The sequence below is a fragment of the Schistocerca piceifrons genome, chromosome 2 (genome assembly GCF_021461385.2).
Source record: "Schistocerca piceifrons isolate TAMUIC-IGC-003096 chromosome 2, iqSchPice1.1, whole genome shotgun sequence".
Classification (NCBI taxonomy): domain Eukaryota; kingdom Metazoa; phylum Arthropoda; class Insecta; order Orthoptera; family Acrididae; genus Schistocerca; species Schistocerca piceifrons.
In genome coordinates, this window is record NC_060139.1 from 105,900,756 (window position 1) to 106,022,651 (window position 121,896).

At 43.4% G+C, this 121,896-nt stretch overlaps 1 protein-coding gene across 1 annotated transcript; it reads left to right on the top strand.

Annotated features, from left to right (window-relative positions):
• The first annotated feature begins 26,559 nt into the window (after positions 1-26,559).
• Positions 26,560-121,443, top strand: LOC124775178 (transmembrane protease serine 9-like). The gene is made up of 4 exons (XM_047250018.1): positions 26,560-26,844; positions 49,815-50,038; positions 90,120-90,285; positions 121,267-121,443. The coding sequence occupies exons 1-4, from the start codon at positions 26,560-26,562 to the stop codon at positions 121,441-121,443; spliced, it is 852 nt and encodes a 283-aa protein (XP_047105974.1).
• Positions 121,444-121,896: the final 453 nt, after the last annotated feature.

Below are 121,896 nucleotides of genomic sequence, written 5' to 3' on the forward strand. Positions count from 1 at the left end.
TAAAATAAACAATATTCGTTAGTGTAAAATCATTGGAATGTTTGGGTGACTTTTAAATTTAATTAAAAGTATATTACAAATGATTGAAGCGATTTCATAAATTCACTGTAGCTCCATGCATTGACATATGGTCACGACACACTATAGATACGTAGAAAAACTCATTAAGTTTTGTTCGGCTGAAGCCGCACTTCAGGTTTCTGCCGTCAGAGCGCTCGAGAGCGCAGTGAGGCAAAATGGCGACAGGAGCCGAGAAAGCGTATGTCGTGCTTGAAATGTACTCACATCACTCAGTCATAACAGTGCAACGACACTTCAGGACGAAGTTCAACAAAGATCCACCAACTGCTAACTCCATTCGGCGATGGTATGCGCAGTTTAAAGCTTCTGGATGCCTCTGTAAGGGGAAATGAACGGGTCGGCCTGCAGTGAGCGAAGAAACGGTTGAACGCGTGCGGGCAGGTTTCACGCGTAGCCCGCGGAAGTCGACGAATAAAGCAAGCAAGGAGCTAAACGTACCACAGCCGACAGTTTGCAAAATCTTACGGAAAAGGCTAAAGCAGAAGCCTTACCGTTTACAATTGCTACGAGCCCTGACACCTGATGACAAAGTCAAACGCTTTGAATTTTCGGCGCGGTTGCAACAGCTCATGGAAGAGGATGCGTTCAGTGCCAAACTTGTTTTCAGTGATGAAGTGGTGAATGGTGAAGTGGACCACAATGTGTGAATCTGGGCGGTAGAGAATCCTCACGCATTCATGCAGCAAATTCGCAATTCACCACAAGTTAACGTGTTTTGTGCAATCTCACGGTTTAAAGTTTACAGCCCCTTTTTCTTCTGCGAAAAAAACGTTACAGGACATGAGTATCTGGACATGCTGGAAAATTGGCTCATGCCACAACTGGAGACCGACAGCGCCGACTTCATCTTTCAACAGGATGGTGCTCCACCGCACTTCCATCATGATGTTCGGTATTTCTTAAACAGGAGATTGGAAAACCGATGGATCGGTCGTGGTGGAGATCATGATCAGCAATTCATGTCATGGCCTCCACGCTCTCCCGACTTAACCCCATGCGATTTCTTTCTGTGGGGTTATGTGAAAGATTCAGTGTTTAAACCTCCCCTACCAAGAAACGTGCCAGAACAGCGAGCTCGCATCAACGATGCTATCGAACTCATTGGTGGAGACATGCTGCACCGAGTGTGGGAGGAACTTGATTATCGGCTTGATGTCTGCCGAATCACTAAAGGGGCACATATCGAACATTTGTGAATGCCTAAAAAAACTTTTTGAGTTTTTGTATGTGTGTGCAAAGCATTGTGAAAATATCTCAAATAATAAAGTTATTGTAGAGCTGTGAAATCGCTTCAATCATTTGTAATAACCCTGTATAGACACCATTGCATGTTATTTATTTATTTATTTATTTACACTTCACGTTCCATAGGTACAAATTGAGGAGCAAATCTCCAAGGTCATGGAACGTGTCAGTACATGTAATTACAACACAAAAGTAATAACAGACAAAAATAAAATGTTTATGAACCTGAAAAAAGTCAAGCCATAAGTTTAAGCAAACGCAATCAACAATACAACAAGAATCGGCTTAATTTTTCAAGGAACAGAAAAGAAGAAGTAACCCATGAGGAGACTCTTCAGTTTCGATTTTAAAGTGTGTGAATTACTACTAAGATTTTTAAATTCTAGTGGTAGCTTCTTGAAAATGGATGCAGCAGTAAACTTCACACTTTTCTGCACAAGAGTCAAGGAAGTCCGGTCTCAATGTAGGGTTGATTTCTGCCGAGAATTAACTGAGTGAAAGCTGTCTATCCTTGGGTATAAGCTAATATTGTTAAAAAGAAATGACAGTAAGGAATATATATATTGAGAGAGCAGTGTCAAAATATCCAGACTTATGAACAGGGGTCGACAAGAGCTTCGTGAACTTACACCACTTAATGCCCAAACCGCCAGTTTGTGAGCCAAAAATACGCTTTTAGAATGGCAAGAGTTACCCCAAAATATAATACCATACGACATAAGCGAATGAAAATAAGCAACGTAGAGTAAATTTCGTGTCGAACGAGCACTCACTTCAGATACCATTCGAATGGTAAAAATGGCAGCATTACATCTTTCAATAAGATCCTGAACGTGGTCTTTCCATGACAGTTTACTATCTATCCAAACATCCAGAAATTTGAACTGTTCAGTTTCACTAATCATACGCCCATTATGTGAAATTAAAACGCTAGGTTTTGTTGAATTGTGTGTTTGAAAATGTAAAAACTGGTTCTTACTGTGATTTAGCTTTCGTTTATTTCCTACAAGCCACGAACTTATGTCATGAACTGCACTATTTGAAACTGAGCCATTGTTGCACACAATATCCTTTACTGCCAAGCTAGAGTCATCAGCAAATAGAAATATTTTATAGTAAACCCTAACACTAGAGAGCATATCATTTATATAAATGAGAAACAGGAGTGGCCCCAACAATGATCCCTGGAGCATCCCCCATTTGACCGTACCCCACTCAGACCCCACATCACAGTCATTCTTAGCACTGTGAAAGATAAACTTTTGCTGTCTGTTGCTGAAGAAAGAGGTGCACCAACTGTGACCTACTCCCCGTATTCCTTAATGGTCCAACTTCTGGAACAGTATTTTGTGATCAACACAATAAAACGCCTTAGTTAAATCAAAAAATATGCCTAGCGTTCGAAACCTTTTGTTTAATCCATCCAGTACCTCACAGAGGAAAGAGAATACAGCATTTTCAGTTGTTAAACAACTTCTAAGCCCGAAGTGTACATTTTATAGCAAATCTTGAGATATAAAATAATCAATTATCCTTACACGCACAGCCTTTTCAATAGCTGTAGCAAACACTGAGGCATAGAAATAGATCTAAAATTGTCTACATTATCACTCTCTCCCTTTTTATAAAGTGGCTTTACTACTAAGTACGTTAATCGTTCAGGAAACTGACCATTCCTAAAGCAAAAATTACAAATATGGCTAAATACAGGGCTAATATGTGCAGCCCCGTACTTTAATATTCTGCTAGCCACGCCATCATATCCACGAGAGTCCTTAGTTTTCAGTGATTTAATTACTGGCTCAATCTCCACATTGTTTGTATCAAACAGGAGTATTTCAGACATCAATCTTGGAAAGGTATTTTGCAAAAGATTCCCTGTAGAACCTAAATTTTTCTTTAATTCACCAGCAATGCACAGAAAATGATTGTTAAATACTATACATATATCTGATTTATCAGTAACAGAAATATTATTACTATGAACTGACTTTATATCGTCGACCTTCTGCTACTGACCAGACACTTCCTTCACAACTGACCATATGGTTTTAATTTTATCCTGTGAATTAGCTATTCTTTTTTCATACCATACACTCTTTGCCTTCCTAATCACATTTTAGAACACTTTACAGTACTGTTTGTAATGGGCTACTGCAGCTTGATTGTGACTACTTCTAACATTTTGATATAATTCCCTCTAATTCCCACTTTTGTCTACATGAAATCCTTATCCCTCTAGTGAGCCATCCGGGCTGCCTTTTACTTCTAGTACCCCATTTAGAATGTTCTAATGGAAAGCAACACTGAAAGAGCATGAGAAATTTGTTAAGGAAACCTTTATATTTGTCATCTATTTTACTGGCACTATAAACATCCTGCCACACTTGTTGCTTGACGAGGTCTAAAAACTCTATATTGCTATTGGATTAACTTTCCTACATAGTTTGTAATTATATGTGACATTTGTTTGAGTACAAAAGCCTTTTAGTGTTAAAAGTTGTGCATCATGGTCTGGAAGGCCATTCATCCTTTTACTAACTGAAGGTTAATCTAGTAATAAAGAATGAATAAAAATATTTTCTATGGCTGTGCAACTCTTCCCCTGCACCACAGTGGGAAGAAACACAGTTTGCTTCAGATCATATGAATTTAGGAGATCTTCCAACATCCGTTTCCTTGCACCATCGTATCTATATCAATATGAACCTCTACTGTTCACTATGTCGTTTCATCAAACGGTTACTTAGTTTCCATTGTGTGACAACGCAGTTTATCATCATCAGTAGAAGAAGACAAACATTTTGCACTGCAGGATGAAATTATTACTCTAGTATTGGATGTCTGACTGAGTTTGGTATTAATCAAAGCTAAACCAAGATCTGATTTTGACAAATTATATCGATAATTTAGCATTAGGAATAACATTGTTTACTAAGGTACAAAATTCAGGTTTTTTGGATAATTTTCTCGCATTGCATCAATTTATGCAAAATTCACACCATTTAAGTACTTTTGAACATAGTAAAAAATTAAAATGTTTGATACTTCAGAACATGTCGCCAGTTTACACAAAACTTTAGAACATGGGCAATATAATGACACTGGGGCTACATACTAACCGTCTGGTCCGTTTTAATGGCTGGTAAAATGCTGGGCTTGTAACGCCGGAAATGCATATCCTCCTATTTTCATCTATTGTACTATTATTTTTTTTCCTTGTTTTGTTACCTCAAGATATGACATTTCTGTCTCTTTATATATTGTAATTGTTTTACTGTTTGTATATATATATTTATGCACTCATGTCGATGTATAATTGGTTTGTTTCGTAAATATTATTTGTATTTTACGCTGGGTCTTGCCTAGGGAAAACTGCTATCGAACGATTACGTCGATAGGTCGTGTGAAGAATCAAAGTGGGTAGGATCTTTGGTAGTGTTAACTCTGCCGCGTGGAGCGCGGGCAGAACAGTGAGAGTCTGGCGGGAGTAGCGAGTGGAGCAGGTGTGTTGTGAGAAGCTCCCGCGAGTTGCCGCGCTTTCGGGGTTTGGCAGCATGTAATTGCGCTCGACTCGCGATGATAGTTTCTGACATGGTGTCGCGGACGGGAAGCATTAGCTGGCGCACATCAAGAGCCCGTTTCGCCTGGTGACCGTGTCGAGAAGAAGGCGCGCCAACATCCAGCTTCTGCAACAGCGACGGCCGACAATGAGTGACTGTCGCCACCTCCTCGATCGACGGCTTCAAACCTTCAATCAACCAACAAGGAAGACTAAAAGCACGTAAAGTTTCAGAACTGTATGGCAGACCTCAGCTTTTAATCTTGTTCCATTTGCCTCGCAAAATTACAGCAACTTAGCATGAACCTTTGTTGCTCATTGTCCCAATTGCATTGCCAAGCAGGGTCCCTTCCTTTTCCGAAATGAGCCCGAGGGTCGTTGAAATTCAAACGCCAGCATCATTCGATTTCACTGCTTTAATTTCAAAGTTCAGCTGGCTACAATATTTAAATTGCACAAGCACAAATTAAGAGTGCGAGTTTTGTTACCGTATTTTAGTTACCTGTGACTGCAGCTCAGCTTGGTACGTACTAAATTTTACTATTGTTAATTGTTCAGAATCATTTAATTCAAGTTCAAAGTTAAATCTCTTCTTTCTAAATTGCGTAGATTCAAGTAGCTTTTGAAATGATTGTTGAGGTAGTCCAAGACTAACCGTATTTTACTGAATTTCGATGTGCTTCAGAAAGAAAGCTCACTATTAACTTCAGTCACTAAATTAACTTTCGATTTTCCGGTTTTAGTAATTCTTTTGCTAAATTGAGTCAGAGTGTAGCGAAATTTATTACTTCTGACAAACTTTCAGTTTTCACACTACACGTGTCAACCTTCAGTTGCCACGCTTCTAGTGTTAATTATATGTGTAATAACCTTTCTTTTTCAGTTACTATAGTAATTGTCCTTAGGACTGGCGACCGTGATTTCCTCCAAATCTCAAATATCTAATTACCGCTAGTTAATTGTTAACGTAACGGCCGCACATTTACTTTCTTTATTAACTTTATCCCTATTTCAAAATTAATTTCCACCAGTTTCACTTGCATTTTTCCTTTCATTAAGATGTAACCCTTTCCTCCCTCTTTACCGATAGATTAACTTCGGTGACGATTGCTTTTCCCAAATTTCCATTAGGTACACGCGGTTTAATTTTTCACTGTCATTAAGGTCGGTAAGTGAGGGGGAGGTTACACGTGGCGACCGTGACAGGACTCGAACCTGCAATCTTCGGATTTGAGGTTGTTCTGGACACGAATTTTCTTTGGTGCAAATGTCGTAACAAAGTACTGGTTACGTACAGGCCGTTACGTCAGCGAGAATAAGTAGTGGGAGTAATCCTAATTACATTTGAGATTTGTCATTTATATTGAAAATTATTAAAATGAGTAAAGGCAACAATTACCAAAATTTGGTAGACTTGGATACGGAACAATCGGTCGAACAGTGGGAAACGCGCACGGTGGTTCCCATTGTTCAGGGGCAGGCGGCTAGCATGAAAGACGCGACCGCCGAAACGCAACAAAGAGCAGAAATGGAATTCCAAACTTTAGAAAATGTTTCGGAATCGGAAGCGAAAATCAAATCTGTACCCCTTGATGATGAATACGGGGGAACATGTATAGAGGAACCAGCTACGGAAGTAAAACCGGTAGTCTCCGGGAATTTAACTGATTTATTGAATGTTTTGATTAATGAAATCAAGAGTCAATCGGCAGAAATTATAGCTCTGTCTGCCAAGCAAGAAGCTCAGTCTGAAAAGATTGAACGAAAGCTAGACAATCAGAACAAAGCTATTAATGTTGTTAACAACAATGTTGGAGTTGTTAATACAAAAGTTGATAAAATCAAAGAAGATATTGTTGTAATTAATACCGAAATCGGTAATCTTAAACAGGAAATGATGGGCGTTCAGGCGGAAATTGCGAGCGTAAATACTCGTTTTGATTCCGAAATTAGCAGAATCGAGAAAAGTGTAGGAGACGCAGTTGCTCCGATCATCGAGAATAAGGTGACGGAACAAATTCAATTAGTGAGAAAAGAGGATCATCAGAAGGTGGAAACTTTAAAGGCTTTAGTATCCGAAGTAGATACCAAAGTGACGAAGCAGGCTAATACCTGCGAAGAGAAAAAGAGGGAAGCGGAAACGCTTGCGACAACCACTTGCCAAGTGATTACGAGGGTGTCGGAATTAGAAAGGAAACTTGACGAAAAACAGAGCTATGTGCCAATCTGTGCACATAGTTCGGAGTTGTTGACGAAAGAGGAGCGGTTCGACCCCTTGAAAAAAGGCGGTATACACCCGACGGATTTCATTAAAAATTGTGAAAGAGTTTTACCCAGATCATGGACTAATGAGAGAAAAATTAATGCGGTTATTGATGTGTTGGCTGGTGATGCCAAGCGTTGGGGCTTAAACCTCAACATTACGAACCTGACTTTTGACGAGTTTAAAAATTTGTTTCTGGCTGAATACTGGTCAGAGCAAAAACAGCAAAGTGTCTGGCGCGAATTTGTCGTATCGAGGCCTTTCGATGCGAATTCGCGCGGCTCGATGAAGGAGTTTTGTGAGGGCTGGATCCGCAAGTTGGAATATTTGCGTGATCGCCGCTCGGAATCCGAAATAGTCTGGGAACTCTACAAAAAGCTTCCAAATGATACAAAACGCTACGTAGGAAGCAATTACAGGACAATAAATGATTTCCTGGAAAGAGTGGAGGACGAGGACAATTGGCGCAATAATCGCGACAGTGGTAGAGGCCGTGGTAACAACAACGGGTACCACAGCAACTACACCAACGATAACCATGGGAATAATGCATACCGCAACCATGGCAGCAATAACAATAATGGTTCGGACCGTAATAACAATCGGTACAATGCAAATAATAACCGGAATGCCGGAAACCAGTATCATACTAGCGTGATACGGGCTGCGCAGAATAGTAATAACGCCAGAGGGTGTGACCAGCCGCCTCAGCAGTATCCGGGGACCGTATCTGCTGGGACGAGACAGGGAAACCATTAGCCGCGCCGGTGAGGGGCCGACCGGGCGTGGAGAAATTTTGGCGGCCCAATAGCAGGAGAAAACCCAGGTGTCGTCGGTATGAAAATTCCGTGTGGAATAATCAACGGCGGGACAGTGTGCCAGTGTTAAGAGAAAGGAGTGCGCCCACAAGTAGTAGATCAGCTGTATACACGGCAGTAGAAGGTACATTCACTGTCAGTGAGAACAATTTAAGTAGTGTTCCGGAAATCGATTATAAGGTGCCAGCTGTAATACCCACAGCGGAACTGGAGATTGAGTTTAAGAATGATTCGCAATTGTTGAGAGAAGATCAGATGTCGGATAAAACGTCCGTCATCGAGCGAGGGGATGCAGAGAGGGATGAGGTCTGGTTAAGGCAGTTCGGTCGCTTATACGACGAACTAAGAGATTATAGGGGTCTGTATGGGAGAAGTGTTTATGGGGAGCGCGTGCAGTATTTGCCGCGTCTCGTCCCACAGGAAGATAGTATTTGTGAAGTGATTGAAAGTTCTGGCCCTAACCGGCAGACTTTACCAGAAATAGTTGATGTTAATGGGGAGCACGAGCAAGATTCGTCGTGTTTCGTCCCGCAGGAGTTAGATGTTGAAGGAGTAACGGAAAGTTCTGGCCCTAACCGGCAGACTTTACCGAAAGTTATAGTGGTAGAAGTAGCCGACCCATCCGACGCAAACCTCCAGTTTAAACATTGCGAGACTATTAAGGGGAAAGATTACGAAAATTTTAGTGATAGCCGGACACAATTGGTAGAAAAGCACATAGATTTCAGCGTGTATGAGGTTAGAGCTGACGTTATGCGGTCAGACGGTAGCAGTGTGGGTTGCGCAGATCCAGAGGAAGTAATTTCAGATGCGACTGGGCACATTCCTCCAGGTAGATTGGCAGATGAGATCAATCTGATTAAAGAGGAATCAACGAAGGTGACAATTAGTGAATTGATAGCAAAGCAACACTCACTAGTTGACGAGTTACAGGAAAAGGTTTCGGTATTGGAGGCGAAGCTAGAGACTAAGCCTCAGGACAAACGTGTTGAAATTAAAACTGTATGTGAACGGAGGCTGAGAAAGCCGCCAGATAAACCGGATTTGGGATCAAAGCCGGATGGTTTTTTCTGGAATGACCTGGATATAGACGAGGATTTACTGTGGGAAAATAAAGAAACAGTCGAGGACAAGTGTAGACAGATAGTAGTGTCTGTTAATATGCACGACCTACAACTAAACGTGTTGATTGACACCGGTGCAGAATTGGGTGCTGTATCTGGGAAAATATTTGAGTTACTGAAAGACAGACCTGGCATCGTAGTTATGCCAGTAACAGGAGTGAAAATTATCGGCGCTACTGGGAAGGCCAGTAAACCGGTCACAAAACAGATTTTTGTCAACTTCGAGATATGTGGGGCACGATTTGAACAAGAGTTTGTCGTCGTGCCAGACTTAACTACGGAAGTAATTATCGGATTAGATTGGCTCTTAAAGTACCGTGCAGTGATTAACTGCGAAAGCAAAACGTTGACATGTACGTCCCAAGATAAAACAATAGTAGTTAGTTTTGACGAGGCAGGAGACGGTGTGCATAGGCAATACCAGCCTATACACATTGTTAACTGGCCGGATGGTATTGACGTAGGTATGAATCTGAACTACTGTAATGTGAAGAATCTCGGCATTGACAATAATGTAGAAAGTGAGTTGGAAAGTATTGTAGAAGGTGTGTCAAACGTAACACACCAACAAAGACGAGGCCGACTTTCCCTTACTTACTGCCATCACAACCATAGGGCATGGGGCAAATATGAAGCAGAATTTAAGAGAATTATGAACACCTTGAGACATGAATCTACGGGATTTTCTCCAGAGGAAATCCTGTTGGATGACAGAAGTAAAAGTTTAGTGGAAGTGATAATCAAATTCCCTCCACGGATTGACATTAGTATTGGTGTGAAAAAAGATCGTTTGCGAGAAGTAACGAAGCTAAAAGCTGATGCTCGCATACGTCGTCATGACGCTAAAGCGCGTTTTGCTAAGTTTGCAATGGGAGACTTAGTACTTGTAAAAGCTCATGAGAAATCGAGCGAGATAGACCATGAAATCTCTAAATTTAAGTTTGTTTATAATGGACCATATAAAGTCATTGGTATACCTCACACAAATGCTTACGGAATATTGTAGACTTGAAATTGTACCAACCAAGGATTGATTAGTACCACAGATAGGGTAATTTGCACAGTATGTAGATATAGAGTGTAAGATTTAAGGATGTGCCATGTGGCGATGCTTTTGCCTGACCTAGAGGTCATTAAAGAAGTTGTAATTAATAAGTAGTTTATGTTGATTAAATGATTTAAGAGTTACTGAATATTAATCAATTTAAAAATCCAAGCTGCTAGTTTAAGTTTTCAGCTGAGTCACAGTAGATTAAGCAATGTAAATATGATTTTGTAACTAGCTGTAAGATTCCATAAATATGTGACTTACTAGTCATTGCCGATGTACCTAGACGCTGTTTTAAGTTTCAGGCTAGTACATGCGTGTGATGATGGACAGTGTTGAGTTATCCACTGTGATAGTGTTTATGGACTCCTTGAGATTACTCGGGAGTGAGTTTTTCCGAAAGAATTCAGTGAAACGGACGTCCTGGAAACGCCGTCACAAGGGCGAGTGAGATCAAGCGTGCCGCACACGCGGGCGCAACAATACTGGCGAGGCGAGCCGCTGTCGGCTCTTGTGCCGCTGTTGGCTCTTGGGCCGCTGTCGGCATTCTTTGTACTTGCGAGTACGGAAGGCGGAATTGTTTTTCTTCCTGGACAGCTGAAAGAATTCTACTGTCAATATTTATGTTTTTTTCGATCTGATGTGTGTTATTTTCTTGTTTAGCGTTTAATGGACTCCCATGACGAGAATATTAATTATGAAAGGGTTATGTAAAAATGTGTATTCTATGTAATTAATTATTAATTTGCGTATTTTGATCTACCTGTTTTTATGACCATGTACTCTGATTAATTTTGTAAATAGTATTCCATTTCTTGATACTGTTGGGAATTTTGACAATTTTAGAATAGCTAAACCATTTTCTACGTTTTCTATGAATTTTAATATGTTGTCGACCTGTTTTATTTTGTGCAAGATGACAGAGTGGAATAAGATTAGGAGTGTCTCCACTCAATTATTATGGTCTAAAAATTGATTTATGCTTAATTAGACGAATGCTAAATTTTGTTGATGTTTTGAGCATATGCATTTCCGCTGTTTCTTTTTTGGGACATTTTCTGAGTCTGTTTACGTTACACGAACATCCTCAGACAATGTGGGGCACGTGTAACGCCGGAAATGCATATCCTCCTATTTCCATCTATTGTACTATTATTTTTTTTCCTTGTTTTGTTACCTCAAGATATGACATTTCTGTCTCTTTATATATTGTAATTGTTTTACTGTTTGTATATATATATTTATGCACTCATGTCGATGTATAATTGGTTTGTTTCGTAAATATTATTTGTATTTTACGCTGGGTCTTGCCTAGGGAAAACTGCTATCGAACGATTACGTCGATGGGTCGTGTGAAGAATCAAAGTGGGTAGGATCTTTGGTAGTGTTAACTCTGCCGCGTGGAGCGCGGGCAGAACAGAGTGAAAGAGTCTGGCTGGAGTAGCGAGTGGAGCAGGTGTGTTGTGAGAAGCTCCCGCGAGTTGCCGCGCTTTCGGGGTTTGGCAGCATGTAATTGCGCTCGACTCGCGATGATAGTTTCTGACATGGTGTCGCGGACGGGAAGCATTAGCTGGCGCACATCAAGAGCCCGTTTCGCCTGGTGACCGTGTCGAGAAGAAGGCGCGCCAACATCCAGCTTCTGCAACAGCGACGGCCGACAATGAGTGACTGTCGCCACCTCCTCGATCGACGGCTTCAAACCTTCAATCAACCAACAAGGAAGACTAAAAGCACGTAAAGTTTCAGAACTGTATGGCAGACCTCAGCTTTTAATCTTGTTCCATTTGCCTCGCAAAATTACAGCAACTTAGCATGAACCTTTGTTGCTCATTGTCCCAATTGCATTGCCAAGCAGGGTCCCTTCCTTTTCCGAAATGAGCCCGAGGGTCGTTGAAATTCAAACGCCAGCATCATTCGATTTCACTGCTTTAATTTCAAAGTTCAGCTGGCTACAATATTTAAATTGCACAAGCACAAATTAAGAGTGCGAGTTTTGTTACCGTATTTTAGTTACCTGTGACTGCAGCTCAGCTTGGTACGTACTAAATTTTACTATTGTTAATTGTTCAGAATCATTTAATTCAAGTTCAAAGTTAAATCTCTTCTTTCTAAATTGCGTAGATTCAAGTAGCTTTTGAAATGATTGTTGAGGTAGTCCAAGACTAACCGTATTTTACTGAATTTCGATGTGCTTCAGAAAGAAAGCTCACTATTAACTTCAGTCACTAAATTAACTTTCGATTTTCCGGTTTTAGTAATTCTTTTGCTAAATTGAGTCAGAGTGTAGCGAAATTTATTACTTCTGACAAACTTTCAGTTTTCACACTACACGTGTCAACCTTCAGTTGCCACGCTTCTAGTGTTAATTATATGTGTAATAACCTTTCTTTTTCAGTTACTATAGTAATTGTCCTTAGGACTGGCGACCGTGATTTCCTCCAAATCTCAAATATCTAATTACCGCTAGTTAATTGTTAACGTAACGGCCGCACATTTACTTTCTTTATTAACTTTATCCCTATTTCAAAATTAATTTCCACCAGTTTCACTTGCATTTTTCCTTTCATTAAGATGTAACCCTTTCCTCCCTCTTTACCGATAGATTAACTTCGGTGACGATTGCTTTTCCCAAATTTCCATTAGGTACACGCGGTTTAATTTTTCACTGTCATTAAGGTCGGTAAGTGAGGGGGAGGTTACAGGCTGTGACTGGGAGATCTAATGGTTTATGTGTGGGAGAGAGGTGTTAATTTTCTGATAAGGCAGAATTTTAACAGGCGAAAATGTGTGCCAGGTTACTGTTGACAAATCCTTTTCCCTTTGCAGGTATGATGACATCATAGAAAGTGGGTGTGGCTTGTGACATGTCTTGTGTTCAAGGAAAATCTGCGTGACGTCACCACGGTTTAAGGTCGCTCAAAGTGCGTCAAAGAGTAGGTATCTGTATTATTTTATGTATATCGACTGAAGCAGTGAGTGAAAATTTGTACCAAGGACGGGAATCGAACCTGGGTTTCCTGGTTACTATGCGGGTGCGTTAGCCACTAAGCCACCTTGGCACAGTAGTTCACCCAACTACACGGATTACCCTGTCACGCCTCCCTCCTCGATCTAAATTCTCGCTGCAGCCTCAGTCTTCTTTTACGTTCGAAGCTAAGATGCTGTTATACAACACAGAGAGTCTCAGCAATTCTGTTCGTGGGTAAGTGGATCTTTAAAGCAGATCAGGGCGGCAGTGAGCACTTGGATCGAGAAGGGAGGAATGTCAGGTAATCCGTGTAGTTGTCTTAACTGCTGTGTCTAAGAGGCTTAGTGGCTAATGTACCTGACTGTTAAGCTGGGGACACGGGTTCGATTCCCGGCCTTGGTACAATTTTTCACTTGTTGCTTCAGTCTACACATATGAAATCAAATCTATACGAGACCAGTGAGGTCTCTGATGTTATGTCATTTCATTTATGTAAGTACTTTCGACTAGGTTTCAGGCTGGAACCCCCAGTTACGTTCGGTGCTCAGGTACTATTCCGGAACAAACAGAGCATTGGCAGTTCTGTTCATGTGTAACGGGGAATCTAAATTATTGTTTATGCGTGAAGGAAGCCCCCATTGCACACATTCACGAGCAACAATTGGCTGTTCCAAATCATTGATATACCAGATGTAGGAGGATCAAGATGCTGCTGTCTCGGAAATGGTTTACGGGTATTTTGCTCTCCTGGGCATGCTGTGGTGTCTGGAGCATCGCTACTTGTGGTCGAGCCGTGAAGGGTTCATTCGCCGCCTATGCTATTTGGAAAGAGTGGCAGTTTGAACACAAACTACGTTACACAGAGGAATTGTCCAGTTTTGTGACTGATGTTTGTGCTTCAAGATCGGGAGCTAATTGGACAACTATAACTCGAATTGCAGAGTCTGTATATGAGATTTTGGGTTCTGCCTCCAGACCAGCGAATTCACATCGGAAACTTTGCCTTTGAAAAAGGCCAGCAGCCCATCGCAGGAGTGTCACTATTGAACAGGTTGTTTTTCGTATTGTTGAAATTCTAGTCGCAATGTGACCGTATGGAACCTTTGCAAACAATAATTCGAAAGTAACGATCCCATTCCCTCGAATTTAAGGGTGACTGGAGTCGGGAGAGCAGCCAAATTCTAGAGTAAGAGAAACGTCTCAGGGGAAGACAAATACAGGAAGAGTAACCATTGGACATTGTTATCAGTGACCTGAAAGGAGAGTAAATGATGATTCAAAGTTTGTAAATAAGTGTCCCAGCCTTCTCTGACAAAGTTGAATAGCGAATCCGCTTCTGGGCGGCTCTCCTCCTGGAAGTGACCACTGCCTGCATTTGGGTTCCCCTGAAACTGCTGCTGACCACTCAGAAGCTGAGTTTCTTGATGGAGCAACTGGTTTTCCTGATACTGTTATTGCCATTAATGCAACCGCTGTTCGAATTACTGTGGCACTTGCTGCTGCAGTCGCTGTTGCTGTTCCAAGAGTTCCACAAGATTCGCTTCCATTGTACACTGCTAACCTTTTACCATGCCGCCAGTTATTGTAACCAACGTTCGACTGACGACCCAAGAGAAACGGCCCAGTCTGGAGTCGTCAATGTCGGATCACCGAATGGGAACTGAAACGACAACGAAACAACAATGAAGAAACAGACAAGCAGAGAGGGCACTACAGAAATGCCAAGTCTGACAAGCAATCTGGAGACAGTAACCTTGCGATGAAGCGAAAATAGAGATCCATAAACAAGGGTGCCTTGTGACAACGTGATGGTTGCGTGGTCACTACACCATTGCATTCTGTGTCGATTTGCAGCTGTAATTGGCTTGCAGAATTATGTGTGGCGCCGCGGTTGGAAAGATTACGGTTCATGGACTTAACAGATGTGCTTAGCGGCTGAGATCCAGTTGTCTGCTCTCCGATGGGCTTTCAGCGACACCGGGCTATGATACCAGAAACTATGTAACTCAAATGGAGGTTCGAGTAGAAATACTTAGTTTCGAATATATGTACTTTTCTGTGTAGATCTTAAATGGGTTTAATAAGAAATTTTTTAACTATTTGTGGGAAAGAAATAAAATGGAATATCGAAAACACAGATTTACAGTTCTGATCTAGACCAGGACACACACACACAACACACACATACACACACACACACACACACACACACACACACACACACAGCCATAAAAATTATAAAAATCGATGCTCATATGCATGTATAATACCCACACTTCAGTTATCCAATATACTTGAGAATGAGAGGACACAGGAATGTGCAACAAACTTTACACATTATTTCAATCCTTTACGAAACTTCTTCTCGGACACGACGCCAACAAAACGATTGAAGGAAAAATTTGTCACTTACTACCTTATCCTGTTCATGTAATAAAACTGCCACATGAAACATGACGTTTTAATTTGTTACTTCTTTACTACGAACTGTATTCCCAATACATGTTGCAGACAGTATTCATATATACCACTGAATGCATCACAAAACTTACATCATTGTAGGACTCGTATTTCAGGCTGACGTGTTAATGTTGAGACGTGTGAAAAACTGCCACCTAATGCATGACGTTATAATTTATTATTTCTTTCCTACCAACTCTATTCTCAACATGTTTTGCAAACTGTATAAGTATATGCCGCTGAATGTACATAGCAAAATATATCATTCTGTGGTACACATTTACCTCATAAACACTGACATATATGAGAAACTGCCGCATTATGGACGATGTTTTAATTTGTTACTTTTTTAATATTAAATCTATTCACGACACATTTCGCAGGCTGTAGGCATAATAACACTGAATATACCTACAGAATTACATCACTGCATAGCACATAGTTCAGGATATAGACGTCATAAGCATAAAGTTGCATACAAACTAAACTGTAGGGCGAAATTCGATAGGCATAAACGTGAAATATGTTAAATACGTATGAAATACATCTGACATGAGCATATAAGAGCAAAGCCTCCAGTAAAAAGCTCACCCAAAATCTCTGGAAAGACTTCAATGAAATTTCGTACACATGTTAGTTACAATGTGGAAGTAAATACTGTAAAAGTAAGAACCACGCAGGTATGAGAAAAGCCCCCAATAAAAAGTTCATCCGAAATCTCTGGAAAGATTTCAGTCAAATTCCGTACACATATTCGATACAATGAGGAAAGAAATACTGTAGAGGTAAGAACCAAAAGCCTTCTGCTTTGGTGAGTGTGACAATGTGGAGGCTGAAGGAGAGGACAGGTACAGGAAGGGAAAATAACAGATGGTCAGAGGGAGTGGAGGGGGAAATGGACAGAAGGAGGGGAGAGGAAAAATGGACAGAGAAAGAAAAGAGGAGGAGATGGACAGAGACAGGGGTGAAAGAGACAGGCAAAAAGATGGGGGAGGATGAGATGAATAGACAGAGTGGGAGAAGGAAATGGACAGAGAAATGGAAGAGGAAGGGAGATACAGAAAAAGAGGAGAGGAGATGGACAGACAGGAAAGGGGAGGAGACGGACTGGGCGAGGGGCAGAATGAGATATAGAGGTGGACCAGAGGAGAGTTCCAATGAGAGGGGAGGAAGAAATGTAATTAGAGGAGGAACAGGAATTAGAGGAGGGAGGAATAGATGAATGAAGAGGGAAGGAGCAGATTGACAGAGATGGAGGTGGAGGAGATGGACAGATTGAGGACCAGGAAAAGATAGACAGAAAATGGGTGGCAGAGGAGGTGGATGGAGAGAGGGAGAGGTGGAAGCAGACAGAGAGAGGGAGGGCTGGAGGTGATGTACAGCGACAGGGCAGGCATGGATAGAGAGAGGAGGGAAGCGAGGTGAATAATGAGCCAACGGGGCAGGTACTGAGGGAAGGGAGAATAATGTGTATAGAGAGAGGGGAAGAAGGATATTGACAGAGAGAGGGAAGAAGAGGATATTGAGAGACTGATATTGAGAAGAGGATATTGAGAGAGTGGGAAGGAGGGATTGAACAGAGAAGTAGGTAAGAGGAGATGGACAAATAGATGGATTCGAATAAATAAATACAATGGCAACGCCGAGTTTCTCAGCTAATATATATATATATTTATATATATATATATATATATATATATATTGACCCAAGGTAAGACCATTGCGCAACAGTGTGGCGCACTGTCGGAAGCGAGTGCATTTTCTGCATTCCAAAGGGCACTACGGTAACAGGTGCATCCTACGAAAATGTTTTGAAGAACAAATTCCTTCCTGCACTGCAACAAAAACGTCTGCCGGTCGAAGTTGCCGTGCGGTTCTGGCGCTGCAGTCTGGAACCGCGAGACCGCTACGGTCGCAGGTTCGAATCCTACCTCGGGCCTGGATGTGTGTGATGTCCTCAGGTTAGTTAGGTTTAACTAGTTCTAAGTTCTAGGGGATTAATGACCTCAGCAGTTGAGTCCCATAGTGCTCAGAGCCATTTGAACCATTTTTGAACAAAAACGTCCGAGAAGGGCTGCGAGTGTGCTGTTTCACCAAGACAACGCACACGCACATCGAGCTAACGTTACGCAACAGTTTCTTCGTGATAACAACTTTGAAGTGATTCCTCATGCTCCCTACTCACCTGACCCGGCTCCTAGTGACTTTTGGCTTTTGCCAACAATGAAAGACACTCTCCGTGGCCGCATATTCACCAGCCGTGCTGCTGTTGCCTCAGCGATTTTCCAGTGGTCAAAACAGACTCCTAAAGAATCCTTCGCCGCTGCCATGGAATCATTGGGGTCAGAGTTGTGAAAAATGTGTACGTCTCCAGGGCGATTACGTCGAGAAGTAACGCCAGTTTCATCGATTTCGGGTGGGTAGTTAATTAGAAAAAAAAGTCGGAGGCCTTAGAACTTGAATGCACCTCGTATTAACATATACACTGCCGTTTCTGAAAAGTCCAACACCTTGAAGGAATTACCCGAATAGCGCCACACTTGGTGGAAACGGCGACGGATGTGCAAGCAATACGTGATACGTTTTGCAGCGAGATAGGGTACACGTAGACCGAGAAGAGCCCTCTAGTGTCGGTCCGACAGGGTCGGTGTTGCGCCTAGTGTAGTCGGGGCAGAGCTATCACGCAAGGTAGAAACATAACAGTGAGTGCCAGTATGCCTCGCGACTAAAATCTGTATTTCTCTTGAATCATGTCTAATTCCTCTGTAGCGATCCGGATCGCACCTGTTGCCTTTCTTGAATATGGAAACAATTTTGACAATATTCCGGTCCTCAGGTACCTTCACCTCAGTCCAACATAGGTGAATGGGATGTAGCATGCGTTCCTTCGGTGAAAGACGTACGTATTTAAACAATTCACCGTTCATTCCGTCGGTCCCTGTTTCTTTCCTGTCCTTCTATTTTTGCAGTGTTACGTCTCACTTATTCCTCTCGTTGATGTTTATGTTTCCGTTGAGAGGGCAATTGCCACAGATTCGACACTTTTATTCGAAGACTATAACTATAAGATAGCATGTTTCTTGTTGGTCCCTCGACACAGAAAACGGGAGGAGGTGGTTCTTAAAAGGGTGTGTAATCACCACTGACGGGAATGCAAGCTCTGCAACGTGCTCCGGTGTTGCCCACAAGGTCCGTAAGGAGTTGTTTGTGGTAGGGCGTTTCATTCCTCCACCAGTGCAGTTAACATCTGCTCCATGTTCGTTGGTACATACGGACATGCTGCAGTGCTTCTACCCAATTCTCCACACACCTGCACGATCGGTTTTAAGTCTGTTGAATGGACAGGCCACTCCATTGGACAAACGTGCTGTCTTTCTAAGACCATCTCCACTTGCTGTGTTCGACGCGTTTGCACATTATCATGATCAAAATGGAGCTAGGGCCGGATTCACGCCTGAAAATAAGCTCATGGGAACGGAGTACATTGTCACAACAGCCCTGACTGGTGAGTGCATCGTTTCAAAGATTTGGAGAGCAGTAGGCCCACGCAGTAAAATACATCTTCACATCATAAAACCTAGACCAGGAAAACAATCATGTTCGACTGCTTCGTGGGTGCATCAGATGTAGCTAATTCTCGTCATACGATGGGACGTCGATCATTATCGAACATCGTCGTTTCGGAGCGACTCTACGAGGCGGAAGCGACTCTGTACTTCTTCCCCTTGTGCGACCTTTTAGGTGTTCACCAGTCCCGACTTCATTTTTAAGGATGAAAATGCGAGGTCGAAAAGCGCAGGCGAAGGAGCTCTCGGAACGACAGGATATTCGAGGAATGGACCGGCGTGCCCGTTACCCGAATCACACCCCATCGAACACGTCTTGAAAGCGTAGGGGAGACTACTGCAGCAACTCCACACGCACCAACGACTATCCAGCAAAAAATGTTCAAATGTGTGTGAATTCCTAAGGGACCAAACACCTGAACTCGTCGGTCCCTAGACTTAAACACTTCTTAAACTAACTTAAACTAACTTAGGCTAAGAACAACAAACACATCTATGCCCGAGGGAGGACTCGAACCTCCAGCGGGAGGGGCCGCTCAGTCCCTGACATGACGCCTGAAACTGTGCAGCCACTCCGTGCAGCGACTCTCCAGCACTTGTCAGCTACGCTGCTGGAGAAATAGAAAACCCTATCACAAGAACTCCCAACCAACTTGTGGGCACGATAGAAGTATAATGCGGAGCGTGCATTTCCGTCTGTAGTAATGTTACACCCTACTGGTTCTCGACAGGACCAAAGTGAATCGCAATGACTACAATGTAATTACTGTCTTAGAACTAAAGTATACTTTCTGTTCCTCTCACTGCTTCTTACTTTCAGATACCACCTGAACTATAATACAGCTGTTCATTCTACATGCGGTCTTCATCTACTTCAACATAGATACACCGCAAACGAAGGTACGGTGCCGCGCGGAGGGTACCCTGTACCACTACAAGCCATTTCCTTTCCTGTTCTACTCGCAAATAGAGGGAGGGAAAAAAGACCGCCCATATGCCTTCGCATGAGCCCTAATTTCTGGTATCTTGTCTTTGTGGTTAAAACTGAAGAAACTGCAAAAAGGTGGGAATTTAAGGTGATGGAACCTGGATAAACTGACTAAACCAGAGGTTGTACAGAGTTTCAGGGAGAGCATAAGGGAACAATTGAAAGGAATGGGGGGAAGAAATACAATAGAAGAAGAATGGGTAGCTCTGAGGGATGAAGTAGTGAAGGCAGCAGAGGATCAAGTAGGTAAAAAGACGAGGGCCAGTAGAAATCCTTGGGTAACAGAAGAAATATTGAATTTAATTGATGAAAGGAGAAAATATAAAAATTCATTAAATGAAGCTGGCAAAAAGGAACACAAACGTCCCAAAAATGAGATCGACAGGAAGTGAAAATGGCTAAGCAGGGATGGCTAGAGGACAAATGTAAGGATGTAGAGGCTTATCTCAATAGGGGTAAGATGGATACTGCCTACAGGAAAATTAAAGAGACCTTTGGAGAAAAGAGAACCACTTGAACGAATATCAAGAGCTCAGATAGAAACCCAGTTCTAAGCAAAGAAGGGAAAGCAGAAAGGTGGAAGGAGTATATAGAGGGTCTGTACTAGGGCGATATACTTGAGGACAATATTACGGAAATGGAAGAGGATGTAGATGAAGATGAAATGGGAGATACGATACTGCGTGAAGAGTTTGACAGAGCACTGAAAGACCTGAGTCGAAACAAGGCCCCGGGAGTAGACAACATTCCATCAGAACTACTGATGACCTTGGGAGAGCCAGTCCTGACAAAACTCTACCATCTGGTGAGCAAGATGTATGAGACAGGCAAAATACCCTCGGACTTCAAGAAGAATATAACAATTCCAATCCCAAAGAAAGCAGGTGTTGACAGATGTGAAAATTACCGAATTATCAGTTTAATAACTCACAGCTGCAAAATACTAACACGAATTCTTTAGAGACGAATGTAACAACTGGTAGAAGCCGACCTCGGGGAAGATCAGTTTGGATTCCATAGCAGTGTTGGAACACGTGAGGCAATACTGACCCTGCAACTTAGCTTAGAAGGAAGATTAATGAAAGGCAAACCTACTTTTCTAGCATTTCTAGACTTCGAGAAAGCTTTTGACAATGTTGACTGGAATACTCTCTTTCAAATTCTAACGGTGGCAGGGGTAAAATACAGGGAGCGAAAGCCTATTTACAATTTGTACAGAAACGGGACTGCAGTTATAAGAGTCTAGGGGCATGAAAGGGAAGCAGTGGTTGGGAACGGAGTGAGACAGGGTTGTAGCCTCTCCCCGATGTTATTCAATCTGTATATTGAGCAAGCAGTAAAGGAATCAAAAGAAAAATTCGGAGTAGGTATTAAAATCCATGGAGAAGAAATAAAAACTTTGAGGTTCGCAGATGACATTGTAATTCTGTCAGAGACAACAAGGGACTTGGAAGAGCAGTTGAACGGAATGGACAGTGTCTTGGAAGGAGGATATAAGATGAAAATCAACAACACTAAAACGAGGATAATGGAATGTAGTCGAATTAAGTCGGGTGATGCTGAGGGAATTAGATTAGGAAATGAGACACTTAAAGTAGTAAAGGATTTATGCTATTTGGGGAGCAAAATAACTGATGATGGTCGAAGTAGAGAAGATATAAAATGTAGACTGGCAATGGCAAAGAAAGCGTTTCTGAAGAAGAGAAATTTGTTAACATCGAGTATAGATTTAAGTGTCAGGAAGTCTTTTCTGAAAGTATTTGTATGGAGTGTTGCCATGTATGGAAGTGAAACGTGGGCGATAAATAGTTTGGACAAGAAGAGAATAGAAGATTTCGAAATGTTGTGCTACAGAAGAATGCTGAAGATTAGATGGGTAGATCACGTAACTAATGAGGAGGTACTGAATAGAACTGGAGAGAAAAGGAGTTTGTGGCACAACTTGACAAGAAGAAGGGACCGGTTGGAAAGACATGTCCTGAGGCATCAAGGGATCACAAATTTAGCGTTGGAGGGCAGCATGGAGGGTAAAAATCCTAGAGGGACACAAAGAGATGAATACACTAAGCAGATTCAGACGGACGTAGGTTCCAATAAGTACTGGGGGATGAAGAAGTTTGCGCAGGATAGAGGAGCATGGAGAGCTGCTTCAAACCAGTCTCAGGACTGGAGACCACAACAACAACATCTTTGTGGTCCTTACGCGCAATGTATGTTGGCAGCAGGAAAATCGTTCGGCAGTTAGCTTCAGTTGCTGGTTCTTTAAATTTTAACGATAATTTTTCTCGAAAAGGACGTCGCCTTCCCTCCAGGGATTCCCGTTTGAGTTAATGTAGAATCTCCGTAGCGCTTATGTGTTGATAGAACCTACTGGTGAAACATCTAGCAGCCCGCCTCGGAATAGCTTCCATGTCTTCCTTCGATCCGACGTGGTACGGACACCCAAACACTCGAGCAGTACTCAAGAATTGGGCGAACCAGCGTCCTATATGGCGACCCGTATACTGGTGAACCACTCCTAGAATTCTGCGAAGAAACCGAAGTCGATGATTCACCTTCCCTGTCACAGTTCACACATGCTCGTTCCATCTCATTTCGCTTTGCAACGTTACGCCCAGATATTTAAGCTACTCAACTGTGTCAAGCGGGACACTAGTAATACTGTGCCTGGACATTACAGGTTTGATCTTCGTACTCATCCGCATTCACTTACATTTTTCCACATTTAGAGTTAGCTGCCATTCATCACCCAAACAGGAAATTTTGTCTAAGTCGTCTTGTATCTCGCTACAATCACTCAAATTCGACACTTCACCGTACACCATGGCATCAGCGGCAAGAAACTGCAAATTGTTGCCCACCCTGTCCCCCAAATAGTTCAAGTATATAGGGAACAACAGCGGTATTATCACACTTCCCTGGGGCACTCCTGGCGATGCCCTTGTTTCTGATGAATTTCTGATGGTCCAACTTTCATTCAGCTATGTTACCTGGTTGCGACACTTCGTAAGAACCTTACTTTCAACCTTAAGTTCTGCAGTACCAGTGTACACTGAGGTGGCCCAGGTCATAAGAGAGCGATGAGAATATATATAGATGATAGTATAGAGTACACAAGGTGGTCTGGTTAGACGAGACCCCATTTAAGTTGGCGAGAGTTTATGGCAAGGTTCGAGTGTGGCCCAGACCCAACGAAGTCATAGACACAAGATGTCAACAAGAAACTGTGATAAGTGGTGAAGCCTCCGCAATGATGTTGGCTGTGTTGATTTGGAATGGTCCGACTCCTCTGGTCCAACTGAAGCGATCAGTGGCTGGAAATGATTACTTTCCGCTACTTGGAGACGATTTGCTACCATTCATGGACTTCATGTTGTCAAACAATGGTATACTTTTTGTGGATAACAATGTGCTACGTGACCGGGCCACAGATATTTGCGATTTATTTGAAGAACATTCTGGACAACGCGAGCCACACAGCTCACGCGATATGAGCCATCGAACATTTGTGGGACGTAATCTGGCGGTCAGTTCGTGCAAAAAATTCTGCACCGACAAAACGTTCACAATCATGGCGGCTGTAGAGACGGTATGGTTCAAAATTTCTGCATGGGACTTCCAACGGTGTTGAGAGCATGCCACGTAATGTTGTTGCACTTCGTCGGACAAATGGAAGCCCGACACGGTATTTGGAGATGATTCAAATGGTCCAAATGGTTCAAATGGCTCCAAGCACTATGGGACTTAACATCTGAGGTCATCAGTCCCCTAGAATGAGAACTACATAAACCTAAATAACCTAAGGATATCACACACCTCCATGGCGGAGGCAGGATTCGAACCTGCGACCGTAGCAGCAGCGCGGTTCCGGATTAACGCGCCTAGAACCGCTCGGCCAAAGCGAGCGGCTATTTGGAGATAACGCATGACTTTAGTCATCTCTGTGTATGTACGAATCAGTAGTATATCAAACAGTTTAATTCACAAGAACTTTATCTACTTGTTGGAAAGAACACGAATCGGGTACTGATAAACAACGGAAACTGAGAAATAATTGTCATAAAGAGAAGTGGACTGATAAGTCCATAAATTGATGTAGTTCCCTCTGAAAAACAAGGTACAGTATTTTGTTCGTCATGCACACCAGGGCTTAAAAATGCAAGTTCTCTCGAAACCAACGAATATATAACAGTAACACTATCAAGAAATGTAATTCGACATGCTGAACAAAAAGTGACGTCACAGCAGCAAATTGCCTTTACATGGGTGGCCAAAACTGACTGCTTGTATAACAAATGCCTCCTGAACCAGTTCTAAATAGCAGACTTATACATAATCCAATTGTTGTTGTTGCTGTTGTGGTCTTCAGTCCTGAGACTGGTTTGATGCAGCTCTCCATGCTACTCCATCCTGTGCAAGCTTCTTCATCTCCCAGTACTTACTGCAACCTACATCCGTCTGAATCTGCTTAGTGTACTCATCTCTTGGCCTACCTCTACAATTTTTTCCATCCACGCTGCCCTCTAATGCTAAATTTGTGATCCCTCGATGCCTCAGAATATTCCCTACCAAGCGGTACCTACTTCTTGTCAAGTTGTGTCACAAACTCCTCTTCTCTCCAATTCTATTCACTACCTCCTCATTTGTTATGTTATCTACCCATCTAATCTACAGCATTCTTCTGAAGCACAACATTTCAAAAGCTTCTATTCTCTTCTTGTCCAAACTATTTATCGTCCACGTTTCACTTCCATACATGGCTACGCTCCATACAAATACTTTCAGAAAAGACTTCCTGACGCTTAAATCTATACTCGATGATAACAAACTTCTCTTCTTCAGAAACGCTTTCCTTGCCATTGCCAGTCTACATTTTATATCCTCTCTACTTGGACCATTATCAGTTATTTTGCTCCCCAGTAGTAAAACTCTTTTACTACTTTTAAGTGTCTCATTTCCTAATCTAATTCCCTCAGCATCACCCGACTTAATACGACTACATTCCATTATCCTCGTTTTACTTTTGTTGATGTTCATCTTATACCCTCATTTCAAGACACTGTCCATTCCGTTCAACTGCTCTTCCAAGTCCTCTGCTGTCTCTGACAGAATTACAATGTCATCTGCGAACCTCAAAGTTTTTATTTCTTCTCCATGGGTTTTAATACCTACTCCGAAATTTACTTTTGTTTCCTTTACTGCTTGCACAATATACAGATTGAGTAGCATCGGGGAGGGGCTACATCCCTGTCTCACTCCCTTCCCAACCACTGCTTCCCTTTCATGTCAAATGACTCTTATAACTGCCATCTGATTTCTGTAGAAATTTTAAATAGCCTTTCGCACCCTGTATTTTACCCCTGCCACCTTCAGAATTTGAAAGAGAATATTCCAGTCAACATTGTCAAAAGCTTTCGCGAAGTCTACAAATGCTAGAAACATAGGTTTGACTTTCCTTAATCTTTCTTCTAAGATAAGTCGTAGGGTCAGTATTGCCTCACGTGTTCCAGCATTTCTTCGGAATCCAAACTGATCTTCCCCGAGGTCGGATTCTACCAGTTTTTCCATTCGTCTGTAAAGAATTCGCGTTAGTATATTGCAGCTGTGATTTATTAAACTGATAGTTCGGTAATTTTCACGTCTGTCAACACCTGCTTTCTTTGAGATTGGAATTATTATATTCTTCTTGAAGTCTGAGGGAATTTCGCCTGTCTCATACATCTTGCTCACCAGATGGTAGAGTTTTGTCAGGACTGGCTCTCCCAAGGCTGTCAGTAGTTCTAATGGAATGTTGTCTACTCCCGGGTCCTTGTTTCGACTTAGGTCTTTCAGTGCTCTGTCAAACTCTTCACGCAGTATCGTATCTCCCATTTCATCTTCATCTACATCCTCATCCATTTCTATAATATTGTCCAGCAGAACATCGCCCCTGTATAGACCGATGTTAACAAATTTCTCTTCTTCAGAAACGCTCTCTTTGCCACTGCCAGTCTACATTTTATATCCTCTCTACTTTCGACCATCATCAGTTATTTTGCTCCCCAAATAGCAAAACTCCTATACTACTTTAAGTGTCTCATTTCCTAATCTAATTCCCTCAGCATCACCCGACCTAATTTGACTACATTCTATTATCCTCGTTTTGATTTTGTTGATGTTCATCTTATATCCTCCTTTCAAGACATTGTATGATCCAATTATAAATAAATAAACCAAACGAAGCTTACTTTACTCGCAATCGTCAGCCTGAGCTCAGGGGCGAACCTCTTAGAGAGCCCGCAAAAAATGTTAAACACTGAGATCTATGTTGTCCGCCTGTAAACCGAAAATAAACACTACGTACACGCACGACCTTTGCCCACACGTCTGTTACATTATTGACCGGTTAAACGCGTTACCACGGAAATCGCGGCGCAGCAGTCGTGACGCAGCGACGATGGGATGGCTGTTGGTGCTGCTTTCGCTCGCACTGCCTCTGGTGGAGGGAGAGCCCGGCGAGGTTGGTGGATGCCAGAGGTTCGTCGAGATCGAAGACCAGCCGTACGTGGCGTCGCTGCAGAAGATCGCGGAGGGACACGTGTGCACGGCGACGCTGATCACGACCCGCTGGCTGCTGACGGCCGCCCAGTGCATCGTCGACAGGGAAGGAGAGCCTTTGCCCGCCGCCGACTACTTCGTGCTCATGGGCTCTTCCAACTTCACTAACCAAATCGCTTTAAAGGTTCGTACTCCTCAGACAGTTTACTTTCCCGTCGTTTGCCTTGTAAGCTCGCCGGAAACATTAGGTTCATGTGTAAGCATGTAGCGTTTGGTAATTTCCAAGAATGATTGCCAATCGAAGTTGGACGGCTCCAATCGATATATATCGAAGATGCGGTAGTAAATCGATTATGGAAGTCTCGTGGCGCGCGTTGTTATACATTATTTGTGACCGTCATTTTTATCAGTTTTGCGTTGTTTCTTCAGTTCGTGTACGTTACATTCCCGCCGTAATTGTTTGTGATTCCATTGGGAAATCGACACGGTTTCTCTTGATAGCGAGTGTAATGTCTGCTGTTTCTCACGATTCTTCTGCGGAATGCCTCACATGGAAAACTCTAATTCCATGCCTATCTAGCATAGAAAAATGTTTGACTTTTTGCCGGACATATGGACTTCTGCCGGACGAGGAAAGGAGGGACTGTGTTGACTGTGGTGCTGCGAAGTCTGTGAAACTTCGTAAGAGGAGTGTGGACACTGAAATTATGTTGCAATTTCATTGCGGACTTTGCGTAAAGCGAACCAGCGTCAGGAGAAATACATGGTTCGAATCCTCCAAATTATCGATTCAGACGAGCGTAATTCTTGTGTCGTGCCGGATTCGAGATTACACGTTGCAAGCCACAGCATCAGAAACTGAGTTATCGGCAAATACCGTGTGTGACTACTTCGGGTTTTGCCAACAAGTGTGCTACGTGATAGTGACAAATGACAGTGTGTCAATTGGTGGACTGAATAAAAAAGTAGGAGGAGACGAGTCTCATATTGCTAGACGAAAGAATCAGTTAGGACGACCTTCTTAAAGTGAAGTAGATCATATTTGGGTTTTTGGTGGGACAGAAAGAGAGTCACGCAAATGTTTCACTGTGAGGGTATTGTCCCGAGACAAGGTGACTTTAATGGTCTCATAAAACATTTCATACTGCCTGGAACAAAAGTCATCACAGACGGGTTTCACTCATACCAGACTCTCAAAGCTCAAGGGTTCGAGCACGAATTCGTGAACCACTCTGTGGAGTTTCTGTCTTCAGGTGGCGCCTGTGTCCGTACCCAGAATATAGAACAGCTGTGGAAGTCTGTCAAGTCTACTATAAAAAAAGAGTAGGGCGTCCAGGACAGAGGGAAGAACTGTATTTGTTCCAGTACCTACACTTTCACAACTTGCGTTTGCAGGGAAAAGTCGATGCGTGCGACACACTGCCGATATTACTGCGCGATATTGGCAGAGTTTACCCTGGGTACGGGAAAAAAGGAATTGTCCCTGCAGCTTATACATCACGCGGACTGTCACAAGACGATAACACCGACGACGCCTAAGGTAAGTCGTCTCCTTCCAATTTGCAAGTGCTTCTCTAACGGTTTTCCTTTGTCGTTCTGTAGTGACATCTTCAAACATACTCGTAACGCGCGTAACGAGACTTCCATAATCGATTTACCATCGCATATTCTATATGTATCGGTTGGAGCCCTCCAACTTCGATAGGCAGTCATTTTTGGAAATTACCGAGACTTTAGTCAATGAAATACAGAGGGATCCAAAAATTTTTTCCACTGTTTAAAAGTCCACAACTTGCAAACTAATTGATGGAGTTGTCTCATTTTTGGTGAAAGCATAGTTTAAAGTCCAACTTAAAGATATTGCTGTAGGTGTTCGAAATGGTCACCATTAAGATCCACACGCAAACGATGCCGCCGAACTGCAGCACGAACTACTGAGTGCAACTTGTTCAGTTGGATATTTGCGCATCAATCCAATGTGCGTGGCTTTCGTCGATAAATGACGTCCTTTAGTGTTCCCCAAAGGTAAAAGTGCAGAGGAGTTAGGTCTGCGGAACGTGGTGGACACTCCACAGCACCTCTACGGCCTATCCGTCTTCCTGGTAGATTTTTGTCGAGATACGTCCTAACACGATTTTGGTAGTGGGCTGGAGCACCATCTTATTGAAAGTAAACTCTTCCGTCTCAAAAATGGTTCAAATGGCTCTGAGCACTATGGGACTTGACATATATGGTCATCAGAACCCTAGAACTTAGAACTACTTAAACCTAACTAACCTAAGGACATCACACACATCGATGCCCGAGGCAGGATTCGAACATGCGACCGTAGCGGTCGCGCGGTTCCAGACTGAAGCGCCTAGAACCGCTCGGCCACAACGGCCGGCTCGACATCAAGGGATCACTAGTGTACTGCTGGAGGGAAGTTTGGGGGTAAAAATTATAGAGGGCGTCCAAGAGATGAATAAAGTAAGCGGATTCAGAAAGGCGTAAGTTGCAGTAGCTATTCAAAGATTAACAGGTTTGCATAGGATAGAGAAGCACAGAGAGTTGCATCAAACCAATCTTCGGGCTGAGTACTATAACAGCAACAACAAGAACAGGGCGAAGTATCCAACGTGTCACCTACGTATGGTGTACCACTCGCAGACATCGGTGTAAGCACAATGGTCGTATACGATGCTAATATACAATATTAACCGAGAGCGTAAGGAGACGAGTTTAAAGCACTATCAGTTAAAATCGATTTCAAACCGCACAGGAATTGCAACTGTCAGTTCAAGACCACGTCAAGCAGTTTGCGAGCGAACATTGCAAAGATAATCGCATACAGTGGAAATTTGGAGTCCGCTTCTTAACAAAAGTCTGTTGCTCACAGGGACATAAAAACTGTATGGCTTCAGTGGCCAAACAAAACAGAAAGTAGGCGATGCCAGAATGGATAAGTATAGTGTCGTCCAAAGAGACGCGTTCTTACGTCAGTTCAAATGATATAAGGTGGTCTAATGAGGCGATCAACGTGCTGTGTTGAGGTTGTAGTTCATGGCCACAGATTGTTCCGTGATGTGTTTGTGGTGTTTCTCGAGCATTGTCTTCACCCCATTCATTTACGTCAACATGAAACGGGAAATTTACTTCAACATCCACGGTAATCTAGTGTTCTGTCCTTCTACGTATTCCAAGGTGACAACAGGTGGGGGGGGGGGGTAACTTCTGGTGTCAGATTCCACCCCACAGCTCTGACCAATGATGTTCACGAAAGAGGGGATGAAAGCGACCTCTTATTTAACGCTGGAGTCTAGCATTAGGTGCGATTCCAGCAGTCTGCTTTGATCCGTGACGCCCTGTGTGACATCATGAGTTCACGCTGCGAAGGATGTAATCGTCCTGTTATTAAAAGTTATCTCTGGATGTTTTAGTTAATGGTGTGATCCATGATGTTTGAAAACTATGCTCTAAATTCCATATACGTAATTATGTTTAGAGTGTGGTTTCGATGGAACTGAGAGAACAGCTTCAGTTGTCAAATGGTTCAAATGGCTCTAAGCACTATGGGACTTAACATCTGAGATCATCAGTCCCCTAGACTTAGAACTACTTAAACCTAACTAACCGAATGACATCACACACTTCCATGCTCGAGGCAGGATTCGAACCTGAGACCGTAGCAGCAGCGCGGTTCCGGACTGAAGCGCCTAGAACCACTCGGCCACAGCGGCCGGCTTCAGTTGTCGATTGAGAAACTAATAGCGATTATATTTTCTTCTCACAAATGTATGACTCTTTCCGTATTTAACACGATTTCGGATGGTAAAGTTAGGCAGTGACTTACGAGCACAAGTTGAATTGCTGCCGGCGGGATTATTATCATGTTGCAGCTTACAATTATTGTTTTTGTTAAGTGGCAAGTTTGTTGAGGGTGGATTTAGGTAGGAGCCCAAATGCATAGCTCAAATGGTCGTGAGTGATGTTTTTAATTTTGTGTTTTAAAAATATCTGGCTTTTTTTTAATGTGACGTCTTTGAGGTGCTACGTCTATAATATCGTTTGTTCTTATAGGGGTCGTGTTGCTGTTACCGGTGACTCACTCTCGTGGAGCATGTTCCTTTTTGTGATTTTGTTTGTAGTAATGGTTTAGTCGAAGGGGGTCGAATCTTTGAAATTCCTTAGTTATTTATTTCCGCTCGCTTTTTGATCTATTGAGTTTTGTCTTTAGTGCGGTTCCAGCTCATTTTGTATACACTCCTGGAAATTGAAATAAGAACACCGCGAATTCATTGTCCCAGGAAGGGGAAACTTTATTGACACATTCCTGGAGTCAGATACATCACATGATCACACTGACAGAACCACAGGCACATAGACACAGGCAACAGAGCATGCACAATGTCGGCACTAGTACAGTGTATATCCACCTTTAGCAGCAATGCAGGCTGCTATTCTCCCATGGAGACGATCGTGGAGATGCTGGATGTAGTCCTGTGGAACGGCTTGCCATGCCATTTCCACCTGGCGCCTCAGTTGGACCAGCGTTCGTGCTGGACGTGCAGACCGCGTGAGACGACGCTTCATCCAGTCCCAAACATGCTCAATGGGGGACAGATCCGGAGATCTTGCTGGCCAGGGTAGTTGACTTACACCTTCTAGAGCACGTTGGGTGGCACGGGATACATGCGGACGTGCATTGTCCTGTTGGAAAAGCAAGTTCCCTTGCCGGTCTAGGAATGGTAGAACGATGGGTTCGATGACGGTTTGGATGTACCGTGCACTATTCAGTGTCCCCTCGACGATCACCAGTGGTGTACGGCCAGTGTAGGAGATCGCTCCCCACACCATGATGCCGGGTGTTGGCCCTGTGTGCCTCGGTCGTATGCAGTCCTGATTGTGGCGCTCACCTGCACGGCGCCAAACACGCATACGACCATCATTGGCACCAAGGCAGAAGCGACTCTCATCGCTGAAGACGACACGTCTCCATTCGTCCCTCCATTCACGCCTGTCGCGACACCACTGGAGGCGGGCTGCACGATGTTGGGGCGTGAGCGGAAGACGGCCTAACGGTGTGCGGGACCGTAGCCCAGCTTCATGGAGACGGTTGCGAATGGTCCTCGCCGATACCCCAGGAGCAACAGTGTCCCTAATTTGCTGGGAAGTGGCGGTGCGGTCCCCTACGGCACTGCGTAGGATCCTACGGTCTTGGCGTGCATCCGTGCGTCGCTGCGGTCCGGTCCCAGGTCGACGGGCACGTGCACCTTCCGCCGACCACTGGCGACAACATCGATGTACTGTGGAGACCTCACGCCCCACGTGTTGAGCAATTCGGCGGTACGTCCACCTGGCCTCCCGCATGCCCACTATATGCCCTCGCTCAAAGTCCGTGAACTGCACATGCGGTTCACGTCCACGCTGTCGCGGCATGCTACCAGTGTTAAAGACTTCGATGGAGCTCCGTATGCCACGGCAAACTGGCTGACACTGACGGCGGCGGTGCACAAATGCTGCGCAGCTAGCGCCATTCGACGGCCAACACCGCGGTTCCTGGTGTGTCCGCTATGCCGTGCGTGTGATCATTGCTTGTACAGCCCTCTCGCAGTGTCTGGAGCAAGTATGGTGGGTCTGACACACCGGTGTCAATGTGTTCTTTTTTCCATTTTCAGGAGTGTATATTTTCTTTCCGTTTACTTTGCAGGAGTTTGTGTGTGCTATTTTTTGATTAAGTTGTTGTTTTGCGGGATATGTTTGGTATCGCTGTTTTCGTGTCAGATCCACAGGGTGAATCACCTAAAACTTGCACAGCAAATATTGCGGATCGATGGAAAGTGCTATTGATGTGCAGTTTTCACAGAATGGATACGCAGTCAGCGGCTCGTATCGTTAGCCAATAAACAGCATTTAATAATACTTAGAAAGTGTATTTTTGTGCAAACTTACACTCTTTTGAATGGAACAAGGCCTTACATCAGCTATCTAAAAGTGGGGTAGATTAGAATGTCAGTGGTGTTTTTTGCAGGATTCTAGCGCGAGTCGTTTACGAGATATCGTATTTTAAAAGGTTTCCACACCAACACTTGTTTCTGCTACTCAACCTGCGTAGTTGCTAGGAACTATGCTGTTATGTTTATTTACAGCGTGCCTGTGTGTTCCTTGAGTGCATTGCGACTAGCTGCTCAGTCAGAGTGTGACAGTCGAAGCAGTAGCTCGTGAGTGGGCTATGCGATTTACCAGTGCAGAAAAAGCCGACATTCTCATGGTGTATGGAGGTTGTAGGAAGAATGCAGTTCGTGCTTGTACGGTGTATGCTGCGAGATATCCCAATGAACACTATCATCACGGCAATTATTTATCAGCCTCTTGAACCAGTTACATTGAAGTGGCAGTGTAGTGCCTAGACAACATAACGGAAGTTCAAGGCAACCGTAAAATGCGTTTTACACAGGTACGTGCCGAGTAAAACTATGAGGGACGGAAAAAAACCCACCGTGGTTCAACAACAAAGTTAGGAAACTACTGCGAAAGCAAAGAGAGCTTCACTGCAAATTTGAACGCAGCCAAAACCTCTCAGACAAACAGAAGCTAAACGATGTCAAAGTTAGCGTAAGGAGGGCTATGCGTGAAGCGTTCCGTGAATTCGAAAGTAAAATTGTATGTGCCGACTTGACAGAAAATCCTAGGAAGATCTGGTCTTACGTTAAATCAGTAAGTGGATCGAAACAGCATATCCAGACACTCTGGGATAATAATGGCATTGAAACAGAGGATGACAATCGTAAAGCTGAAATACTAAACACCTTTTTCCAAAACTGTTTCACAGAGGAAGACCGCACTGCAGTTCCTTCTCTAAATCCTCGCACGAACGAAAAGCTGGCTGAAATCAAATAAGTGTCCAAAGAATAGAAAAGCAACTGAAATCACTCAACAAAGGAAAATCCACTGGACCTGACGGGATACCAATTCGATTCTACATACAATACGTGAAAGAACTTGCCTCCCTTCTAACAGCCGTGTACCGCAAGTCTCTAGAGGAACGGAAGGTTCCAAATGATTGGAAAAGAGCACAAGTACTTTCAGTTATCAAGAATGGTCGTCGAGCAGATGAGCAAAACTATAGGCCTATATCTCTGACATCGATCTGTTGTAGAATTTTAGAACATGTTTTTTGCTCGCGTATCATGTCATTTCGGGAAACCCAGAATCTATTCTGTAGGAGTCAACATGGATTCCGGAAACAGCGATCGTGTGAGACCCAACTCGCTTTATTTGTTCACGAGACCCAGAAAATATTAGATACAGGCTCCCAGGTAGATGCCATTTTCCTTGACTTCCGGAAGGCGTTCGATACAGTTCCGCACTTTCGCCTGATAAACAAAGTAAGAGACTACGGAATAGTAGACCAGCTGTTTGGCTGGATTGAAAAGTTTTCAGGAAACAGAACACAGCAAGTTGTTCTCAAAGGAGAGACGTCTACAGACGTTAAAGGAACCTCTGGCGTGCCACAGGGGAGTGTAATGGGCCCATTGCTTTTCAGAATATACATATATAAGTGACCTAGTAGATAGTGTCGGAAGTTCCATGCGGCTTTTCGCGGATGATGCTGTAATATACATAGAAGTTACATCTTTACAAAATTGCAGTGAAATGCAGGAAGATCTGCAGCGGGAAGTGGCAACCGTCCCTTAACATAGACAAATGTAATGTATCGCGAATACATAGAAAGGAGGATACTTTATTGTATGATTATATGATAGCGGAACAAAACTAGTAGCAGTTACTTCTGTAAAATACACTACTGGCCATTAAAATTGCATTCACCAGGAAGAAATGCAGATGATAAACGGGTATTCATTGGGCAAATACATTATACTAGAACGGACATATGATTACATTTTCACGCAATTTGGGTCCACAGATCTTGAGAAATCAGTACCAAGAACAATCACCACTGGCCGTAATAACGGCCTTGATACGCCTGGGCATTGAGTCAGACAGAGCTTGGATGGCGTGTATAGGACAGCTGCCCATGCAGCTTCAACACGATACCACCGTTCATCAAGAGTAGTGACTGGCTTATTGTGACGAGCCAGTTGCTGGGCCGCCACTGACCAGACGTTTTCAATTGGTGAGAGATCTGGAGAATGTGCTAGCCAGGGCAGCAGTCGAACATTTTCTGTATCCAGAAAGGCCCGTACAGGACCTGCAACATGCGGTCGTGCATTATCCTGCTGAAATATAGGGTTTCGCAGGGATCGAATGAAGGGTAGAGCCACAGGTCTTAACACATCTGAAATGTAACGTCCACTGTTCAAAGTGCCGTCAATGTGAACAAGAGGTGACCGGGACGTGCAACCAATGGCACCTCATACCATCATGCCGGGTGATACGCCAGTATGTCGATGACGAATACACGCTTCCAATGTGCGTTGACCGCGATGTCACCAAACACGAATGCGACCTTGATGATGGTGTAAACAGAACCTGGATTCATCCGAAAAAATGACGATTTGCCATTCGTACACCCAGGTTCGTCGTTGAGTACACCATCGCAGGCACTCCTGTCTGTGATGCAGCGTCAAGGGTAACCACAGCGATTGCCTCCGAGCTGATAGTCCATGCTGCTGCAAACGTCGTCGAACTGTTCGTGCAGATGGTTGTTGTCTTGCAAATGTCCACATCTGTTGACTAAGGGATCGAGACGTGGCTGCACGATCCGTTACAGCGATGCGGATAAGGTGCCTCTCATCTCGACTGCTAGCGATACGAGGCCGTTAGGATCCAACACGGCATTCCGTATTACACTCCTGAATCCACCGATTCCATATTCTGCTAACAGTCATTGGATCTCGACCAACACGAGCAGCAATGTCGCGATACGATAAACCGCAATCGTGATAAGCTACAATCCGACCGTTATCAAAGTCGGAAACGTGATGGTACGCATTTCTCCTCCTTACACGAGGCATCACAACAACGTTTCGCCAGGCAACAGCGGTCAACTGCCGTTTGTGTATGAGAAATCAGTTGGAAACTTTCCTCATGTCAGCACGTTGTAGGTGTCGCCACCGGCGCCAACCCTGTGTGAATGCTATGAAAAGCTAAGCATTTGCATATCACAGCATCTTCTCTCTGTCAGTTAAATTTCGCGTCTGTAGCACGTCATCTTCGTGTTGTAGCAATTTTAATGGCCAGTAGTGTATCTGGGAGTATGCGTACGGAACGATTTGAAGTGGAATGATCATATAAAATTAATTGTTGGTAAGGCGAGTGCCAGGTTGAGATTCATTGGGAGAGTCCTTAGAAAATGTAGTCCATCAACAAAGGAGATGGCTTACAGAACACTCGTTCGCCCTACACTTGAGTATTGCTCATCAATGTGGGATCCGTATCAGATCGGGTTGACAGAGGAGATAGCGAAGATCCAAACAAGAGCGGCGCGTTTCATCACAGGGTCATTTGGTAAGCGTGTTAGCGTTACGGATATGTTTAGCAAACTCAGGTGGCAAACTCTGCAATAGTGGCGCTCTGCATCGCGGTGTAGCTTGCTGTTTAGGTTTCGAGAGGGTGCATTTCTGGATGAGGTATCGAATATATTGCTTCCCCCTACTTATAGCTCCCGAGGATTCGAGCGCGCACGGAGGCTTTCCGGCAGTCGTTCTTCCCGCGAACCATACGCGACTGGAACAGGTAAGGGAGGTAATGACAGTGGCACGTAAAGTGCCCTGCGCCACACACCGTTGGGTGGCTTGCGGAGTATAAATGTAGATGTAGATGTAGGAAGAGTGACGACAGAAGAGGAGGAAATTAATATTCTTGCTGCTGTTGCAGTTGATCCCCACGTTAGCTTCCGCTCTTTCATACGAGGAAGTTGCATAAAGTAGGCAAGTAGCCAAACCATTCTCCATCGACATAGATCCCATCCCTGTCACATCTGCATCAAGAGGTGCGTGGAAACTATTATGAGAATCTCGTTAACTTCCGTACATGGTCGCAAGACAGCGTACTCCAGATGTATTATGTTTAGTGATGAAGTCACATTTATCAATCTTGGCCACCGCCGAAACGTGCAATATTGATCTGTTGACAAGCCCCGTTCGTTTCGCCAGGTGGAACGTCAGCGTCCAAGGTGTGTAAACTCTGCTCTGCTATCGCTCTCTTCGTGTGATCTATATAGGTCAAGCAAATTATTCGATTCCAGTTTTGTGTTCTCTGTAGATTTTGGTTCCATTTATTCTAGAGGAATCAGTGTGCGTGATTTTTCAATTTTTTTGATGCTTTGGAATGACCTCACCTTAATTAACCATTTTTAGAATTAACCATTTTAGCTTGTCCTTGTGCAAAACCCCCTCATTGCCACTGTTGACCTGTTAATTTCATTTAGTTAAAATTTTTTCAGGCGACTATCAACAGCATCGATATGCGTGTAGAAATGGGTGAGAACAAGCTGTGCTGTCTTACAATACATTTACTCACTATCGTTTCGATCATAGACCATCTTCATAGTGTAAAAATATCTATTGTGTATGACATGTGAAGTTGTCAAAATAGTTATTTTTTTCACTGTGAAGACGGTATGTGATCGAAACGGGTAGTCAATAAATATATTGTCAGACAGCACAGTGTGTTATCGTACATTTCTCTTAGTTCATTTTATTAGCTGACTGAATTATTTCGCACGTTTTTTGTTTGTTTTGACCGTAATGGTCTGCATAGTGGTTTCCATCTTGAATGATGTAATCGGGCTGTTACTGAATGTTATCTGTGGTTGTCTTAGCAATTCGTGTAAACTATTATCTTTAATAGAAATACGACCTCGTCTTGCTATACTCCCAGATGCTGCTGTGGTTGTCTTGGCAACTGATTAAATCATGTTGCTTATTGCAAATGTGTCGCGATTTCTGAGGGTGTATTAGACAGGAATCTAAAACAACACAGCCGGCCGGAGTGGCCGAGCGGTTCTAGGCGCAACAGTCTGGAACCGCGAGACCGCTGCGGTCGCAGGTTCGAATCCTGCCTCGGGCATGGATGTGTGTGACGTCCTTAGGTTAGTTAGGTTTAAGTAGTTCTAAGTTCTAGGGGACTGGTGACTTCAGTAGTTAAGTCCCATAGTGCTCAGAGCCATTTGAACCATTTTTCTAAAACAACACAGGGAGAGGCAATAACAAGGAAAATTATAAAAGAAATCATACATAGTACGTACCTCCTGCAAAAATGCAAAAACTGCAAACCTTGGAATTGGCAATTAGAACAGACCTATATAGGTGAATACTAGCTGTCGATTCCAAGATTTATTTTTGGCAGCAGTACAAAGAGCGATGTTTAAAAATTAAATCCTTAATGAAACAGCAGTCCACACGTAATAAAAATCACGAGAAATAACGGAACGCGGAATCGACAATTAGAGCGGTACCAGAAATGGAAGTCGTACACACCTACTGCAAAAACGCAAGAAGTAAAAAACCTTGGAATTGGCAACTAGAATTAACCTATATGGGTGAAATCTGGTTGACGATTCCACATCTCGTTACATTTCTTGAATTTTATTCATGGATGAAGTGCGATATCATTTACGATTATTGTGTCCATTTTCCGCTATTTCCTGTTACTGACGTTTCTGCGTTTTGTATATTTTATTACGTGAAATTTCTGTTGCTGCGTTATATCTTGTTCTTCTCCGCCCAAAGTCCTCACTTTCCCGCAGTAGATCTGTTAAATTTAGTATTTATTAATAAGAATTAACGCAATCTTATCATATCATGAATTCACGATTCTAATTATTTTAATCACGGAGAAGTGACAGCTGTCATATCATCACAAACTTGAAGACCATGTTCGCAATGTTATTTGCCCTAGCCGTTAGCTTCTGATGGAAATGATTTTGCCAGTTTGCGTCATTTACAGGTGTATTCATCATTCCGGTGGTAGTACCAAGTGTAAAGGAATCTAATTCGCTTCAAGTAAGTGAACGCATTTGAGCGATATTTTCTTTTACATACACAAATTGCGGTTACGCTGTATACTTTTACTCCAGTGAGTTTACTTCTGTCATTGCCTTTAGATTTCTTGTCAGTACAACTCGGAAACCTCTCGGGTGAACGCTGTGAGAAAGAAGGAATGGAAACATGGCAGAAAGTGTTAGCAGCACTTCCGGACAAAGGACACAGACCGAACATCACTGACGTTAGTCATAGTTAAGGAAAATACTGAATTACGAGAGCAGCCTTCTCCTATCACACACATCTCTTCTTGGTTATTTGATATGTGTAGCAAAAAGGAAGTTAGTTGTTGAGTAATTTCGTGGCGTTTTTGTTTTGCATGTTGGTATTCCGGTGGTTATTGGTTCATCCATCGACAGTAATTTTTTATTTGTGTTTCACTGTTGCTATGTGAACCACCAATTGGGTTTGGAGTTCATTCCACAATTACCTTGTTCACCTGATGTTGTGCCCTCAGATTTTCAACTTTTCCACTCTCCATCGAATAACCTTCAAGGAACTTTCGCGCTCAGAACATGGCTCAACATGTTCTGCACCTCAAAAACACGTGATTTCTACAGTCGAGTTATCGAAAAATCACCCAGCCGCTGGCAGACTGTCGTAAAACTGAAGGAGAATATATTTTTGATTACTGTAGTCTCTGTTACGTGTATCTGTTGTGTTTATTGTCATTTTGATATAGTGAGTGGAACTGTTGGTGCTATAAAATGGAGTACCAGGTAGAGAATTCGAAGCATTCCTGACATATTCTTCTGTTTTTGATAAGTAGAGGAATGGCAGCCAGAGGCATTTGCGCCGTGTGTAGGTATAATGGCACTGGACAGAGCACTCCAAGAAGATGATTTTCTAGTTTTAAGGAGGATCGTGTTGACATCAGTGACTACATGTTCAGGATGACTTCCGGGGTTTGATGAAGACTGGTTAAGGACATTAACTCACCATGATTCACGTCAGTGTACTCGAGAACAGGCAAATGTGATGAACAGATCATTCCACCACCGCGCAACATTTGAGAAGGTTAAAAAAAACCGGGGGCATTGGTGCTGCATTCTCTAAACAAAACTTAACCGCCGTTATGTCCATATTTTGCTCAGATGACAGCGGCAACGAATCGTGGCGTGAAGGCAATGGAACCCTGGTAGGTCGCTGGACGGGGGCGATGACCTCTGATACCATCTATTGGAGCTCGCAACTGTGTTCCTCGAACTATTCCATCACGCTCCTAGCCTTGTGACATGCCGCATTATCTTGTTGAAAAATCCCACTGCCAACGAGATACATCATCCCCATGAACGGGAGTACGTGGTCTGCAACTAGTGTAGGACACTCCTTCTCCGTTAAGGTGCCTTGAAAGAGCTTCATTAGACCTATGGATGCCCTCGTGAATGTTCCCCAGAGCATAACAGAGCCACAAACAGTTTGTCCCCGTCCCACAGTACAGGCGTAAAGGTGCCATTCCCCTGGAAGACAACGGATTCGCCCCATTAAATAGGCATGACGAAGATGGAATCGGGATTCATCGGACCATGCAACGCTGTGCCACTGTCTCGACGTCCAGTGCTAATGGTCACAAGCCCACTTGCCGATGTCGTGATGTTAACAGTGGAACATGCATGGGTCGTTGCCTGCGGAGGCCCATAGGAGTGTTGGTGGACTGTGTCTTCAAACACCATTGTGCTGTGTCCAGCGTTAAAGTCTCGTGTTAGTTCCGTCACAGTTCGCCACCTGGCCTGTTTTATCAATCTTCCAAGCCTACGACGTCCCAATCTGTAATGAGGTATAAGTCGTGCAATTTCCGAAATGCTTATGCAGAGCGTCCCGGTCATTACAGTCTGCCTTCGGTCAAACTCAGATACATCGCTCGCCTTCCCCATTCCACAATGATACTACATGCACAGTTCGTGTGTCTGACTAGCAGTTACTCCTCGCCAGGTGCCGCTACTATCATCTGGTTTATACCGATAGTAATTCGATGGTCATAACGTTCTGGTTGGTCAGTGTGTGTGTGTGTCTCTGCTAACTCGTCTTCAACTGACTCATGAGCAGCACCAACCATTCCTATCCCGTATTGCTTTGGTGACGAGAAATAGTGTCTTTATGATAACAAAAGGGAAAGAAGGTGTAAGAGGTCCATCACTAAGAAATTTATTGCTAGCTGACTCGATCAGATGTAACCTCGATGGACTGCTCACCCGCTGCCTGCGACATGTGCGCTACAATACAGGGTGTTACAAAAAGGTACGGACAAACTTTCAGGAAACATTCCTCACACACAAATAAAGAAAAGATGTTATGTGGAAATGTACCCGGAAACGCTTAATTTCCATGTTAGAGCTCATTTTAGTATCGTCAGTATGTACTGTACTTCCTCGATTCACCGCCAGTTGGCCCAATTGAAGGAAGGTAATGTTGACTTCGGTGCTTGTGTTTACATGCGACTTATTGCTTTACAGTACTAACATCAAGCACATCAGTACGTAGCATCTACAGGTTAGTGTTTATCACGAACGTGATTTAGCAGTCAGTGCAATGTTTACAAATGCGGAGTTGGCAGATGCCCATTTGATGTATGGATTAACACGGGGCAATAGCCGTGGCGCGGTACGTTTGTATCGAGACAGATTTCCAGAACGAGGGTGTCCCGACAGGAAGACATTCGAAGCAACTGGTCGGCGCCTTAGGGAGCACGGAACATTACAGCCTATGACTCGCGACTGGGGAAGACCTAGAACGACGAGGACACCTGCAATGGACGAGGCAATTCTTCGTGCAGTTGACGATAACCCTAATGCCAGCGTCAGACAAGTTGCTGCTGTACAAGGTAACGTTGACCACGTCACTGTATGGAGAGTGCTACGGGAGAACCAGTTGTTTCCGTACCATGTGCAGCGTGTGGAGGCACTATCAGCAGCTGATTGGCCTCCACAGGTACCCTTCTGCGAATGGTTCATCCGACAACGTGTCAATCCTCATTTCAGTGCAAATGTTCTCTTTACGGATGAGGCTTCATTCCAACGTGATCAAATTGTAAACTTTATCGATCAACATGTCTGGGCTGACGAGAATCCGCACGCAATTGTGCAATCACGTCATCAACACAGATTTTCTGTGAACGTTTGGGCAGGCATTGTTGGTGGTGTCTTGATTGGGCCCCATGTTCTTTCACCTACGCTCAATGGAGCACGTTATCATGATTTGATACGGGATACTCTACCTGTGTTGCTAGAACATATGCCTTTACAAGTATGACACATGTGGTTCATGCACGATGGAGCTCCTGCACATTTCAGTGGAAGTGTTCGTACGCTTCTCAACGACAGATTCGGTGACCAATGGATTGGTAGAGGTGGACCAATTCCATGGCCTCCAAGCTCTCCTGACCTCAACCATTTTGACTTTCATATATGGGGGCATTTGAAAGCTTTTGTCTACGCATCCCCGGTACCAAATGTAGAGACTCTTCGTGCTCGTATTGTGGACGGATGTGATACAACACGCCATTCTCCAGGGCTGCATCAGCGCATCAGGGATTCCATGCGACGAAGGGTGGATGCATGTATCCTCGGTAACGGAGGACATTTTGAACATTTCCTGTAACAAAGTGTTTGAAGTCACGCTGGTACGTTCTGTTGCTGTGTGTTTCCATTCCATGATTAATGTGATTTGAAGAGAAGTAATAAAATGAGCTCTAACATGGAAAGTAAGCGTTTCCGGACACATGTCCACATAACAGATTTTCTTTCTTTGTGTGTGAGGAATGTTTCCTGAAAGTTTGGCCGTCCCTTTTTGTAACACCCGTATAAGCGCAGTCCAGAGAGCAGTGTTGGCAGCGGTAGTGGTAGAAGCTGGCTGTCGGCTGGTTGCGGAGGCCGATCGTGGAGAGCGATGGCGATGCCTGAGCGATGTAGTATAAGGTAAAGCCAAATATCACTATTTATAGCTGCGCGCATATATAGTTTGTAAGAACTGACTTTGTACTATTGAATATCAAGTCCCATGTAAATGTTTTTTTTAAAAAAAGTCTTTTAATAATAATTTTCCTTATAAAAATAACTTTAGACAATCATTCATCTGAATTTAAAGATTTTACTAATTTGTCCTATCCATGGTGATCCCGATTATCGTAAAGAAAAATCAGTTGTTTCTTTTTATACATGACAAATCTAGCGGCCAGCATTGCACTGGGCTGTGCCAGAAAAATTTCTTATAGGAGCAGATATATACGCGTTATCCGGCGACTTCATTGAGGTAAGAATTTTCTATTTATTCAGAATGATTTTTCAGGGCCATGACGCAGCACTGCTGAAGTCCAAAATTTACCAGTTTAAATTCACAGTCACTTAATTACTGAAAGGTTATATATGAGTCACATTTTCATTAGTGTTGCGTCATGGCCCTGAAAACCCATACTGAATAAACTGAAAATTCTTACCTCAGTGAAGTCGCCAGATAACGCGGATATATCTGCTCCTATAAGAAATTTTTCTGGCACAGCTCAGTGCAATGCTGGCCGCTAGATTTGTCATGTATAAAAAGAAACAACTGATTTTTCTTTACGATAATCGGGATCACCATGGATAGTATAAATTAGTAAAATCTTTAAATTCAGGTGAATGATTGTCTAAAGTTATTTTTATAAGAAAGATTATTGGATCAAATGGCTCTGAGCACTATGGGACTTAACTACTGTGGTCATCAATCCCCTAGAACTTAGGACTACTTAAACCTAACTAACCTAAGGACATCACACACATCCATGCCCGAGGCAGGATTCGAACCTGCGACCGTAGCGGTCTTGCGGTTCCAGACTGCAGCGCCTTTAACCGCACGGCCACTGAGTGATGAGAGTGCATTTCAACACGACATACGCTTTCTCTGCTCATGTCGCCATTTTGTCTCACTGCGCTCTCTAGCGCTCTGGCGGCAGAAACCTGAAGTGCGGCTTCAGCCGAACAAAACTTAATGAGTTTTTCTACGTATCTGTAGTGTGTCGTGACCATATGTCAATGAATGGATCTACAGCGAATTTATGAAATCGCTTCAATCATTTGTAATAGCGCTGTACGGCAGTTAGGTTTGGAATTCACCTCACAATCACTTTGTCAGCGGATGTTGTGCCCTCAGATTTACATATTTTCCGCTCCCCATCGAATAACCTTCAAGGAACTTCCTTTCCGCATGAAAACGCGCTCCGAAAATGACTCGACGAGTTCTGTACCTCAAAACCACGTGATTTCTACAGTCGTGTTATCGAAAAGTCACACTACCGTTAGCAGACTGTTGTAAAACTGAAGGAGAATACATTATTGATGGCTATAGTCTCTGTTATGAGTATCTGTTGCGTTTATTATCAAACATATGGATAAATGCTACGATAGTATGCACCAACCCAATTCATTAATGTGGCGAATTGCGTCCTATTACGGAATAAAGCACATACACTACTGGCCATTATAATTGCTACACCACGAAGATGGCGTGCTACAGACGCGAAATTTAAACGACAGCGAGAAGATGCTGAGATACGCAAATGATTAGCTTTTCAGAGCATTCACACAAGGTTGGCGCCGGTGGCGACACATACAGCGTGCTGACATGAGGAGAGGTTCCAACCGATTTCTCATACACAAATAGCAGTTGACCGGCGTTGCCTGGTGAAACGTTGTTGTGATGCCTCGTGTAAGGAGGAGAAATGCGTACCATCACGTTTCCGATCTTGATAAAGGTCGGATTGTAGCCTATCGCGATTTCGGTTTATCGTATCGCCACATTGCTGTTCGCGTTGGTCGAGATCCAATTACTGTTAGCAGAATATGGAATCGGTGGGTTCAGGAGGGTAATACGGAACGCCGTGCTGGATTCCAACGGCCTCGTATCACTAGCAGTCGAGATGACAGGCATCTTATCCGCATGGCTGTAATGGATCGTGCAGCCACGTCTCCATCCCTGAGTCAAGAAATGTGGACGATCGCAAGATAACAACCATCTGCACGAACAGTTCGAAGACGTTTGCAGCAGCATGGGCTATCAGCTCGGAGACCATGGCTGCGGTTACCCATGACGCTGCATCACAGACAGGAGCGCCTGCGATGGTGTACTCAACGACGAACCTGATTGCACGAATAGCAAAACGTCATTTTTTCGGATGAATCCAGGTTCTGTTTACAGCATCGTGATGATCGCATCCGTGTTTGGCGACATCGCGATGGACGCACATTGGAAGCGTGTATTCGTCATCGACATACTGGCGTATGACCCGGCGTGACGGTATGGGGTGCCAGTGGTTACACGTCTCGGTCACCTCTTGTTCACATTGACGGCACTTTGAGCAGTGGACGTTACATTTCAGATGTGTTACGACCCATGGCTCTACCCTTCATTCGATCCCTATGAAATCCTACATTTCAGCAGGATAATGCACGACCGCATGTTGCAGGTCCTGTACGGGCCTTTCTGGATACCGAAAATGTTCGACTGCTGCCCTGGCCAGCACGTTCTCCAGATCTCTCACCAAGTGAAAACGTCTGGTCAATGGTGGCCGCGAAACTGACTCGCCTCATACGCCAGTCACTACTCTTGATGAACGGTGGTTTCGTGTTGAAGCTGCATGGACAGCTGTATCTGTACAATCCTTCCAAACTCAGTTTGACTCAATTCCCAGGCGTATCAAGGCTGTTATTACGGGCAGAGGTGGTTGTTCTGGGTACTGATTTCTCAGGATCTATGCACCCAAATTGCGTGAAAATGTAATCAATGTCAGTTCTAGTAAAACGTATCTGTCCAATGAATATCATTTTATTATCTGCATTTCTTCTTGGTGTAGCAATTGTAATGGCCAGTAGAGTATTTAAGAGCAGTAAAGGCCCTGAAAACTCAGGCGATAAGCGTCATTCCTAACGATGTAAGACAAGAATTGAAGCCGGTTGCACTCACCCATTCGACAGCCGCCCAAAAAGCGTCCTCTACATAGAGGACGAGACCTTCCGAGAAACGCACCGAGTGCACAATGGTACTCCCTGCCGCCTTGCCTACTGTTCACCTGAGCGGCTCCGTGACGCGTCTAACACAGGAGCTCCCAGTCACTGCCAGGATCACCCTCTGCACTTGTATCGACTGAGCAGATCGGTACTCAGGCTGCGCAGAGAAACTGAACAACTGTCATAAATACACAGAGGTGACAAAAGTCATGGAGTACTTCATATCGTGTAGGACCTCCTTCTGCCTGGCGTACTACAGAAGCTCGACGCGAAAGGGACTCAACAAGTCCTTGGAAGTTCAAAAATTGTTCAAATGGCTCTAAGCACTATGAGACTTAACATCTGAGATCATCAGTCCCCTAGACTTAGAACTACTTATTCCTAACAAACCTAAGGACATCACACACGTCCATGCGCAAGGCAGGATTCGAAGCCGTGACCGTAGCAGCAGCGCGGTCCGGACTGAAGCGCCTAGAACCGCTTGGCTACAGCGGCCGGCCCTCTGAAGTTCCCTGCAGAAATACTGAGCCTGGTTCTTCTATAGCTGTCCGTAATTACGAAAGTGTTCCCGGTGCAGGACTTTGTGCACGAGCTGACCTATCGATTGTGTTCAATAGATATTCGGCGGTTGGCCAAATCTTTCCCCCAAACTGTCCAAAGTATTCTCCAGACCAATCGCTAACAATTGTGGCTCAGAGATACATTGTCATCCATTAAACATTTCGTCGTTGTTTGGAAACATAAAGTCGATGAATTGATGAACATGGTCTCCAAGTAGTGAAACATCTACATCTACATCTACATCCATACTCCGCAAGCCACCTGACGATGCGTGCCGGAGGTTACCCTGAGTACCTCTATCGGTTCTCCCTTCTGTTCCAGTCTCGTATTGTTCGTGGAAAGAAGGATTGACGGTATGCCTCTGTGTGGGCTCTAATCTATCTGATTTTATCCTCATGGTCTCTTCGCGAGATATACGTAGGAGGGAGCAATATACTGCTTGACTCTTCGGTGAAGCTATGTTCTCGAAACTTCAACAAAAGCCCGTACCGAGCTACTGAGCGTCTCTCCTGCAGAGTCTTCCACTGGAGTTTATCTATCATCTCGGTAATTCTTTCGCGATTACTGAATGATCCTGTAACGAAGCGCGCTGCTCTCCGTTGGATCTTCTCTATCTCTTCTATCAACCCTATCTGGTACAGATCCCACACTGCTGAGCAGTATCCAAGCAGTGGGCGAACAAGCGTACTGTAACCTACTTCCTTTGTTTTCGGATTGCATTTCCTTAGGATTCTTCAAATGAATCTCAGTCTGGCATCTGCTTTACCGACGATCAACTTTATATGATCATTCCATTTTAAATCACTCCTAATGCCTACTCCCAGATAATTTATGGAATTAACTGCTTCCAGTTGCTGACCTGCTATTTTGTAGCTAAATGATAAGGGATCTATCTTTCTATGTATTCGTAGCACATTACACTTGTCTACATTCAGATTGACTTGGCATTCCCTGCACCATGCGTCAATTCGCTGCAGATCCTCCAGCATTTCAGTACAATTTTCCATTGTTACAACCTCTCGATACACCACAGCATCATCTGCAAAAAGCCTCAGTGAACTTCCGATGTCATCCACAAGTTCATTTATGTATATTGCGAATAGCAACGGTCCTATGACACTCACCTGCGGCACACCTGAAATCACTCTTACTTCGGAAGACTTCTCTCCATTGAGAATGACATGCTGCGTTCTGCTACGGTACACCGCTGCAAGAAGGGGGGCAAGTTCCTTCGCGTACTCTGTGTAAAATCGAACTGGTATCCCATCAGGTCCAGCGGCCTTTCCTCTTTTGAGCGATTTTAATTGTTTCTCTATCCCTCTGTCGTCTATTTCGATATCTACCATTTTGTCATCTGTACGACAATCTAGGGAAGGAACTACAGTGCAGTCTTCCTCTGTGAAACAGCTTTGGAAAAAGATATCTGTTTCAGTACCATTTTGGTCACAGAGTGTCTGGACATTTTGTTTTGATCCACCTACTGTTTTGACATAAGACCAAAATTTCTTAGGATTTTCTGCCAAGTCAGTACATAGAACTTTACTTTCGGATTCATTGAAACATAAATATTTCCCGTCAATGACCGGTTCAATTGGACCAGAGGACCAGCCCATTCCATGTAATCACAGCCAACACCCTTGCAGAGCAACCACTGACTTGCACAGTGGCCGCTTGACAACTCGTTTCGTTTGCTCTGTGCTGCACTCGAACCCTACCATCGACTGTTGTCAGCTGAAATCGCGACTCATCTGATCAGGCCACTTGTTTTCCAGTTTTCTAGGGACCAGTCAGTATGGTCAGGAGCCCAGCAGAGGCGATGCAGGCGATGGCGTGTTGTTAGGAAAGGCACTCGTGTCGGTCACCTGCTGTCATAGCTCATTAAAGCCAACCTTCGCCCCATTGTCCTAACGGATACGTTTGTCATACGACCCACACTGATTTCTGTGGTTATTTTACGCAGTGTTGATTTTCTGTTAGCAAACGCCACGGCTCTCGGTCGTTGAACGAAGGCAGTCCGCCACTGCCTTCTCCGCCCTGAGAGCTAATCAGTGAAATTTGGTATTCTCGGCGAACTCTTGACGCTGTAGATTTCCAAATATTGAATTCCCTAGTGATTTCCGAAGAATTCTTTTGGAACTTGGAATACCAAAGAAGTATGTTAGACTTATAGAAGCGAGTTTGAAAAACACAAAAGGTAGAGTACTCGTGGGGAAATTGGAGAGAGAAGAATTTGTAATAAAGAACGGAGTTAAGCAGGGAGATGCCCTGTCTCCACTACCTTTTAATTTAGTTCTGGAGTATATTGTACGAATGGCAGCAGATAATTCAGAGGGTGTGGAGTTAAATGGAAATATTAAGATATTAGGGTATGCAGATGATCTAAACATCATTAGCGATAGTAAAGAATCTGTAACAGCAAATGCAAATGCGTTAATCAAGGCTAGTGAAGATGTAGGTCTAAGGGTAAGTGAAGACAAAACTAAGTACCTGGTTACTACTAGAATGCCAACAGCAGTAGATCGGGAAATGTTAAGAGTTGGAGACATGCAGTTTGAAAAAGTGAACACACTTAAGTATCTAGGTGTGGACATCACTTCGAGAAATGAGATTGAATCTGAACTGAAGAAGATATTACGGGAGGGAAAGGCGTGCTACTTCTCACTGAATAGATTACTTTCATCACTGATATTATCTAGTAATTTAAAGATTAGAATACACAAAACTAGTATTCTACCAGTTATGCTGCATGGGTGTGAGCTTGGACTGTCCCTGTGCAAAAGGAAAAGCCGTTTCGAGTATTTGAAAACAAAATTTTGAGGAAAATTGTCGGAGCAGAAAGGATGACATTAGCGGAGAGTGGCGAAAACTGCATAACGAAGAGGTTTAAGAACTCAATTCAAGCCCTGACATAATAAGTATTATTAAATCACGTAGGCTGCGATGGGCGGGTCACGTAGCTCGAATGGATGAGGGCAGGGTAGCGCGCAGAGTACTGGTAGGGCACCTAGAGGGAAAACGTGCTGTGGGGAGACCGAGGAGTAGATGGGAGGACAATGTGAAGGCCGATTTGAGGAGCCTAGGTATTGAAGGGGAATGGAAGGAAATAGCCCAAGACAGGGACAGATGGCGAAAATACGTTGCTGCGGTAACGGACTCTCGAGTCCAGTATGACCAGCGTGTGTGTGTGTGTGTGTGTGTGTGTGTGTGTGTGTGAGAGAGAGAGAGAGAGAGAGAGAATGATTTCCGAAGTGGAATGTCACATGCGTCTAGCTCCAACTGCTATTCCCTATTCAGTGTCTGTTAATTCTCATCGTGAGGCCATGATCACGACGGAAACCTTTTCACATGACTAACCTGAGTACAAGCGACACCTCCGTCAATGTATTGCCGCTTTATACCTTGGGCACGCGATACTACCATGATCTGTATATGTGAATATCGCTGTCTCATGTCCATCCCTCAGTGTAAAATGAACGAAGCACTTATGACCACTTTTGCATTAAATTCGCTGCAGTCCTTATACCTGTTTCACAATTCCACGTAAGTGAAATAGTTTACAAGTTATACACTGTAATGTGATTCGAGAGAGCAGAAGTAAGACATGCGACTGCCCACCACTTTATGTGCAGGTGGGGCAGCGGGGGTGGCCCGATCTGTTCGTGGTACACCCTATGTTCAAAAGCGAGATGACCCTCGACTACGACCTGGGGCTGATCCGGCTGCAGTCTAAGCTGGTGTTGAGCCGTCGGGTCTCCTACGTGCCGCTGCCCGATGACGTCATCCCCGGGGAGATCTTGTACAGTCTCAACTGCACCGTGGCTGGCTGGGGAAAGATAAAGAGAAAATCACCCAAGTCAGTTCAAACTCCTCTGTCAAATCTCATCCAATAGCTATTTTGAAGTTTTTTGTTAATCTCTCGGTAGTTTAGCATCGATCAAATTCCATGTCTCTCTCAGTGTCCGTCCTACGCCTTATGTCCTAGAACACGGCAAGTGCCACAACCCGATTTCTGAGAAACTTCGCTCAGTGGAAGAGGAGCCAGCTTATCCACAGATACTCGACCCTTTCTGAGAAAACGACGGCCAAGGTTTTCGGACTGATTTATATGACTATTAGGTCACGATAATTGAACTGTTGCCATAGTCGCTAGCGTCGCATGATTTCACTTCAGTGACCCGTATTCGAAACCCCATGATTGTTTTCATTTATTTTACTCTTTTCGTTTATCTACCCATCTCTGCAGTGAAATCCCGAGACGCTAGCGACTATGGCAACAGTTCAACTGAGCTTATCGTGACCCAATAGTCATATAAATTACTCCGAAAACTTTGACTGTCGTTTTCTCAGAAAGGGTCGTGTAGCAACCTTCTACAGATATGGGTAGATAAACGAAAATAGTAAAATAAATAAAAAGAATAATGGAGTTTCGAATGTTTCTTATCAAGTTAGAGGATGCAAGGGTGTTACATTAATTGTAATACTACAGCTGGGTTCCACAATAAGTGTCATACATTTATTACACGATACAGGTATGTATGGCATTCTCAGGGGCTACAATCTGTTTAAATTCTCATTCTCTTATATTTCAGTCTTTTATCAGTTCTTAATGAAGTCAGGTGATGTTGAGGGAATTTGATTAGGAGATGAGACACTTAAAGTAGTAGATGAGGTTTTGCTATTTTGGGAGCAAAATAACTTATGATGGTCGAAGTAGAGAGGATATAAAATGTATACTGGCTATGGCAGGGAAACCGCTTCTGAAGAAGAGAAATTTGTTAACATCGAGTATGGATTTAAGTGTCAGGAAGTCATTTCTGAAAGTATTTGTGTGGAGCGTAGCCATGTATGGAAGTTAAACATGGACGATAAATAGTTTCGACAAGAAGAGAATAGAAGGTTTCGAAATGTGGTGCTATACAAGAATGTTGAAAATTAGATGGGTAGATCACGTAACTAATGAGGAGGTAATGAATGGAATTGGGGAGAAGAGGAAATTGTGGCAAAACCTGACTAAAAGAAGGGATAGGTTGGTAGGACACGTTCTGAGGCACCAAGGGATCATCAATTTAGTACTGGAGAGAATCGTGGGGAGTAAAAATCGTAGAGGTAGACATTAAGCAGATTCAGAAGGATGTTGAAGTAGAGGAAGACAGAAGTATAGAGTAGCAGAGAGAGGTGTATCAAACCAGTCTCTGGACTGACGATAACAACAGCAATATGAATAACAGTTAACTAGGATACTGAAGCAAGCATGTAGTGGAAGGCGACCCTAGACTTCCAGGCTTGGCCTTAGTACCTTTTTCAGAGTGGAAACATAAAACCCTCGTCGAGTGATGGGAATGGCTTATACAATGGAGCAGGGATCGGCATTACGTTGTAAAACCAAGAAAAAATGGATATGTTGTTCTAACATATTATGAAAGTGGATGTCTATGTGTATGTATGTGTGTATGTTCCACATCTCCTGCTAAACTACTGGGCCAATGTCAATCAAACTTGCCACACATATCCCTTACAGTCAGGCAACAATCAGTGGGGGTTGCTGCTAGCTCTATTCGTAACACGTAACGCAAAGAGTTTCAACAGATGTCGCTGCATGTACCTATACAAATATATCATTGTGCTACACACAATTCAAGAGATTTGATTTCATAAATACTAAGATCCGTGAAAAAATGCCGCATCAAGCACGTAATTTTGATACCCGTTTTCTTTACTACTAAGACACTCCTACAGCCGAGTCAACTTAAGGAAATCCGTGACACCTAGCAGTACTTTGACAACTTTCAAGTGCTAAGTTCAAGCGGTTGTACGCGAAAGGAATGCCTTCTGCAGAGCTAGAGGCGTTGCCGTAGAGAAGTTTACAAAAAGTGTTGTAGACACGTGAAGCAGCTGTGTCCAGCGTACAGAAACTGGAATTGTGACTAGAAATATTGTTTATAATCTAGTTATATGTTAAATAAACATTACAGACAACTTATATTTTACATACTATCTTTATTAATTTGGATACTGTATTTAAACATTTGTATAGCGTGCTTCATTCTTTGTATGATTGTTATATAATTTTAGAGGTGTTTTCACGAATACGTGGTAATGAAATTTTTTTCTCTATTACTCTGCAAACACAACTCAGTTTTTGTTTTTGTTTTTAATAGAAAATTGGCAAAATGAACACTCTGGCAATGCCGTGTTTGTCAGCTAGTTTTAGATGGAAATGAATTTGTCATGTGCATAAATCAAGAAGATTGTCCATTTCTGCAACCCGCCACTAAAAGCTATTCAGAAACCATGCAGAGAGACATGGGCAGGTAGTATTGAAACGACGACTAAAAATGTTGTCTTGATCAAAGCTGTATGTGCTTCAATAACCTTCAAGTGAAATTCAAAGATATTTGATAAAACTAACGTACACACCCCCGCACCTACACGTGAGCGTGCATGTGCGCACACATACGCGCGCGCGCACACACACACACACACACACATATATATATATATATATATATATATATTTGTGTGTGTGTGTGTGTCCAGAAATAACGTAATGTGTGAATTTTCGGTATTTGAAAGTATTTTATGGGCTGATCTAAAGCTTCCGAATGCTCTAAGTATTACAGGGTGATTCAAAAAGAATACCACAACTTTAGAAATTTAAAACTCTGCAACGACAAATGGCAGAGCTAAGCACTATCTGTCGGCGAGTTAAGGGAGCTATAAAGTTTCATTTAGTTGTACATTTGTTCGCTTGAGGCGCTGTTGACTAGGCGTCAGCGTCAGTTGATGCTAAGATGGCGACCGCTCAACAGAAAGCTTTTTGTGTTATTGAGTACGGCAGAAGTGAATCGACGACAGTTGTTCAGCGTGCATTTCGAACGAAGTATTGTGTTAAACCTCCTGATAGGTGGTGTATTAAACGTTGGTATAAACAGTTTACAGAGAATGGGTGTTTGTGCAAAGGGAAAAGTTCTGGACGGCCGAGAACGAGTGATGAAAATGTAGCACACATCCAGCAAGCATTTGTTCGCAGCCCAGGAAAATCGACTCGCAGAGCTAGCAGACAGCTGCAAATTCCACAATCAACTGTATGGAGAGTCCTACGAAAAAGGTTAGTTATGAAACCTGAACGTCAACTACCCGAGGCGATGGATCGGCCGCCAGGCAGCCCGTGACAGAGCACTTCATCACTGGCCTCCAAGAAGCCCTGATCTTACCCGCTGCGATTTTTTCTTATGGGGGGTATGTTAAGGATATGGTGTTTCGGCCACCTCTCCCAGCCACCATTGATGATTTGAAACGAGAAATAACAGCAGCTATCCAAACTGTTACGCCTGATATGCTACAGAGAGTGTGGAACGAGTTGGAGTATCGGGTTGTTACTGCTCGTGTGTCTGGAGGGGGCCACATTGAACATCTCTGAACTTGTTTTTGAGTGAAAAAAAACCTTTTTAAATACTCTTTGTAATGATGTATAACAGAAGGTTATATTATGTTTCTTTCATTAAATACACATTTTTAAAGTTGTGGTATTCTTTTTGAATCACCCTGTATTTTTGCGCCATATTTGTCCAAAAAGTGACGTCAAGTGTGTAACTTGCAATATTTAAAAGTAGCTTATATGCATGTGAACTCTTTGGATTTTTTCAGCTCATTGAATCAAAATATTCTACAAAGTGTGTAGCAAGAATCTGAAATGCAAGTATATAGATTCCAAACCACAACACTGACGATTAACTTACGACTTTGCCATATGATCTCCATTTCCGCAGTTTTGACTCAGCTTCTATTCCAGTGTGGTAAAACACAGGGTCCTACTTCCGAAGCCATTGACACATGGATATTTTCACGGACTCAGTACATTCGATCTGAAAGCCACGTCCCGCGATGAGCTTCTCTTAGCGGACACAACAGATGGAAGTCTGATGGTGCCTAATTAGGGCTGTATGGGGAATGAGGCAAGTCTTCCCAACCAGTCTGAACAATGTCTTCAGTGGTGTGCCGACTGGTGTCTGGTGTTGCATTGTCATACAGAAGAAGAACATCTGCAGTAACTCTTGTTGGGAGAACTCGCTGAGGACATGTTTTATGCTGTTTGAGGCTACTGAGGTACTGAACAGAATTTACTGTGCATCTATGCCGCAAAAAAAAGAAAAAAAAGATCATAATTACACCCTCTGCATCACACAATACTGTAGCCATAACTCTCCCTGCCAAAAGCATAGTTAGGACGTTCTCTGCTACGATGAGTTCCTGTGATGCCATTCCAATGACTGTGTCTTTGATTATCTTTGCCCGCTTCGTCGCAGCAACGAACCCACTGACGAAATTGCTGGTCTCCACTATTGCATTACCACACACATTTTTCAGTCTCTCATGAATGCGAATGGACGTTTCAAATTCTGCATTCAGGAATGTTATCACACAACACGGTCAAATACGAACATCAGTGTCGGCCATTTTGCAAGGGACTGGCATCTTTTGATACAAAAAGTTACTTTTGCAGAGGACAGGAGCTGAAGCTTTGCGGAATAGCGCTGAATTCAAATTTTTCGCTTCAAAATACGTTGTGATTCTTGAGTTTCTCCCGGCGTATTTGATAATCAAAATATCCACGGGTGTGCTGCCGGTCTATAGTGTCCAACGGGCACAATATTTCGGCGACATACATGTCGCCATCATCAGGTGAACTGACGGACTGAGCTCCTGTGAACGTGCCGGCACGGAGATCCGTACGCTATGGCTGCTCAGAGGGAACTGGGTTCGGTCGCGGCGGCGGCCGATTTAAATACCCTCCACCCGCGGCGCGCTCCCTCCGCCGTCCGCGCCCCGCGACAGGGTCGCGCGGTGCAACAGATTGCGACGGCGTCTGAGATGACGTCAGTGTGATGGCTCTGTCCGCCGTGGTCGTCACAACTATACGTTTGCTCGATTTACTCTTGGTTAACCCAATCGCTGGTTCCCAAGCCTTGCTAATATTATAGCCACAGTCACGGTTTATGAGGTCGTCATTGGTGCGAATTTCGATGGCCTCTCTAACAACGCTGTCCCAGTATCTCGACGTCTGTACCAGAATCCTCGTGCGGTCATACTCCATGGCGCGATTTTCCGACAAACAATGTTCAGCGACCGCCGACTTGCTCGGATACATCAGTCGAGTGTGCCTCTGGTGTTCACGGCATCGATCCTCGACGGTACGCATCGTCTGACCAATATACGACTTGCCACATTGACACGGAATCTGGTACACGCCGGCCTTCCTCAAACCGAGGTCATCTTTGGCGCTCCCCACCAGTGCACGAGTTTTATTTGGAGGACAAAACACAGTTCCGACCCGGTGTTTCTTCAGAATGCGGGCGATTTTCCCCGAGAGTGCGCCTGTGTATGGAATAAATGCAGTGCCTACCTCCTCCCTCGTGACTTCATCCATCTCAACAGGTTGTGCTGCAGTGGTTGGGCGGAGAGCACGTTGAATCTGCCACTCTGAGTACCCATTTTTTCGAATTACAGTTCTCAGATGTTCCAATTCCTGGGATATTTTGATTATCAAAATACTTTGTTTACGGAGAAAAAATAGTAGTCATTAAATCGTAATTGACCCTCGTATTTACAGGATGCCCAAAAATATCTGAACGCTCTGAACATTATTTCTTTCCTCACGTTTAACCAAAAAATGGCTTAAGGTGTGGAACTTGCACAATTTTAAAGTACTTTATAGGTGCTCAGCAATATCTGAAAGCTATGAAATTTTGTGCCGTATTCAAAAGCATTACCCAAACGTACATAAAATAGCACCTGCGTACGTGCGGATGGTTTATTTTTCAAATCTAATTGTTTTATAATGATGGTAAAGCGTCACAAGGCAGGCAGGAAGATTCGAGCAAGACTGAACTCGCTGGATGAGCGTTTTGCTTGTTCTGTCATGCCTTGTGTTGTTGACATCCAATTAATTTGTCTCTTTGCTTGGTGTAATATTATATGGATGCCGCAATGCAGAACACGCATGTGGACTACTAATTTACAGCGTGAAGTGCGCTTGTCGAATCAAATGGTTCGAATGGCTCTGAGCACTATGGGACTTAACATCTGAGGTCATGAGTCCCCTAGAAATTAGAACTACTTAAACCTAACTAACCTAAGGACATCACACACATCCATGCCCGAGGCAGGATTCGAACCTGCAACCGTAGCGGCCGCGCGGCTCCAGACTGAAGCGCCTGGAACTGCTCGGCCACACTGGCAGGCTGAGCTTGTCGACTAGAGTAAACAATGAAATTACAAAGAAATCCAGACCATCAGCTGCTTACAGGAGTTGATAAATATGAACGGGGACAGTTGTAAATGTGTACCCCGACCGGGACTCGAACCTGCTTACAAGGCAGACGCTCTATCCGACTGATCCTTTTTCTGATCTCACTTTGTTCGTTTCCGTTAGATCTATTTGTAAGGGGCAGATGCCCCATGACGCTTGTTCAAGTTCATCGTTGAGCGATTAACTCATTTTTTTTATTACAGAGGGCATCTAACGCTCTGACCGAACACGCTGCGCTACCGTGCCAGCAATCCATCGAGGACACAGAGGATAGTGCGACTGCAGGAACTTATCTCTGGCACGCTCCCCGTGAGACCCATATTTCCAGATTACTGTCCATACACTACATTTATAGTGTCCCTACCCACTAAACTCATTACTCGCGGCAGTCAATCTACCGATTCCTGTAAGAGTTTAAGCAATGTGTGTGTATCTGCACTGACGAAGATCATTGGCCTGTAAGCCTTATCTGTATGAAGATGGTGTCTGTTCTTTCGGACATTCCTGCTAATGGGTTTACCACTACAAGGCCGTCTAGTTGTTATTGTTCTTACAAAACACAGCGCCTACTTCAAAATAAGTATAAATGTAGAGTACCCTTCCCCAATAATAATACTTTAAAAAATAACATAATACATAACTTGAAACCTACGCTTTCCATTTTGCAAAATTCTGGTGTTTATAAAATTATTTGCGACAATTGACCCACCTATTCCATAGGGCTAACAGGTCGAGCTATTTCGATAAAATTAAGGAACACCTTCTAGGGAAAAAAGGCACGAATGTTCGTAATTCAACTTTCAATGATCATTTATTAATCACAGGACATAATCCTAAAGATGTAAAACACATTTGGATTTTGCACTCAGACAACAAGACTTTAGGCTTAACATCTTAGGAAAGCTAGAAATTTTTAAACACATATCTCTGATGGACGGCCTCATTCTTAACGAACAGTTGCAATTACGCAACAAAAACTTTTTTGAAGGTACAGAGCTGCTAATTAAGGTTGTCTGTATGGCGATACTCTCGTAAACATCATTTTCCCTTCTAATCTTACGTTTTCTCTGTACATTACCTATCTGTATCTTCTTTTGTAAAAAAGACTTTTAGGTTATGTTGTAACTTTCATACACTGATTCCTATTGGTTAATAGTAAGGTTTAAAATTGTCCTTATAATGCCTCATGTGCTCTTAAGTTGTCTGTATTTCGATTACTTCCTGCTAGATGGCGCGAATCTGTTTCGTGGCTGCCTCGGCGTGTTCGCCGTTTAGTCTGACAGTAGCGGCTGTGTTATGCCACTCTTGCTCCTAAACGACCTTACGTTTGTCATTTTATTCCATGGAGTATTCTATCTGGTTGACAGTCACGTTATATTTTTACGTTCTAGTTTTTATTCCTATGACATTTCTGTTTGACAAGAGCACTTTTGCTCAGACGTGTTAAACCATGTTGTGATCACATTTAAGTACATCCTGTTTGTACGGAATTTATGGAAGTAATCCTGTTAAGTGCACATTATTTCAATCTATGCCATTATATTTTTAGGTATTCCATGTAACTTTTCATTCTGATGAAGATTGCCCTAGTGCAGTCGAAACCGTGGTCAACTGACAAAGTTTTGTGAAACCGAAGAGGCTGTATATATATTCTGTAATAAAATAGCGTACGATTGCTGGATCATGGCCAATTAAGTGTTTAAAATTGCATGAAAACATTTATGACCTGGATGAGTTTTAGTTGTCACCACAAGCATATAATTCAATTTATGATATTTGTATTCCTCGTATATGAGAACGTGTATAAGACGTTCTCTGCATGAACAGTAAAACCTCAACATTGGCTTATGCAATGTATTTAAAAAATCAGAAATACGTGGTTTCTGAAGATATGTTTTACTTCAACAACTACTCCGTAAAACTTCAAAACGCATAATAAATTCTACTGCTTCTTTATGTTCCAATTGCTTGTCACCACAAACAAATGGCCAAACTTTTTCGGTTTCCAAATGGTTCAAATGGCTCTGAGCACTATGCGACTTAACTTCTGAGGTCATCAGTCACCTAGAACTTAGAACTGCTTAAACCTAACTAACCTAAGGACATCACACACATCCATGCCCGAGGCAGGATTCGAACCTGCGACCGTAGCGGTCACGCGGCTCCAGACTGTAGCGCCTAGAACCATTCGGCCATTCCGACCGGCTAAACAGTAAATGTTTAATGGATAATAGGAAATGGGTAATGTGTGTAGTTTACTGCTAACTGCTCTTCATTTACCATTCACCGTTTACCATCTACCATTTATAGTTCACTGATCACCGATTGCCATTAACTCATGGAACCATTCACACATTCATCTGTGTACCTGTTTACCCATCCAGCTGTTCACCAGTTTATCAGTTATTGATTTCAAAGTGTGGTGACGATGTGTACAAAATAACGTTATGACACTTTTGCAAACATTGCATTTCTTGTGTTGTGTTTCTTGTGTTGCTGATGTATTTTCAGGCGTTTTAGACATAACATTACAGGTCAAAAATAATTATATCTAGGGGCTGTCGTGCATAATGCCAACCATGGTTGATAGATAGAAATAAATCGAGATGTCTAGACTCAGTGACTTGATCTAAATGTTCTGCGCTGAAATCTAGGTTTTGAATTTCTTTTTGCAATTTAGTGTTGTCAGACGGATGTTTCTACAGCACCCCACTTTCTCAAAAACATGTCTAACTTTGATTTCATACATCAGATATAAACGTGGAAAGTAAAAGAGACCTTTCTCTAAAGCGTTTTGGGTTAAAACATGAGAACCTTTAATGTGGTCTGTATTTAATGCTGTTACATCAAAAACTATTGAACTACTATAGGGCTGAAAACATCACAAAGTGAGAATTTTGTAACCACCTTTGCCAGTTCTATTCCACAGTATGCTGCACATCCAAATTATGAGCAAATTTATGGGTGTAGAATGAGTGCTGAGAGGCGAGTATTTTACAGGAGAATAACACTGTTTACTGTTATCGACAAGCGGACTTCGAGCTGTAAATTAGTGAAGTAATAGTGCCCATGCGTGTTTTGCAATGTGTCATGCGTATCGTATTACGGCGAGAAGAGAGTTTAATGCACGGGATGTCAGAAAGACGAGACTTGTCGAAGTAATCAGAATGCTCATTCAGCAAGTTCAGTCCTGATGACGTCTTCATGCCTTTCATGGGAGACGTGACATTGATTGTACAACAAATGAGATGCATAAAATAATTAATTTGAGGGTCCATTGTACCTTAAACCACCTACGGTACAGAACTAGAATTTTCAACGTACACGATTGCGGCTTTGTGAAAATTTGGTTAAATTATTTCCAATATGTTGAAGAAAATCAGAGCATTTTAATACTTTTCAGCATACTGTAAATGTTTTGAAACAACGGCAGTTACACTCTTTACTTAATTTTTGTACAATACTTTTGAATATCCGGCATAAACGAAATTTGTAGAGTTCAGAAACTGTTTGCTATGTTGTAAAATGTTTTAACAAAATGCTAGTTAAACCTTTCAAGTAGTATTTGGATAAATACTACTGAATATACTGTAAAAAAATCAAACCATTCACACTTTTAAGCACTCTGTACAGAATTTTAAACTACTGTAAGTTACGATCTTTACGTAATTATTTGCATGAATAATTTTGAATATGATACAAAGAATTCGTCCCTACCTGAAGAGGGTCCAGAATGAGTAACTAAGAGACAAAGGAGGCGGTCAGATCTTATAACAAGGAAAAGAAAAGGTTATGTTTAAAATATTCATACATTAGCACCAGAATCTTCAACATTGCCAACATCGACCTTCACAAAATGTGATTGCAGCAAAAAAATCACTGCAGACAACTAGAGGTAGAACACTCGCATTTAAAGAGAAACAAACATCGTTAGTAAATTACTAACAGTGTAGTGTCTTGAGAGAGGTGGTCAGTTTTTCGTTTACGTAGAACTTAAATGGTTCAAATGGCTCTGAGCACTATGGGACTTAACATCTGAGGTCATCAGTCCCCTAGAACTTAGAACTACTTAAACCTAACAAACCTAAGCACATCACACACATCCATGCCCGAGGCAGGATTCGAACCTGCGATCGTAGCGGTCACGCGGTTCCAGACTGAAGCGCCTAGAACAGCTCGACCACACCGGCCGGCTGCCTATAACCTAAAGTTTTGGTGATAAACCAGAGCGTCATTACACTCATGAGTGTTCAGTCAAGGCTACAATGGGGCGGATGGATTTTGAAATGTCTTCTTACGATATAACGATGTCAAAAGTGGTCTGTAGGACCCAGCAGGCAGCTGCAACACTCCGTCCGAAACAGTTACTCGCGCCGTGTTAAGTTGGTGGCGCCTTGTCGCGGGCGTCATTTAGCGTCTCTGTCCAAGGCAATGAAAAGCAGAACTCTAATGAGATTCTAGAGGGCACAACCGTTGATGCCTTCCTGGCAAGCCATTTAACTGCAGCCAGTGATGATGTCCGAACTAGAGAGATGGAGCGATACGGCAGCGTTCTTCAGTTTTATTACCTCGGAGACCATTATTGTAAGCAGACTTCCGCCAAACAAATAGGTCTCCTGCCAGCTGCTAAAAAATTCAGTGGGCTAGCTCTTCCAACTGGGGCATAGAAAGTAGGTATTCCTTTCGTTCCTCCGAGATTTCTTATTCTGCCTATGAGTAACCCTTGCCAAGGAAGGCGTTTTCTATGTTAAGCCGCCTCTTTAAAGGTCATGGGGTCCACAAGATTTTCAGCGGATTCTAACTGTTTGCACCATTGTGGAACATTGCTATGTTTTCTGACGATGGTCGGATCATACACAGATCAGATCTCAGGATACTGGTCTTTGGTACGAGAGGAATCTGGCTACGATTATGATTTTTCTGACAGGGGTTATCTGTACGTAAGGTTATATAGCCATGGAGGTAAGGTTCTGAAAAAAATTTTCTGTCCAGACAACGTATGTGGTTTCCGTGCTCCTCTACTGAACAAGTGTCGTGACAGACCTCACGGACTTGCAAAATTTCAACATTGCCAATGTTCCCTTATTTGATGCACAACGGACATTTATCGTAAATATAGACATTAAACCTACAGGTACAGCAGTTGGTGCCATTAAGCACATAGTGCTGGAAACTTAGTCTACTAAACATAAAGGGGGAAGGAAGTCCCAGTCTACAGATAAATAAGGGATCGATTTGCGAAAGGATCTATAGAAGATTGATTAATTGTGCATGGACTGATTACTGACCCTGAGCGATAATAAATGTAACATATTGCCGCATTGCTTATACATCCTCTCTCTCTCTCTCTCTCTCTCTCTCTCTGTCTCTCTCTCTCTTCCTCTCCCCGTGAGAACAGGCCTCGGAAAGCCCAACGGTACCGACCGACCGCACTGTCATCCTCAGCCAACAGGTGTCACGGGATGTGAATACGGAGAAGCATGTGGTTTGCACACCTCTCTCTCTCTTGGCCGTTGTCAGTTTCTGTGACCGGTTGCGTATACGTAGAAGAAGAAATCCACTACTGTACAACTACACAATTGACGAGAAATTGCAGGAAACAGTAGCTGTAGTAAAATGTTTAATGGTAAGCATCCGCCGCGACATTAAGTGGAATGACTACATAAAACAAATCGTAGGAAAAGCAGATGCCAGGCTGAGATTCAGAGGAAGGATCTTAAGGAAATGAAATTCATCCAGTAACGGAGTGCCTTATAAGGCGGTTGTTCGATCGATTCTTGAGTATTCTTCATTAATCTGAGACTCATACCTAGTGCGACTAATAGAAGAAGCAGAGAAGATCCAAAGTACGAGCAATGTGTGACATCACAGGGTCGGCGTTACAGAGATGTTCAACAAGCTCCGGCGGCACACGCCGCAGGAGAGGCGTCGTGCCTCACGCAGGGGTTGACAACTGAAATTCCGAGAGAGTACGTTCAGGGTTCCACGATGACTCATACAACGTTTTATTTCCTCCCACACACAGCACGCGAAATGACAACAACAAGCAAATTTGAGAAACTAGACCTAATATAGAACTTTACCGACAGTCATTCTCCACGCCACTCGCGAATAGAACGGGGGAAGGGGGTATCAAACAGTGGAACCAGAAGTACCCTCCACCACATACTGTCAGGTCGTTTCCAGAATGCTGACGTAGATGTTGATGTAGACGTACATATAGATGTCAGTTGCGGTAAACATAGTAATGCCTTGTAAGAAAATGCTGATCTTCCTATGGGTCAACAGGAGAAAACGTTAAGAAACTCATGTGAAAGTGTCTCTTGCTAAAGATGTTGTAAACAAGTTTTCTTCATTGTGAACTTCAGTCCGAAGACTAATTTGACCTACCTCTCCACGCTAGTCTGTCTTATTCTTCTTTGCGTAACTACTGCCACCTACAACCGTTTGAACCTGTTTTCTGAAATCAAGCCTGGGTCTCCTTCGCCAATCCTTTCCTCACACTCTTCCCTGCTTTCCGAAATTCTCACTGTTTCGTTAGAGTACCTCGATCTACCAATCCAATTTTCGACATCGTTCTTCATTTTCAAAATTTCTGTTCTCTTCTTATATCAGCTGTTCCTGATCAGCGTTTCGCTTTCTTACAAGGGTGGAATCTAGATAAATACCTAACACTTAAATTCGTAGTCAGTGTTAACAATTTTGCTTTTTTTAGAAAACGATTTTCTTGCTTGCGCTGCTGTGCATTTTATATCCGATTAACCTCGGGCATGGTCAGTTATTTCGTTTCCCAATTAGCAGACCATTCTCCTTCTCTCAGTGTCCCATTTCCTGACTTTATTCCATTACCTTCCTTCACCTTTTGTCGATGTTCATCTGCTGCTGCTGCTGCTACGGTCGCAGGGTCGCATCCTGCCTCGGGCATGGATGTGTGTGATGTCCTTAGGTTAGTCAAGTGTACGTAGATCTAAGTCTAGGGGACTGATGACAGATGTTAAGTCCCACAGTGCTCAGAGACATTTGAACCATTAGATGTGACACAGCAACTCCAAGGGAGCGATGAAGTGGGGATTTTCCAGTAAGACCATTTCCCGCGTATACCGTGAATATTTGAAATCCAGTAGAACATCAAATCTCCGACATCATTGCGGTCGTAAAAGATCCTCCAAGAACTGGACCAACGATGACTGAAGAGAACCGTTCAACGTGACAGAAGTGCAACCTTTCCACAAAGTGAAGTAGATTTCAGTGCTGGGCCGTCGGTAAGTGTCAGCGTGCGAACGATTCAACGACACATCATCGATATCAGTTCTGGAATCCGAAGACCCACTCGTGTCCCTTGATGACTGCACGACACAAAGCTTTACGCCTCGCCTGGGCCCGTCAGCACCGACATTGGACTGTTGATGACTGGAAACATGTCGCCTGGTCGGAAGAGTCTCGTTTCAAATTGCATCAAGCGGATGGACGTGTACGGCTATGGAGACAACCTCATGAATCCATGGACCCTCCATGTGAACAGGGGACTGTTCAAACTGGTGGAGGCTCTGTAGTGGTGTCATGGGTGTGCAGTTGGAGTGATATGGGACCCCTGATACGTCTAGATACGACTCTTACAGGTGACACGCGCGTAAGAATCCTGCCTGCTCACCTGCATCCGTTCATGTCCATTATGTATTCCGACGGACGTGGGCAATTCCAGCAGGACAATGCGACACACCACACGTCCAGAATTGCTACAGAGTGGCTCCGGAACACTCTTCTGAGCTTAAACACTTCCGCTGGTTGCCAAATCCCCCAGACATGAACAGTATTGGACATATCAGGAATGCCTTGCAATGAGCTGTTCAAAAGAGATCTCAACCCCCTTGTACTCTTACGGATTTATGGACAGCCCATCAGATTCATGGTATCAGTTCCCTCCAGCACTACTTAAGACATAAGCTGAGTCCATCCACGTCGTGTTTCGCCACTTCTGTGTGCTCGCGTGGGCCATACACGATATTGGATAGGTGCACCAGTTTCTTTGGCTTTTCAGTATACAAACTTAATAACCAAGACAAACAAACGCAACATGACACTGATTCACAACTTGTGAAGGAGAGACTGTCTTTGGCTTAAGGAAGTAACCAAGTGTAATTACGTGTCTTCTGTCACCTCGGCTCATGTTCTCACTAATTTAATAATTCAGCAAATGAGTAACAAATTAGCTCTGAAAGGTTTAGAAGAGATGGATTCACGATTAGCATCATTTGCATAAACTCATTTCCCCAGTTTATTCACATTTCTGTTAATTTATCCCAGCTTTCTCCGATATGAATCCCTTCCTCTTTCTTCGAATCTGAACTCATTGCTTTGACCTGCACTGTTCTTCCTGTGGCCCGCTTGTTGGTTACGTAACAGTAGACGCAGTGCGGCTGCGGTTCTCTTCCTCGTCTTCCACACCAGCAGCGGGGGCAAATATGATGCTACCACAGTCCGTCTCCGTCATCCGTCGGTCGCCCATCGAAGTCTGCGGTACCACCAATGCAAGCGACAAATGTTTGGCTCTAATCGTGACAACGTACAGCCTACTGAAAACTTTCTAAATTCCAACACATAATCAGTTACTCTTAGAAATTTGAACACCGAACAGCTGTTGAGGTCCGAACACTGAGTTTGCCTTTTGACGAGCCCTACCTCCAAACAGAGAGTACATAAGGACTGTGGCTCTCCACCTAACTGCAGAGCAGTGCGTCCTTGCTTCACTCCATTCCACTCTTTCAGAATAGAGGCAGATCTCGAGTGGCACAATTCTAGTGCTTAACTAGTCTCACGTTGTTACAGAATATCTTCTTCTTCTGTGTTCTCTATTCGTTAATCCATGGCCAGCCTTAGGTATGTGCAAATGGTGCAACTGGACAGGGCCCCGCCATTCCAGGCGCCCTACAGAAAACGTGAGAACATAATTTGAAAACTGTCACCCGTAATTTTGTTATTACAGATAAATTGAAAAAAAGTAAGATGTTTCTGAAACTACTTTTAATGCAATATAATGCAACTATATACGTACGGTGACGCAGCTGTGGCCACCGAAGTACGCCACAGATAATTATGCCTGCATCGAAGTCGAGGGAACCATGGGTTATGACCCTGACTATTTATCGTCAACACATGACTATTGCTCACGCATAAATTACGAGATATGCGGTTCATTATTTCTGAGCGTGTCTCCGCACCCTTTCTGTTCATTATTGTGGCTAACATCAAGCATTACAATCTTACGTCAGCAGGTGTTTCCCCGAGAAACGATTTGTTCATTGTCGCAGTTTGAACGCACGATACTTTTCCAGTTCACGCCGTTTCACGTGTTATGAGTGCAATCTGTGTGCTCAAAAGATCAAGAAAAAGCTACAGCATGAACAGTATTTTAACTGCCAAAAAGGCACTATCGAAAAATTTCTTCGACCAACAACTTCAGATAGACTAAAGCGTGCTGTAAGGACGATGGCATTAACAGTAGACTCTCCTCATATGGTGCTTTAGATACAAGTGAACATGAAGCATTGGAGTGCGGAATTCCAGTTATTCCACATTCACGTAGGCGTAGTAATAGCAAATTCTGAAGTAATAACAAATTGGGACACAGGAATTTGGCCGAATACCTTAACATCCCCCATGTCAAATGAAATTGTGCAGAAAGGCCCCACTAAAACTGTAAATTTTGAGTATCCCTTGAATGTAAATGGAAGAAAATTTTCAACTCCTTTTTACATAAGAACTTTACCAAATGTGAAAAGAAAGTATCGTTAATGGCTTGTGTATTCGAAATATAAAGACATAGTTTTCTGTTTCTGTTGTAAAGTTTTTGCATTTCCTTCGAACAAGCCGTCAACTGACAGACCCTGTGACTGGGTTCATTTAGGAAATCGGCTGCAGGAGCATTAACAATCATTTAACCACATAAACTGTGCAAGAAATATATACTGATATCACGCACAAATCTCCTTGCTGAATCAGCAGGAATTGTGCAGTCACATTCTAGATAACGTCAGTTTGCCATCAATCGTGAGAAAACAGATAAACCTAACCAAACTGGGAGACTTGTTATTTTTCCGAGAGACAAGAAGAAACCTGTTGACACTTGCTAAAGTTTATCACGTTCAGGTTCTTCCCCAGCTGCAAGCCTCTAGAGAAACATAGGAGACCTTCTGCGTTGTAAAGAAGACATAATCATTTATTTGTATTATTAAGAGGGAAATTCCCATTAACTCTTACTGTACCTTATGTCCCAAAAACCACAGTAGGCCCACCACACATCTACTATCTTGTAGACTGTCATCGGGACCGTGTGTGTTTTTTTATTTCACCCCTAGCACTTCGACTAGTGCCAATTATGATATTTTTAATTCTTCTGTAGAAGCCCATAACCCCCCGCATGCTATTCGATGGAAGTCAAATGAGGAGGTATTGAATAAAATTCGGGAGAAAAGAAATTTGTGGCACAACTTGACTAGAAGAAGGGATCGGTTGTTAAGACATATTCTGAGGCATCAAGGGATCACCAGTTTAGTATCGGAGGGCAACGTGGAGGGTAAAAATCGTAGAAGGAGACCAAGAGAAGAATACACTAAACAGATTCAGAAGAATGTAGGTTGCAGTAGGTACTGGGAGGTGAAGAAGCTTGCACAGGATAGAGTAGCATGGAGAGCTGCATCAAACCAGTCTCTGGACTGAAAACCACAACAACAACAACATGGACTGTTTCACAATGAACATTTCTACAGACGTTTCTCGACTGATAGAATGTCTCCAGATTCATTCTGCTACACATGGCAAACTTTCTGGTAAAAATCTATGCTCCTCTCTTCAATAATACCGCTTTAGATTGGTTTATGTTGCGTCAACTGTCCTAGCAAAGAAAAGTAATACTGTAAAAATGTAAGTTCGAGATGTGGCCACCCCTTGCCTTTATGATACCTTGATTTCTGCTGGGAAGACTTTCGATCAGACTTTTCAATGTCTCTGTGAAAATGACAATCAGTTCTTTAATCAATAGCCAAAACTATGGATGTCGAACTCTCAGGTCCGGCATGAAGTCAGCATTCTAACTCATTCCAGAAAGTCTTCCATCGCGTTCAGGTCGACACTCGAGGCAGGCCAATCTACTTCAGGAATATTATTGTCCGCACACTATTGTTTCATAGGTCCTTCTTTGTGACAGGATGCATTATCAAATTGATAAAAACATTTAATTTCTACAAACTGCTGCTTTACTGTACGTAATACACAATACCACAAAACGTCGTCATATCCTCCTGCATTTAGTATCTTTGTACGTAAAATAACGGGACCAAGCCCTGACCACGACAAACATTACCATTCCATAACACCATCACCTCTGTACTTCACTTATGGCAGGTAGCGTGCACCACTCTAAAACACTCATTTCCAGTCGTCCAGCGTTCAGTGCTATCAGTCTTCATACCATGTCAGGCATTGCTTAGCAGGTATGTATCGAACATTACACTCCACTTTCTTTTACTGTCGTTTCTGCGGTGTACTATGATCTGAAACATAAAGAAAATAAGAACAATGCCTTGTGTCATTCAGCTACTATGTGGTGGAAATCGTAGGGTCCATCTTCACTGAACAGCCAAAACTTTATGACCATCTACCTAATCGCCGATATGTCGACCTTTCGCACGGAAAACAGCGGCAACGCGCTGCGGCACAGAAGCAATGACGCCTTGGTAGGTCGCTGGAGGGAAATATCACCACATCTACACGCACAAGTCATCAAATTCTCGTAAATTCCGGGAAGGGGCGATGAGGTCAGACGCCACATCCAATCACCCTCCAGATGTGTTCGATCGAATTCAGATCTGACGAGTTGGGGGGGGCATTACATCAATTGGAAGTCGCCATTGTGTTCCTCGAACCACTCAATCACATCCCTGGCTCTGATATATGGCGCATTATCTATTCAAAGTTCAAATGTGTGTGAAATCTTATGTGACTTAACTGCTAAGGTCATCGGTCCCTAAACGTACACACTACTTAACCTAAATTATCCTAAGGACAAACACAGACACGCATGCCCGAGGGAGGACTCGAACCCCGCCGGGACCCATTATCTTGGTGAAAAATGCCATCGCCGTCTGGAAATATGATAGTTATGAAGGGATCTGCGCGGCCTGCAACCAGTGTATGATACTCCTTGGCCGTCATCGTGCCTTGCGCCAGCTCCACTGAATCCATGGACGTCCGCGTAAATGTTCCCTGGAGCGTAATGGAGCCGCCGCCAGCTTATATTCGCCCTGCAGTGCAAGTGTCAAGAAGCTCTTCCCCTGGAAGACGACTGATTCGCACCGTCCCATCGGCATGATGAACAAGGTACCTGGATTCATCAGACCATGCAACGCTCTGTCACTGCGCCAACGTTCAGTGGCGATGGTCATGTGCCCATTTCAGATGTATTTGCTGCTGCAGTGTTAACATTGGCACGTGCGTGGGTCGTCCGCTGCGGAGATCTGTTTTGCCACTCTGCCCAGCCTACGACGTCCGACGTCTGTAATGAGAGGTGGCCGCCTAGCCCCACGACGTGTGGACGTGCTTTCACCATGGTATCGCCACTTGTTGAAGACACCCACCTAAGCAAGTCGTGCAGTTTCCGAAATGCTCATGTCGAGCCTCGTGGCTATCACAATCTGCGCTCCGTCAAACTCAGATAGATCGCGCGTCTTCCCATGTCCTATACAAGGACAGTACTCTCACTGATACTACATGCACTGTGCATGCGACTGACTAGTAGTCATTCCTCTCTAGATGACAGTGGTATCGCCTGAACGGATTTGTATCGATAGTAGATCGGTGGCCATAATCTTCTGGCTAATCAGTACAGCTGCTGTGTAATCAATTGTGTAATCATTGTAAATGACAGGGTGGGCAACATTACATTCCGAAACATGCTAGTAGCTTAATGTTTTTCTTTTTATGATAAGTGGTAAATTATTTTTATGGAGTCATTGTCTCTCTGGATATCATGTTGTTTCTATAATGAATGTCCACATTTTTATCCAGCTTGCTGTGATTATTCACACATCAAAAAAAGTTTTGCATCACCCCGGTTCCCAGAAGTCCTGAAGATGAAAGTTGACTGTGGATATTGTATCACAGACACAGTCACTTTGACTTTTCAGAGATGTCACTAAACCGGCCCAAAGATCTAAACAACCTTGCGTGAGCAGCGCCTATTAGACTGCAGGGGTCCGACAGCCGATCAGTTCCACTCACTCCACCAGGAAGGAGGTACACGGCTCGTGTTGTCCGTAGTTCAAGAAAGCCTAGACGGTCTACACCGCGGTTCGATCGCGTCTGCATTGTCACTTTGTGCCAGGAATGGGTCTCAACAAGGGAAGTGTCTAGGCGTCTCGGAGTGAACCAAAGTGATGTTGTTCGGACATAGATGAGATAGAGAGAGACAGAAACAGTCGATGACGTGACTCGGTCAGGCCGCCCAAGGGCTACTACTGCAGTGGATGACCGCTACCTATGGATTTTGGCTCGGAGGAACTGTGATAGCAACGCCACCATGTCGAATAATGCTTTTCGTGCAGCCACACGACGTCGTGTTACGAAACTGTGCACAACAGGCTGCATGATGCACAGCTTCACTCTCGACGTCCATGGCGAGGTCCATCTTTGGAACTACGACACCATGCAGCGCGGTGCAGATGGGTCCAACATCATGCCGAAGGGACCGCTCAGGATTGGCATCACGTTCTCTTCACCGATGAGTGTCGCACATGCCTTCATTCAGACAATCGTTGGAGCGTGTTTGGCGGCAACACTGTCAGGCTGAACGCCTTAGACACACTGTCCAGCGGGTGCAGCAATGTGGAGGTTCCCTGCTGTTTTGGGGTGGCATTATATGCGGCCGACGTACGCCGCTGGTGGTCATGGAAGGCGCCGTTACGGCTGTACTATACGTGAATGCCACCCTCCGACAGATAGTATAACCATATCGGCAGCATATTGGCGAGGCATTCGTCTTCATGGACGACAATTCGCGCCCTCATCGTGCACATCTTGTTGATGACTTCCTTCAGGATAACGACATCGCTCGACTAGAGTGGCCAGCGTGTTCTCCAGACATGAACCGTATCCACCATGCCTGGGATAGACTGAAAAGGGCTGTCTATGGTCGGCGTGACTCACCAACTACTCTGAGGGATTCACGCCGAATCGTCGTTGAGGAGTGCGACAATCTGGACGAACAGTGCCTTGATGAACTTGTGAATAGTATGCCACGACGAATAGAGACATGCATCAATGCAAAAGGACGTGCTACTGGATATTAGAGGTACCAGTGCGTACAGCAATGTGGACCACCACCTCTGAAGGTCTCGCTGTATGGTGGTACAACATGCAATGTGTGTTTTTTATCGGCAATGAAAAGGGCGAAAATGATGTTTATGTTGATCTCCATTCCAATTTTCTGTACAGGTTCCGGAACTCTGGGAACCGGGGTGATGCAAAACTTTTTTTTGATCAATAGTGATATTCACTTTATTTTCCACCACTTTAAGCGATGAACGATGCTTCCCGACACTTCTCTCCAGTAAATACTATTTCGTTACTTTGTTAATTGTTGTCCACCGCTCTTGAAGCCAGTAAGAAAACTAATTGCTCCTCAAATTTATTCGTGACGAAATGTGCTGTAGCTTTTGTTGGAGACCATCTGTAAGTCTGAATGTCGTCCTCCTCCCTCCCTCCTCTTCCTCCTCCACTTCCACCTCCTCTCCTTCTTCTTCATCTTCTTCTCCATTCTAATCTCCATCTTCCAAATCATAATGATCCTCTTGTTGTTGTTCTTCCTCTTCTTCTTCTTCCTCTTCACCTTCCTCTTCCTCTTCTTTTTCTTCTTCTTCTTCATATTCATTTTCATCTTCTTCTCCACCTTCTCGTTTCCTAAATACGGGGTAGTTATAATTAAACTTTCGTTACTTGATATAGTGTAGACGAAAACCTCTTCACCGCAACGGTATCCAACTTTCAATGAGATTAAGAAACTGTCAGAGTTGCACAGTGGTGTGTTTTTATTTAAATAGCAACCGGTTTCGTATCTTAGTCCATTATCAAGTCATCAACGTAAGGGCTATCATAATGTGTGTACGCTGGCCACACTGCTTGTGTGAGTGGCTAAGTGCAACGCACTATTTGTATGTGACAGTCCTGTGCTCCGTGTAGCAAGAGAAATACGCTGCACATGGCATGGGACTGTTTTAATAATCTTCCCATTTTCAAAGGCATTTTTGTCCATAATGTAAGGTTTCCACCTGTAGTTCGTTACTGTTCTGTTGGGTAAGTGCTATTACTAGCTCCGTGTCCGCTCATATTGGATTACCAACCAGTCTTGCGAGACATTTTTTCTGACCTCATAAAATTCCACATCTGCTTCGTTATGAATTGGCTAATGGATTTCCTTCATTCATTTTTTGGTTATCAAATGGTTCAAATGGCTCTGAGCACTATGGGACTTAACATTTGAGGTCATCAGTCCCTTAGAACTTAGAACTACTGAAAACCTAACCAACCTAAGGACATCACACACATCCATGCCCGAGGCAGGATGCGAACCTGCGACCGTAGCGGTCACGCGGTTCCAGACTGAAGCGCCTAGAACCACTCGGCCACATCGGCCGGCTTTTGATTATCCTGCCATCGTCTTACTGCATATTGGTTTGTGATTACAAGTCACCAACTACTATATTTTGAACCTGTTAGTTTTCTGTGGTGCGCACAGGATATGTGCTCTTATCAATAGTACTCAGGCCCTCTCTCAACAATGTCGCACTACTGCCAACAAGGTTTTTACTTTATCGTTTTGGACCATTTCCTGATCTGCATCATCAACGTCCGTTGGATGATGTGTACGATATCTGCTTGTAGCAATTCTTCGTTCCAACAATTGGTGTTGTTTACTTCCTTTTTCAAAGTACGGCCTCAAATTACCATTTTGCGTATAGTATTATTTGGGATTTAAAATTACTTCTAGTGGCTTCTCCTGATTTCCTTGTGATCAGTATCTTGCCAATAAAGCTTTTCCACATTCTTCATAGGGGCAGTAATTGTCAGCTGCTTCAGTAGTCCACGGTGCTGCGCCGCCTTGCTTATCTACATCCACACCTACATCTGTTCTTTGAAAACTAATGTGAAGGACAGGGAAGAAGTTCCCAGAATGAGATTTTCACTCTGCAGTGGAGTGTGCACTGATATGAAACTTCCTGGCAGATTAAAACTGTGTGCCGGACCGAATCAGCATCCCTCTATAACGAGTGAGATGTTCAGCTCATAAAGAGGAAGAGGTGCTAGTATTGTGCTACGCATAGCTTGGGGGTAAGTTTTCCAGGAAAAGGAAAAACATAGTGTGAAGGTGTTATGTGGAATGTTGGATGTTTTATAATCATTATTATTATTTGTTTGGATAGCAATTTTTACTACCAAACCCTTTCTCTGTTTTGTCCAAGCAGTCCAATGTATGAAATGTATTGCATAAGAGGTACTTTTTGTCTGCCTTTTTAAAAAGTGTATTTTTCCAATTTGTTTTATCTCTTTCGGTAATTTATTGTACAGTTCCATTCCTTGTTAGCAAATGCTGTTCTGAGTTTTATTTTTTCTTGACAAATTTAAGTTTAGTCTGGCTCTTGTTCCATGGTCTTGGACAGAACTGTTTGTGCAGTGATTACCAATGTTATTTTTTATGTGTACAACTGACTGGCAAATGTATTCACACGGAGCAGTAAATATTCACAGTTTTTTGAACAGCTCTTTACAATGAGCTCGATTTCCATTTTTGGTTATGATTCTTACTCATGCTCATAGCTCTTAAGGTATGCATTTTAGCGCCCCTATTTACTAGACCACTTCTGAAAGTTGTCTACTCTACAGTCTTAGTAACTACGGTACCGCTACATGTATTCCACTGTCAGAGGTATCAGAACGGTTTTCGCTTATAACTTTCGACTCGTTCGCTTCAGGTGGTTAAGCCTTACCTCACATCGTCACATTTACCCTTCTACATCATCCTAGAAAGTTTGTAACATCATCATGGAATGATCCTGTATACACACACATTAACAGGCGCCAGCACCTGTAAACGAATTATATAGTAGGTACTAGTATGTTACTAGGTTACGTTTTCTCCTGTTATTCTCTTGTTTTTAAGGTCGGAAATAAGTTTTGGAGCACAAGTTTGATGAGGTGAAGTTGTTGTCTGGTGTTACATTTGATTTCCAATGTTGCTGTTCCATGTATATCGTCTTGGAAACGTGTTCACTTGGTCTCCGTACTCAATATGCACTTTTGACTGTGTGTTGAACTGGTTTGTCTACAGTGAGTAGTGTTACCAACTGTCACTGTATGTTTATCTTTCGCTTCTTGTTTGTGCTGTGTATGTGTGGTTTGATATTTGTTCATATTTTTATGTGAATGTTTTAATCTCACAACGAAACCCATGTGCGTAAGATGGCAAAAGGCCAATGACGATTACGGCATTCGACGTCCCACATAATGTACACTTTGAATCAACAGTGTTGGCTGCTAATTTCAACAGGGGGCGGAAGTGTAGGCATCGAATCGTGAACTCAGCAAGAGGCTACGGAGCGTAGTTGAACTGCTTAGTCGACGAGTAACTAGCAACACTGGTACAGTGCGAGCAGTGTTGATACAAAATTGAGCAATGGCAACGATAAACAAAGAAAAATTAGCATCGTGTGTACAACAACAGTTACTGAAGGTGACATTTCGTCAGAAAGGAACACAAGGAATTTCATAGAGTGAGAATGAAGTGTCAGATAAAAAATATTACTATGTAGTGTATAATAAAAACTGTGGATATTCAAGCGAGGACAAAGAGCACTTGTTACAAAAATTGGTGTTTGCGCTTTTCCAGGATGTTCGATTCAATTTACAGGATCTGCAAGGTAGTGACTTACTACGTTATCCACATCAAATTGAGTGCGGCATACATTACAGTGATTTCAAGTGAACAGTAAATGGTTGGATACCTTCAAGCAGTGCTACAGAATTTGAAGATGTAAGATAACGAAATTTCAAACAAAGAGTCAACTTGACGACTCACAGCGGAATCGCCCGAAACTTTGTAGATGAGACAAACAAACTTATTCCATCGTTCAGTAATGAATTTGTTGTCAACTCCGACCAATCTAAATATGAAGGGGAAGTTAGCTACACATTCACTGCTGAAACAAGATGTATCTGAAAATGTTAAGGAGAATACTTGTGAAGACAAAAAAAGTAACAAAAAAGTTACTACATCAAAATATCAGAGATTCAAAAAACAAAATTAATGAATTTCAGATCTTTTTAGATGAGCTACAGTCTACAAATCCTGTTGATATTATTTGTATTTCTGATCATCATTTAGGTAGTGAAATTGAAATGATTGATATGGAAGGGTATACCTTAGCTTCAAATTATTATAGAAAAGAGATGGAGGATGGAGGAGTTGCCACTTACATTAGAAAGGTTCACAATTATAAAAACACTGACATTCTTAAACACTTTACTGATCAGCATTTTGAAACACATACTATACAAGCAGAAACTCAGAAAAGAAAAAAATTATAGTCACAATATACAGGGCTCCAACTGATAATTTTCAGTTATTCATTAAACAGCTTGATGCAGTATTAAATTTCTTAACTTCTAAAATTAATTAAATCATACTAAGTGGAGATTTTAATATAAATTTTCTGGAGGATATGATTCTTGAGTTTCTCCCGGCGTATTTGATAATCAAAATTTCCACGGGTATGCTGCCGGTCTATAGTGTCCAACGGGCACAATGTTTCGGCGATCATACATGTCGCCATCATCAGGTGAACTGACGGACTGAGCTCCTGTGAACGTGCCGGCACGGAGATCCGTACGCTATGGCTCCTCAGAGGGAACTGGGTTCAGTCGCGGCGGCGGCCGATTTAAATACCCTCCGCCCGCGGCGCGCTCCCTCTGCCGTCCGCGCCCCGCGCCACGGTCGCGCGGTGGAACAGATTGCGACGGCGTCTGAGATGACGTCGGTGTGATGGCTCTCTCCGCCGTGGTCGTCACAACTATACGTTTGCTCGATTTACTCTTGATTAACCCGATCGCTGGTTCCCAAGCCTTGCTAAGATTATAGCCACAGTCACGGTTTATGAGGTCGTCATTGGTGCGAATTTCGATGGCCTCTCTAACAACGCTGTCCCAGTATCTCGACGTCTGTACCAGAATAATCGTGCGGTCATACTCCATGGTGTGATTTTCCGACAAACAATGTTCAGCGACCGCGGACTTGCTCGGATACATCAGTCGAGTGTGCCTCTGGTGTTCACGGCATCGATCCTCGACGGTACGCATCGTCTGACCAATATACGACTTGCCACATTGACACGGAATCTGGTACACGCCGGCCTTCCTCAGAAGGAAATACAGTTCTCAGATGTTCCAATTCCTGGGGTAGACTCTCTGCGTCAGAGATAGTGCGCGCCCTATGTACTAGAGTTTTAAGTACCCAATTCCTCTGTGAAGGGTGGTGGCAGCTGTCTGCGTGCAAATACAGATCAGTGTGCGTAGTCTTCCGATACACCCCATGACCTAGGGTGCCGTCAGCCCTTCTCTTGACCAAGACGTCAAGGAAAGGTAATTTACCCTCCGTTTCAGTCTCCATAGTGAATTTGATGTTGGGGTGTATGGAGTTTAGATGTGTAAGGAAGTCAAGGAGTTTATCCATACCATGTGGCCAGATGACGAACGTGTCGTCCACGTAACTGAAAAAGCAAGTAGGTTTCCATATGGATGACGACAGGGCTTCTTCCTCGAAGTTCTCCATGTACAAATTCGCTACCACCAGTGAGAGTGGGCTACCCATGGCGACTCCCTCCGTTTGTTCGTAGTATTCTCCATTGAAAAGAAAATACGTGGAAGTCAATACATGCCTAAAAAGTTCAGTGGTCTTCTTGTCAAACTTCTGACTAATCAATTCTAGTGACTCTCGCAGGGGTACCCTCGTAAACAAGGAAACGACGTCAAAACTCACCATGATATCTGACTCATCCAATCTGAAGCTATCAAGGCGTTTAACAAAATCCACGGAATTACGGATGTGATGAGGGCATTTACCCACATAAGGACTTAATATTCCCATCAGGTATTTGGCCAACAAATATGTAGGTGCCCTGATGTTGCTGACAATGGGGCATAATGGTACCCCCTCTTTGTGAACCTTCGGGAGTCCATATAGTCTAGGCGGTACCGGACCTTGGGGTAACAATTTCTTAGCGTCACCCTCCGGTGACCCTGCGTCCTTGAGAGGGTGACGCTAAGAAATTTTTACCCCAAGGTCCGGTACCGCCTAGACTATATGGACTCCCGAAAGTTCACAAAGAGGGGGTACCATTATGCCCCATTGTCAGCAACATCAGGGCAGCTACATATTTGTTGGCCAAATACCTGACGGAAATATTAAGTCCTTATGTGGGTAAATGCCCTCATCACATCCGTAATTCCGTGGATTTTGTTAAACGCCTTGATAGCTTCAGGTTGGATGAGTCAGATATCATGGTGAGTTTTGACGTCGTTTTCTTGTTTACGAGGGTACCCCTGCGAGAGTCACTAGAATTGATTAGTCAGAAGTTTGACGAGAAGACCACTGAACTTTTTAGGCATGTCTTGACTTCCACGTATTTTCTTTTCAGTGGAGAATACTACGAACAAACGGAGGGAGTCGCCATGGGTAGCCCACTCTCACTGGTGGTAGCGAATTTGTACATGGAGAACTTCGAGGAGGAAGCCCTGTCGTCATCCATATGGAAACCTACTTGCTTTTTCCGTTACGTGGACGACACGTTCGTCATCTGGCTACATGGTATGGATAAACTCCTTGACTTCCTTACACATCTAAACTCCATACACCCCAACATAAAATTCACTATGGAGACTGAAACGGAGGGTAAATTACCTTTCCTTGACGTCTTGGTCAAGAGAAGGGCTGACGGCACCCTAGGTCATGGGGTGTATCGGAAGACTACGCACACTGATCTGTATTTGCACGCAGACAGCTGCCACCACCCTTCACAGAGGAATTGGGTACTTAAAACTCTAGTACATAGGGCGAGCACTATCTCTGACGCAGAGAGTCTACCCCAGGAATTGGAACATCTGAGAACTGTATTTCGAAAAAATGGGTACTCTGAGTGGCAGATTCAACGTGCTCTCCGCCCAACCACTGCAGCACAACCTGTTGAGATGGATGAAGTCACGAGGGAGGGGGTAGGTACTGCATTTATTCCATACACAGGCGCACTCTCGGGGAAAATCGCCCGCATTCTGAAGAAACACCGGGTCGGAACTGTGTTTTGTCCTCCAAATAAAACCCGTGCACTGGTGGGGAGCGCCAAAGATGACCTCGGTTTGAGGAAGGCCGGCGTGTACCAGATTCCGTATCAATGTGGCAAGTCGTATATTGGTCAGACGATGCGTACCGTCGAAGATCGATGCCGTGAACACCAGAGGCACACTCGACTGATGTATCCGAGCAAGTCGGCGGTCGCTGAACATTGTTTGTCGGAAAATCACGCCATGGAGTATGACCGCACGATTATTCTGGTACAGACGTCGAGATACTGGGACAGCGTTGTTAGAGAGGCCATCGAAATTCGCACCAATGACGACCTCATAAACCGTGACTGTGGCTATAATCTTAGCAAGGCTTGGGAACCAGCGATCGGGTTAATCAAGAGTAAATCGAGCAAACGTATAGTTGTGATGACCACGGCGGAGAGAGCCATCACACCGAAGTCATCTCAGACGCCGTCGCAATCTGTTCCACCGCGCGACCGTGGCGCGGTGCGCGGACGGCGGAGGGAGCGCGCCGCGGGCGGAGGGTATTTAAATCGGCCGCCGCCGCGACTGAACCCAGTTCCCTCTGAGCAGCCATAGCGTACAGATCTCCGTGCCGGCACGTTCACAGGAGCTCAGTCCGTCAGTTCACCCGATGATGGCGACATGTATGATCGCCGAAACATTGTGCCCGTTGGACTCTATAGACCGGCAGCATACTCGTGGATATTTTGATTTTCTGGAGGATAGTTACTCAAGATCCATACTAGTGTCTCTTGCCACTTTTTTCAATCTCATTCCCGTAGTAAAGTTCCCAACCAGGGTTATCGATACCAGCAGCACTGCTATTGATAACATTTTCATAGATACTACCACACTGGCAAATCATAATATAAATCCAATGTTTAATGGCCTTTCAGTTCATGATACCCAGTTGCTTACATTTAATATAGTGGGGTCTGATTCAACTAATAACAGGAGGTGGGAAACTATACGAATAATAAATGAAACAGGAATTGAAGGTATAAAAGACTGTTTGAGGAATACAGACTGGAAAGGTCTATACAATTCACCCAGGATAAATGAAAAATATAACTTTTCTCTAATATGGTCATAGATCACACTGAAAACTGCTTCCCTAAGAAAGTAATCAAAGCAAATAGATTAAATGTTTCAAAACCTAGAATTACAAATGGAATAAAAGTATGTTGCAAAACAAAAAGAAGACTGTATTTAATGTTTAGGGGAAATGATGACTACAGAGCTAAATCACATTACAAATTATATTCTAAAATTCTAAAAAAAGTAATCAGAACCTCAAAATTTATTTGGGTTGATTAGAGATACCTCCAAAATTGCAGACGCTTTCAACAACTTTTTTCTTTCAGTAGCAGACAACTTAGGTTTGCATAGTTACTCAGGAGAAAGCTTAAAGTATTTAAAAAATGCGTTTCTGCAGAAGTTTCACAAAATTCAACTATATCATATCACACTGAAAGAGATTTATAATATTATTAGTTCTCTTAAAAACAAATGTTCCAGTGGGTATGATGAAACCAGCACTACCATAATTAAATGTTGCTCCTCAGAAATGTGTGACAAACAGAGTTACTCATGTAGTGAATCCCTCCACAGTGGTATTTTTCCAGATAGGCTTAAATCTGCAATTGTCAACCCATTACACAAAAAGGAGACAAATCTTCAGTGGAAAACTTCCGTCCCATTTCATTATTGGCAATATTTTCAAAAGTGTTTGAAAAGGTTATGTACAATAGACTTTATAAACACTTAATACAGAAAAATATTCCCATTCGCAAACAGTTTAGATTTTGGAAAGGATTGTCAACTGATCAAGCTATATTCACTTTTACAGATGATATATTAGAATCGATAAATCAAACGTTATTACCACTTGGAATATTCTATGATCTGGCTAAAGCTTTTGATTGTGTTAAGCATGATATCCTTATACAAAAGTTAAAATATTATGGGGTAACATGAGTAGCAGACTCATAGTTCTCATCCTATCTATTTAATAGAAAACAGTGGGGCCTGTATCAGGCTTACCACATAACAATAGTCATTCAAAATATGAAACGATCAGACAAGGGGTGTCCCAGGGCTCTATTTTAGGTCCCTTGTTGTTCCTATAATATATTAATGACCTTCCATATGCAGTGTCACAAAATACAAATTTTGTCTTATTTGCAGATGATACAAGTATTGTTATAAAAACAGTGCCCGTGATCTCACTGAGCAATAAGCTAATGAAATATTTGTAAGTTTCAATGGGTGGTTCACAGCAAATGGATTGTCACTGAATTCTGACAAGACCCAGTACATACAGTTTAGTACCCTGTAAGTACAATGTATTCAAACAACGAAATTAAAGCTGTAGACAGTGTCAAATTTTTAGAGCTACAAATTGACCACAACCTAAATTGGAAAACTCACACTCTAGACTTAATGAAACGCCTTAGTTCAGCTACATTTGCATCACGCCTGATAGTAGAAATAGGTGATTTAAAAATGAAGAAGTTAGTTTATTTGGCCTACTTCCATTCACTAATGAGTTATGGAATCATCTTGTGGGGAAACTCCTCTCACAAAGAGAACATTTTCAAAATTCAGAAACGAGTCATTAGAATTATATCTGGTGTCAGTCCTAGATCATCATGCAGAGACCTCTTTAAGAAACTTGGTATTCTAACTACTACTTCTCGGTACACATACTCATTGACGTCTTTCGTCATTCCCAACATGTCTCTTTTTACACAAAATAGTTCAAAACATGATTATAATACCAGAACCAAAAACAATCTGTATAAGGACTATAAAAGCTTAACATTAGTACAAAAAGGAGTCAAATACATGGGCACTCATATATTCAATAACTTACTAGAGCATATCAAAGGTCTTGTAAGTGATAAAAATCGGTTTCAGAGTGAATTAAAGAACTTCCTGTTGGCCAACTGCTTCTACTCCACCGATGAATATCTTCACAATGATTATAGCTCATAACTCTGTCTGCATTAGAATTGTACAATATCCAAGTATCTTTCCACATCCCAGAGAATCCTCTCCAAGGGATCCATTGATAACGACTAATGTAATGTAACGAACCCTGAATGTCAATTACTTAACGCATTCGTATATAATTAAGCCAATTGTTAATCTGGGTGGTAAATTGGTCAGAAAGTTATTTATTGTGCGCGACAAGATGGATGTGGTCTGCCCCCAACGATTCTTACTCGTGTGCGTGATCTTTCGAGCAACATATGAATATTTACGTCAAAGCAAGCAAGAATGGGAAACAAGGCGTAAGAGAACTGTTACTATGGAATGAACACTACTATTGGCCAATACCTGGTCAAAATAACGTGCTTTTGCTTGATTAGTGGTCTGCGTATAAAAATGATAATCTTTTTAGAGCAAACTGTACCTCCTCCTGAAAAGTGTGTGACATTGCAATTCATACCACTTAGGACATATTATCGCACTACCTGCAGCTACACTTTAAAGAATAGCCAGATTCACGAGAAGCTCCACGACAAAATATTTCGCATCCGGTCGCATGCCACCACATTCCATTATTTCTCATGACCCCTTTATACCATATAATTGTGTATGCGTTCTTTAATAGTGGATACCTAGCAGAATGTCCAGCGCGGTTTGTAGCTCCCAAGAAGTTCGCCTTCGATCTTGATGGCGCGCCATTTTTCATTCGGTGTTTATAGTGCAAGTAAATGTTTTGTTTTCAGTGTTTCTTGAATGTCGACGATGTCCATTTTGTGAAGTGAAACACATACATCCCATAGAGTGTTGATTTCTGCACCTCGTGGACACTCATTTTTTGTCCGCCTCTTACAAACATGGTGAGTCATTAGGAGCCAATACTTTCGCTGTCATAACTGTTGACACAACAGTTTCAGGTAAGCTTTAATGAAGACTGAACTCGCAACCTTGCACTCAAGGGGTTCTCTGTGAGTGTGCGTGTGTGTGGTTATGCGTAAATGCATTATTCTTCCTTGTGTGTGTGTGTGTTTGTGTGTGTGTGTTTGTGTTTGTGTGTGTGTGTGTGTGTGTGTGTGTGTGTGTGTGCGAGAGAGTGAGAGAGAGAGAGAGAGAGAGAGAGGGAGAGAGAGAGAGAGAGAGAGAGAGAGAGAGAGCGAGAGAGAAGGGGGGGGGGAGGGGAATTGATTACTTATTGAGTCTGGTTGTGTTTTCGATTGTTGTTATTGTTTTAGTGGCTAACGTGATCAATGAGTTACTGCTTACATTAATTTAGTCATTAAGTACTATCTCTTTCATTGCATGGGCTCTTTGTATGTGAAAGCTCTTATACAATAATAAGAGCTTTTAGTTGTAATTGTCCTCTTTAATAGTTTTCATGAGGTTTTCATGTTGAATGGTTTATGTCCACGTTTCATCAGGTGTTCAGCATAGGTAGAATGGCCAGTTTCATACTTCCAGCTTATTATACACTATGTCATCAAAAGGACCCGGACACCCCCAAAAACATACGTTTTTCATATTAGGTACATTGTGCTGCCACATACTGCCAGGTACTCCAGATCAGGGACCTCAGTAGTCATTAGACATCGTGAGAGAGCAGAATGGGGCGCTGCGCGGAGCTCACGGACTTCGAACGTGGTCAGGTGATCGGGTGTCACTTGTACCATACGTCTGTACGCGAGTTTTCCACACTCCTAAACAGCCCTAGGCCCACTATTTCCGACGTCATTGTGAAGTGGAAACGTGAAGGGACACGTACAGAACAAAAGCGTACAGGTTGACCTCGTATGTTGACTGACAGAGACCGCCGACAGTTGAAGAGGGTCGCAATATGTGTAATAGGCAGACGTCTATCCAGACCGTCATACAGGAATTCCAAACTGCATCAGGAACTACTCCAAGTATTCTGACAGTTAGCCGGGAGGTGAAAACAGTTGGATTTCATGGTCGAGCTGCTGCTCATAAGCCACACATCAGTAAATGCCAAACGATGCCTCGCTTGGTGTAAGGAAAGTAAACATTGGATGATTGAACAGTGGACAAACGTTGTGTGGAGTGACGAATCACGGTACAAAATGTGGCTATCCGATGGCATGGTGTGGATATGACGAATGCCCGGTGAATGTCATCTGCCAGCTTGTATAGTGCCACCAGTAAAATTCGGAGGTGCTGGTGTTACGGTGTGGTCGTGTTTTTCATGGAGGGGGCTTGCCCCTTGTTGTTTTGCGTGGCACTATCACGGCACAGGCCTACATTGAAATTTTAAGCACCTTCTTCCTTCCTACTGTTGAAGAGCAATTCTGGGATGGCGATTGCATCTTTCAACACGATTCAGCAGCTGTTTATAATGCACGGTCTGTGGCGGAGTGGTTACATGACAATAACATCACTGTAATGGACTGACCTACACAGAGTCCTGACCTGAATCCTATAGTACACCTCTGGAATGTTTTGGAACGTCGACTTCGTGCCAGGCCTCACCGATCGACATCGATACCCCTCCTCAGTGCAGCACTCTGTGAAGAATAGCTGCGATTCCCCATTAAACCTTCCAGTATCTGATTGAACATATGCCGGCGAGAGTGAAAGCTGTCATCAAGACTTAGGCTGGGCCAACACTATATTAAATTCCAGCATTCCAATGGAGAGCGCCACGAACTTGTAAGTCATTTTCAACCAGGTGTCGGGATACTTTTGATCACATAGTGTATGTTCTTCAGATCAACTTTTGAAACTCCTGCTTTCACATTCTCAAACACACTGATCAACATTCTGGACCTTATAACTGATGTATACCTTCTCCTTCGTTATTAATTGGATTGTTTGTAAATGTAACTGAAGTTGTTCTTGTTCCGTAAGCAATGTGTGATCCCTGTTTTTTTTTAGTATATTTGCTATTCTCAAAAATGGCTCAAATGGCTCTAAGCGCTATGGGACCTAACATCTGAGGTTATCAGTCCCCTAGACGTAGAACAACTCAAACCTAATTAACCTAAGGACAACACACACATCCATGCCCGAGGCGGGATTCGAAACTGCGACCGTAGCAGCAGCGCGGTTTCGGACTGAAGCGCCTACAACCGCTCGGCTGCAGCGGCCGCCTGCTATTCTCTGTGGTATTCTCTGTGCTGATTTGTGTTTTATGTTAAAGTGTACCATTTGTGCCTGTCAGTCATGCCATGGGCGTTACTGTGTGTGCTGTGCTGTCTGTATTATTTGTGGTGTTTGTATTCTCTGCTTGTTATCATTTTTCTTTAGTTGTTTTCTGACTTCGTGCATGTGTCGTTATACTACATGGGTGTTACAACCATTGTTTGTGGCTATGAGTTGTGTTGTTCGTAATTGTTTTTCATAGTTTTCTTTGCCGAGTGGGATATTATTTAGTCTGTGTAGCATGCGTCGCATGGCCGCTAAATTTTGATTTTGTGGCTCGTTGACCGTTGCATGTATAATTGTGTCTGTGGCTGTTGGCTTTCTGAAGGTGTAAAATGTGTGCTTATTGCTGTCTCAGTTTATTGTTATATCCAAGATATGTATTTCCTCTTGTGTACAGAAATCGTCTGCAGGAATTTAAGTATGAAAAATTGTGAAGTATGAGTCAAACAGTACGGGTACGGCCAAGACTGGCGGCGATTTGTACAGTGTGCGCCATTAATAACATAGGCACCAACACACTTCCCTGTTGTAACCCTGACGACCCCTCTACATTTTCTCCATCAGAGATAATGTTCTGTGTCTTTCCTATCGATAAATAAATCCTCAGCTCTGTCACAAATTTAGTTTGATACGCCTAATCTTCGATAGTAAAGTGAGGTGCGGAAAAGAGTTAAATGATTTTCTTAGGCAAAGGAACTCTGCATCTATCTTATTAATGATTTCGGACAACTGTTCTAGGTGATAAACTTTTTCAGTTAGTGTTTTCCTTGCTCTGTAAATGCGTCTACTTTTAGAGATATAGGTTCCGAGTTTCTGCCCCCATCTTAGTTATTATTGTGAGAGCAATCTGCTAGTTTTAGCTTTTCCTTTTGTCTAAGGAAATGGATAACATCTCCCTAAAATTTCGTACGGAGAAAAAATTTTCCACACGTATGTTCCAAATACAATTCAGTTCATACAAAAATTTAAATAAAGCTTCATTTTATTGCGAGCCAGCGTTGGTCATCAGTAATGCGCGTTTCATCTCAACTCTTCTTTAGTTATCAATGATTCTCTTTCAGGTAGATTTATTGTCATTGAATGCATGAAAATATCTGTTATTAGCACACGTTAATACCAGGTTAATCAGCTATTTGCAGATATCTAACAAATAACCTTAATTATGAATCCATCCCTTTCTTATACATGCTAAGTTTGCAGATGGTTAGTCTTGTGATGGAAATATTCACATATACGTGGCGTCTTATTAGTAGTGTGTGAGTAAGTTGAGAATTTGGATGTGAGGCGTGCGAGGGTAGTCGGTGCAGTTGCGACGACCACCGTGTCTGAATGGCTCAGTGTTCAGAGGACTGCCTAGTAATCAGGAGTCCTGGATTCGAATCCTGGGCCAGCACAGATTTTCAACTATCCCAAATGATTTAAAGCAATGTCCACTCGCAGCGGATATCTGTAATTCCTTTGTGTCTCAATCTGTTTCACTCACCATTATTGTTCAGTGAAATGATAGTTCCATGCCGTAACGCAATTTATTGTGTAGTACATATTTCAATAATGTAAGAATACTCGGTTCAAGAATCATGAAAGAAGGTTGTATACATGGAAGAAGCTTGGAGATACTGGAAGGTGTAAGATAGATTATATAGTGGTAAGACAGAGATGTAGGAACCCCGTTTTAAATTGTAAGACATTTCCAGGGGCAGATGTGGACTCTGACCACAATCTATTGGTTATGAACTGTAGATTAAAGCCGAAGAAACTGCAAAAATCTGGGAATTTAAAGAGATGGGACCTGGATAAATTGAAAGAACCAGAGGTTGTAGAGAGTTTCAGGGAGAGCATTAGGGAACGATTCACAAGAATGGGGGAAAGAAATACAGTAGAAGAAGAATGGGTAGCTTTCAGAGATGCAACAGTGAAATCAGCTGAGGATCAAGTAGGTAAAAAGAAGAAGGCTAATAGAAATCCTCGGGTAACACGAGAGATACTGAATTTTATTGATGAAACGAGAAAGTACAAAAATGCAGTAAATGAAGCACAGGCGTATATCACTAGGGGTAAGATAGATACTGCCTAAAGGAAAATTAAAGAGACTTTTGGAGAAAACAGAACCACTTGCATCAAGAGCACAGACGGAAACCCAGTTCTAAGCAAAGAAGGGAAAGCAGAAAGGTGGAAGGAGTATATAGTGGGTCTATCCAAGGGCGACGTACTTGAGGAAAATATTATGGAAATGGAAGAGGATGTAGATGAAGATGAAATGGGAGATATGATACCGCGTAAAGAGTTTGACAGAGCACTGAAAGACCTGAGTCGAAACAAGGCCCCCGGAGTAGACAACATTCCATTAGAACTACTTATAGCCTTGAGAGAGCCATCCCTGACAAAACTCTACCATCTGGTGAGCAAGTTGTATGAGACAGGCGAAATACCCTCAGACTTCAAGAAGAATATAATAATTCCAATCCCAAAGAAAGCAGGTGTTAACAGATGTGCAAATTACCGAACTATCAATTTAATAAGCCACGGCTGCAAAATACTAACATGAATTCTTTACAGACGAATAGAAAAACTGGTAGAAGCCGACCTCGGGGAAGATCAGTTTGCATTCCGTAGAAATGTTGGAACACGTGAGGCAATATGACCCTACGGCTTATCTTAGAAAATAGATTAAGGAAAGGCAAGCCTACGTTTCTAGCATTTGTGGACTTTAAGAAAGCTTTTGGCAATGTTGACTGGAATAATCTCTTTCAAATTCTGTAGGCGGCAGGGTTACAACACAGGGAGCGAAAGGCTATTTACAATTTGTACAGAAAGTACATGGCAGTTATAAGATTCGAGGGGAATGAAAGGGAAGCAGTGGTTGGGAATGGAGTAAGACAGGGTTGTAGCCCATCCCCGATGTTATTGAATCTATATATTGAGCAAGCAGTAAAGGAAACAAAATAAAAATTCGGAGTAGGAATTAAAATCCATTGAGAATAAATAAAAACTTTGAGGTTCGCCCATGACATTGTAATTCTGTCTGAAACAGCAATGGACCTGGAAGAGCAGCCGAACGGGATGGACAGTGTCTTGAAAGGAGGGTATAAGATGAACATCAACAAAAGCAAAACGAGGATAATGGAATGTAGTCGAATTAAATCAGGCGATGCTGATCGAATTAGATTAGGAAATGAGGCTCTTAAAGTAGTAAATGAGTTTTGCTATTTGGGGAGCAAAATAACTGATGATGGTCGAAGTAGAGAGGATCTAATATGTAGACTGGCAATGGCAAGGAAAGAATTTCTGAAGGAGAGAAATTTGTTAACATCAAGTATAGGTTTAAGTGTCAGGAAGTCGTTTCTGAAAGTATTTGTATGGAGTGTAGTCATGTATGGAGGTGAAATGTGGACGATAAATAGTTTGGACAAGAAGAGATAAGAAGCTTTCGAAATGTGGTGCTACAGAATAATGCTGAAGATTAGATGGGTAGATCACATAACTAATGAGGAGGTACTGAATAGAATGGGAAGAAGAGAAATTAGTGGCACAACTTGACTAGAATAAGGGATTTCTTGGTAAGACATATTCTGTGGCATCAAGGGATCACCAATTTAGTATTGGAGGGCAGAGTGGAGGGTAAAAATCGCAGAGGGAGACCAAGAGATGAATACAGTAAACAGATTCAGAAGGATGTAGGTTGCAGTAGGTACTGGGAGATGAAGAAGCTTGCACAGGATGGAGTAGCATGGAGAGCTGCATCAAACCAGTCTCTGGACTGAAGACCACAACAACAGACTAGAATTTTCTTAATAAAGATGGCTTCCGACAGCGTATACAACTAGTTCTTTCCTGTCTTATGAATTGCAGCATAAGAATTTGTGAGCCACCAATTGTACCTCTGTGGCGTGACTTTGCGTATTTATTTCGTTGTATGCAAATTGATGGTGGGGAGGGGGAGAAACGAAAGGAAAGTGAAGGGGATCACTGCTGTCAGCTGCATCGTGGAATTACGCGGAATCAACGGCGAGGGGTGAAAATGTGTACCGGATTGGGATTCGAACCCAGGACCTCCCGCTTACTAGGCAGGTGTATTAACTGCTGCGCCATCCGGAACACAGTGTTGCCGCACCTGCTCGGACTTTCCCAGCACGCGTAACAGTTGACCCACATTCCCATCGAACGCCACCTCCCTGCAGTCCCTGTCCATTTCCTCCATGCTCGCTACACTGAGTTTCCAACAGGAGGTCTGACGTATCTACGATTCTGCCCAGCTAAGCATTGGATCTACCGTATTCAGTTCAGACGCCCAAACACGTGCGACCTCCTGTGAGAATCTCGGTCTAGCGAGCTTGGAGCAAAAGACAGGGACTGCGGATAGGTGGCGAGGGAGATAGTCAGCAAGTGCTGTATCCAGGATGGCGCAGTGGTTAACTCACGGGCCTAGTAAGCATGAGATCCTGTGTTCGGGACCCGGTCCACTACACACTACCACTCGTCATCGCTGATTCCGCGTAATGTTCCGATGCAGCTAACAGCAGCGATCTCCTCCCTTTCCTTTCTCCGCTTCTCCAGCTTCAGTTTACATAAAACATATCACAGCTGCGGATTCTGGGTGGCGTGTGTACTCTTGAACATGTCCAAAACAAAAGACACCACGCAGGCATATAGTACACTACTGGCCATTAAAATTGCTACACCACGAAGATGACGTGCTACAGACGCGAAATGTAACCCACAGGAAGAAGATGCTGTGATATACAAATGATTGGCATTTCCGAGCATTCACACAAGGTTGACGCTGGTGGCGACACCTACAACGTGCTGACATGAGGAAAGTTTCCAATCGATTTCTCATACATACCGGCGTTGCCTGGTGAAACGTTGTTGTGATGCCTCGTGTAGGAGAAGAAATGCGTGCCATCACATTTCCGACTTTGATAAAGGTCGGATTGTAGCCTATCGCGATTGCGGTTTATCGTATCGCGACATTGCTGCTCGCTCGCCTTGGTCGATATCCAGTGATTGTTGGCAGAATATCGAATCGGTCGGTTCAGGAGGGTAATACGGAACGCCGTGCTGGATCCCGACGGCCACGTATTACTAGCAGTCGAGATGACAGGCATCTTATCCGCGTGACTGCACCAGATCGTGCAGCCACGTCTCGATCCCTGAGTCAAAACATGGAGACGTTTGCAAGACAACAACCATCTGCACGAACAGTTCGACGAAGTTTGCAGCAGCATGGACTGTTAGCTCGGAGACCATGGCTTCGGTTACTCTTGACGCTGCATCACAGACAGGAGCACCTGCTATGGTGTACTCAACGACGAACCTGGGTGTACGAATGGCAAAAAATTATTTTTTCGGATGAATCCAGGTTCTGTTTACAGCATCATGATGGTCACATTCGTGTTTGGCGACATCGCGGTGAACGCACATTGGAAGCCTCTATTCGTCATCGCCATACTGGCGTATCACCCATGGGGTGCCATTGGTTACACGTCTCGGTCACCTCTTGTTCGCATTGACAGCACTTTGAACAGTGGATGTTACACTTCAGATGTGTTACGACCCGTGGCTCTGCCCTACATTTCAGCAGGATAATGCACGATCGCATGTTGCAGGTCCTGTACGGGCCTTTCTGGATACAGAAAATGTTCGACTGCTGCCCTGGCCAGCACATTCTCCAGATCGCTCACCAACTGAAAACGTCTGGTCAATTGATCGCCGAGCAACTGGCTTGTCACAATACGCCAGTCACTACTCTTGATGAACTGTAGTATCGTGTTGAAGCCGCATGGGCACCTGTACCTGTACACGCCATCCAAGCTCTGTTTGACTCAATGCCCAGGCGTACCTAGGCCGTTATTACGGCCAGGAGTGATTGTTCTGGGAACTGATTTCACTGGATCTATGCACACAAATTAATTGAAAATGTAAATACATGTCAGTTCTAGTATAATATATTTGTCCAATGAATACCCGTTTATCATCTGCATTTCTTCTTGGTGTAGCAGTTTTAATGGCCAGTAGTGTAGTATTTATTTCACACTATACGCTGGTGCTGGATTGGCGTGTCGGCTGTTGCCAGGAAGGCGAGGACCCTGGTGAAGCTGCACCTGCGCCTCGTGGACACGCCTAATTGCTCACAGTCACTACAACGTCAGCTGCGCGGCCATGTGCATCTCTGCTCGTTCCAAGACAAAATATTGTGTGGCGGGGACACTGGCTCGGCGCTCATATGCCATGATGTGCAGGTAAGTCAGAGTCTCCTAAAACGTCTCTCTCGTGGGTATTTTTGTGATACACACGACTCCATATCACACAGTAACTCACTTCTGACACGGCTATTTCATAACCGGCAACGAGGATTCGCGCACAAGATTGCCTCCCTGCGATGGATGAGGCTGGTCTTCATGTTTTCCGTCGCGGTTGGAGCAGACTTCCACGTTGGCTCCTCCAGACTTATCTTAGATTTGACTAATTTTAAGAAAGATAGTTCACCAGATTTTACATTCCAATCTCAGTTTTTTAACATTTTAGATGCCCATCACTGTTTTACCGTCGTTTACACTGATGGCTCCAAACAGGAGAACTTCCTTGGCTGTTCTGTAGTGTTCCCTGATCATGTTACCCGGATTCGCCTCCCTGATGAATATACCGTTTTCGCAGCGGAGCTCCACGCGATCCTGAAGGCACTGGATTGGATGAATCGTGTTCGGGGCAATCGATTTCTCCTCTGCTCCTATTCTCTTAGTGCCTTACAATCACTGCAGAATCTGTACCCAACTGAGGAGATGGTCCAGCTGATATATGACCAACTGTACTTGCTCCAACGGCGGGGTAAGGAGATGACCTTCTGCTGGGTGCCTGGTCATGTAGGAATGTGGGGCAATGAACAGGCAGATCGGGCTGCCAGGAAAGCCTGGCGAGAGCAGGATGTGGTCCAGTGTCCTATTCCCTTGCAGTCTGTCATTTCTGCACTCCATGAGAAGTGCATGAAGTTGTGGGAGGAAGAATGGCTGGCGGTGACGGCCAATAAACTGCGTTTGGTGAAGTCAACAACTCGGCCGTCGAGTTCCTCCTGCCGGTTGCTCAGGCGGGAAGAAGTGACCTTCACGCGTCTTCGGATCTGGCACTGTCCTCTCACACATAGCTTTCTACTACGGCAGGAGGATCCCCCGTTTCGTGATGCTTGTGGTGTGCACATCTGTGTCCGCCACATTTTAACAGACTGCATTTTATACCGTGATGCAAGGGCAGAAGCACAAGTTGATGGGGATCTGACCTGTTTTTTAGCTAATAATGAGACGTGTGTGTCTAACGTTTCGAAGTTTTGTGATGTGTCTGGACTCTGGCCTGAACTTTTAGGCTGGAGGTTTTAGTGTATTACACAGTGGCTGGTTCCTCCATTTTTCCTTGCGGTCAGCCAGCCACTTCCATATGTTATATTGTTTTAGCTCCCTCTACCACTTTCTTCCTGTGTTGTCCATGTTTTACTGCTGCCGGCATGCTTCGTCCCACGCTTCGGTGTGGGTAGGCCCATATTTTTCCAAGCTTGTTCCCTGTGTTTTGCGTTCTGTTTTATCTTACTGCTCTGAGTCTTTTCTTGACACCCGTCTCAATCTGTTACTGAGCGGGAGCTGAAGACCTTGCCGTCGTGCACCCTTACAACTCTCTCCATCCATCCACATAACTCACTTCCCCTCCACCACAAACACACACAAATATGTAAACTAGCAACGCTTTGAGACATTCGTTCATCACTTTGGATAATTCCTATGATCTTAAGTTTCTACTATAACGTACAAATTATTTAATCAATCAAGAACTAAGTTATCGTCACCTGACACGGTGGTTCAGTGAAGCAGGCGATCTATAAATTTGCAATGTTGCTTTTTTTTGTGCAGACCAATTTACTTGCCGAGATCGCTATGTTAACACCATTACTAGATGACTAGTTTCGGCAGTACGTATTACAATCTTCAGATTTATAAAAAGAAAATACGCGGAGATTGTGGACTTACGGTCAAATAAAAGCGTTGTAGGACATAAACAAGAACTCAGTGACAAAAACTAGATACCCATAAAACTGGGCATTGGTAGTTGCATCACACAATACTTAAACCACTCCGTCACATTATGACTATAGAATACGCTGTAAAGCAAAACTCTTGTGAAATTCTGCTCATTTGGGCGGATTCAATCCAAAGTAAAAATATAACAATGACTACTTTTAATAAGTACATATTAAATGAAAATATACCATAAGAAAGTCGAAACATTACAATGGCATGCCAGGTGTTGTATCACGTGGTATGGGAACGGAAATGAGCGTTTGGCGTCATTGGCCGGAAGGCCCATTACGGGGCAGGTCCGGCCGCCTTGGTGCAGGTCTTATTACATTCGACTCCACAGTGGGGGGGACCTGCGCGCCGGATGGCAATGAAATGATGAGGAAGACAGCACAAAACCCACTCCCTGAGCGGAGAAAATCCCAGACCCAGCCGGCATTCGAACCCGGGCTCGTAGGAAGGCGATCCGTCACGCTCACCACTCAGCTATGGGGGTGGCGTTCGCGTTGCATGTACATCTTAGAGTACGAATGGCACGAACAAAACAGGTACATACCACACCTTGCCTCTTCGTGGTATAACGCCATTTTGGTCCGCCACAGAGTAACTGACTACAGGATTTGGAGTATAAGGGAAGCTAGTGCTGAGAATTACCGCCAGATGGCGGTCTGCACTGCATGAAGTCAATTACAACTAATATAACTGGGTCAAATCTTTCTTCAACAATGAAATTAACAGATGCAACTGAACATCAAAGTAGTACACACTCAGTAGTCATAATGGCGAAGATTACACAAATTGTATATAAAGGAGACACAGAAGGTTGTAAAGTGTCATGCATGGCTGCCTACGCCAACAGACAAAAATTGGAAACATTTTGTGATGTAACGATTACGTTCTATAATACATGCGATAACCAATTTATACCCTACAGTATAATTAATAGAAACAGCTTTAGCGGAAAGTTGCGGCATTTACATAATTATGAAACAGGATTTGATTTTATTTGTCAGTATCGCTGCAAACAAAGGATGACAACAACATTTACACACTATGTGATCGAAAGTATCCGGACACGTGGCTGAAAATGACTTACAAGCTCGTGCCGCCCACCATCGGTAATGCCGCAATTCAATATGGTGTTGGCCCACCCTTAACCTTGATGGCAGCTTCCACTCTCGCAGGCATACGTTCAATCAGGTACTGGAAGGTTTCTTGGGAAATGTTAGCCCATTCTTCACGGAGTGCTGCATGGAGGAGAGGTATCGATCTCGGTCGCTGAGGCCTGGCACGAAGTCAGTGTTCCAAAACATCCCGAAGATGTACTATAGGATTCAGGTTAGGACTCTGTGCAGGCCAGTCCATTACAGGGCTGTTATTGTCGTGTACCACTCCGCCACAGGCCGTGCATTATGAACAAGTGCTCGATCGTGTTGAAAGATGCAGTCGCCATCCCCGAATTGCTCTTCAACAGTGGGAAGCGGGAAGGTGCTTAAAACATCTATGTAGGCCTGTACTGTGATAGTGCCACGCAAAACAACAAGGGGTGTAAGCCTCCTCCGTGAAAAACACGACCACACCATAACAGCACCGCATCAGAATTTTACTACAGGCACTACACACGTTGGCAGATGACGTTCACCGGGCATCTGCCATACCCACACCCTGCCATCGGATCGCCACATTGTGTACCGTGATTCGTCACCCCACACAACGTTTTTCCACTGTTCAAATTGTTCAAATGGCTCTGAGCACTATTAGACTTAACTTCTGAGGTCAACAGTCCCCTAGAACTTAGAACTAATTAAACCTAACTAACCTAAAGACGTCACACACATCCATGCCCGAGGCAGGATTCGAACCTGCGACCGTAGTGGTCGCGCGGTTGCAGACTGTAGCTCCTAGAACCACTCTGCCAACTCCGGCCGGCTTTCCACTGGTCAATCGTTCAATGTTTACGCTCTTTACACCAAGCGAGCCGTCGTTTGGCATTTACCGGCGTGATGTGTGGCTTATGAGTAGCCGCTCCATCATGAAATCCAAGTTTTCTCAACTCCTGCCTAACTGTCATAGCACTTGCAGTGGTTCCTGATGGAGTTGAGAATTTCTGTATGATGATCTAGATAGAAGTCTGCCTATTACACATTACGACCGTCTTCAACGAAAAGGGCACTGCGCCGATTGGAATCCATCGCTAGTTGACGGGAGTGTATGGTGAGTCGTGCATAAATGTCAGAAATGTTCGTAAGTGGTGTAGAGAGTTGGCAGCCGGTCGGACCGAAATTCACGACGAACAAAGGAGTGGGAGACCGTCAATTTCTGAGGAGACAGTGTTGAAGGTTGAGCAAAGCATGCGTGAAGATCGGCGGATCACCCTGGACCATCTCTGCACGTTGGTTCCTGAGGTTTCCCGAAGCACCGCTCACAGAATTTTAACGGAAACATTGAACTACCGGAAGGTGTGCACAAGATGGGTGCCACGCATGCTGACTGAGGACCACGTGCGGCAATGAGTTGATGCTTCCCGCGCATTTATTGACCGCCTTGCAGGCGAACAGGACAACTTTCTGGACGCAATTGTCACGGGTGACGAAACCTGGGCAGACCAGTTTACAACTGAGACCAAGCAACAATCACGCCAGTTCATAACTTTCCGAACAGCTTGGCGGCGAGCTGGTATGACATGGGCATACAAAAACTGCCACGGCGTCTACAAAAATGCATCGACAGGAATGGTGATTACGTTGAAAAATAGCTAAATGTTCAAGCTATAAACTGACGCAAGCCATTGTAGAAATAAAAAGGTCTATGTACTTATAAAAAAATAAGATACCTTACATTTGGGATTGCCCTCCTACATCCCGGATCTCGCACCTTCCGACCTCGTCTGATTAACCCATTGCTGTCAGGGTTCCTCCGAACCATAATCTGTAGGTAGCGATCATCCACTGCCCTTGGGCGGCCTTGGGCGACCTGAGCGAGGCATGTCATCAACAGTTCCTGTCTCTCTGTATCTCCTCCATGTTCAAACAACATTGCTTTGGCTCACTCCGAGATGCCTGGACACTTCCTGGCACAAAGTAACAATTCTGCAGGAAACAGTACGTGCACAATGATGAGGTTCTTGATGAAGCAAAGCGTTGACTCCGACGTCGACCAGTAGAATCGTACGACTCGGGCGTACAGCCCCTCTCAGTAACGTGCCGTAATGCCATTGCAGTGAACGGAGATCGTGCTGAAAAATAGGGTTTTGTAGCCGACAAAGCGGGGAGTAATTTAGTGTACTGGAATCCTGAATCAGATCAATCTGGTTTCGATAAAAAATATGTTACCTTACCTAATAAACGCCCCTCCCAAGAGCTAAAGGTACTTAAGTGATCATTTTTGGAAGGAAGTAAACTTCGTCATCGTGAATCCCTCGTTGGTCGATTTAGAGAATCGATATTGGAGAATGACTGTTCAACAACGTGCTGCGCTCAAAGTGCATTCGGCACGCAAATCACAAGAATAACACGAGAGAGGTCAGAGCGTGCGCGCTGAACATTCCTGCGTTCCTCCATAAACGAATCAGATTGGGCTCAAAGGGGCGATAGTGACACAAAGAGCCTCCATCGGGCTCTGATCAGTGGCGTGCAGGACATCGTGTCTCCCTTAAGATTCGTCAGGAGTATTTTCTCTGGTTTTTAGGCAGATATTTTCCACTTCGTTCTTGTGATGTGTTCACGTAGTCAGCCCAAACTAATACTGCTCACCGCGTGTTTCACAAGACCCCAAATGTCAATTGGAATCGTCTGTTTGCCATGATTTTGTAGGCACTGAAAGTGTCAAACTGTATTGTTTCAAACAAATGTTTAGCTTTCTACCAAACAATTCTTCAATTATGAGCGTTGTGAATCTGTTGGTCATTATTGTTCGTCTGGTTTTGTTGCTTCACCATTATGTGCATCCCTAGTCTCAACATTCGTTAATCTACAAGCATCATTTGTACACAAATGCCGAATTTTGCTGATAAGTGACCTTGATAGGTGTAACAAGAGACATCTGCATATTTTAAAATTCATTTGTACTCAGATTTAACCGTCGGAGCTGGAGTACCACCCTGTCGAATAACATTGCTGCGTGGCAGTAGGCACATGAGCAGAAGCAGCTGTCAGTCATTACTAATGAGCTCTCTCAGCTGGGTCTCAACAGCAACATTGACAGAACACACGCTCATACAAAAAGAAAAAACGGCGCACCACGAAACAGTTATCCGAATGGGACGGAAATCGGTAGATGCGGCGTACATCTAGAGACAAAAATATTCTTACAATTTAAAAAAAATGGGTGATTCATCCTACAGAAAGAGCAAGTCGCTAATATGTTTGTCCACCTCTGAAACATAAGTAATCTTGGCACTGATTAACTGAGTTAGATGTCCTCATGAGGGATACAGTGACAAATTCTGTTCAATTGGAGCGTTACAGCTTCTAAATCCTGACGTGATAGGAGCGCCCTGCCCCTAATGCTCCAAACGTTTTCAATTTGGGAGAGATCCAGCGACCATGCAGGCCAAGCACTCTCACCGTCTGCGGAAAGGCATTATCTTGCCGAAATGTAAGCCCAGGATGGCTTTCCATGAAGGACAGGAAAAAGGGACGTAGAGTATCGTCGGCGGAACGCTGTACTGTAAGGGTGAGCTTCACTGAGTTTGAACGAGGTTATGTTACAAGGCTATGAGAAGTTGGATGTTTGTTCTGCGATACTGCAACAAGACTGGGCAGGAATGTAGCCACTGTACGTAATTGCTGGCGCTGGTGGTCGCGAGTATGTACAGTCGCAAAAGACCGGGTTTCGGACGGCCAAGTGGCGTTACCGAGAAGAAAAATTGGGAAAATCATTGTGTTGGGCTTATCACTCTGGCACATCGTAATGCATCTGCAGCAGCAACCTGAGTGGCAATTGGCACCACAGTGTAAAACTAACTTTACAAATCGGTTACTTGAAAGTCAGTTCCGAGCCAGAATCCGTGTATCGTGTTTTCCATTGACCTCACACCACCGCCGCTAGCGACTGCAGAGTTGTCAAGCGAGAGCTCATTGGAGGAAGGGTGGAGGTCTGTTGTGATTTCTGACGAAAGCGGGTTCTGTCTCGGCGACATTGGTGGCCTCATGTTGGTTAGAAGGAGGCCAGTTAGGGTCCTGCAACCAACCTGTTTGCGTGATACACACATTTGACCTACACCTGGAGCTGTATGGTCTGGGATATGACTTTGTATCACAACAGAAGCACTCTCTTGTCTATCACACAACCTGACTTCAAATTTATACGTCAGTCTGGTGAAGCGACCTGTTCTGCTACCGTTCTTGAGAAGCATATCAGGAGGTGTTTCCAACAGGATAAAGCTCTCCCACATACCGCTGGTGTAGCCCAACATGCTCTGCAGAATGTCGACATGTTGCCTTAGGCTGCTTGATCTCCAGATCTGTCACCAATCCAATACAAATGGGGCATCATCGGACGAGAACTCCAGCGTAATCACAAACAACATTAGCTGTCCCTGTATTGACCGAGAAAGTGCAACAGGCGTGGAACTGGCACCCAGTACTTGTACAACACAGTGCACGCACTTTGCATGCTTGTACTCAAACATTCTGGTGGTTACACCCGTTATTTATGTGCCAACATTTCACATTTGCAGATGGCTTATCTCGTACTTACATTAACCTGTGATTTTGGAAATGTTAGTCACTTACATATGTTACATAGACTAATGTATTCCCGAAATTTCGTTATTCTACATTCATTACTTTTCGGTGTTGAAATTTTTCCTCCGTCCGTGTATACTGTCATTTTTTATTCTCTGTGGACGACTTCTTCTTTTTCTGTGCGTCCTCCAACCCTGCAACGATTACTCGGCAATTACATTTGACGATGAAGCGGGTGGAGCAATGATCTAACAACATAGATTTTAAATGATCTTTCCAAAAGAAAACTGTTTGCCTCGATTTAAATAGCTCCTGCTCTGTTTTTAACGGAGGTGTACTGTTCTCATTCGTAAGGAAAACATGGATTATCTGGGCTTCACTTTTGATGAGAAGCTAATGTGACTGTCACACCTTAAGAAACTAAAACTGAGACGTGTCAAAGTTTTTAACGTCCTTAAATGAGTCAGTCATAGGTCTTGGGGAGCCGCAGAGCACGCCTGCTTCAACTTTACAAGGCGTTTGTGCTACTCTGGCTTTCATAGAGGTGTCAGGTTTATGGATCAGCGAGGCCTTCGTTCCTCATAATGCTGGATGCAGGTATGAGGCTGTCAGCTGGGGATTATCGCACGAGTCCAGTTGCTATCCTTCTCTCTGTATGTCAATGATGTGTCATCGGTTCTGACCTATTGCAAATATCATATGTATGTTGATGACCTTCAGTTGTATCTAAGAGCGAAACCAAGCAATCTTAAGAAAGCTGTTGAAAATTTCAATAGTGACCTCGATGGACTATCAAAATGGGCACAAGACATAGAACTAAAACTAAACCCATTTAAAACCCAAGCGGTACTTGTTGGTCACTCTAAGCCCATTAGCCCAAAACATCGGGAATCGGTACCATCTCTTATCCTAAATGGAACAAATATTAACTTCTCTCCCTCAGCAAAGAGTTTGGGAGTAATAATAGATGAAAATCTAAATTGGACAGAGCACGTAACTGCAGTGTGCAAAAAAGCATCAGCATCTCTTCGTGTACTACAAAAATATAAAAAGACTCTTCCCTTTCAATCTGAAAAAGAAATTAGTACAAACGCTTATACTCCCAATCATTGACTACAGCGATATTATCCTACAAGGCCTCTCTCAGGAAAATTCGCGACGTCTGGAACTGGTCATGAATGCCTGAGTCCGATATATCTGTGACGTTCGACTTTTTGATCACATTTCACCAGCATATGCAAAATTGTCCTGGCTGCGTGCAGACAAACGCTGAGATTTCCATACACACTGTCTTATCTACTGCCTTATAAATGTACACTGTCCCTCATATCCCTCCCGTCCTTAACGCTTATGTCGGAACAACATGACAGAAACACACTTTCTCATCATAATAAAATCCTCTCTGTTCCACTGCATCGCTGTCACCTTCTCGTTATGTTAGAGAACTTAAAAACAGGTCCAGCTTCAAAAAACAGGTAATGACGTATCTACTTAAGCAACACTAATGCCTTCCTCTGTACATGAATGCACTTCACTTTATCACTTGCCTCTTTCCCCCTCCTTAAATCTCCCTTCCCCAAAACTCGCTATACTAGTAAACATCTACTTTACACACCAAGATATTAATGTACATCTGCACAAATCTTCGTTACTATTGCCAATTTTTCTCATGTTTATCATTATTATTTGATTTTTTTACTGTTATTATTGCTTTTATCATAATTTGTATGTATAGCACCTGTTGTAAAAATACTGCCGCATTTACTTTATTAGGTCTTAGTCATTACTCTTTACTCATATTGTCACTAGAGTAATCTAATTTTCTTATTTAAAATATTCTTATGATGTAACTTTGATGTGTGAAATGCTGCATGTGTGAAACACTGGTCGGACGTGAGAGAGGGCCTGATGGGCCTAATCTGATCAGGTTAAATAAATAAATAAATATAAAGAGGCTGGCGAGCCTCCGCTGTCTATTCGACGACTTCTCTCCGTGGTAGACCAAGTATACAGGGCTTTGTCCGCTCAAAAATCACTAGCATCCGTCTCCGCTGCACAGTCGTCACATGAAATTTGGCATCTCAACGTATAATGGACGTGAAGAGCGTAAGATGTTGAGCGATCACTGTGAGCGATACAAGGATACCGGATACTCGTGTGAGACGGCATTAGCGTCACTTGAGCGAGTTAAAAAGGGACTTCATTGTGGGTGTTCATTCACACCGCAAGTCAAATCGTGGAAGATCCACATCTGTGCTGCATTCCGATGTGACAGTGGTCTGATAATTGAAACGTGAATGTAGGCCTATGTAACCTCCCCCTCACTTACCGACCTTAATGACAGTGAAAAATGAAACCGCGTGTACCTAATGGGAGTTTTGGAAAAGCAATCGTCACCGAAGTTAACCTGTCGGTAAAGAGGGAGGAAAGGGTTACATCTAAATGAAAGGAAAAGTGCTAATGAAACTGGTGGAAATTAATTTTGAAAAGGGGTAAAGTTAATAAAGAAGGTAAATGTGCAGCCGTTACGTTAACAATTAACTAGCGGTAATTAGGTATTTGAGATTTGGGGGAAATCACGGTCGCCAGCCCTAAGGACAATTACTATAGTAACTGAAAAAGAAAGGTTATTACACATATAATTAGCACTAAAAGCGTGGCAACTGAAGGTTGACACGTGTAGTGTGAAAACTGAAAGTTTGTCAGAAGTAATAAATTTCGCTACACTCTGACTTAATTTAGCAAAAGAATTACTAAAACCGGAAAATCGAAAGTTAATTTAGTGACTGAAGTTAATAGTGAGCTTTCTTTCTGAAGCACATCGAAATTCAGTAAAATACGGTTAGTCTTGGACTACCTCAACAATCATTTCAAAAGCTACTTGAATCTACGCAATTTAGAAAGAAGAGATTTAACTTTGAACTTGAATTAAATGATTCTGAACAATTAACAATAGTAAAATGTAGTACGTACCAAGCTGAGCTGCAGTCACAGGTAAGCTAAAATACGGTAACAAAGCTCGCACTCTTAATTCGTGCTTGTGTAATCTGAATATTGTAGCCAGCTCTGAGACTTTAACTGAACTTTGAAATTAACGCAGTGAAATGGAATTATGCTGGCGTTTGAATTTCAACGACACTCGGGTTCATTTCGGAAAAGGAAGGGACCCTGCTTGGCAATGAAATTGGGACAATGAGCAACAAAGGTTCATGCTAAGTTGCTGTAATTTTGCGAGACAAATGGAACAATTTGAAAAGCTGAGGTCTGCCACACAGTTCTGAAACTTTACGTGCTTTTAGTCTTCCTTGTTGGTTGATTGAAGGTTTGAAGCCGTCGATCGAGGAGGTGGCGACAGTCACTCATTGTCGGCCGTCGCTGTTGCAGAAGCTGGATGTTGGCGCGCCTTCTTCTCGACACGGTCACCAGGCGAAACGGGCTCTTGATGTGCGCCAGATAATGCTTCCCGTCCGCGACACCATGTCAGAAACTATCATCGCGAGTCGAGCGCAATTACATGCTGCCAAACCCTGAAAGCGCGGCAACTCGCGGGAGCGTCACACCACCTGCTCCACTCGCTACTCCCGCCAGACTCTCACTGCCCCGCCCGCGCTCCACGCGGCAGAGTTCACACTATCAAAGATCCTACACACTTTGATTCTTCACACGACCTATCGACGTAATCGTTCGATAGCAGTTTTCCCTAGGCAAGACCCAGCGTAAAAATACAAATAATATTTACGAAACAAACCAATTATACATCGACATAAATGCATAAATATACAAATAGTAAAACAATTACAATATACAAAGAGACAGAAATGTCATATCTTGAGGTAACAAAACAAGAAAAAAAATAATAGTACAATAGATGGAAATTGGAGGATATGCATTTCCGGCGTTACACGTGCCCCACATTGTCTGAGGATGTTCGTGTAACGTAAACAGACTCAGAAAATGTCCAAAAAAAAGAAACAGCGGAAATGCATATGCTCAAAACATCAACAAAATTTAGCATTCGTCTAATTAAGCATAAATCAATTTTTAGACCATAATAATTGAGTGGAGACACTCCTAATCTTATTCCACTCTGTCATCTTGCACAAAATAAAACAGGTTGACAACATATTAAAATTCATAGAAAACATAGAAAATGGTTTAGCTATTCTAAAATTGTCAAAATTCCTAACAGTATCAAGAAATGGAATACTATTTACTAAATTAATCAGAGTACATGGTCATAAAAACAGGTAGATCAAAATACGCAAATTAATAATTAATTACATAGAATACACATTTTTACATAACCCTTTCATAATTAATATTCTCGTCATGGGAGTCCATTAAACGCTAAACAAGAAAATAATATTCAGTAGATCGAAAAAAACATAAATATTGACAGCAGAATTCTTTCACATCAGCTGTCCGGGAAGAAAAACTATTCCGCCTTTCGTACTCGCAAGTACAAAGAATACCGACAGCGGCACAAGAGCCAACAGCGGCACAAGAGCCGACAGCGGCTCGCCTCGCCAGTATTGTTGCGCCCGCGTGTGCGGCACGCTTGATCTCACTCGCCCTTGTGACGGCGTTGCCAGAACGTCCGTTTCACTGAATTCTTTAGGAAAAACTCACTCCCGAGTAATCTCAAGGAGTCCCTTAATACTATCACAGTGGATAACTCAACACTGTCCATCATCACGCGCATGTACTAGCCTGAAACTTAAAACAGCGTCTAAGTACATCGGCAATGACTAGTAAAACACATATTCATGAAATCTTACAGCTAGTTACAAAATCATATTTACATTCCTTAATCTACTGTGACTCAGCTGAAAACTTAAACTAGCAGCTTGGATTTTTCAATTGATTAGATCATGATTAAATTGATTAAAATTAAATTGATTAATCAAAATTAATTACTTATTAATTACAACTTCTTTAATGACCTTGGTCAGTCAAAAGCATGGCAATCTAGCAAATCGTTAAATCTTACACTCTATTTTACATACTGTATAAATTACCCATTGTGTGGTATTAATCGATCCTAGGTTGGTACAATTTCAAGTCTACAATATTCCGTAAGCATTTGTGTGAGGTATACCAATGACTTTATATGGTCCATTATAAACAAACTTAAATTTAGAGATTTCATTGTCTATCTCGCTCGATTTCTCATGAGCTTTTACAAGTACTAAGTCTCCGATTGCAAACTTAGCAAAACGCGCTTTAGCGTCATGACGACGTATGCGAGCATCGGCTTTTAGCTTCATTACTTCTCGCAAACGATCTTTTTTCACACCAATACTAATGTTAATCCGTGGAGGGAATTTGATTATCTCTTCCAATTCACTTTCTACACTTTTGTCAATGCCGAAATTCCTCATGTTATGGCAGTTCAAACTCATTCCTACGTCAATGTCATCCGGCCAGTTAACAATGTGTATAGGCTGGTATTGCCTATGCACACCGTCTCCTGCCTCGTCAAAACCAACTACCATTGTTTTATCTAGTGACATACATGTCAAAGTTTTGCTTTCGCAGTTAATCACTGCACGGTACTTTAATAGCCAATCTAACCCGATAATTACTTCCGTAGTTAAGTCTGGCACGACGACAAACTCTTGTTCAAATCGTGCCCCACATATCTCGAAGTTGACAAAAATCTGTTTTGTGACCGGTTTACTGGCCTTCCCAGTAGCACCGATAATTTTCACTCCTGTTACTGGCATAACTACGATGCCAGGTCTGTCTTTCAGTAACTCAAATATTTTCCCAGATACAGCACTCAATTCTGCCCCGGTGTCAATCAACACGTTTAGTTGTAGGTCGTGCATATTAACGGACACTACTATCTGTCTACACTTGTCCTCGACTGTTTCTTTATTTTCCCACAGTAAATCCTCGTCTATATCCAGGTCATTCCAGAAAAAACCATCCGGCTTTGATCCTAAATCCGGCTTATCTGGCGGCTTTTTCAGCCTCTGTTCAAATACAGTTTTAATTTCAACACGTTTGTCCTGAGGCTTAGTCTCTAGCTTCGCCTCCAATACCGAAACCTTTTCCTGTAACTCGTCAACTAGTGAGTGTTGCTTTGCTATCAATTCACTAATTGTCACCTTCGTTGATTCCTCTTTGGTCAGATTGATCTCATCTGCCAATCTACCTGGAGAAATGTGTCCAGTAGTATCTGCAATTACTTCCTCTGGATCTGCGCAACCCACACTGCTATCGTCTGACTGTATAATGTCAGCTCTAACCTCGTACACGCTGTAATCTACGTGCTTTTCTACCAATCGTGTCCGGCTATCACTAAAATTTTCGTAATCTTTCTCCTTAATACTCTCGCAATATTTAAACTGGAGGTTTGCGTCGGATGGGTCGGCTACTTCTACCACTACAACTTTCGGTAAAGTCTGCCGGTTAGGGCCAGAACTTTCCGTTACTACTTCAACATTCAATTCCTGCGGGACGAAACACGACGCATCTTGCTCGTGCTCCCCATTAACATCAACTATTTCTAGTAAAGTCTGCCGGTTAGGGCCAGAACTTTCTATCACTTCACAACTACTATCCTCCTGTGGGACGAGACGCGGCAAATCCTGCCCGCGCTCCCTATAAACACTTCTCCCGTACAGGCCCCTATAATCTCTTAGTTCGTCGTATAAGCGACCGAACTGCCGTAACCAGACCTCATCCCTCTCTGCATCCCCTCGCTCAATGACGGACGTGTTATCCGACATCTGATCTTCTCTCAACAATTGCGAATCATTCTTAAACTCAATCTCCAGTTCCGCTGTGGGTATTACAGCTGCCACTTTATAATCGATTTCCGGAACACTACTTAAATTGTTCTCACTGACAGTGAATGTATTTTCTGCTGCCATGTATACAGCTGATCTACTACTTGTGGGCGCACTCCTTTCTCCTAATACTGGCACGCTCTCCCGCCGTTGATTATTCCATAGGGAATTTTCATAACGACGACACCTGGGTTTTCTCTTGTTATTGGGCCGCCAAAATTTCTCCACGCCCGCTCGGCCCCTCACCGGCGCGGCTAATGGTTTCCCTGTCTCGTCCCAGCAGATACGCTCCCCGGATGCTGCTGAGGCGGCTGATCACACCCTCTGGCGTAATTACTATTCTGTGAAGCCCGTATCACGTTAGTATGATACTGGTTTCTGTCATTCCTGTTATTATTTGCATTGTACCGATTGTTATTACGGTCCGAACCATTATTGTTATTGCTGCGGTATGCATTATTCCCATGGTTATCGTTGTTATGGTTGGGGTGGTACCCGTTGTTGTTACCACGGCCTCTACCACTGTCGCGATTATTGCGCCAATTGTCCTCGTCCTCAACTCTTTCCAGGAAATCATTGATTGTCCTGTAATTGCTTCCTACGTAGCGTTTTGTATCATCTGGAAGCTTCTTGTAGAGTTCCCAGACTATTTCGGATTCCGTGCGGCGATCACGCAAATATTCCAACTTGCGGATCCAGCCCTCACAAAACTCCCTCATCGAACCGCGCGAATTCGCATCGAAAGGCCTCGATACGACAAATTCGCGCCAGACACTTTGCTGTTTTTGCTCTGACCAGTATTCAGCCAGAAACAAATTTTTAAACTCGTCAAAAGTCAGGTTCGTAATGTCGAGGTTTAAGCCCCAACGCTTGGCATCACCAGCCAGCACATCAATAACCGCATTAATTTTTCTCTCATTAGTCCATGATCTGGGTAAAACTCTTTCACAATTTTTAATGAAATCCGTCGCGTGTATACCGCCTTTTTTCAAGGGGTCGAACCGCTCCTCTTTCGTCAACAACTCCGAACTATGTGCACAGATTGGCACATAGCTCTGTTTTTCGTCAAGTTTCCTTTCTAATTCCGACACCCTCGTAATCACTTGGCAAGTGGTTGTCGCAAGCGTTTCCACTTCCCTTTTTTTTTTCTTCGCAGGTATTAGCCTGCTTCGTCACTTTGGTATCTACTTCGGATACTAAAGCCTTTAAAGTTTCCACCTTCTTTTGATCCTCTTTTTTCACTAATTGAATTTGTTCCGTCACCTTATTCTCGATGATCGGAGCAACTGATTCTCCTACACTTTTCTCGATTCTGCTAATTTCAGAATTAAAACGAGTATTTATGCTCGCAATTTCCGCCTGAACGCCTATCATTTCCTGTTTAAGATTACCGATTTCGGTATTAATTACAACAATATCTTCTTTGATTTTATCAACTTTTGTATTAACAACTCCAACATTGTTGTTAACAACATTAATAGCTTTGTTCTGATTGTCTAGCTTTCGTTCAATCTTTTCAGACTGAGCTTCTTGCTTGGCAGACAGAGCTATAATTTCTGCCGATTGACTCTTGATTTCATTAATCAAAACATTCAATAAATCAGTTAAATTCCCGGAGACTACCGGTTTTACTTCCGTAGCTGGTTCCTCTATACATGTTCCCCCGTATTCATCATCAAGGGGTACAGATTTGATTTTCGCTTCCGATTCCGAAACATTTTCTACAGTTTGGAATTCCATTTCTGCTCTTTGTTGCGTTTCGGCGGTCGCGTCTTTCATGCTAGCCGCCTGCCCCTGAACAATGGGAACCGCCGTGCGCGTTTCCCACTGTTCGACCGATTGTTCCGTATCCAAGTCCAGCAAATTTTGGTAATTGTTGCCTTCACTCATTTTAATAATTTTCAATATAAATGACAAATCTCAAATGTAATTAGGATTACTCCCACTACTTATTCTTGCTGACGTAACGGCCTGTACGTAACCAGTACTTTGTTACGACATTTGCACCAAAGAAAATTCGTGTCCAGAACAACCTCAAATCTGAAGATTGTCCTGTCACGGTCGCCACGTGTAACCTCCCCCTCACTTACCGACCTTAATGACAGTGAAAAATGAAACCGCGTGTACCTAATGGGAGTTTTGGAAAAGCAATCGTCACCGAAGTTAACCTGTCGGTAAAGAGGGAGGAAAGGGTTACATCTAAATGAAAGGAAAAGTGCTAATGAAACTGGTGGAAATTAATTTTGAAAAGGGGTAAAGTTAATAAAGAAGGTAAATGTGCAGCCGTTACGTTAACAATTAACTAGCGGTAATTAGGTATTTGAGATTTGGGGGAAATCACGGTCGCCAGCCCTAAGGACAATTACTATAGTAACTGAAAAAGAAAGGTTATTACACATATAATTAGCACTAAAAGCGTGGCAACTGAAGGTTGACACGTGTAGTGTGAAAACTGAAAGTTTGTCAGAAGTAATAAATTTCGCTACACTCTGACTTAATTTAGCAAAAGAATTACTAAAACCGGAAAATCGAAAGTTAATTTAGTGACTGAAGTTAATAGTGAGCTTTCTTTCTGAAGCACATCGAAATTCAGTAAAATACGGTTAGTCTTGGACTACCTCAACAATCATTTCAAAAGCTACTTGAATCTACGCAATTTAGAAAGAAGAGATTTAACTTTGAACTTGAATTAAATGATTCTGAACAATTAACAATAGTAAAATGTAGTACGTACCAAGCTGAGCTGCAGTCACAGGTAAGCTAAAATACGGTAACAAAGCTCGCACTCTTAATTCGTGCTTGTGTAATCTGAATATTGTAGCCAGCTCTGAGACTTTAACTGAACTTTGAAATTAAAGCAGTGAAATGGAATTATGCTGGCGTTTGAATTTCAACGACACTCGGGTTCATTTCGGAAAAGGAAGGGACCCTGCTTGGCAATGAAATTGGGACAATGAGCAACAAAGGTTCATGCTAAGTTGCTGTAATTTTGCGAGACAAATGGAACAATTTGAAAAGCTGAGGTCTGCCACACAGTTCTGAAACTTTACGTGCTTTTAGTCTTCCTTGTTGGTTGATTGAAGGTTTGAAGCCGTCGATCGAGGAGGTGGCGACAGTCACTCATTGTCGGCCGTCGCTGTTGCAGAAGCTGGATGTTGGCGCGCCTTCTTCTCGACACGGTCACCAGGCGAAACGGGCTCTTGATGTGCGCCAGATAATGCTTCCCGTCCGCGACACCATGTCAGAAACTATCATCGCGAGTCGAGCGCAATTACATGCTGCCAAACCCTGAAAGCGCGGCAACTCGCGGGAGCGTCACACCACCTGCTCCACTCGCTACTCCCGCCAGACTCTCACTGCCCCGCCCGCGCTCCACGCGGCAGAGTTCACACTATCAAAGATCCTACACACTTTGATTCTTCACACGACCTATCGACGTAATCGTTCGATAGCAGTTTTCCCTAGGCAAGACCCAGCGTAAAAATACAAATAATATTTACGAAACAAACCAATTATACATCGACATAAATGCATAAATATACAAATAGTAAAACAATTACAATATACAAAGAGACAGAAATGTCATATCTTGAGGTAACAAAACAAGAAAAAAAATAATAGTACAATAGATGGAAATTGGAGGATATGCATTTCCGGCGTTACACCTACTTGTTCTCAAGGTTCCGGTCGGTCACGTCTGATTACCAAAAAGAAGGATAGATATTGCGCACCAACTACACCAAAACCCCTTCATAGTTGTGCCTGCCTAACTGAGAGCAAGTAATACTCTCCCTGCAACATTGTGCATCATTCTCCAACATTGGTCGGAGGCCAGCCACAGATAGACTAGTGTAATACAATTCCCTGCAAGAGTCCGCCGTTGACACCTTAACACGACTGCTACTTTTGGAGTGGTGCCATGATTAAGAATAGTAAACTGACGATGTATGGCGTCGCATTGTGTTCAGTGATGATGAATCGTGGTTCTGCACTACCCCGGATGACCATTATCAGAGAGTATAGGGGCGACCTCTGGAGAAATACCATTCTTCTACTGTTTTGAAGAGGAGCAGTGGTGTTAGTCCTGATGTCATGGTGTGGGGAGCGATAGGGTAAGACTTCAGGTTATGACTGGTAGTGATTGAGGTAATTGACGGCACACTGGTGTGAGACAGTAATCCTGCATCATCATATATTACCTCTCAGCTGACAGTATCGTGGTGCGGGACAGTGCTCGTCTGTTCGTGGCACGTGTCTCTACGACAAAGTGATGTTGCGTACAGGTACTTCCGTGGACAACAGAATCTCCAGTTCTGACAAAGTTGAACAAGTATGGAGCCACCTTGGACGTCAACTCTGTCCAATTATGAATACGAGGGGGGGGGGGGGTGTCCCAAAAGGAACCGGACTGTTGTCATAAAAAACTTAATGATGAACCTTTCTACAAAATTACTTCAGTCACCTTCAAAATACTCTCCATTACATGCGATGCATTTGTCAAGTCTCTTTTCACACTGTTGGAAGCATGTTTGGAACTCTTCAAGTTTGATACTGTCCAGTGCCCTTTACGAAGCTGTTTCTACCGCCTCCACATCGTCATAACGCTCCCCTTTTAGCGTTTTTTTCATTCGTGGAAATAGGAAAAAGTCGCACGGAGCTAGGTCCGGCGAATATGGAGCGTGGGGAACGACAGACCACCTCTGAGATGCCAAATAGTGGGTCACTCGTAAGGCCGTGTGTGCTGGAGCGTTGTCGTGATGCAGAAACCAGTCACCTGATCGCCAAAGTTCATCTACATCTACATCTACATCTATACTCCGCGAGCCACCTTACGGTGTGTGGCGGAGGGTATTTATTGTACCACTATCTGATCCCCCCTTCCCTGTTCCATTCACGAATTGTGCGTGGGAAGAACGACTACTTGTAAGTCTCCGTAATTGCTCTAATTTCTCGGATCTTTTCGTTGTGATCATTACGCGAGATATATGTGGGCGGTAGTAATATGTTGCCCATCTCTTCCCGGAATGTGCTCTCTCGTAATTTCGATAATAAACCTCTCCGTATTGCGTAACGCCTTTCTTGAAGTGTCCGGCACTGGAGCTTGTTCAGCATCTCCGTAACGCTCTCGCGCTGACTAAATGTCCCCATGACGAATCGCGCTGCTTTTCGCTGGATCATGTCTATCTCTTCTATTAATCCAACCTGGTAAGGGTCCCATACTGATGAGCAATACTCAAGAATCGGACGAACAAGCGTTTTGTAAGCTACTTCTTTCGTCGATGAGTCACATTTTCTTAGAATTCTTCCTATGAATCTCAACCTGGCGCCTGCTTTTCCCACTATTTGTTTTATGTGATCATTCCACTTCAGATCGCTCCGGATAGTAACTCCTAAGTATTTTACGGTCGTTACCGCTTCCAATGATTTACCACCTATGGCATAATCGTACTGGAATGGATATCTGCCCCTATGTATGCGCATTATATTACATTTATCTACGTTTAGGGAAAGCTGCCAGCTGTCGCACCATGCATTAATCCTCTGCAGGTCCTCCTGGAGTACGTACGAGTCTTCTGATGTTGCTACTTTCTTGTAGACAACCGTGTCATCTGCAAATAGCCTCACGGAGCTACCGATGTTGTCAACTAAGTCATTTATGTATATTGTAAACAATAAAGGTCCTATCACGCTTCCCTGCGGTACTCCCGAAATTACCTCTACATCTGCAGATTTTGAACCGTTAAGAATGACATGTTGTGTTCTTTCTTCTAGGAAATCCTGAATCCAATCACAAACCTGGTCCGATATTCCGTAAGCTCGTATTTTTTTCACGAAACGTAAGTGCGGAACCGTATCAAATGCCTTCCTGAAGTCCAGGAATACGGCATCAATCTGCTCGCCAGTGTCTACGGCACTGTGAATTTCTTGGGCAAATAGGGCGAGCTGAGTTTCACATGATCTCTGTTTGCGGAATCCATGTTGGTTATGATGAAGGAGATTTGTATTATCTAAGAACGTCATAATACGAGAACACAAAACATGTTCCATTATTCTACAACAGATTGACGTAAGCGAAATAGGCCTATAATTATTCGCATCTGATTTATGACCCTTCTTGAAAATGGGAACGACCTGCGCTTTCTTCCAGTCGCTAGGTACTTTACGTTCTTCCAGCGATCTACGATAAATTGCTGATAGAAAGGGGGCAAGTTCTTTAGCATAATCACTGTAGAATCTTAAGGGTATCTCGTCTGGTCCGGATGCTTTTCCGCTACTAAGTGATAGCAGTTGTTTTTCAATTCCGATATCGTTTATTTCAATATTTTCCATTTTGGCGTCCGTGCGACGGCTGAAATCAGGGACCGTGTTACGATTTTCCGCAGTGAAACAGTTTCGGAACACTGAATTCAGTATTTCTGCCTTTCTTCGGTCGTCCTCTGTTTCGGTGCCATCGTGGTCAACGAGTGACTGAATAGGGGATTTAGATCCGCTTACCGATTTTACATATGACCAAAACTTATTAGGGTTCTTGTTTAGATTGTTTGCCAATGTTTTATGTTCGAATTCGTTGAATGTTTCTCTCATTGCTCTCTTTACGCTCTTTTTCGCTTCGTTCAGCTTTTCCTTATCAGCTATGATTCGACTACTCTTAAACCTATGATGAAGCTTTCTTTGTTTCCGTAGTACCTTTCGTACATGATTGTTATACCACGGTGGATCTTTCCCCTCGCTTTGGACCTTAGTCGGTACGAACTTATCTAAGGCGTACTGGACGATGTTTCTGAATTTTTTCCATTTTTGTTCCACATCCTCTTCCTCAGAAATGAACGTTTGATGGTGGTCACTCAGATATTCTGCGATTTGTGCCCTATCACTCTTGTTAAGCAAATATATTTTCCTTCCTTTCTTGGCATTTCTTATTACACTTGTAGTCATTGATGCAACCACTGACTTATGATCACTGATACCCTCTTCTACATTCACGGAGTCGAAAAGTTCCGGTCTATTTGTTGCTATGAGGTCTAAAACGTTAGCTTCACAAGTTGGTTCTCTAACTATCTGCTCGAAGTAATTCTCGGACAAGGCAGTCAGGATAATGTCACAAGAGTCTCTGTCCCTGGCTCCAGTTCTGATTGTGTGACTATCCCATTCTATACCTGGTAGATTGAAGTCTCCCCCTATTACAATAGTATGATCACGAAACTTCTTCACGACGTCTTCAGGTTCTCTCTGAGGCGCTCAACTACTACGGTTGCTGATGCAGGTGGTCTATAGAAGCATCCGACTATCATATCTGACCCACCTTTGATACTTAACTTAACCCAGATTATTTCACATTCGCATTCGCTAATAACTTCACTGGATATTATTGAATTCTTTACTGCTATAAATACTCCTCCACCATTGGCGTTTACCCTATCCTTGCGGTATATATTCCATTCTGTGTCTAGGATTTCGTTACTGTTCACTTCCGGTTTTAACCAACTTTCCGTTCCTAATACTATATGCGTACTATTTCCTTCAATAAGAGATACTAATTCAGGAACCTTGCCCTGGATACTCCTGCAGTTTACCAATATTACGTTAACTTTTCTTGTTTTTGGTCTCTGAGGACGGACGTTCTTTATCAACGATGATAATGTCCTCTCTGGTAAGCCGTCAGGTATTTTATCGTTTCGCCCAAGGGGGGGTCCCTCTAACCTAAAAAACCCCCGTGTGCACGCCACACGTACTCTGCTACCCTAGTAGCTGCTTCCGGTGTGTAGTGCACGCCTGACCTGTCTAGGGGGGCCCTACAGTTCTCCACCCAATAACGGAGGTCGATGAATTTGCAACCATTATAGTCGCAGAGTCGTCTGAGCCTCTGGTTTAGACCCTCCACACGGCTCCAAACCAGAGGACCGCGATCGACTCTGGGCACTATGCTGCAGATATTAAGCTCAGCTTGCACTCCGCGTGCGATGCTGGTTGTCTTCACCAAATCAGCCAGCCGCCGGAAGGAACCAAGGATGGCCTCAGAACCCAAGCGGCAGGCGTCATTCGTTCCGACATGTGCTACTATCTGCAGCCGGTCACACCCAGTGCGTTCAATAGCTGCCGGAAGGGCCTCCTCCACATTACGGACGAGACCTCCCGGCAAGCACACCGAGTGCACACTGGCATTCTTCCCCGACCTACCCGCTATTTTCCTGAGGGGCTCCATAACCCGCCTAACGTTGGAGCTCCCTATAACTAATAGGCCCGCCCTCTGTGACTGTCGGGACCTTGCCGGAGAATCGGCCACTGGCCCAACAGGCGAGGCATCCTGTGGTGGCTCGGAAACGATGTCATCACCACTAGGAAGCACCCCGTACCTGTTGGAAAGGGGTAAGGCAGCTGCCACGCGGCCAGATCCCACCTTCGCCTTTCGGCCAGGCACGCGCGAGCCCACCAGTGTCCGCCATTCACCCTGGAGTGATGGCTGACCGGTAAGATGCTCACTGCCGGAAGACGCAGCGACATCAGGGGTTCCATGTGATTCCAAGGCCACCGAAGTAGGCATAGGTCTCACCACAGTTGCCCCAACGCCACTACGAGCCGACGCCTGCGCCTCGAGCTCGATGAGCCTAACAGACAAAGCCTCCACCTGCCCCCGAAGAGTGGCCAATTCTCCTTGCGTCCGCTCACAACAACCACAGTCCCTGCACATGACTATGTTTACCCTACTCTATACGGTGACAAATTCCCAAGATAATCTTCTGATGAGCTACTCTGATAATCAAGAAACACTCACTGAAATACGAGACGCGAAAACTACGCTAGGTTTTCCCAGAAAAACTATTTAAAAGCTAAGCGCAGCAAATAAGTACAAAAACGCTTTATACAAACAGTACTCGCTGCTGCTGGTGCTCTCGCTCTGGCTGTCACAAGACAACTGCTGATTCAAGTGACTAGTGGCTAACGGCCGCGAAACAAACAAAAGACGGTTTTAGGGCGCTTTCTGTTCTAAACGATCAAGAAAACACTAAGAAATCTAACACGAAAACTACGTAAAGTTTTATCAAGAACTGTTAGTTACTATGCAGAGCAGATAAACACAAATAGAATCCCTTCCTTAGTGGAAGGTCGTAAACAAAATGCAAAATAAACGCTTTATACAAACAGTACTCGCTGCTGCTGGTGCTCTCGCTCTGGCTGTCACAAGACAACTTCCGGGCGTTTCCTCCTCACATCCTCTCGCAGACGCCTTAAAACATCAAAGTAAAAGTGCTGGTTAACAGTCTTGCCAGGGGGTACGAATTCCCGATGCACAATTCCACGAACATAAAAAAAGACAATGATCATCGTCTTCACATTTGACCTCACTTGCCTTGCTTTTTTTGGTCTGGGAGAGTTGGGAGTCCTCCACTGGTTTGACGCTTCCTGGGTTTCTGGGTCATACCCGTAACACCAACCCCCATCCCCTGTAATGACTTTGTTCAAGAAGTTTGGATCACGTACAATCTCTGTTTTCAAGTCATGACACTCATTCATGCGGATGGCTTTTTGCCCCTGTATGAGAAGGCGCGGAACAAATTTAGCAGCAACACGTCTCATGTGCAAATCCTCACTCAAAATCCGCTGGCACGAGCTCCAACTGATTCCTGTCTCTGCTGAAATTTGGTCGATCGTTTGGCGACGATCCTCCTTGATCTTTTGGTGGACCTTTTCAATGTCCTCCTCATTTCGCGATGTTGAAGGGCATCCAGAACGAGTTTGGTCTTCAACACACATTTCACCACGTTTAAAGCGCCCAAACCGCACGAAAACCTGTGTGCGGCTGATAGCGTCCTCCTGGAGAGCTTCCTGAAGCATTTGGCGTGTCTCCGTTGCAGTATTTTTAAGCAGGAAACAAAATTTCACACACACTCTTTGTTCTTTAAAAGTTCCCATAACGACTTCGCAGAGGTAACCCGCCAACAGTCAGAGAAACACAATACCACACTTGCACGTTCAGCTCTACACTGACGCCGTCAGCACAGCTGTTTCATGAAGATCTCTACTAACACCATCTAGCGTGAGAACCCTGCACTACGTCTACTACGAGTGGCAGCGCCATCAGAGTCCGGGTTCTTTTGGGTCCCCCCCCCCCCCCCCCGTGTACAGGATTTCAAGGACCTGTCAGAACACTTATGGTTCGGCTTTCCTCGGGAGAGGATATAATGGCTTTATGACACCATCACAACAGTATGAGTGCATGCATCCAGGCAAGAGAGGGTTCTGTGATTGTACAGCTGCGATACTAACACAAGAGCGTTTAACACAAAATGGCTAGGTATTCATACTTTTCAGGCAGTGCTTACTTGGGTGCCTTCTGGCAAGTACGCTAATCATATCCAAGGCAGCCACTGTGGAAAAGCTGCCGCCATCTTCTGTTCAGTTACTGCTGTGTCAGGTGTTTCCCCACATCACCAAGTAAGCTCGCCTTGCAACGTTGCAATGGACTTTACTGTATTTTGTAAGGCGTAACATTTGCGCTTGCCTGTGGCTGGTGCTGCTACAATCTACTTCTTACTATGTGTGTTTATGAACAGATGTGGTAGGTGTGCTATATTGCCCTCATCTGTGACAAGACCCAGTACCGTCGGTCACCTTAAACTAGATTACCTTTACGCAAACGACAATGATAAATTCTCTGGCGACTGCCCCAGTTAGCTCTGGTCCACTTTTACCCAAAATTATTTTCATCATTACTTTCTCTTACACAGTACGTCGTCTAAACCCCGTCACTTTCTTCTAGCTTATCTTGCTGTTGCAGTTTCCTCTATTGCCTCCTAGGCTCTGGGAATCCAGACCACTGAGATTTGAACAATGCTTGGTCCGAACTTTGTCTCGTAGTTTGCTGCTTTTTAGTGTAAATAAGGGTTAAGTTTTACGTAATAAATGTCACCACAGTACCTGGTGTAATTTTGCTCAATGTGGTTTCTCTTTGGTACTGCTTCTCCCTGTGTTTATCCGTATGCTGCATCAATGTCTCCATGGAGAATCGTCCATCTTGCTCGTTAATGAGTTAGTCTACAGACTGAATTAACTAGGTGCTGAAGTCTAGCCGGCCTCAGTGGCCGAGCGGTTCTAGGCACTTCAGTCTGGAACCGCACGACCGCTACGGTCGCAGGTTCGAATCGTGCCTCGGGCATGGGTGTGTGTGATGTCCTTAGGTTAGTTAGGTTTAAGTAGTTCTAAGTTCTAGGGGGCTGATGACCTCTGATGTTAAGTCCCATAGTGCTCAGAGCCATTTGAACCATTTGCTAAAGCCTGATTCAACATAGCTAGATTCGCTCCTGGTAATGCCTCCATATGTTCCTCTGGCCAACATAACAGAGGCTATCAAATGTTCAGATAGGTTGCTCCCAAAGTTGTTGCAGGTGGACGGAAGGTTGGCCCTACTAACACAAACAATGTCCCGGTTATCAATAATCCACTTCCATCTGGCTCAAACCTTATCACTGTCTTCTCTCTTTTCTGACCCAACAGCTTCACTGCGCAGAAGTTCTGACTTTCTCTCACTGTTTGAATTAACAGTAACCTCATCTCTGTAACACTTCTGCTGCTCCTTCTGCTCCTTCAATTTCAGCATACCTGCTCTTGTCCTTTGAACCGTTACACATTTACCCTGGCGACCCCTCAACGTCTACTACTTAATGGGATATTGTGGACGCAGCAACATTGGTACCATGACTGTTTCCCTGCTACTGGAAAGAAAAATGAATTATACTCCTATAATCATCTTGTGCTGATGCAGATAATTTTTGGTACAGACTGTTACTAGTTTTAAGAAACTTTAAGTCAGTTTCAACGTTTGTTGGGCTGTCATTGTGTACTATTACAACCCAAGAAACACTGAAACTGTCTTAAAGATTCTTAAGGCTAGCAACAGGGTATACCAACAGTTATCAACAGAAGAAAATTGTCACATCCTAAAATCAGTGGCCCATAGAAAGAAGGAACTAAACGAATACACTTCAGTGTGCAATAAAACCCTCTTTGCCACAACTGATGAACTATATAAATAACACTCAAACCAAAACTTCATACGATCAGCCCTCAGAAATAAATTTCCCTCTTCTCCACACTGCGCAACTCATTCACTCTAGATACCTTTCCACAGAAACATCTCTATCTCTCTCTCTCTCTCTCTCTCTCTCTCTCTCTCTCCCTCTCTCTCTCCCCATCCCTCCATCCCTCCCTCACCCCCCCCCCCACACACACACGAAACCGAACACCATAAATGCCAACAACGCTTCATATCCGCGCGCCTCACCCAGACAAACATGGCACGAAACAAATGACTACTACACAGCCACAACAACAAGCAATAGCGACGAAAACACTGTGCAAGTTTGAAAAATGGAAGAAAATGCCTAGGAAATGACAAAAGTGGTAGAAATCAGGGTGTTACCACACCGCAAACAAAGGAGACAGACGCCACAACATCAAAACCGTGAAGTAACGTACAAAATAAGGCGATACATACTCATTTTCGTTCCGACATGTATAATAAATAAAAATAAAAACTGGTGTTAGCCAAGGTGATTGTTTATCACCTTTACCGTTAACTGTGTTCTAAGAAAAATGGTAAGGATCTGGAATTTGGAGCTAAAAAATCACAAAATTAAACCAATAACTCTGGGAAGGGAAAGAAATGGAATTAAGGTAAACTGCTTGGCTTTTGCGGATGATTTCGCAATACTTTCAGAAAACCTGACGGAAGCAGTTACTCAAATAAACACTCTGGAAAAATTAGCAAACAGAACTGGTCTCAAAATTTCAGCCGAAAAAACAAAATTCATGAGAGATATAAAAAATGCACCAAAATACATAGAAACGCAAATAGGTAAAATAGAGCGAGTAAATAAATTTAAATATCTTGGAGAAACTATGCAACAGAATGGACTAGAAAAATCGGCAATAGATGTAAGAATTAACGAAATGGAAAGACCATATTGTTTGACCAAAAATATTTACAACAAGAAATGTATATCTAGAAAAACAAAACTAAAACACTACACCACAATGCTACGACCAGAATGTTTATATGGATCTGAATGCCTAACGATGAACTATAAGATGGACAAACTAGACGTACTGGAAAGAAGGATTACTAGAAAAATAATGGGTGCAATGAAAACTGCAGATGGTTGGAAAATAAGAAGTAATGAGGAGATCCACAGAAATATAGAGAAGATATCTAAAGTAATGGCCAAACGAAGATTAACCTTTTTTGGACATCTCTACCGAATGGATGGAAATAGACTAACAAAACAAATACTCCTATATTTCTGGAAGAAGAAATCGACAGTAGCATGGATTACAGAAGTAAGAAAAGATCTTGAAAGAAACAACATCAAAGAATCAGAAATAGCAGAAAGAAACCGTTTTAAAAACAAAATACTAAATTTGGAAGGCTTTCAAAGCAGAAGAAATAAAAATTCGGGAACAACATGGACAGAAGAAAGGAAGACTTCATGGGAAGAAAATGAGGGAATACTGGAAAAATAGGAAACAACAACAAAGGAAGAAGAGGAACTGAAGTTGTTAACGTGATCCTAGTTGGTCAATACGATTGTAAATATATATATATATATATTGCTATCTGCAGACCCACAGTCATCAACATAAACATTCAGTAGCTTCATGTAAGGTATGTAAATTAAAGCATAGATCCACCACTTTTTCCCAGTAAGCTATAAAACAAGAAATTTAGACATACTGTAATAAACGGTATACAGTGCATGCGCCCAGTAATACATATCTCATCAGTGAACTACAAACAAAATATGTATACTATTTGACAGCAATCACTTCATTCACAAAGGTAAATATTTTGTACCAAATGTCTTCTGTAAACGTTAATATATAATAACAGTTTTTCAGAAAGGATATGAAGTAACCCACGGAAGATAGCGAAAAAGAAAAGTGCCAAAACCTCTCTGGGTAAAACAAATTTCAAAGCTGTCTCTCATAAGGCGGAATTCCTCATCCAATGAAATATAATCCTTTGCTCCATCGGTCCATAATTCTACTCCAATGACGATCAGCAGCCCGGCTGCTTCCTGCGTCATTTTGTCTTCTGAGGTACTTAACCTGAGGACAGGGAGACCCACTACCCCTTCCTCCCCCCTCCCCCCCCCCCCCCAAAGGCCGATGTTGCCCCGCAGCAGTTCATAACGCATACCCTATGCCTCATGCTATCCTTGTACGTAACAAACACAAAACATAGAGCTACTCTTATCTCCTACGCCTCAACACGTATGGGCTGATTCTCATTGGTTCGTCCAATAATTATCGATCGCTCTCCTATACTCCATCTTCACTTTTACCTTATATTACAAATCCATAAATCGTTATTCTCGCTCGCTCTCCTATACTCAATCTTCACTTTTCCCTTATAATACAAATCCATAAATCGAGCAATTTCTTGCGGACTCTCTCAAAATGCTTTCATACGTCCCATATGTGCAACTGTCGTCCACATCAGCAGCTAAATCGTGATGTTCAGAGATGACATAGTTTCCACAATTAGATAATGCCCTTGATACTTTGGGGAACGTTTTTTCGTCTTCCCCTTTGGCGTATAAGAAGTCGATCACATTACCCATTGACCATCCCTGTACTGCGGCATTCTTGCTGTATGACTCACTGTTTCTTCTTGCATTTCTAGCACCCTGGTATTAGTGTTGATCACCCTGTTCCATATTTCCCTTATTACTCTCATGAAGTGTTTAACAGGTTCTCCTGTTTTACTCTTACTTGTTTTTTAGCATGTAGAATGGCGATGGTATCTTATGACCACATAAAACCTCAAAAGGTGACAATACTGCACTCCTGTGCTGCTTTGCGTTGTACACTGAGACGATATACCTTAAATAAACATCCTAATCGGAACGTTGTGAGTCCCCATAGCATCATAACATCTGCCCCCTAGTTCTGTGCACTATTTTGTTCTTCCATTATCTTGAGGGTGTAAAGAACTTGTCCTCAGTTTTTTCACAGCAAGTCCTTACGCAAACGCTTGAACAAATTCGTCATAAAGTTGGTTCCCAGTTCTGTCAATATCGTCTCAGGCGGCATGAACTTCTGTGTCAAACTGTTTGCTAGCAACACTTAATCGTGAGTACATTTTTATACCCTGCAGTTGTTTTGTTGAAAGGACCTAAAACATTAATACTGAGCGACTGAAACGGTGGTAATGGTTTAGAGAACCTTTGCAGTGGTGCTCTTGTCCGACACATACCACCTCTTTGTGCCCACTGTTTGTTACTCCATACATATTGGTCCACGTTCGACTTCCTAATCTTCACCATTATCTCTCTGCTATTCTCCTGTTAATGGAACTACATTCCCATCACATGATAACACATGATCATCCTTTTACTGCAAACACTCTGTTTCTCGACTTTGCAAGCACCACCACCTTTGGTACCAACTTAGTTTCTCTCCACAGAAACCCATCCTGTATACAAAACTGTTACTGTTTACTAAACTGCTTACATTCACTATCTGCCTACTGTGCCGTCTGCTATTCGTCACCTTTGATTTGTAATAGTGTTTTCTTCTACTTCATCTGTCTGCATTCAACGTTTTCTTACCTGATTTGTGTACGACCTTAAATTCAAACTCGTTCACTTCTACCGCACATCATGTCAACCTACTAGATGGTACCTGCAAACCATAGCAACCACTGCAATCCTGCCTGATCCGTATCACTCGAGACTTTTTTCTATAAAGACAACACTAGAAGTAGGTGATCCCATAGATCAGGCTTAACATTTCTTTTTCTATCGTGGAGTAATTATTCTCTGCTGAGTTAATTTGCCTTGATGTATACGCCACCAGGTGCTCTTTGACATCTCTTACTTGAAACAACACACAATCATGAAATTACAATGAAATCTATAGCATTAGCTGCTTACAGGCGTTAATAAATAAATCATGCTTGATTCCGACCGGTGTTAGGCGAGCAGTGGTAGTTTTATCTGGTGACTTCAGTTTTATATTTTGTGGAAAGAACGACCACGAGAGCAGTTTTTTATTATTTTTATTGGTTGTGACAATGATTTTATCAGATGGTCTGCCTCATATGCCATGATGTCCATATGGTTTTATAAATGTTAATCCACGTTTCAGATCGGATGATGGCACCTTCAGAGCGCTGAAACCGGTCATCTAATAGACGATTGAAGCGAACGTAGCTTTTCAATTATTTTAAAGTGCATATTAGTATCTCATCACTTTTGTCACCTCCGTATAAACCATTAGTAATACTCCAATTTCGGTAACTTCTGGTTGGCGTCTCGTGCGTTGTAAAACGTGGCTTCCAATTCACATCTAGAAGATTCAATGGTGGATGCCCCACAAAGTGAAGTGTAAACTGCGCCTCAGCTGCTGCAGTCATAGTGAGACGTTATGGTCCGCAGCTCGTGGTCGTGCGGTAGCGTTCTCGCTTCCCGCGCCCGGGTTCCCGGGTTCGATTCCCGGCGGGGTCAGGGATTTTCTCTGCCTCGTGATAACTGGGTGTTGTGTAATGTCCTTAGGCTAGTTAGATTTAAGTAGTCCTAAGTTCTAGGGGACCGATGACCATAGATGTTAAGTCCCATAGTGCTGAGAGCCATTTGAACCATTTTTTGAGACGTTACGGTTGTGCCCGTCCGCTGCGACAGGTGGGCGTGGCGTCGTGGTGCATGATGTGCGCCGACCGCAGGCCGGGCGTGTACGCGCGCGTCGACACGCAGCTGGCGTGGCTGCTGCAGGTCATCTCCGGGGCGCCTCCGGTGCTGCCGGCGGCCGCGCTCTGCGCCGCCTGGACGCTGGCGGCGGCCGCCCTCTCCTGGCGGTGACGGCGCTTGCCGGCACCACGCCGACGACCACCGCCGCGCATCGTCCTTTAGGGTCACGCTGGTGCCTGAACGATCCTGATTTTGGAAACGTGTACAGTCTCTACTTTCACATCTATTAAACTGATTCTGCGCTGCGCGTTTCGACAAAAAATATATAGCTGCTGCCTCTTTATTACTCGACAGTAGAGCTTCCCATTGCGAGAAATAACGTGACTAGATACTAACCTGACTAGAGGCCGTCACACAGAGATTATATTAGATTAGATCAGTACTTGTTCCATAGATCATGGATACGACACTTCGTAATGATGTGGAACGCGTCAGGTTAATAAAAGGTGTCTCTACAAGATATTACATTACACAAAATATTACATGACATTTAATATTTTTAATTTTCTTTGTGGGTTTGGGAAAAATACCCACTTACTATATCCAAAAATTCATCTAATGAGT

Coding starts and splice junctions, on each gene's coding strand:
- LOC124775178 (XM_047250018.1), top strand. CDS start 26,560: ATGGGATGGCTGTTGGTGCTGCTTTCGCTCGCACTGCCTCTGGTGGAG. Junction 26,845..49,814: donor CTAACCAAATCGCTTTAAAG/GTTCGTACTCCT, acceptor CTTTATGTGCAG/GTGGGGCAGCGGGGGTGGCC. Junction 90,286..121,266: donor TCATATGCCATGATGTGCAG/GTAAGTCAGAGT, acceptor CCGCTGCGACAG/GTGGGCGTGGCGTCGTGGTG.